This window comes from Rissa tridactyla, chromosome 2, assembly GCF_028500815.1.
Source record: "Rissa tridactyla isolate bRisTri1 chromosome 2, bRisTri1.patW.cur.20221130, whole genome shotgun sequence".
Classification (NCBI taxonomy): Eukaryota; Metazoa; Chordata; class Aves; order Charadriiformes; family Laridae; genus Rissa; species Rissa tridactyla.
The window spans coordinates 151,316,913-151,418,431 of NC_071467.1; the positions used below are offsets into that span (position 1 = coordinate 151,316,913).

Below are 101,519 nucleotides of genomic sequence, written 5' to 3' on the forward strand. Positions count from 1 at the left end.
CTGATGAAAAGTCAAAGAGAATATACATAAAACTAGATTTTTGTAGCACATCACTCTGTCTCCTGTATTGTCGCATGAAGTTTCACTGAAAAATAAAACCACCTGGAGGAATACATTTGTGCAGTTAAGGCTGACCTGAATACAAGGCTTTTTTTTCCTTCTGGCCTTGCACAGACATTTTACAAACAATTGTTTTCCAGAACTGCATATTGATCTTCACCAGTTTTTGATACTCTTGCTACATTCCAGGAGCCTGCTCATCCTCCTGGTGATGCAGACGATCCAAGAACGCGTTCACCGCTCTGCAGCAAAATTGCCCATTTCCCCAGCAAGACGCGACCAGCCGTTCAGAAAGCCCAAGCACAGCTGAGGAACCTTTCAGAGGAAGCACAGACACACCACCCCGAAAGACAACTCGCGCTCCTTCTGCTGCCTTCACGTCTGCAGCACCAGCCCCAGCAAGGAGGCGATTCCAGCCAGCGGAGACGTATGATCTTGGGGAGCCACCTGCAAAAGCCCACACAAAAGTGCTCCCCAGAAACCTTCCGGCCTCGTAAACCTCTCACGGGCCCCCGAAGGCCATAAATCCTGCACAGTCTCTCACAACTGTTTCAAAACACTTAATGTTTTCCTTCTGCTCTGCGGTTTCCCTGCCCACAGTGGGGATCTCTGCACCCACTTGATACTGAGCCTGGCCGAGTATTGCTCCATATGCCGAAACCCAAGATGGAATTGAGCTCAATTGTCTTAGCTGATGTCCGTCTAGGTAAAACATCAATGCTTCCTTATGACTTGATTTATTTTAAATTTAAAGGGGGAAAAGAAAAAGCAGTTAAGTATTTGAGTCAGATTTTCAATTTCTAATGTCAAGCTTTAAGAAATCAGTGAAACAGATTAATAGTGAAACAGATTAATAGTGAAACAGATTAATGAAATTAGCCAAACTGAAGAATTCGCGTGTGGGACAAGCATGACATTTCTCTCCATAAACATAAAAATGCTATTTAAAAACCAGCATCTCAAAGAAGGAGAAAAAGCTTGTAAGGAAGACGCCTTATCCTGTCTCCCCAGAGAGGGTAGCAGGAGCAAGCACTGAATACAAAACTGATTGGCAAAGCAAAGTCAATCCTTACAGGTAAGAAGGTGCAGGGATGTGGAAAAACCCAGTTGGACCCTGAAAAGGAAATTAAATGTGAATGTGAATGTAAAACTGGAAGTGCCCATATCCCACCTGAAAAAGACTTTGTTGTGCAGAAACTGGGAATAGCCGGCGTGTCTCTAATGCAAAACATCTATCAAACTAAGAGCATCAATAAGTGAGCCAACAATACATCATGAAGAGGGAAAACCAAGCAGTTTCAACAATTGTAGCCATTTTAGTCCGTCCTCAATATTGAACTATGATTTGGAAACATTTATGATGTCAAAAGGTAATGAAAGACATGAAGGTCTGTATACACTCCCCAAAGTTGCCTACCCTCAAACTAATCTCACACCATTCTTCAGTAAGATGGGCGACCTCTTGCCCAGTGAGGTGTGTTGGGTGTGAACTGCCTGCACCTCAGTTAAGAGGTGCCATACAGAAACTGCTTATTTAACCAAACACTTTTGCCGTGGGCAGAAGCTGGCCAAGAAGATGACCATGGGCTGTGCTGAGGTGGGAGCCATCAGGTATAGATGGGCACCACCATTCTTGAAGGCTCAGCATTTCAAGTTATTTTATTTAATATTTTTTATTAACTAGGTAGGGGAATCGTAATGAAATCTGTGGATCTGGCGGAGTTAATTGTTATTGTAAGGGTGATGAGAATACCAGAATATTGTGTATGAGACTTAGATGACTCTGTGGGTTGGAATATTAGAAATGGATTAAATTTGATTGCACCAACTCCACATCATGCATCTGGAGACACCTAGGTGGAACTGTAGCTTTCACAAGGGGACTTGTTATTTGGCTTTGGCAGCGAATGAGGAGGGCTATTAGCTCACAAGATGATTATGAGCTACCAGAGCAATGAGGCAGTAAGGAAGGAGATCAAACTTTATGACCTAAGAAGTTTATTCCTATTGCTGTGAGCCTCACCCATGATCACTCAGGCTTTCTTCTACCAGGCGCTGAAATGGCCCCATTTTTCCCCACTGCCTGCAGCCCCCATGGGAGCCGCCGTAACCCCCCCTTCCGGCAGTGGCAGAGCTCCCGGGGCTGTTTGCAGAGGGAGCTGGTCTCTCCTCCAGGTCCAGCTCAGCCCACTGGCACCTGAGAACGAGAGACAATGCAGTGAATGAGAGACAACAAAATAAAACCACATAAACCGTCTCGGAAGCTCAGCTGAGTCTGTAAGCGATCCTCCCAACATGGCAGTGAAAGTGATGGGCTGCTCTGCCCAACATGCCACCGTCTCCAAAACCCTGCCCACCTTTGCCCCCGGCACCCCAGGGCTCAGGGGCGAAGGAGCTGCTCGTTAGCCACAGCGCTTCGGGTGCTGAGCTATCGAAGTGCAGCAAACTGAACTTTACATCAATTATTTTACCATGAGGCCCGTATCAGCTTTCACTAGCAAAGCATTTCATACGGCATAAAAAGGATTCCGTTCCCAGCAACAAGTCACTTTTTTGTTATTCGGAGACGGATGGAGCCTGCAAACAGCTCCTGTGGTGGTAACGCCGGGCCTGGGAAGGCCCCGGCTCTGCAGCGATGGGAAACGGTGCAGTGACAGCTGTAGGTTCGGTGTGTTTGTACCTCTCCCTTTCCCTGGACACATTTCCCCAAAGGAAAAGGGATTCCAGTACATGGGCGCACTCCAGTCAACTTTGATGCTCAGCTTTACCACCTGGTAAAAAAACAGCAGGATTTTAGTTTGTTCATTTCTAATACTTTTCCCCAAAGTTTCTTACACATTTAATGACTAGACTAGAAGGGATTTTGCTGGAAAGGGCTGCTGCACGCAGGCAGGAGGGGGATGCAGCTAGAAGGACAGCAAAAAATACTGTTTGCCACAGCACATCGGAAACCCAAGCTGCTATTACATTTTCAAGGCTATTTCTCCAAGCGTATTTCAATCTTTCTCGGTTTGAAAACCTTGAAAATACTTCCAGACCTGCTTGTCTTCATTACTTTTCCCAGACCGTCTATAAAACATCAGTCAATAACCAACGCTACAGGTAGGAAAACTCTGCAAGGGAGAAAAATCTTAAGCAAATAATGTATTTTTTAAGTCCACGAAAAAGAAATCACTCTGTGGCCATCCACGGCCAGTCATTCTTCAATCAGTAATTTCTGATTAGCATCAGGTACTGCTATTCTTTGCAGAGACTATCTGAGATTTTTTTACAGGCTACAGTAAAGAAAATGATAATAAGGGATTTTTTCTGCTCTGTACCTAGAGCAGCCAAACCCCCTGCTGCAGCCGGACGAGCCTGTGCACTGCGTACCCCTGCAGAGTCTTTGCAGGCGGGATACAATCATGTGCAAAAGAGCAAACAGGAGGGGGGAAAAAGCTCCCCAGCGAATTTAACCCCGGGTGAGGCACGACATACTCATTCCTTTTAATCCCTTGCAGTGACTTTGGCAGATATATCAAAAAAAAAAAAAATTACATGTTTTTCAGTTATCTTTATTTGCCTTCATTCTTACCAAATATCCCAGTCTGGAAATACTTTTGAATTTCTTCAGCTCCTCTCTAGCTTTTACCCTGGTTCTGTACTTTCTGCAAACTGCAATTTGGTGGGTGAGTTCAGACCCATTTATTCTAACTTGTATCGTAATTGCATACAGCAATTAACTTCTTTCTCCGTAACTACGTAAGACTACTCCTTGGTTTTCCTCTGTCTCAGTTTAGGCTTCTTGACAGAACTTCCTTCTTCATCCCATTATTACTAACGCTAACAGGATAATAACCAGCCAGTGAGGACGTTCACTGAAGTCCAAGTAAGGTTCTTGCACTGGGACTTCTTGACCTGCTGTTCCAATCGCTGTAATCAGCACAAGGAACAGGAATTTTCTTGTTACACACACAATTTTCTCACGAATTAATTAAAATAGATAAGATACGCTGCTCCGTAATTCAAATCAATTCTCACTCTCTATCCTACGCTCGCCTGCAGTCGCCCAGCGGCTGTTGGCTCACCGGCAACCACCACAGGCCAGAAGGGGCCGGGTGCCACAGAGTCACACACGGGCGTCAGTCCTGTGGAGACTGTGGAGTCGTGCAATGAGAACACCACTGACTGCCACAGAAATACCCAAAGTGCCTATAAAAATGAAGTCTTTGCAGGATCTGCTAGAATCGCCCGCTGCAGCGCTCCCCTCCACAGGCAGCTCCTCCCGGAGGGTCCGTGGCCGGAGGCAGCCCCACGCTGCGACCCGGCGCCGGCTGAGCAAATGGGGCAGAGCGGATCAAGCCCCCTGCAGCTATAGCCCCCAGCTACGGGGGGGAAGGCGGAGGCTGGGACGGGACCGCCGGGCTCCGCGGGGGGCTCACCTGGGAGCAGGCAAGCCCAGGCGCACGGCGACCTTGGCCCCTCCTGAACCAATCTGGCTCCTGAGACGCATCACCCCTTTGCGGTCTATGAAAATGTTTCCAATAGATAATATTAATATTCCACTAGTCGAAATACGGAGCAGCTCAAAGTTCTCCCACCCAATTACTGTTCTGGCCATTAGTGCAGCAAGCTACTAAAACCAAGCTAAAAAAGGAAGGTGGCTGCATTCACCATGCTGCTTTATTTCTCAGAAGCATGGCATTTGGAAATAAACTAATCACTTCAGTTTGACAGTGAGCAAAGCACTGTTTGCTGTGATCTGAAAGCCTTGAGAAGGATTTGGGTACATTTAAAGGTTTATTAGAATAGTGAAAGGGCTTGCCTGTACAGAGCAAGGATGCTGGAGGCTGTGCTGAATTGATACTGATGTATATTAAATATAACACTGATATAATGAGGGGCAGGAAACTTGAAAGGTTAAAAGGTGAATGACAAGAGACTTCAGGCTTCATTATAATGGCTCTTTTTTTCTGTTGGTTTTGTTTTTTTTTTTAAACAGTGTAAACTGAAGATTTAATCGCTTTGCAGAGTTAGCAGCGTTTAAAGTTCTAGCATCTATTCTCCACAGCAAAGCACTACTATGGCATTACGGCAAAGAGAAGAATATTGCAAACAAATGCTGCACAGAGAACTGAGCAATGATTCGAAGTGACAAAGTCCCTATCTGCACCTTCCCCCTGCTGCAGGGAGAAGTTACCTACTCAGTTCCCCAAACCTAAAAGACCTATCGTCGTCTTCTGGTTTGAATGGAGTTCTTAATTATATTGCAGTTTCATCAGAGCAGTTGAACAGCGAGTCTACTCTGTCATGAATTTTATTTGAAATAAGTTATTTACACTCAGATAGCCTGCACATGTTGGGGATTTTTTTTTTGTTGATTTTTTTTCTCAAGGCTTTATTACGCTGTGTTTACTCTTCTTTTTTTTCATTTTTTTTTTCCCCAGCCTGGTGTTTTTCAAAACCACTGCCACATTTTAGGTACTCCAAAAGGACTGTGACTGAGAACAAACCCCTGGATTTTCCTTTAAGTGCGAATGCATCTTGACAACTTCATGAGCTAGAACGCTTTAAACCCGAGAACACCTTGCCGCATCTCCTAGAACAAAACCTTACTCAGTGCTGAGTAAATAATAATGCATTTCCGCCCTCTTAAATCCCACTTGTGGATTTATTGTCTTACTTTCCTTGGACACAACTGCAAAAAGGGGAATTATTTTTCACAGCTGACAGTGGGAATGCGGAGCCCAGGAGGCAGCGAGCCCCGGAGACCTGACAGTCTGCTTGAACCGAGCCTGCAAAATGCGATTCATCTGAGCGCTGCAGAGAGACGGGGCGGGGAAAGGATGAGCCTAATTGGTTCTGACTATAAAAGTCAGATCTTGGTTTTCTCTAGAGATGCGCATTGCAGGAAACACTATTAGTGAACCTGGATCCCTCTTAAAAGGGCTAATTTAATCAAGCGCTACAATAATTTAAGAATGTGACACTGTTAGGAGATTTACATATAATATTTGACAGTAAAAACTATCAAATGTTTGTCATTACATGACACCAAATGAATCATTTGGGAGAAAGACGATAGGTATTAGCGGTAGCCGAAGGGAGCGGCCTCGCAGACAATGAAGCTTCGGAACAGACAATTTGTTGAGCACTAATTTAAGCCCAGACCCTCTCTATTATGCACAAAATGAAAACATGAGACAAAAGCTCAATGAATAAAGGATGCCTATCATGAAGGTATGGGAACGATTTATTATCAAGTGACGGACGAAATGAGTTCGGTGTCAAAATACCCTTTTGTGCTGCTCACGATGCTGAATGTTTCCAAACGGGAACTCTGGGCTGCCATGAGGAGCTTTTCCGGGGTTCCCATCGCACTTGAGGCCGGCAGGGATGGAAACCGCATCGATTTACCCCACGTTCCTTGGCCCGCGTGTGGAGCTTTCAGACAGATCCTCCAAGGGCTTCAGGCTTCTCATTTTTTTCAGTCTCTCACCTCACATAAGCACTTCATTTATCAAAAAGGAAGGGGAAAAAATCCATTCCGTGTTGAAATAGACTGCCACCTGCATTGCTTCCTAATGTAAGCAAATCCCAGTGGAACGGTTTAGCACCAGACTTTTCTGCCGGACCAATAAATCACTCTCAGAAATATCGTTTCAACCCTACATGTGGTGTTAACCAGCAGGAGTAGCACGCTTTTTAAAAGAAATTCCAACAATTCAACAATTAATCCAATTTCCTGGAAGAACACAGGTGGCCACTGTGTATTTCAGGGTTCAGATCAGCCATAGATGTATTAGCAATACAATAATGACGCTGTTACCTCATTTTAATGAAAGAAAAATTACTGGAATACACTGTACAGTGTGACACTAACACACAAGTTGAAAACGTTCCACAGACTGAATCCATTTATAATTCTGTGTGTGATGGTGTGTGTGTGCCTGCGTAAAGACACTGGAAGCGCTGCTCTTGAGCGGCATGAGACTATTAACCTGTGCAGACATCGCGGTTGTCTCCTGGAGTGCCGATATCCCATCCATTTATCAGCCCGGCTGCCTCACCAGGTAGAAATAAAACGGTGCTCTGAGTTTAACAGGATGCAATCCGCTTAGGAAGCGTGGCCGGGCTCCGCTCTACTGTCCTCGTGAGAGTGGAAAAAGTGGATTAGGAGAGCAGCGCATAAAACGGCATGAAAAAACCAAATTCTTCCCCGAAAACTTCCCCTCCAATTATTCACGAAAGAGAATAAAAATAAGCACGCTTTGAAACAATCTGTACCGCTTCTCTATTTTATAGTTCGCTGCGATTGCTTTTAATTAACTTGCGTCATTTAAATGGCCCGAATTCTAGAGCCGGTTCCCTTTAAAAAAAAGTCTTCTCGCAAACTTTGATTAGCTCCAGAGAGAAGAGGGCAGATGACTTTAAATGGCATGAAGGTGGATTCATTGGCAAGAGTGTCAGGTTTGCACTTAGCAAGGAACTGGCAGATAGCAGAGAACGGCTGGACAGGATTCAAACTCCAAGGACTCCGAGCTGAAAAAGGATTTATTTGAATAGCAAAGTACAGCAGTCTATTTACTTCAGTTAAAATTAATAAAAGCTTTTAACTAAAAACATGTAGAAATTAAACTTCCAGTGCAAAGCAACCGCATTGCTTCAAAGGTACGGTCACGGGGATATTTATTGCTTTCCTCCCTGGCCGTGTCATTTATTGCTCCTAGCAATAGGAAGGTAGATGGATCTCCTTGATCGGCTGTATGTTCAAAAGTCAGATTAAACCTGAAGCTGCACAAAATTACTTTGCACACAGGAAATAAAACGCTTTATTTTTGTCCTAAATCAACTGTAGGAAAAAAGTAGTGTATTCACTGCATGTGAAAGGCCGAGAGCCTGAACTCCCGGGAAAAGCAGAGCAGTCAAAGGAGCGCGAGCTGCGTCACGCAGGTAGACGAGAAGCTTGGCCACGGTCTGCAACAACAAAACCAACGGGGTTTTGTGCCAAAAGAAGTTCTCACTCTTGAACGATCACCAGCTGAAACTGTGGCTTGCTTTGGTTTTGGGGGAATTTTTTTGTCACAAGATTTGTGCTTCCCTTACAAATGTCGCAAAATTGCTCACGGGTATTTATAAAGTATCCGCTATCCTAGTAAAACCTTGTTTACGCTCACGACTCCATCACTGGAGATGGACCAGTGGGAATGGCAACCGAAACGGTTTCCAAAAGGCCAGGAGTTGCCCTGCTCCCCGGCTGGTGCTAAGCCCTGCTCCGGGGGGAGGCCGGCCCGGCTGATCGACCCGCTCCCCTGCAAGCCACGCTTTCTTGTGAAGCATTCTGCGAAACAGCGTTCACAACTACTCGATCCCAGGCTTTTGGCTAGCAGCAAAGATGCCAGACACAATGCTGACTTTGTTGAATCGAGCATTTATAAATTGCGTCCAGCCAGAACAGCTCACAGAGGATGCTGAAAAGGTAGGGTGGCTAAGGGAAATGGAAAGAGAAAAAGCAAAAATGGCAAAAAGAAAAGGGAAAAGAGGGGAGAAAAGGGAGAGAGGGGAGAGAGGGACAACCGGGAAAAGAGGGAAAAAGAAAAGTCTCAGTCATGGTGTCTCTGAATTGCTGCTTTACACCATCAGAGCTGCATGAGACACTTCTATGGAACTTCCCTGATTCTAACCTGCTCCAGTTTACGATTCTAACTTGGTGATGGGACATTCTAGTCTTTTCCAACAGCACATGAAGACCCCAAATCACATTTAGCAGCAGCTTTTTCTCATAGCAGCCATTCACTTTTTTTCCTTCTACTTGCCAGCATCGTATATGCAGGAAACTGAGTGAGACATTTTCTTATTTTGGCAAGAACTGATGCAGCACTTGATTTCACTTTTATGGACTAAAGCTAAAAGATGCTTTCTGTAGTAAACTGAAAGACCGCATTTCAAGTCTGGCAGCAGCCGGTCTCAGCAGCCAGCGTGTAGTTCACCTAACTACAACCATGCAACTGAGACACCAAAAAAAGACAACATTCACAGTCAGCTATGCCGTTTGGAAGAGCTCATGCCCAAGGAAGCCAAGGATGCTCCAGACTGACGTATCTCAAGTGGGAGCAGACTTTGGAACCATGTAACCACAGGGGGTGGAAGGAAGAAGTTTCGACTAAGGCCTCAGGACACTTCTTCATAATATACAGACCATTAAAGGCTAGTCATACTGAAACTTGACCTTATATTCAATACATTGTGGCAACCTTCATCATCGCTACTTCCTTTGCATATTTCTTCCCCTTTCCTCCACTGAATTATGCTATCCGTCCCCTTGAAAGTGTTTGAGTATCTACATGCCTTGGACCATGATCTGGACTGGCACAGCAGTAGAAATATTTAACCAAATTCAAGTCAAAGAGAAGGTATGGACATTTTTTAATTCTTACTTCCCTTGACCACTCTAAATAACTGCGTATAAGAACAAACTGTTTGTATCTACTAGTAGAAGACATATCATCTATAAATTTCATCTACAGTGGTGTAATTGTGCAGAGAAATCCACTTATGGGACAGTTTGCTTACATATCTCTTTCCAACAGAATTTTCTTTTCACTGGTTTCATCTGTTATTCTAGATTAAATTGGAAATTTCTGCAAAATAACTTCAGAATAATGTTTCTGGGCAGCAGAAATCATAATTCATCCTATCATTTCTAATGCTTACAGGGAAAAAGTCAATAAAATGTGAAAAAAATGGAAGGGAGAAAGCTTCCTTTGTACTTGATAGCACCAGACCTACCATATTTTAGAACAGTCCCGGTACTACTACATCAAGAAAATTGTTAAACAAAGCACAAGTAGAGAACCATGCTATTGTCATTTTTTAGGATGTCTTGAAGGTTTGTCAATAAGGTATTAGAAATTCACTCAAGTCTGAAAACCAAGTTATTTTTACACTCAAATTTGCGGTTTCTACTCTGGAACTGCAGAATGGGCAGCCACATGAAGTCATACGCTGAAGTCCCGAATCTTGCACGTTGCCCCACATTGTGCATGTACATATGTAAGGCCACCAAGACTATTTTCATTTCACAGACGTGTCCGTCTGTACAGAGAAAGAAAGTAAACACATTTTTTCCTGAAACTCGCTTGCAAGCTCAGGTCTTCTTCAGTATTCCTAACCAAGAGAAATTACGGCAATTTAATAAAACATGAAGAAAATCCTACAATGATGTGACAGATCAGCTATAAAAGCACACACTGAAATGAGGACAACCTTTAAGCCATCAGAATTTTCGTCATGAGACCAGATTTTTTCCGTGTCATATTCAACACGCAGATTTTCATTCTTCAGAGCTATACGGAATTTGACAAGTAAACCTAATGCAGTTAATAGCATTTTAATCTTTATGCATACGAATCACAAACTTACATTGTACAGGTTTGATAATAATAACTGACAGCTGAATTTGAAGTATACATTTTGTTCCAAAATAGATGCGCATGTAGGTGATGTGTTGTAGAAATATAATATACTACACGGCTGAGCCTAGATAAGCTGCTGATTCTCAAACGTCAGCATCATCTGCACAAAGTTAGGGTTGAAATCTGCTCTCTTAAATACCTGTTCATCCTTCTTATGGCACTTCCTCTAAAGAGCTCAGTGAATAGTAGATAAAATAAGTATCTAATGAGGTATGACAGAAACTCTGATGGAGCTAAACAGCAGAGATCTAAATTCTAATAAATAAATGAAGTAAAACATTTACTGCCAGCAACTATGTCAAGTTAGCCATAGGAAACTGTAGCTCTGCAGCTGGAGAAGGGCAATATTCTGCAAGCCAGAGAAGCGATGGAACTCCTCCAGCTTTGATTATTTATGGTGTGATGATGAAGGCACGACTTTCCATGTGAGGAACAGCCTTAAAGTTGAACAGTGAAGCTGAAACAGAGATTTAATGAAAAATCAGAGGGGAACAAAACTACAGCTACAAACCAGTAACATTCGTTTTACCAATTTAAAAATATAATTTATGTGCAAAACCAGATGTTAACTTGTCCAGCTTCAAGGTAAACAGCAAACTGTATTCATAACAACCCTCCTGCTGAACAGCAAACACGCGCTATTTAATGTTGCTGTAAATAAGGCTCACTTCATACCTCCAAATGTTATCAAAATGATCACAAATGCAAAACAAACATATTTTAAACAAAGGACACATCTGTATTTAATGCGAAGCTATTTTCAAAAATCCCAACCTTTCATAATCTACCATAATCGTAATAGCCTGAAACATAAGAATGCTTTCAGCCTCAGAAAAAAAGGCTTCTAATTTTAAACATTTACGGGGATACTGAGAAGTGCCTTAGAACCATGCTTTAAAACGTTTTCAGGCTTTAAATTGCTGAAAGCTGAGACCTCTTTACCCATTTGGCCTGGACTAGAGAAAGAGAGAGAAGCACGAAAATATGATGAAAAAACTTAAATGGAAATTTTCATGTACAAAAAGAAACGCAACCCACTCCCTTGTCCCAAACCTCCTTCCTCCCATGACTGAAACTCCCCCCTTTTACATGAAATGAAAGGGAGTGACGCTTCCTGCCTGATAACCACCCCCAAACACCTCATCTACATCACTGCCTCTGGTACACCACCATTTTTAACAAATACTATTTGAAAATACTTTTAAAGGACAACTCTGCCATCATTGGTGCTGTTCCTGAACAGGAGGGACTCAGAGCTGCATTCATTTCAGCTCATTTTAAACTATACCAAGAGATGGGTGATTTTACAAAAAACGTGAATTAATGTCTGTTCTAAATAATGAATCTGATCAAACCTTTGAATGTTTTTTGCTCAACTCTTAAAACGTGTGCTTTATGCTGGGAATGAACTTCCCTTTGATATATTATAACTATGTGAAGGAGGGATTGTTCTCACGTTTCCGTTTCAGAGAAAACACCAAGCTGTTTAATTTTGGAAGTTAAAGGATTAAGTTGGGGGAAAAAAAAAATGCTTCTAAATGCAAACATACTCTACTACATTAAATCTAGTCTTAGTTTGATACGACTTTAAAATTAGCTATACCTTTCCAACTACGCCATACATTCTGCTCCATGTACCCAGTGAAAATAAATACAAATATACTGTAGGCATTAAAAGATGGGTGTGTCATACCCAAGAATAAGCAGTATTTTTAAAATAGTTCAACATACAAAAGTAATACATGAAAGAAAAGAAACAACCACAAATATGTATTTATAGCAACAGATAGTAGGAAGGAAGTTGTGAAAATCCACAGGGATTCTTCCACCTTACCAAGCACCTGTACAGTTCTGTGAGCATCTTCCTTTTGTCTTTTATTTTTTTTGGCTCTAATCCTATAGTTCAACTCCAAGGCAAAGCACCATACAGGAAGAAATGACAGTCAAAACTATTAGCTCATCAAAACTGCCTTTAATATTTTAAAACAAAAGACATACACAAAATATTGCAACAGCTTCTGGAATCCCACTCAGAAAACCCAACATTTTTAGATCTCTTCTCATGTTCCCATCACCACAAATTTTGCAAAACAGTGAGAGGCCACACAGGGCATTTTGGGAATGACTCTTTCATCGTTGCAATCCCTCAATTACAGTTTGACCACAAGAAGGAATGAATACAGTAGTACTGTAGAGACAGTATTGCTGGATTTTTCAGTTTGCCCTCTGATGTGCTCTGACTTCTGCTGAATGGTGATACAGTGGCTTCTTACACTATCTCCATTATTGCTCCCAAAATAATTCAGAGGTACATAAGGCTTTAAGTAACAGCAGTTTAACACCAATTTCATACTAGATTCAACGGTTCAATGACCTTTTCATCAAAACTGAGCTCCAGAACTCCATCTCCTTACAGCCTGAACTGACTTGCCCCCTTGGAGATGTGGTGAAACGGTGCCGTGCCATGCCTGCTCTGCAGCAGGGGACGCAGTACGCGCTACTCCTGCACTACAGCCTGCTTTGCATCCTGGTAAGGCAACTGCCACTGGCTCCTGACATCGGAAGGTTAAGGTGCCGCACGCAATTCCTCTAGTACAGTATATCTGGCAACGCAAGTGAAAAAAACTTATTACATGTACCAGAGACTCAGAAGTGCGGGAACAATTTCCCTCTAAAGCCACAGACTGTGTCACCTGCAGAGGTACAAAGCCATACACCCAGAGTGTGAAAGGCAGAGTGCTAACGGTGCTGGCAGCAGTCGTGCTGCTGTCACAGGCGGTGCAAGGAATATGCTCAAAGTTCACTGTGAATCATGCAGTCTATTGCAGAATGTCAAACTTCCCAGGAATAACCAACTCAACTACTATTTTTAAAATAAACTTTTTTTTTTTTTTTCATAAAGCAGTCAAGCTTTGAGGGTTCCGTCTTCATGGGTGGCAACTAACTCAGCTTCAACCCAAAGACTACAGGCAAAAAAACCCGTGTAGGTTTTTCATTTTCGCTGTTACCAGGACAGAATATAACACTTCAAATACCTGCCAATAGCAAACCTGCAAGCAAGGATCGTGGATGAAGACACTGAAATCAAGAAAACAAGAATTAAAACTCTTGACCTATAGGTTACAAAGCTCCTGAATGCCGGCTGCATGTATGCACATTCAAATGATTCAGAGAACTGCATGGAATTATACATTTGCCATAAAATCTGGAAGCACAGTTGAAACTGAAATTACACTTTAGTCTGGTTTGTTATTCCATTCAAGATTGAGATTACTTCATATAAACTGATTTATTTCTCTGTCTGTAGTATAATTTGAGAATCTTTTTCTTGATGTTAACCATTCATATTGAGTATTTGCTGCTGCTATGTTCCTTAAGCATGAATTTTAAGTACAGTATTTCATAATTGGCTTGCATGTACCCATCTGGAAGGATACTGGATAAATACATTTTCTATTTTAAAAAATAAAGGTTAGCATAACTTAAAATAAACCTAACAAGCCTACCAAGAAAACCTCTGAAGTGATACATCTCTTGAGTTAGATTAGCAACACAGCAAAAAACCATAAACAATTTGGTAAGGTAGTTGATGTTTTTCATATCATTGTAGAATAGAGCTTCAATGTTCACCATTATTTGAAAGTTCAATAATTCCTTGTTTTGATAACAAACTAAAAATTGTCCATAAAGTGGAAGGGTCTTCACAGTTATGATGACTCTGCCAATGATTACAAAGATCCTCTTTTCTTTCAAATAACTGTTTGCATAAAATGCAGTTATAGCTCGCTTTTGACCAAATCTCTGATTTTTTGTTTGGTGTACCAAAACCTACATTTTGCATCTTGCCTGCTTCACCGCTTCCTGACTGACTCAGTTCGCTTTTAGATAACATATCGACGTTATTTTGATGGTGAAAGTGTATCTGTCTTTTCAGTTTTGAAAAAGTATAAAACTCCTCCTCGTGGGCACTGCATTTTGCTAAATGTCTTCTCTCATTGTGCTGTTTCCAGAAGTGGGTTGTGTGTTTGATCAGTTCCCCCTTAGCTCCTCTGTTTCCTTGCAAAGCTCCTTCCTTTACTCTTCCCTGGATCTCTTCTCCATGAGAGCACAATAAGTGAAACTTCATTTCACCAAAAGACTGTGCAATAAACTGGCATCGACCACATTTGATCTGTAATTTCACTTCTCCTGGGTTATGGAATAGGTCCTCAAGATTGCACTTATTTCCCCTGTTAAAAAAAGGACATAGGAACTACTTCAGTATTAGCCATGCACAGAATAGAGATGGCAATTTCTGTCCTTATAAGTTCCAAGAAGAGATGACATCCACGAAACATTCTTTTAATTAAGAACAGGCACTGTTGCTACAGTATCTAATTTATTTGGAACAGAAAAATAAAGAGAAATAAAATAATAATCAGGCCGATTAGAAAAAAACTAAAACCAAATGTTATTCAACACTGTTGGGTTGAAGAACTGCCTCCAAAATTAGCTTTGGCAAAAATAATCTGTTAACAACACTAACTTTTTAATAAAAGGTTAATAACGTTTTTTTTACGTTCCTGATTTAGTGAGGTCAATCCAAATCCTTCTAGCTCTGTGCTAAAAAAGTGAAAATGAGTATTACATGTATCATACTACTAAGAGAAACTAACTTGTTTATACTGACTGATCTAAGGTCAATTTAAGGCAAAACCACATGTCGCACCTCCCACACCAAGACGGAAACAATGGAACTTCAAAGTTTCTTTTTTTTTTTCCTAAAAGTTTGTAGAACAGTTTTAAACAGTTTAAGTACCTAATTTGCAATTGGGCAGCTCATCTCATTGATCTAGGACAGCTCTGCAGTATGAAGGACACAGATACAAGTGGAGCTGGCAAGTCCCTGGTTTAAGTTAAGCCAACCAAAAGAAGCCCTCCACAGAAACCTCCTCACGATGTCTACACAAAGGATCACGTAATACTGTGCATTTATGCACATTAGACATCTCACCCAACAAAAAAATAAACTAAATGATTCACTGTAAGAGGGCTAGTAAGGCTGAAAGGAAAGCGCCGGTGTTTCTTAGGTTTAATGGCTTAAAAATTTCTAACTGATGCCCCAGAGAGTGGAGCTATGCAAAGCAAAACATACAAAATTGAACCGTAGCGTCATAGTCAGGCATCAGGTTAAAGCCCTGAGCTCATTAAAGTGTACTTCAATGAAAGTAAATGCACAGTGGAACAAACAAAAAAGCCAACGTTTACACCTCAAAATCACAATGCAGAGAGAAAAGAATGTTCTATCCATCTTAATATGGTAAATGTTAACTTTTCTACTTGTCTAAGTGATCGCAAGAGCAGCAGTAATCAACGCACAAGACAGATTAGCTCACAGCACTCCAGAGAAGGAAATGGGATAATGATCTTTAATAGGGTAAACAAACTACAAGCTAATACTGAAATATGAATTGCTTTGCACTTATTGCAGTTGGTTCATTTATCTTCTGGGGAAAACCCAAAATGGGTAGAACACAGAAGACAGTGCAGATTAACAGAACAAGCATTAGCTGTGAGAAATGGACCCATCAAAATAGCTCTGCTGGCAGTATACTGGGTATTACTAGAATACATGCAAAATTACTTTGGATATTCAAGTGTCAGTAATAATTTATCTTCAATAAATCGGCTAAAATATACCAGATGGTCTAATGGATTAACTAGATTCCTTAACAAAATATTTAAACCACTAGGAATCTCACTTTGGGGGAAAAAAAGATGAGGAAAAAGCAATCATTTTCATAATAGTGATGTTTATGAACTTCCACTGACAACCTGAAATCCTGCTTTCATTAGCATTTAATTAGTGAAAACACTCACCTCTCCATTGCTTCTTCTGCTTCTTTTATATTTGTGTCCCTCTTCTTTAAAGCATCTTGCAGCTGTTGCTCGTTAGTAGAGGGCTCCGTGCTGATAACAACCCTGTGCACTTCTCTTAGGTGACCGAAATACACTTTTGCATGGCCAAAAACTTTAGCACAGAATTCACAACACACAAGTTTTTTGGGTTTGCCTTCGTTGTGATGAAGTTTCATATGCGTGCTCAGGCTTCCGGAGTGAATATACGCTTTCCGGCAAATTCGACAGCTGTAAGGCCGTTTGTTTGTGTGTGTGTTCATATGGTCCTGAAGATGGTGTTTAAACTGGAAGATATGGTTACAAACATGACATGTATGTGACGGCTTAGGTACGGTTGAGCATACATTTCTACTTAAATCACTTGATTTAGCTGATGTAGCATCACTATGCTTGTAACTTAAGTATTTGTTGGGAAGTGAACCACTTGAAAAAATATCTTGGTCTAAACGGTCAGGAGGCGGTGACTCTACTATTGCTGCAGAAGTCAGCGGTGCAAAAGCCTGCACAACCACCACTGGTTTTGGTCTAATGCTACGGTATTTTTTCACCGCTTCTGCTCTTTTGTCTTCAGGTGGCTGAAGATCAACTTTCGCCCGCTCTCTCCCTTCTCTAAACTTATTAATGATGCATTTCCTTCGCTTGGTCTGAAAAGCCAATAAATCATCTGTGGCTCTTCTTTTCCTGCCTCTTCTTTTAGAAGCTGCACCGTTCAATTTTTTAAGACCGTCGACATCCACTTTATTGGATGGAGAGAGAGTATTTTCTCGAATGGTTTGTTTGGGGACTTGTGTAAATGATACAGCCGGTCGTTTATCAGATGCTTTAGAAGGAACATGAAAGGGTTTTGCCAAAGCTGGTATCTTTTCACATTCAGATCTTAGTGAAGGACCAGATACATCTGTAATATTAGTATTCTGCTTAGATTTACAGAACACTGAATTTTTCATCCTTGAGTAAGGCAAAATAGGAAGTTTTCCTCTTGGTGCTGATGGAGTCATCTGTATTGTACTGCCAAGAACTGCCGGTGACAGGACAGCAACAGAATTTGCAGAATTTGTCGGTTTTTCCTTTAGTTTCTCAGATGTTATGAATGACTCTCTTGTGGTTTCCGATGCTGTCTTCACAGAGCGTAGACTTAATTTCATGGGATTAAATGTACTCGCCTGCTTGGATAACAAGTCTTTAACTACCGATGGTCCAGAGACATTACCGTTAGCAATTTCAGTTTTGTTCACTAAAGGAGATCCAGATTCCACACAATTGCTCTTATTTACTAATGTGGCAACTGTAATTTCAGCCAAGTCACGGTCTGTTAGCATCACTTGCTCTGTTGAATCTGAACTAGAATGAGTTTCAGAACAGTCTTCAGTTAATGTCGTCATGGAGGAAGTCTGTGATGAGATCAATGCTTTGGTAGGAATCTCGTTATATGCACCCAAAACAGAGATTTGTGCTGTTTTTTTGTCACTCCGCAATTTATTTCTTACAGATTGGTACCTAGGGATAGGCAGCTTTAGGTTTTCAGAAGGGGCCACATTTGGCTGCTGGACTTGCTGCGTTAGGGCCGGGGCAACACATGGCAAGGCCAACAGAGAAAAAGTCCCCTCGTGCCCAGCCACCTGCATGACAGCATAGTTTTGAGTTGGTACCACCAGCGGTTTAGAACCTGCAGCTGAAATTGATGCATTTTGCTCAGGCAAAGATGACTGAAGACAAGAAACCACCCCAGATGTTAAAATTTTTGGTACCATTTTTGGAGCAATGGTCCTGAACTGACTTTTCTTCTGAAAACTTCGTATTATATCTGAAGGGGATTTGTGTTTATCTGTAATAATAACATAAGAAAGATGTAATATAATATATAGTACTTCTTTTTAAAATTACTGTATTGAAAATAAAACTGCATACAAAGGATACTATTACACAAAAACCTATTAAAAATATTTAGGTATATGAATGACCACTAAATTAAGTTTAGAATTGCAAAAGTTTAATGGAAAAAACAAAAATACTCCCTGAAGCAATGTGCTTGAATACAAATGCAAACCCCCTCCCTTTTAATCTAATCTTAAATGGATGCTTCATTCTAGGTTAGAAAAGACATGGCATTTAAGAACAAATACACTTACATTAAGCCCTTTCTGCCCTGAAAAAGCTGCACTAGCACGCTGGCAATACTCAGCCAGGGGCAGCATTTAAACTCCACGATGCAGAACTTTTCTGAGCAGCTGCTCTGATCATATTCAGAGTTTCTGTAACATTTAGAATTTGGTGGGTTTATCAGATACAGACCAAAGCTTACCTGATGAAGTCTTTAAATTTACTTCTACAAAACATGCAAATGATGTGTAATAAAATCAAAGAGGACTTGAGAGAAGCTGTACCATTGTCAAATACCTAATCACGCACGTTGCTTTTGTGCATTTAATGCATACTAGAACTACTGAAGTAAGTTATTCAAATATTTTCTTGAAAGAGGTAATTTATCAAGGTTATATCACAGTTCCTTCCCATTTCTACTTGTGTTGGTAAATGTCACAAACAATTTTAGTAAAGAAGAATGTGAGGATAATTAAGTAACAGAAATGAAAGGAAAAAGGTAAAATGTGTAAGATAAAGTCTGCATTGAGCAGCAAAGATACATGCTGACCTTTCAGACACTCCGTAAAAAGGATTTGATATATAGTTAATTGTACCACTACCATTTCATAGAAAAGCCCCATTATCCACTCTCGAATTCAACAACTGATGTTTCCAGTTCTCAAAAATTGGGATAGGTTTTCTGAAGAAAAAAATAGTAATTCCATCAATCTCAGTCACTGAAAATTCAACTACAAAGATCCCAAGAAAGGCAATTTGTGAAGGCAACAGTGTAAGAAAAATTCGTTTTGAAAGAGGAATCACATTTGAATACAATATGTAAAAATAAATGCTGGGACCTCGAAATACTGCAATAAGGTACTTCCATAGGGAAGTTTCCATTCCTTATCATTTTAAAGCCTTGTATTACAAATGCATTTATACATGGTTATGGACTTAAAGAGGTAACTGTGAATTACTACCAACACTGGAAACTCTAGTAAGTTTATCTCAATCCTGGATGTTCTTTTCAGATGTTACACACTTTGCAACATGCACGGTAAGTGACAGAGCTATCACATTTCATGGCCAGAACTCGGGGACAGATTTATGTACATACTCATAGTATGCACACGTGCAGTAAATCTACTGCCCTCAGGACATGCTAGATTCACTGAACAACCACATATAAACCGTACAGTTCATACACAGTAGGTCTGATGCTTCTCAAAACTCTCTGACCTACAGCAGGTTCATAGAGGAACTATGCAGGGCATAAAACTTTAATCCTTTTATTGCCATCTACAGCATCGAACCCCAAGTCTATTATGTACCTTCTTGATCCCCCAATTAAGTGAAAACACTGGGCACCACCGTAACTTTCTTTCTGCTCAATGTTTGTAGAGATGTCCGGAATTTCTAGATATGCTGGGCAGAGTGGACTTAGCATACGTATGGAAATCCTGCCCTAAGATAAAGAAAGATCCCTATAGATAGGGATAAGTCCAGGCCTACAAAATTGTCTAACCAGGAAAAAGCAAAAACATGGTAACTTTAAAATTCTGTTTCTCTGCAGCCCTTCCTATTCTCCAAAAGCTAGAAACACGTACTATTTCTCACTAAGAACTTCCATTTTTGCCAATCTACAATCACTACATATATAGAAACTCCTATGTTCTCAATTGTTATGATTGCTAACAATAGTCAGTTTATTTTTTTCTTTCCTGCATGGTATCTTCTTGTTGCTGCTTTTGAGGAAACACTTTTAAGAGCTTCTGAGAAGTACAATAAAATGATGTAAAATACCATAATCATTAACTAAACCAGCCCTGAACTTCAATGTTAGTTACAGGTCAAAGTGTACAGCTTAAATACGGTAGATGGTAGAAAAACTGTAGTTTTCTTTTAAGGGCCAAAGTCTGCTCTTATTTTCCAGATTATGCTTGCCATATAATGACATTAAAGACTTTTTCCAAATCAGCAGTTATTCAGCTTGCCACAACATTCAACACGAAGCAATTTCCATTCTCTCTTCATGTTTGGCTTGCAACTCTCCCTTTTTGTTTCAGAACCTCATTCATTGATTTATACAAAATTTTTAGGAAAGCCAGCACTTCAGCAGACTGGTACCTGTGCTACTTTATGCTCCAATTTATAAGGCACCGCTCTCCAACCAACAGTAAAAATCGATATGAGTTCAGGAAAAGATGGAAGTTTTGCTGTGGACATGCTACCTCTACAAAAGTGCAGAAATGGCTGCCAAAGCACCGCAAAAGAAAGGTAAATTTGAGGTTAGGAGGAAATATTTGTAGAAACAATGCATAACACTAGCTTTAAAAATAAGCATATGCTTGTCAAAAACATTGACCTGACTACTGAAAAATTAGGCAGTAAAATCACTTTTCTTTAAAGAAAGCCTCTCCACATATTTTCTCAGCATTCCACAAGGAAGTATCATTCTAAAAGCCAAGACCTTCATGAATATTAGCCACAAAATGCTCTTTGAAACAAAGTCCGTTTAGATCAATATTCTTCTTATGCAGTTAACACCATACTAAACACTGACATAACTGTTTGAAAAGGGATTTTTATACTAGCATAATTTTATCATAAATACATCTTCCAGGCAAGCTATGTTAGGTATCAGCCTTTAGTACAACTTTTTTTTTCCCCAAGTTTACATTAGACAGTTCAGTGCAGAGACATTCGCTGCAGCGCCTCTGGTAAGCAAAGGAAACTCAAGTCAGTATTTCCCCCTCATCCAACACAGCTGCTGCAGTTAAGCAGCTTAGCCAGCACCTAAATATAGAGATGGGCTAGATGCAGACTGGCTGTTTGACGGTCCTCCAGACTCGGGTAAGACTGTGCTTGTGGACTGGGAAAGCTAATTGGAAGAACTGGTGGAAGACTGCTTAGCATCTTGGATCAGGAAAAAACAACCCGTCAATTCACAGACCGGAGGTCCTACTGATCCCACCCAGAGCGTGCAAGTATCATCACTGACCAAAATATTTTTTTCCATTTATACTTGGTGAAAAGGGTCAACAATTTCCTATACACAATATACAATACACAATATACAATATACACAATATACAATACACAATATACAATATTCCAATACACAGAGATCACCACAGTAATTCATGTCTTTGCCACCCTGACACTGAAGGACGTGAATATGGTCTGGCTGTCTGGCTACCAGAAGGCCACTTGGAAACTTAATAAGCATCTTTCAGGGACATTCCACTTCTATTCCACACCTTCTTCCAAATTATTTCTGTCTCTGATTCAAAGGACTCCTTTTGACTTGTCAGTTGTGACCTGAGGAAAAGCCTTCATGCCTACGCAAACCCATGAAGTCTTGCATCTAAGAAGGGGAAATTTCAGTTAAGGGAGGATTCGCAATGGCATTTTTGAGGACAGCCCTTGGTTTTAGACAATGTTCTTTCTACAAGTCAGTCTAGGGGTCCTTCATTGGAAGGCAACATTTTTTATACTTTCTCTAAAATTTTCATTAAGAATAAAGGAAATGAATGAAAACATTAGATTTAATATCTGAATGACGTGAAGCTCATTTTTAACTGCTGTGTTCTCAGTCTTTCAAATAGGCATGCAGTTGGGGCAACAGGTAGACACTTTTAAATAATTAAGCACAAGGTTAAATCAAATGCAATTCAATCCATTTACTTTAAAAGTCTCTGTTAAAAGATTAATGGCTACCATGCTAGTACTTGCAAATATCAAATCACTCAGAAACCTGCAGGATGCCATAAGCTTTCACCCTTTCTAAATAACCTTAGAATTGTATAGGACTGGACAGTGATATACCAATAAAAAAACCAATGATGCACCAAAGTCTCTGATACAGCCATGCTGGGAAGAATCCTCTGGAGGAGTGAAAGTCCTCCAGGGGTCTGCTGTTCATTCAGGGCTCCCCTTCCTTCCTCAATCATCCAAGTCTGGTCTACTGCAGCCTGTTCTGCCTTCTTTTTGTACCTCCTCCAGTTTGTTCTCTGTGTAAAGCACGTAACGCTGCTAAACTCAGACGCTGCAGAAAGCATCAGAAGAAATCTAAATTTTCCCACTAATCTGCTCTGTTTTGAACATTAAAATAAACCACCAAAATGTGAGAAACCACTGTGTGTTAGTTTTTAAAATAATCCTTGCAGGACCTCCTCACTTGTGTAGGTATGTAATTAATTTGTGTATGATTGGAGAAGTGATAGAACAGAAAACAAAAAAGGATCATCTTGGTTGGAAGGGAAAAGCAGAATACGGATGAAAAAGATTAATGAAATATTTTACTAACTGCACGTTTACATTGCTGAGTCTTTCGCTGGCTTTGAAAGGAAGAATATCTGTTCTTTGGGAAAGAAAACAATGCACAACATCCTAACAGCCAATACTAGATTTATTTCTGTCAATGATAGTTAACGATTCATTTTACCAAATCTCCATACGCACTAAATACCTGTGGATACTGCCTTTCCAGCACAAGTTTCTTGTTTTTGCTGACCCAGCATACTTTGGTGGACACAATGTTTCTCTGCAGGATTAGCATGCAAAAAAACACCACCTGCAAAAGTGCTTCAGTCAGTTATAAATAGATCCCAGGACAAAAAAAAAAAAAACAAACCAAACAACCCCCAAAACCAACAAAACCCAGAAAAAGACAATATAAAACTACAATATAAAACATTAACTTCCAGTTAATGCATTAAGACAGCTACTGCTTCTTGCTCTTTGCCATTTTTCTCTCCTCAAAAAGCATTTTAAAATCTAATATATTACATGCCAAATGCAAAGCGATAGCTTAATAATTGAGTAAATCTGGTTAATATGGTAAACAGATGGGATGCTTTAGCTTCAGTGTCATGGCAGACAGTCAACCGCACCAAAACAAAAAGCTCAGAAAAATGAAGGTTCAGTAGCTTTAGTGAAGCTTTTAAATACAGGGCTGAATTCTATGCCGATTTACATTTTCCGTAATCCCAGTGGAACTGCAGATATTCTAGAACATAGAATTTGGCCTTCTATGTTCAAAACTACTTTTGCCACACACCTATATGAAGTAAGGTTGGTAATAAAGCCTACAAATCAGGAATGCCCAATTCTATACATTATAACAATTAACTTGCATAATAGCTAATAATAATAACTTTGGGCAGAATGTTCTGTTCTGACTATTTGCCTCAGATAATTTTCTAAAATTAATTTCAACAGAAAATGCCGGCCACCCCAAGGTATGTCTGCTTTTAAAAAAAAAAAAAAAAAAAAAAAGAAGAATCTAGTAACACGTCTGTGCATTAGACAAAGACCTTGATGTTTGACACGGCAATGTCTCTTTTGTCTGTGAAAAGCTGCCCAGATCTGGCAAAGTTGTAAGCTGTTGGCATGTGTTCAGTAGACACTTTAAGCAGCTATTGAACATGCTGCTGCTTCAGGGAGCTGGATTTTCCTAAAACTACAGCTTTAGGTCCAAACACCCAGGCTGGAACGAGGAAATGGCCTCTCCTTATCTCTTAACTGCCGAGCTGACAGCGTGGAAGAGAAACTTGGATATATACAGGGCAAGCAGGAAAAGGACAAGAGAACTAGAAATGAGACTCGGAAAGTAGCTAGGCCAAAGAGTCAGGGTGGGATATGGGAATTACACACAGGCTTAAGATGGGTAACGAACGTTACTATTACATGTAATTTGGAAAGGAGAGCGTTTCAGCCACAGGGATAATCTTGCATCTTGCATTTCTTACCTTTTTAGTACTTGATTTTTTTAAGAGGAATATAATTACCTCTACACAAGAGTCCTTTTGTGCAATTTAAAATAGATTCGAAAAGTAAAAAATATAATGAATTGCTCTAATGCAAGACTGGAAAATCACAGTACATCATTCACACAAACACTGAGGTACAGAATGTACAATTAGGCTGAGAAAACATGTTCTGGAATATCATGGGTGGAACAAGATCCAAATAGTTCGTTAAAATTCTAAAAGGGAAAACTAAACCTCTTTAAAGCTATAGATAATCAATTCTGATTTGAGCATCAATATGTTTTGCTAGTTATGCACTAAGCATTTTATAATTTAGAAAGGTCATCTTTGCTTTCAACTCTGTACAAGTTTATTATTTTAAGGAATTAGGATTATAGTCCATTTCAAGAAATTCTGTGAGCAGTGGGATACTTCCTGGATTCCTTAAATAGTCCCAAAAAGACCCTTCTTAGCTGAAGAGAACATTACAACAACAAAGCTACACAATAAAAAAGCTTTTTTTACATTAACTGGACTCTGTTAAAGCAAACGTTCAGCCTTAAAATTTCTAGTGACATTTTTCAGTGTGGGAATAAGCTAAAACTATTTTTGGCACAAAGAGTCGTTTTGGAGAGATAACTCATACAGTAATCCAAGATCATGGGTACATAGTTAATATTTAGGGAAGTTCTTCGGTTTCCTGTCTAATTCAGTCCTTTGTTTTTTTCCCCGAAACATCCTTGTTGCACTATCAACCATATATTGATATATGCCGAAGTTTATACATATGTACTTGTTGGAAAAATAGTATCTAACGTAACTTATGCAACAGAAAAAAAAAGGATGGAGAAAAAAAATATTAATAATCCCTACTGTTAGGTGAGTACACTTCCTCAATTTCCAGAATTGCTTTCCTCTGTTGTTTGAAAGTATACATAGGAGTTACTTCATTATCATACTGACCTCCATCCGGACTTCTGTAAGGCCTTTGACATGGTCCCCCACAACATCCTTCTCTCTAGATTAGAGAAATACAGATTTGATAGATGGACTATCTGGTGGATAAGGAATTGGTTGGATGGTTGCATCCAGAGGGTAGTGGTCAACAGCTCAATGCCTGGATGAAGTTCAGTGATGAGTGGTGTCCTTCAGGGGTCTGTATTGGGACCAGTACTGTTCAATACCTTCATCAATGACAGAGACAGTGGGATCGAGCACACCCTCAGCAAGTTTGCGGACAACATCAAGCGGACTGGTGCAGCTGACATGCCTGACAGGCGTGATGCCATCCAGAGGGACCTGGACAAGCTCGAGAATTGGGCCTTTGTGAACCTCATGAGGTTCAACAAGCCCAAATGCAGGGTCCTGCACCTGGATCGGGGCAACCAACAGCATCAATACAGGCTGGGGGATGAAGGGATTGAGAGCAGTCTTGCCAAGAAGGACCTGAGGGTACTGGTGGATGAAAAGCTGGACTTGACCCAGCAACGTGCACTCACAGCCCACAAGGCCAACCGTATCCTGGGCTGCATCAAACAAAGTGTGGTCACCAGGTTGAGGGAGGTGATTCTGCCCCTCTACTCCGATCCGGTGAGACCCCACCGGAGTGCTGTGTCCAGCTCTGGAGCCCTCAGCACAGGAAAGACATGGACCTGCTGGAGCAGGTCCAGAGGAGGGCCACAAAAATGATCAGAGGGCTGGAGCACCTCTCCTATGAGCAAAGGCTGGGGGAGTTGGGGTTGTTCAGCCTGGAGAAGAGAAGGCTCTGGGGAGGCCTAACGGCAGCCTTCCAGTACTTAAAGGGGGCTTATAAAAAAGACTTTCTAGCAGGGCCTGTAGCAATAAGACAAGGGGCAATGGCTTTAAATTAAAAAGAGGGTAGATTCAGACTTAGATAAAGGAAGACGTTTTTTAGGATGAGGGTGGTGAAACACTGGCACAGGTTACCCAGAGGCGAAAGATGCCCCATCCCTGGAAACCTTCAAGGTCAGGCTGGCTGGGGCACTGAGGAACCTGATCTAGTTGAAAGTGTACCTGCTCATTCCAGGGAGGGTTGGACTAGATAACCCTTAAAGGTCCCCTTCAACCCAAACCATCCTATGATTCTATTTAAGGTTTCTTTCTGCAATTAAGGCTTCTTTCTGCCTACACAACCTCAGCAGCACTTCAGTCCTTAGAGAAAAGCGTAACATAAAACAATAACCAGTCAAAACCAGACCTGTTAATCAAAAGTTAACACATCCAGAAATCATTACATCTAGATGCTGCATTTTCAGCAGTAATAACCTAAGACATCATTTTGGATTTCTCATAGATTTAGATTTCTCGTCATAGATTTTAAACTCTTTAGCAGTACTGAATATTTACCTCTCTGTATTGTCCCAGCATAAGTAACTTTTAAAATATCTATGAAAGCCTATTTCTATAGGGGATAACAAGGGGATAACAGCAGCAGCTTTGAGGTAACCTTTTTAAGCTGTAATATCAAATGTATTAGCCACATGTGAGCAAATCAATATTCAAAAGCAACATCTTATACAAAATGTGGGCAATGCAAGGCTTAACACAACCTCTTGTAAAAAAAGCCATTCTGTGCTACTGTATAAAGAAAGAAAGTCTTGGAAGTCTTTCCTAAAAGTCAGAACACATATACATAACAGATTTTTAAACACTCTTTTTCAATGAATTTAAAATACATTTATTAGCAGATCCACATGTTTTCTTAACACCTCTCATGAAGTGTTTGTGAACTTTAAAAGCTTTCCATTTTTTTGAAGGCAGTGTCTTTCAAGTTTTAAGCTACTCATTTCATATTAAGGTTAACATAATTAATAGGTTTTAAGCAGATCAAAATATTTTCATATCAAGATATGAAAACTGACATAGAGCTAGACATAAAGCATCTGTAATTATTAATAACTTTTTCCACTTTTACAGCTGAAGAAATCACACACAGATTTTCCTCACTATGGCAATAAGAGAACTTGGGAATAAGGTTTATGTGGATAAATTTATGGGCTTAAGATGGTGCCTGGCCTCTTCAACCACACAAATCACTATTAAAGATGAAAACATGGGTTCTTTTCTGTTGAAGCATGGAACGTCTGTCTGAGAAAGACTGTTAGATACATCATCAGAGACAGTGTGTTTCAGCTTATGTATGCCTCTGCTGCTTTCAGCAACCAACCATGTCAAACTTCAAGTGGGCATTATTCAGAAACCATGTTGCTCTGACAAGACTCAGTTGCGTAGAAAGGAAATTTTGGTATCGCTGCAAATCCAGGGGTTTATCTTTGTCAGTTTTGCCCAGTCATTCTGTTCCACAGAGGACAGCATCCCTGGAGATTTACAAAGGCAGGCTTCAGTGACGCAGCCACTTGGGGGAACTAATTGTTCAGAAAATAGATGAAGGGAGGTGATGCAAGCACTGGTCATAAACTCGTAATTCATAAACCTTCCTTGGCACTGCGAATGGGAATTAGGTACTTTAGAAGGTGGGGACAAACAGAAGATTCAAAAGAAAAGACTGTAATTGGATTTTTAAAAATTATTTTCTGGGACACCTGCCAGTTGAAATTTCTTTTAGTGAGCTTCAAGAAAGATATGGACCTGAACAGTAATTCATTCACTGTAAAGTCGATGTCAATGCAAAGTCCTTTTTAAAAGGTCTATCAAGATCACATCAACCTGGACAAAATCCTGATATGCCTAATGTAAGTGGTAATTAATAGACTTATTTTTTCCATAAGTGCAGGAAACAATAATGACCAGGTCTGCTACAGAATCGAAGGCAGAATTCTTCAGAAACTCTGCAGCACAAAAAGGTCAAGTAGAACCATTTTATAAATAAATCACGAAGTATTTTCTAACTAGACTCGTGCTCCCCTTTCAAGTAAGCTGAGAATAGAATCTATCTTCATCTTACTGAAAATTCAACCCTCCACGGGACAGAAAGAGACATACGTCTGATTGCAGTAAGGGAATTATGCCTCTTACTCCAAAAAATTATTTTTTGCAAATACCAATGTGCAAAAAGGAGCACAACAGCAGAGCAAAATTTTTTTTCATGTTATAGAATATCGCTTCTTTGTGATGACGAGAGCAGCTCTTTCTGAACACATCCCGCATGCAAGAGAAAATAATTTATTCACCACTTTGGCTCAATGGAGCAAATACCTTTTACTGAAGGCATTAAAAGCACCTGTATGGTGACTTCTGTACTACAAACCTTGGAAAGTGCTCCCTCAGTAAAGACCAAGGGAGGATCAGAAAACTGCCAGACCTGGCCTGGTCTATTTTGTGTCTTTTTACAGACACAGACCTGTAAAGCATAGGAAAACTAAAACATCTTCAGAAAAACCATGGCCCCAGCTAGGAAGACGTTAGTTTTCAGAACATATAAAATTATCACTTGCTGCTGAACCTGAATGTAGCTAGACCTTTCTGGCAGTAGGATGTGGCAGGAAATAATTTAAATTACAGCATCTGAATGCTTTTCTCCCTCCTGTGCATAATTACAATTATTTGCAATGCTTATTGACATTGCTAAGCTTGCCCATGCTAGGCACCGCGCTGTTTAGAGGCGGCCCTGGTTCTCACAAGAGGGTACTGGATGCGGTGTAAAGGAGTTAGTTGAAGATACTGCTGATAAGTGATAATGTATCGGTGAATACTTGTAACGGATGCCAGCATACGAAGGAATGAAAACAGGAACGCAGTCTACAGGAATGTAGGCCAAAGATGATATCCGTAACTTGCCGTGTGCAGAAATATCAGCACGCTTCTAATTAAATTCACGTGTATCTGGCGCCTGCTGGCAGACGAAGGAGCCCCTTGGCTCAGAGTCCAGCAGGGGGAGTCGGGCGCCCGTCACCGCTGCCTCCGGCCGCCGCCGGGGCCGGGCCAGCCTGGCTGCGGCCGGGAGAGCCACACCGGGGCACTTGCTGTCCCGCCTTTTAAGTGCCAGCTCCGTTTAGATCCGCGACTCACATCGACTACCCTACAGGCGCCTTCAACCAACAGAAAGGCTAAACTACTTGTCTTAATAATTTTCTAATACTAAATACGACTCCTAGTGAAAAATCCCCAAAGTCATCAATTCTTTACAGCACCGCACACAACATCTGAGCAACTTTACATGGGTGTTATTCCTTCAAAATATTCCACCTTTGCAAACTTTTCCATCAATTCAATGTTTTGTATAAACTCGAGAACACCTTGACACAAGGCAGCTAAGCCTTCCTGTTAAAAGTAATTACTTCTATTAAACTATTCAGTATCTTCTATAACTGCAGTACAATTTTTGTGCAAGAGATTTTTTAAAAGAAATAATCCTTTACTGATTTTGTGTTAATCCAGTTAACGTCCCCAATAATACGTCCGTGTTACTAAAATCATCAGTATTTTGAACAGATGTTCTTCTTTTGGTTGACATCTGAAAACGAAGCCCTGTTACCAACATATTTTCCCATCCCAAGCAATACCCTGAAATCTTTGTCAAACTTCCTTGCTTTCATCGTTGCTCAGCTCATCACACAAACCATCTGCATAAATAAAGATGTAAGCATCTGCTGTATGGCAAACGGTCTCAGGGGCAGATGTTTTTATCCTTGCATTCATGTCACTGGCTTGGATACATTATTTGAACAGATGTACACAATCTGAAAGTGTCGCGTCCCACAGTGAAATGTCTCCAACTGCTTTCTATCAAAGTACATAAATGCTATTTGCACCTGCATTTATGTTAATGATACAAAGGCAGCAGGGGTTCCAGCAAAGTGAGAGCTGATGCTAAGAAACACATTTACATGGCTAATTGAAGTTTGAGATCTCCCAGCACCAAATGACCATACTAACATGGATACAAAATGCATTAAACTACATAATGGCTTTTTAAAAAGCTATACTTTAAAAATAAAATAAAATAAACATACCCAAGGAGCAAACCTGTGATTTCAGCCTGTGATATACTTTTCCAATGTAGATTTAAAAAAGACAAAAAAGTATTAAATAAATTCCTAGATAAACCAGGACAGTCTTGTATTTTGCACAACTTTTTCATGTTAGTGTCATTTAACAAAAACATTTTATAAATCTGACAGTGCCACTCATCCAAAGGTATTTCAGTTCTCTAAGGCACATTGGTATTTTATGTCATTATGGAGCACTATAAAAAAACTCAGCACTTGCTCAACAGTAAATATTAACAGGGGTATGCATGACAGAACATGATGCCTCAATGATAATTTCATAATTCCTAGGGAAAAAAATTGAAATATTAAAAGTTAAATATTTATAATTATTCAGAAAAGTGCATCTGTTTGAACATGCAGTTACAATTGCTTGTTATATAAATGATAGTCACCTTTCTTATCAAATATTCCAAATTCAGAAAAATACAGACACCATGAAGGAGTACATATCAAATTAATGGAATCACGGAATCACAGAATTTTTCAGAGTTGGAAGGGACCTCTACAGATCATCTAGTCCAACTCCAAATTACAGAACTTCTGCTATTACATGACTAATGGTAGCAATGAAGGGTTTATATTGTCACTCGAACTTGCACTAACCGTTACTTCCATACTCAACTGAAAAATAACAAGCACTTTCAAAGTATAGAAAGACTGACAAAAATGCTATACTGAATGTAATTGATGGATAGGTTCTACTTCCAATACCATTTGTTTTCAAACCTTTTATTTGTAAGAAATGTTCCAATGTTACAGTTGTACATAAATCATTATGAATTGCTAATAGCCTCAACATTTTCCAAGTGCCGTAACACATTTAAGAAACAAAAGTGATGCTTGATACGAGGAAAAAAGGTTGATAGTAAAAGAATACAAAAAAATATACTGAGACTAGTATATTTGTACAATATAATGATTTCACACTGGTATAGCTCTTGGTCAGGATCTGGTTATGATTTCTAACATGAACCCTCACTTTCAAAGTTTACAACATGGCTCTTATAATTCATTCCGGGTGCAAGCTGATAATAGGATATTGACTGGAATGGATTTTTGTTTAGAAAAATAAATGTCTTCAAAAAAATCTCAAAGCAAATGATTCATCAGTTTCAAGTTTGCAAACAGCTTCACTGTCTATATTCTATTCCTGTTATTCATAAATGGCTTTAACATAAAGATAACACATTCAGTTTGACTACAACAACAGTCGTCAAATTCCTGTTATTTAAAAGAAAAACTAAATGAAGGCTTTTAAGTATTAGAATTAAGGATTCTAGTCATAAGCATACGGACGCAGAGCACACTGCAGGGTGGATAGCTTTACACAACACTGAGTACTGTCTCCCTTGAAATAGTCCCATTAGACACAGAGCTCATCAACTAAGATCAATCTGCATGACATCCTCCTGGAAGAGCTTCCTCGGAATTATTATAGTATCATAAAAATACTCTTCACAAAACAGGTAAAGTATAAACTTACGTGACAGTAAAAGCTCAAGGCTTCAAGTTAAGTAATATATAGTGCTTTTCTCAATTAACATAAGTACTAACAATGGAAACTTAACTGACAACCTGCAATGGTTCAGAGAGGTCCATTAGAGCTTATGTCATATCCATCAACCATTCATTCACATTTAAGAAGTATTATTAAAAATGACATTCAAGTTAACAATCGTATTTAAACATTAGCATTGTGACACAGATCAAAAGGGAAAGGAAATTAAAGTTACGGCTGCACATTTAGAGGCTTGGGAACACACAGCTGCAGCACAAATACCCTTACTAATAACAGAGGGGGAAAAAATCAAGAGGCTAACCCTACTGAAAAACAAATCAACAAAGATGACTTCAGAAGAGACAAAACATAAAAGAAAGATAAACACAAAAAATGTTAGTAAGGATAGGAATGCTGGAGAAAAGGCACTTAAAGATAAAAATCTAAGTTTATATTTAGAAAATCATAGAATGGTTAGAGTTGGAAGGGACCTTGAAGATAATCTAGTTCCAATCCCCCTGCCATGGGCAGGGACACCTATGACTAGACCAGGCAGCTCAAAGCCTCATTCAACCTGGTCTTGAACAGTTCCAGGGATGGGGCATCCACAACTTCTCTGGGTAACCTGTTCCAGTGTCTCACCATGCTCAGAGTAAAGAATTTCTTCCTAATATTTCTTCCTAAATATTTATTTTGCTAGTCTTGCAGCATAACTTGCAAATAGATTTGACCCCCAATTATTTGGGAGTCAAATATGACAATGATTTTCAAATATATGAGTATTAGAAAATTGAAATAAACCCTGAACACTTAATTCTGCTGAATCAAACAAGACGTAGACTTATATATTTCAAGTTTCAACTATAGGTGGTAACAGTAATTAGCAATGTCCTAAAGAAGAAAATAATCTTTGGTATTGTAATTGTTTGAAGTGATAAATGCTGCAGTATTATGGCTTCTTTTTTAAAAACCGTATTAGAGCAGAATAGCAGACATGAGTTATACAGTGATTTATTAAAGATTATGATATTTCTTACACATTTTGAATCACAAGCCTCTAATTTCTCAAAAAAAAGTATAGAAAGCATACTATACCTGCAGAAAAAGTTAAAGGATTCTGCATTATGCCCTTTAATAGTTACGACAACGTTCCTGGAAAGAAGAAATACAGATACTTAGAAGTTCTGATAATTTTTCATAAACTAAAAAAAAATATAGGACAATAGCAATAGTTTTCCAAAATTATATTTCAGAATGGATCCCGGTATACCCATACCTCATGCAAAACACCACCAGAGTTTTAAACTAAGTGTTCCTCCGAGTCACACATACCCTAACATGCACTCTCCATATTTCAACACTGGGTACAACCAACTTAGGCTTCTTGCAATTGAAAACCTCCGTTAAAGCCAGAAAAGAGGACTTGTCACAAATTCCAATGTGACAATGCATGCTGAAGAATCACAGATGATGTAGGGTTAAGGAATCATCTTCCTTCAAACATCTGACTGCATGGATACCGCATAACTGACTGACAAGCAGAATCTTCCATGGATGCTACAATGAAGATATTTGCTTGCATTTGTGAAGCAAACATTACACTGCCACCTCTCCCGAATTTCACGTTGGTACTTATCACAAAATTTGATGCTTAATGCTTGACATAAAATAGCATTACATCAAGTGGCCACCCAGTAACTTAAGATTGGGCTATTTCTTTCCAGCACAGTCAGTGTGTTGCTTAAGCTTTGGTTAAGTGTGATTCAACAGTCAAGTAAGAAAGACATAGTATAATATAACAACAATATAAAATCGTGTTATTATCCACTTAGATTTTCTTTACCATAAAATGGTCTCACTTGGAATGACTGTGTAATAGTTTGGTTCAGCTGAACACCACTAACATGTTAAAAGTCATACGGAGTATAAAACTGTTGTTCTCCTGATGCAGTTGGAGGCTTTGGGAAGGTAACAGACAAGCCCATTGACCGACACAGATGGAACTCCGACTACTCGGGGGTTTACTTGGATCTAGGCTTTCATAGCAGTGCATATCTATAACATTTCCCATGAGCAGAGCCAGCTGTGCGGATGTGGAGTTTGCTTACTTTCCTGGCCAATTTAACAGCTGGTAGAATCTGACATAAAGAACATTCCAGACATGCACTCGAGAGCCTCCTTCTGAGCACATGAAGTACCAAAAGCCTGGTTTTGGATAAATACAATGACAAATTCTGACGCAGTTATCAAACACAAAAATAAGTCTTGAATATATTTCTTCACTACAATGCAATTGACTCTCAAAAAGCAATGGAGAGGTTCCTGGAAGGAGATGGTTCTGTGGGCAGCAGTGAAGTATAGAAGAGGCAAAACCGATTCCATTTCCAGGAAGTTCAATACCAAAGCATAAAAGAAAGTGGAGTGTGGCTGCCGTAAGGAGACCTCTCACACAGCAAAGACGTGCTGTGCTGAGACATAGGTAACAAGAAGCCCTTGTACGTCAACCAGCACCTCCTGGCACAGGGTCGCCGATGCGCATCAGCGGATCGCAGGCCGCCTCCAAGAGCCTCTGTCCGTGGTCCTTAAGCTGTCAACCCCGGGTCTGCCAGACCCAATACACAAACATATGTCGGCTCATCGAAATGTACTTTCACGTCGTGGTAACACACAGGCAACTCACTCAACCTACAAGAATGGAACAGACCACACTGATGTAATTTTGGAATGGCAAAACACTTCTAGGAACCAGCGCGGATTTTCAGCTTGTCACCCACAGTCGTAAGACATCCTTCTTTAAGGCCATATTGCTCAAGAAGATCTATTTTACACAAAGTCAGAAGTTTTTATTCCACTTTAGGATTTCCACCACTTGAAAGCATACTTACAGCAATGCATATTCTTGTAAAAAACAATATAAGAAATGATGTTCAAATTAAGCTTCTCAAAATTATTAATCTGAAGTCACAACATTTTTATATGTTTTTATGGTCCCTCACAGTTGTAAGGAGCATTAAATAATTAAAAGGGTGCCTCACTTATTGTTACTACTTCCTCTTAGAATTACAGCAAACAAACCAGACTTCAGGATACAGATAAATAATTCTTAGAATGCCATGTGGAATCACAAGCTCCACATCTTCTTCCAAGAATTCACAAACCCTAATGCTAGGGCAGAAAACTGGACCATATAAATTCAAACATTTTGTACCGACATCTCTGATTTGAATTCAACTCTAACTGCAGTAAGATAATGGTCCTGACCTAGAAAATCTGGTGCTTATTTGACAGGCTAGTACATTGATCAGCTATTGTCAATGAAAAAAGATAAAAATTCTTAAATTAACTTTTCATCTTATAGCTATTAATGATTTTTTTTTTATTGTTGTTACAGTGGTTGAAGAATCTTTCACTGCTCTTTACTTTTCCAAATATTTGATGAAATAACCTTCCTTTTCGGAAAAACTGAACAGCTTAAGATTTTGAAGTCAGGGCAAGCTGCTGCTTATCATCCCTTCAAATTTTTCTATCCATTGTTATATGTATGACTGTATTACAGCATGTTTTCTTCGAATAAAAATACCAAAGCAAACCATATAACTTTGTATGACTGTCCTGTCTGCACTTTACACTATTTTCAAATTTATCAACAGTGATACTGTCTTTTTGACCACTGCCTAGTGCTACTCTTGGAACCAGTCCCACCACAATTTTTCTACAAGTATAATGATTCACATTGCTTTCTCACTGAAAGTTTCTGACATCTTTCAGTCAACTTGTAACATGTTTAACAGATACTTAATATCTACACGTGATGCATATCCTAACCATAAACTGCAGTCTTATCAAAAAGTTCTGGAATTCTGAATCAATGCACAGTACAGAAGTTGACAGATGTAACATCCATACAGCTACCTATACCTGCCCTCAGCAGAACTGATTTTTTTTTTCCATTTGACTATAAACCTGGCTTGGCATCACTACTTCCCATAAAAAAACATGTTGATGTTAAAAAAAGAGCCAACTTTAGAAATAAAATTATTAACTAAATTTTGTACCTGTTTTACACTCTTATGTCCAGAACAAATGTTATGTTGGACAACATTAATAATTCAGGATGTCCGGTTGTTTCTATTGAACACTGAGGAGGCAAACATTCTTACAGTCTTCTTTGGTTATATTTGAGTCCAATATTGGACCAACTCTTTCCAAATACAGAAGATTATATTGCTTGTTTCTATCTGGCATTATCATCAATTCTTCTCCACCTGATAGCCTATCGCAACGATAAAACTTTTAAAATTCTATATAACTTTAAAATCTGTTTTGCTCAGTTAGTAACTCTATCATAGGACAATACATAAAATCAGTTAAGTCCCAGTACTCCAGAACTAAGAACAGTTCTCTTGAAATGTGGCTAGAGATGAAAAGAAATCTATCACAAGAGTTTCAAGTGAAGTGGAGCTGTGGTTGGACAGAATTAAAAAGTAAAATTTATCTTAATGTCACAAAATAAGCTCTATCATGCCTCTACTAATCCTTATGTTACCACAGAACGAAAGGATAAATGAATTTTCAACCAGGAGAAGCAAAAATATCAAATAAACTGGAAAAAACCTACACTGTAAATTGGTCTTTAACAATCAAAGGAAGTGGAGCATATACATGTAATAATTTAAAAGCAATTTTCACAGAAAGATACCCACAGGTCTTTTATATGATACTGGTGTCCTGATAGACAGACTGACTCTGAATATCAGGTGAACCCAATTAACCTAATTTGATGCTTGCCCATACTAAGACATTTATTTTAGATGTTACATAAAATCCTTTAGGATACTACACAGAAAACGATAAATAGGCTGTAAAGGTTATGACATTAATTTTACTGTCATTCTCATGCTTTAAGCAGGCATCAAAACTAAAAACCTCATCCTCTGGGAAGGAAGAACTATCTGAAAGTAATTATAGTACTCATTATCATAACAGTATTAAACTAAACCACTATGACCCTAACTGAATTTATTTTTGGTACCTTTTGTTAAAAGAACAAAGCTTCTCAGTGATGACTGCACCTTCTAATGCAGTGAACATTAGCTCAGGTACTGGAAGAAAGCATTAAATAAAATCTTATAATTTCATATTAAGCTTCATCATGAATTCTAATTTAAAACTAGGCATGTAAAGAAGTGTTACTTAAATATTATTATGTAATTTCATCTCAGAAGGAAAACATTCAGCTAAAAAGAAAAATTAAATACTTAGTACAGTTTAGAAAAGACGTTCTAACAGAAGCCCATGAAATGTCAATTTATATTTCAAAAGCAATTTTATTCACTTCATTTTTCACACCTGTTCTTTCACATACTGTGCCATCTTGTAAAAATGATAGTGCCATGCAACTATTATTTCCCCAAATTTAGAAACTTTTCAACAGAAACCAAGTTCTCCAAAAAGCATGAATGAATCATATCAGCATAACTTCCAGGAAAGTTAGCAAAATCTGTTTTTAAAGTTGAGCTAGACTTGAAATAAACCATTAAAACGTTGAAGCTATGCAAAAATACTGAGGAAGCTAAAAATGACAGACAAAGATTGACTGGTGTAACACACAAAAGCATTTGTTCAAGCAAGTAGATTTGCCAAAAGCCTGCAGTGCTTGGCTACTTTATAAAATCACGCACAAGGCATTAAGCCAATTTGTTTAAAAAATAAAAGAACTCCCAAACCCCAATAACCAAGAAATAGCTGATATGCATTTCTGAAAACCTCCAAAAATATTCTGCATTTCACTATGCAAATCTTCAGTCGCAGAAGTCTGATTTATTCTTATTCAAAATTTTCTATTTTAAATCATATTTTCACATTAGGATTTCATCCTACATCAGTAGATCCTCATGCTCCTATTTTATATCCAAAGAGATATGCATGTAGTCACAAACAACAGCTTTCTTACAAGAGAAATTACACACTGTTTATGCTTCCGTACTTTGGTAATTAATCAGGGAGAAATGTGTGTCCATGGCAGAATTGTTTTTGGCTGAGCCCATTAGGTGACTTCAGCAGAGAGCCAAAAAGAAACAGAAGCCTCAATGCAACTGGACACCTCTCCCAGTAGAAACCCAGCAGAACCTAAAACCCAGGCTATTTTTAAATTTTTGGTCATCCTATGAGATGGACCAGTCCAACTGCATTTCCTGAACTTCAAGCCGTACATGCGCTGAATGCCACAGTGGCAATCCTGGACAAAAATTCTTCCTTCATACTCTGTTGGGTGATGTATGGAAGGGTTGGCTGGCAAGCCTACACCATGCCCATCTGTCAGAGTGGAACTGTGCCTACACGACAGGTTCTATGCTACTTTCAATAACATGTTGCTGATAATACAAGCTTATTTATGAAACAACATAGGGCAACTCCAACGTTTGGCTTAAAATAAAACGCAAATGAAAAGTCATTGCTTTTCTTGAGGTGATAAATCTTTTGACATCAACTTCTAAGGTTTTTCAATTGTATGAATAAGGACTACCACACACACTGCAAGACATGAGGATGTTACACGTGTTTTTACTACTGCAGCGCTGCATACAATCTTAGTAATTCTGATTTTACAACTATAACTACCTCCAAGAGAACAAATTCAAGGATCTGAGAAAAAAATTATGGAAGTTAAGTTTCTCAAAAGGATGCCCGGGAGAATAAAAGGCTAAAGAAGGAGCAGTATCGATTCTTCATTTTATGAAATGTATGTGTATGAAATAAATTGTGGTTAAACAGTTTTTACAACTGTACATAACCTCAACTATTTTCCGTTTGAGAAAAAAACCCATTCTGAAAGACTACAAAAGAAGAGCAAGGAACAGCATGGTTGCTTATTATGCCTAATATTAGACAATTAATAGAATGCCAAAAAATAACACTTTTTTTCCAAATTTCCAATTAAAAATGACAGATTGCCTTTTTATGTTTTCCTTAGTAAATACGTTCTCAGTAGTACTGCTTTGAATGCCGTGAACTGGAATCCTGTACAAGTTCTACATCTGTATTAGACATCTTTGCTGTTTTCGTGTATTAAAAGGTCAAAGCTTCTGATTTTAAACTACAGTCTTGGATCTTACTGTTATGAAAGTAACTGTGAAATGATGAATGTGTACAAATTGTTTTTCTTGATTCTGAGGGCACCTGGGAACAACAATTATGGAAAATACAAACTACTCATTTCAATTTTGTAAGACACCACATGAAATCTATGCTGTCAATAGTTTTTACAATATGAATTCAAATTAATTTAGTATTTGTAAAAAATCAAGAAACAGAAATATCTAGCACTCTTACTTGGCAATGACTACTCTAGAATTTACTTTAAAATTCAAACTGCAATTCCTTCTACTCCTGCTTCCCCCATGTTATCCTAAACCGAGTGTTAATTTATTGTTTGGGTCCAAACTGCTAAGAAGTTCTGCCAGGATTCTCAACAATGCAGTTTTATAAAATAGAATCTATCTTACAGCTCTGTTAGCAATATGTAATGTCATTCATAGTGGAATTGCAGTACACCATTATGGTTTGCAGTTTGATTAAATTGTGAGACTTTTTGACTTTGCTGTTCTTCATAATTAATGACTCCTTTGGTCTAATAAGGACAGAATACATGATTTATCTTTCCCTGTGTATCTGCTGCAGTACATTAGCTTTCTTTTTGGATAAACAATATCACAAATACTAAACAGTGATTTCATTGCAGTTATAATAGAACTCACACAGCTTTAGACAAACATCTGCAATTGTGCACACAGGCACTCACATGATCATTCAGGTTGGCAGGGACCATGCTAGGTCACCCCGTCCAACTTCCCTGCTTAAAGCGGGGTCAACACTGGGCTTAGAGCTTTGTCCAGATGGGGCTTGAAAACCTCCAACCTCAGCAAATGCCTTTCAGAAATCAAATTATACTTACCACTTGACAATAAAGGATAGCCTGAAAATCACAGTAACATTGGGTCGATGTACACAGGACAGACTGTTCCAGCAATTCCTGCTACTGCTCTTACCACACTTCAAAATTAGCTAAAAAGGTACTCCAGAAAACCTTCCCGTATTTCATGCTAAGCTGAAGGATTAAAGAGAATTTGACTGGGCGGCAGAGAACAAAGATATTTTATAATAAGTTGCCATATATACTTTTTATTTACTTGTTAAACTACAGGTAAACAAGTTATTTCAAAGAGTAGAATAACGTTAACATACAAAGGTACCAACTAAAACAATTAAAGATGACTAAAGGAAAGACAAAAAACCCCACATTACTTGTATTTTGCTTGCTTTTTTCTATCTTCCTCAACTTTGACATTTGAAGAATAAGCTATTACTGGTAGCGTAACGACAATTTTCTGGTGAAAATTAAGTTTTAGGATTCTGTTAATTATCAATCTAGACTACAGAAATAATCAGCCAGGACTGCAATGCTAGAAGGAGAGCTACTGTTCTGTTTTCTTAATTTGGTAGTCCTTACATATTTTAGAGATATTTGACACCTCAGAACTTACTCACACATAGTCAAAACGTATTTGAATGTCTCGGATAACACAGCCCTAAAAATTCCATTAATAATTTAAGGATTAAGACAAGAGTACGACACATTCACCTGCACAATTTGACTGACTTGAGTTTGAAACATGGCACTGAAGTCTTCACAGAATCCCAGCTGGCCCTTAAGTTATGTAAAGGCTAAACAAGAAACAATGAATCCCTAATCACTTCTTCTACTTTGACTATGGTATTTTGGGTTATTTGGACACTAACCTGAACCCCTCAGGGAACAAAAATAAGATAAAACTTATTGTGTCATTCAGAAAGGATTTTGTCAAGGGTTTTTGCTATTTTAATAAAGTCTGAACATGTTGTTAATGTTCTACTTAGAAGAAAGGTAACCAATAGCCGGCAAAAAGCAAAAAAAAAACCATTTTAAACTTTGCAAGGTGAATTGCCTTTGAAATTCTGACTCAAATAATGGAATTCTTTCTGACTTTACAGCTTCGAACTGGAGCACAGTACTAAATTTTTGTTTCCCAAACATGATCCTACTCACCTGAAAGGAATATGTACCTAATAGACCACACTTAAAAAAAAAAATCATAAAAATATAATGACTGGCATAAGCAATTTAAATCCTATATGACTTCCACCTTTACAGCCTCCTAAGCATTTAGTAAACTGTTCTACATTGGAAGAATCACCAAATATTAAATTTGCAAATTAGGACATAATCTCACTGAAACACCCTCATAAAACTCAAGAGTTCCAAGTTTAGCACAAAAAATTAAAAGGTCACATTTTATGTAAGTTCTGTGACAGTAAGTACCTTCAGTGTTAAGGAATACTGCATAAATTTCATAGTTGTAGGTAAAAAGGATTGCCAACGCACCACTAATTTAGTCAAAATTATCTTGCAAAATTAAGGGCAGTTCAACTTTCACAGCGGAAGAAGGAGACTACAGCTGCAGAGCCCTTGTGAAAACCGCGGCAAGAGAAGGAATCGCCCAGCTGCTTGCTGAGCGCGCGCAGAGGACACAGCATCCTCCCTCCCTGCTGCTGCTGTGCCCAAACTATTTCATACCGACCCCAGCAGAGAAGTTCAGCTGTTCGCCCGCATTCTTTGTGCAAACAGTCATATCCCTCTCATTCTCTGAGAAAGGACTGTCAGCGCTTCAATGGATTCTCCTGCCCCATGGAATGCCCCAATTCCCTGGCTGGGAGCTCCCAGAGGTCTGACCCAACAGACAAAGCAACTGCTGGGCCCAAGTGACTGATATATCATTTATTTTAAGAGCAATCAAAACATAACAGTACATTTTCTAGTCAATCTGGTATAAACATGTTTCTTATTACCCATCGTAAAATTCAGATGGACGAAAATATTCCACAGGCTTATCTAGCTTTGGTGACATTGCTTGATTGTTTAGCATCCAGAAGCAACATAAAATAGCGGCTGTTCAAACCGGTACGCCATTCACCATGCAGTATACAGGACAACATTTGCAAGACAAAGTGTATATCCATATTCTATGATTTACTTAAATGATCTCTTTTTCATAGGATTTATTACTGTCTGTCTGCACAATGTTACTGATGAAACATACCTTCTCATTACAAAAACCTTCACACAGATAAACATACAAAAAAGAATAAATTGAAGTCTAACCTGTCCTAGTTCACTGCCTTCACTCACTGATCTTGTGTTGTTTTCATTGTGCAAATACTCCTTGCCAACACAATTTTCATTTTTGTATCCACCACCCTGTTTGTCGTTTGAAAAACGTTAAAGGCACAGAGCTTCAAACACTATCGGACATAACTTAATGAAGTGTCCTCAAAACACGTTCATGGAGAAAAAATGTGAAATAAACATGTCAAAATTATTCCTGGCCACCATCCAGCAACCAGCTGTGGTGCACACACTATGCTAACCCTGGGAACATTCTTCTTTCTCTATGGGCCTCCAGCTTTGCCTTCTGTTCCTAAGGATATTTGTATTCCTAATTCATTCAGTTAAATCTCAAACTAAGCAAGACCAAACTGAATTAGTACTTCAAGAGAAAAACAATTAAGCATGACCAAGCTTTTAAAGCAACTAGGCTTTTGTGGTTTGACACACAGTACCTTTTCATTAATTTCCCATGAAAACCATGCTGTGGGACACCTACACTGCTTGAGTCACGTTAAGTCTTCCAATTCTAACGCTGAACTTCCACTCACTTAGTGTAATTAAATAACCAAAACCCTATTTTTTTGTAATAGTGGTACTAATTCCTACATTATGGCCGAAGTCAAACTCTGGCAGTCATATTCAGTGTCTCTAAGTTTCAGTAGAGTTTTAACTATTTGAGACACTGCTCGAGCATGCACAGAGAGAGTGAGGGAGGGCACAGCTCACCTGGAGTTGCAATTAGCAGGGATGGGAAAGGTGACAAGACTGCTGCAGGTACACTGGCAACAAAAGAAAGGCTAAGGTAAATGTGGGCCTAATGCTTAATGGAAAAGGGGATCAAGTGACAGAAGGCACGGAAAAGGCTGCAGTAGTAACATAACATTACCAACAGGAGGTGAAGATGCGGCTCAGTAAAGAGAATACAACTCCATATGTGGAAACCCGTAGTATCCAAGAGTGCTGAGGGAGCTATCCGTGTCATTGCAAGGATGCACTCTATCATCTTTTAAAAGTCATGGCATCGACGAAGATTCCCAAAGACTGGAAGGCGACACATAGCACACCCACCTTCAAGACAGGCAAGCAAGAGGATCTGGGGAACTACAGGCCACTCAGCTTAATCTCAGTCCACAGAAAAGGTTATGGAGCAAAGCCTCCCTAAAGCCATTTTCAGCCATATGAGGGACCGGGAGGAGGCTGGGAACAGCCAGCAGATTTACCAAGGGTAAATCATATCCAAGTAACCAAGTGATGAGATGTGGATAAACTGAGGGCAGTGGGTGTTGTTCATCTTGACTTCATGAAGGTCTTTGACGTGATCATCCACAGCATCCTCACAGCCAAATTGGTGAGATATGTATTGGCAGTGGAAGAGACACGTATTGGCAGTGGAAAATTGGCTGGACTGTCAGGCTAATGGGTGGCAGTGATCAGTGGTATAAAGTTCAATTGGCAACTTTTACCAGTGGCATGCCTCTGGGATCAATCCTGGAGCCAACACTGTTCAACATCTTTATTAATGAGCTGGATAATGCAATAGAATGCACTCCTCACGTGTGCAACTAATACGAAATTGGGAGCTGGAGGGCAGGGCCTCTATTCAGAACGACCCAGACAGGCTGGAGGAAAGAGCTATCAGGAATCTGTGAAATTCAACAAGGGTAAAGGCAAATGCAAGCGCCTTCCCATGGAGCAACCCCATGCAGCAGTACAAGGTAGGGGCTGACTTGCCCATTCTGATCAGCATTAATTACGCAATTCTTCTTTGAATCTACACTGATGGCATGCTACGCCTTTTCAAGGTGCTCATATTATACTTTCTAAATTTGGGTACATTAGTTCCCCTTCCCCTCCAGCCTTGTAGAATTCCTCCACTGTTCCATGATTTGTTAAAATTCAAAATTAATAATTCATATAGCTTCTAAGCTTTTTTTTTTTTAGAATCTGTAGGTGTCAGTGCAGCAGATTTAAAAACATTTAACATTAATAGTTGCTGGTACAGTGATAATACATTCTTTCCATCACTAATGATGGAGGAGGTGAGATGTAAAAGCATAATCCAGCCTTTTTCTGAATACAGAACATAATATTTATTGAATATTTATGCCTTTTTCTGCACAGCAGAAATTTATCATCCTTGCCCATTATTGGACTTCTATCATTACTACGCTTTTGTATCCTTCAAGAACACCCTCTATATTTAAAGAACTCTATTGTACTTTACTGCCCACAGATTTTTATTAATATCTTTACCTCCTTAACCAACTGTCTCTGAGCCACATAGTGCTTGCCACCATCAGCTCCCCATTCTTTAAACTGTATTGCTAACTTCACTCCCCTTCTTACCTTGTTTTAACCAAACAAATCATGTTTCCTAAGACCAGAATTCTCTGGGAGTATCTAAATGAGCAAGCAATTGTCAAGTTAGTCAGATTCTTATGCTCAAGTATTCCTTGCTTTTAAAGCTTGCTCTTGTTTTCAAGATTAAAGTAGGAGATATGTGCACGCAGAACTCGTTCTTGGCTCCTAACATGCAAAGTTAGGTCACAGGTCCTAACATATGTGCACTATTTATTCTACATCCATTAGAAAGAAAACCTGTGCAGATTTAACCAGAATAACATGGCTTTTATTTGTTAGAAAACTGTCATATACATATATATATACACACACATGTATGAATAAGTATTTTAGAAGCTTCGGAAATTGATCAGCAGCCACTTGATTTATCAGCACAAACTCCCCATACATGCAAAAGCCTGAATTCTCCTAAATTTCCTTTATTCAATACAGAATGAGTTTTAAGGAACTACTCGTGTTTCTATAGAATCTGATACATTTATAAAAAACCCTCCAATATATTTTTGTCAGTTAAAACACGAGCACAGTGCCACTCTACTTGTCTTCCGAATTGTGAGAACTGTTAAAGTAGGCAACAAAATGTTTCATATACAAGAGCACAGAAACGGCTATAAGGTTTTGTTGTGACATTTTAGTTTTCACAGAGGTTTTCCAGTAAATGCTCATTAAAATGTCTTAACATGCAAGTTATTTGGGTCCACTATCATTTTCATTACAAAGCCGCGATTTGTTTTTTTTTTAATTTATTAGTTTGCTTTATCTCATAAAAATAGCAATAAATTGCATAAATATACAAGTCTGGACAAAGACCAAGATATCCTGTAAAGATTTAATATGGAAAGAATATTAGTGAATATATTTCTATGAAATAAAAATCAATGCTTCCCTTGCAGCAAAGCAGAAAGCCCTGCACATTATTTCTATCACATTCATTTTCTCTCTGTAAAGTCCATTCGCCTTTCACTAGAAGTGAAATAACTTAAGGTCTGTGTTGTAAACTTTGTATTTTTTAAATGTGCGCTGGGCACATGCCAACAAACTGCATCTTCTTCTGCACCAAACATTCATCCAGCCAGCCAACTACTTTATTTCAGAGCACTGGAAGGGAGGAGGGGAGAGAAAAAACAACGGTGATAACTGCTGAAGACATTTCCTACTTTTCTTCTACAGATATTTCTGGTCTGTGTGAATTCACTTACTGCAGGCAGGCCTCACGATCCATAGCATGTAAATGTCAATGATCATACTACAAGTTTGAACTGAATTAACCTTAAAAAAGAAACACGCAATGACAAAGAATTCAATTCAAACCCACAGTCCTTTGATTAATCTAAAAAAAATAGGTATTTCTGTTGAAGACAGTTATCTTTAAAGATAAATAGGTGACTCATTTTTTCAATATTTCAGGCTACATATATTTTTAAGTATATAAATTTGTAAGTATTTGCAAAACTGTCCACTGCAATAGCTGTAACAACTACTGTATTTAAAGATGATGAAAATCCACAGACTGGCAACAAAATGCATTTTATACAGATGGAAGAATGAGCTTTAAGTTTCTGAAATGTAAAGTTTTTGGATTGGACTTTTAAAAGAAGCCTCCAGTAAGTAACAAATTTAGACAATATATGTACATTTAACAGATCATATAGAAAGCATAAAACTACTTTGGGCATCTGACCAGTTGGCAAGAATAGAACTCTTTCTACACAGGAGAAACACATGTATAATAAAGATGCAGTGTATTCCTGTTTCCTAACCTCTTTCAAATTGCAAAATATCTAATTCAAAAAATTCTGAGGGGTACTTCATCTCAAATGTCAAAAATGTCACGATGCTTCATTTCCTCTTGGCACAGAAAAAAAAATGCCAACATTTCTATCACTACACTTAATCCAATTTTCTTCATTTGCTAAATAGTAGTCTCTAAATGTGGTAAACTGGGCAGTAAAACTTAAAATTAGCTAAGCCTATCAGGCATCTTTTGGTCCTATATTTATCTATGGGGGACAGAAAAATCTTTCAACTAGTCAGTAAGAGCTGCAAATAAGCTACTTCCATCCATGAACTTGCATGCTTTCTGTAAATGCTCAGAAATAAGTCACCTGGGATCTTGCCTGTTACACTACTGTAAACATCAATAAACTGAAGAAAGCAAAGGTGTTTACAGCTTTTTTTCCCTTCAAAAATCACTGCCTGTTTTATTTAGTAAAAATCCAGTGAATAAGTATAAGCTGGATGCATGCTTTGTGAACTTTGAAAAGAGATACTTTCAAAAACATATGAATCGTCCAGAAACAAAAAACTGACCTGTTAAATATTAGGTGTAAGTGGGAAAATTATCACCCCAGTACCCCAATCTTTTTGTTTCCCATTGCACAACAAAACAATGCCACCTGAAACTCACTAACAAATATGAACACACCCACTGGTTTCAACTATTTCAGATAAACAAGAAGTTATTTTTTTCTCAATGGGTACGATTCAGAAACCAAAAGTGTTTGTGCAGAAAACCAGGTCCGACGCAACAGTCCACCAACTGATTTACTACACTAGTAGAGACTCTCATCTGACCTGAAATTACTATTTCCAGTGCCAAGTCTTCAATGCACAGTTGCTTTTGTCAACTGAGTATTATCTAATTTTACGTTACAGAAATCATGCCCATTTCAGGTTTTCAATGAAAGATGGCAGTTCTACCCTGGATGCCTCTTTTTTCTCCTTATAAGCAGTGCTCAAACCAAGAAATTCTGAGTGGGCAGAGTAACAGAAGAGAGATTTTTGTCTCAAGCAGCAACTATACAGTCTGACAAACTGTTCTGTTCCTCTTTTCTTCCTCATACACATTTTTGACAAACTAAGAAATCTGTTTCCATTAAGATTTCAAGAACATTTTCAAGTTTTTATGCCAAACATTTTCATTTTCAGGCAAAAACAGGTAGGAGAACATTTAATTCTTCTAACATTTGTGTCATAAAAACCTTATTTCCTACCAAGAACAGGAAACTGTAGCTGCATTGCCTAACTTTTCAACATTGTATCCTACTGTATGCTGCCAGTACTTTATAATAAGGCTTAAACATTTTTAGAAGGAAAATACAGTGCTGATTTAACACAGTCTTCCAAAGTTACAGGGGGAAGGTAAAGAAAGAACTGGTCAGGAACGTGAAAGTCAACAGCAGCCTTAGCTGTAGGAGATGGTGAATCTTACGATCCCGAGAATAGCAATCAAGACTAATAGCAAAATTGCAGTCCTGCACTTGAGGAAACATTTCTGTTTGTTCAGAGAGCTAGTTGATGTGACCCCTGTGTGTAAATACAAAGAACAGATGACGAAACATAGACCACAAAAAAGCTGATGTGCAACACAAACCTAATTTGGAGTCAATGTTGTGGAACTCTCACGTAAGTAGCCCACCACATCTAGCAAAAAGATCCTCAAAGACAGTTGCACAAAGAACACGTGTTCTGAGATTCTCCCATCAGTGGGTACGTGGCACCTTCTGAACCAGGACAAATTCAAGAAAACTCAGAGTCAATCATTCTTTTTGCACATCAGTAGAAAATAACGTAATTCTATCAGAGTGCTAATAAACATTTTAGCAGCACTTAACACTTTGTTATATGTAGTTCAAGTCACTCAAGAAAGCCAAGAACATAAAAATTGCACTTAAAAATCCAGTCAAGAGGCGCTCTGTGACTAAACTTCAGTTTGAGAACGTTGAAAGTGAGAAACCACTGCATTTCAAAACAAAGTGTCTGCAGTTCTACGAAATGTGCTATTACACCTGATGTGTGTTAAATTTGTTTACATGTTACTTTTTATAGCCAGTTACAAACTGAGGCACTTAATCTTGCCTCAGATAAGTGAAATGAATTAATTACTATCAAATCCTAGACATATTTATGCATTTTGTCATAACAGTAATTTACATGTCTTCTCAAGGAGAGAACTTGTAGAACTCTGAATATAAAAATACAGTTGACTACATTGTCTGAAAGCTTAAAAGCTCATCTAATTCATATTATTCCTTAATTCCACATTAAGTTGTTAAAACCAAACAGCTTCTTTCTCCGCATTAAATACACTTAAGATTAGGTCCAGTTCTTCCCTGCATCACAGGTACATGCATCACCTTGCCTCCAGTACATTTGAGAAATCTAAATCCAAAAGAGCTTTAAGTTAAACCACCACAAGATCAACACATACACACACAAGATCAACAGCATCAGCTTACATCCTGTAACCTGCCTTCCACACAAAAAGCAGGAGGTAATCTGCATAGGACTCTGAAGCCACATATTTTTCATTGAGGAAAATTCATTACCACTCAGGGTATTTTCCACAGCAAAGGTGAAATTTATAATGAAGAGTCAGTTACATTCTAAGCACTCTACAAAGTAAATTCAGACCAGGTTACCTTTAATTACAATATAACGTGCAATTCCTCACTGTCTTTATCTGAGCAGGAGCAAAATTAAACCGGAGAAAAGAAAGGAAAGACAATCTATACATCCTGGTAGACACAAAGCATGCTTCAATACAATTGTACTCGCTTTCAACTACTTTCTGAATTCATCGTTTTTTTCATAATATGAAGTCAAAAGTAAACTGTTTTGCAAAAAGCTTTAACCAAAGCACTACTCTGCTGCACTTCAATGCACAGGAAGCCCAGAGTGCTTGCAACGGGTTTGATGCATACCCAAGGGGATGTGCTTAGGTAAGCCCTCTTCATATGAAGTTTCCTACAAAATCTCAGGTACCTGGAGATCACATAGGGGCCGTGATAAAATGACAAGGGAACAGTCTAATTTCAAGATATCAGCAGTATCTTACTCTGTCTGTTCAGTTATACTCACTTGGTGCTTCATGTTGGTTTTTTTCATGTGACTACTGTATAAAAACTTTATGCCAGGACTGGTTTTCTGTGCGTTGAATAATATGCTAGGAAGAATGTCTGGGTTCAACAACAAAAATAGGCATATCTGACAGCCATGTTCCCAATTATATGATAGAGTATGCAATTAAGAACTGGGCAGCATACTGACTGCATTCCAATTATAACTAAGCCATCAAATTCAAGAAGACTTCCTGATAAAAATTAAAAAGACATTTTCATTAAAATATATTCTTCTTATCCTTCACTAGCATGGCAGCACAGTTAACAACATGCACACCAACTGCTCTAACTTCTATTTATAACAGTAAAGCACAGGCATTGGTATGCATGAGAATTAAACTAAGAAAAGGGCTCGAACCGCTACAATTTATTACCTACGTAACGTTTTCTTCCAAGCATAATCCCACTGAGCTCAAACGCAGCTATGCATTCATGAAATCATAGAACCATAGGGTTGGAAGGGACCTCTGGAGATCATCTAGTCCAACCCCCCTGCCACTGCAGGGTCACCTAGAGCAGGTTGCACAGGGACGCGTCCAGGCAGGTTTGGAATGTCTCCAGAGACAGAGACTCCACCACCTCTCTGGGCAGCCTGTTCCAGTGCTCTGCCACCCTCAAAGTAAAGAAGTTCCTCCTCATGTTTAGGTGGAACTTCCTATGCTCAAGTTTGTGCCCGTTACCTCTTGTCCTGTCCCCGGGCACCACTGAAAAGAGCCTGGCCCCATCCTCCTGACACCCACGCCTTAAGTATTTATAAGCGTTGATAAGGTCCGCCCTCAGCCGTCTTTTTTCCAGACTGAAGAGACCCAAATCCCTCAGCCTTTCTTCATAAGAGAGGTGTTCCAGTCCCCTAATCATAGCCCCATTCGCGAGACCTCAATCACTGGGAAGACTTCTGAGTATCTGAGTTGCAGGCACAATACCACGGCTAAACAAAACAGAATTACAGCCTCAGAATTTCACACAGCAGCTAATTAAATGCACAGGGTAACAGACTAGGATTATGACCAAAAAATTTATATGTTATAGGATAATGAGATGGCTCTTGAATGAAGTATCAAAATTTGGGCTATTTCGTGAACCAATGGTGCACAGAACCTCCAGCTACTTTCTCTGACATTGTCAGTAACTAAAAAAACCACCACCCACCAATGTCAATATACCAGCACATTACAACTCCTCACACTAAAAAAAAAAAAAGCCTGCCATCACCATCTTGCATCTTTCTTGTCACTGTGAGAAAACCATATAAAGGTCATGGAAAGCAAACTTCACTTGCATTCTTACAGGTGGCTCCTCCAGATTAAAGCTGAAGAGCAGCTGAGCAGTGGCATGAAGGACCTTTCAGTGCTTTTGCAGAACAGAACACTTCAGTTCCCACACCTCTGAAGCCAACACTTTTCAGCAGTATGCAGTCACTCCTATTTAAAAAGAAAATAATACCTTGTGTTTATGGCTTATATACCACAAACTGAAAATCAGAAAAAAATACGGGATAATTGAACTACGTGAGAAAGACAGAATTGAGTAATATCCTCTCATTTTTTGTAAGATATGCAGCTACTGCAAAGATTTCAAAAGAAAAAAAAATCCTGAAGGCTCACCTAAGTAGTTCTACATTCAAGCAAGCTTAAAATGATTTGCCAATTATATGGTCAAAAGTAAGAAGCTACAGTCAAAATCTGTCTTTTTTTATACCATAACCTATTTTCCAAATGTATTAAGAAAAAAAATAATCTTTAATGTGAACTCACAGTCATTCAACCAAGATTCAGCAAATTCTAAACCCACACAGTTGATTTGTCATCTATTTGGCTGCTAAATCTGACTCTCAAAGAGTGATGTGTTACCTTATTATTATTTTTAAAAAGACTTCTCTTGGGACTGCACAGCAAAGGAATGAGTATGTAGCCTATCTTACACAGGAAGGAGAGATTTTTATCCTTAAAAACAGGAGGTTCGCCCACACGATCACCTGGGACAAACTTGGCCAGTGCAAGCAGGCTAGAAGGTTATAGGAGCCTGGGAATGTTTAACATCAAGAAAGTAATTACAGCCCAGAAAGATCAGAAGGAATTACACAGGAAATGTGAACAGTAACCCTTTCATGCCAAAAAAATCATGAAAAAGTGAGCTCTCGGCTGCCAAACTATGAGGCTGTACAAACCAATTGCAAAATGCAGGAATGGAAAAAACACTATATATTACTAGGCTATAAATTCCCAACGATGTGATAAAGCTATACTTCCAAGAAAAGAACAAAACCTCTGGTCTTTCTTCTTGCCATGTATATGCAGTATAATTGAAGCCCAGAAGAAACATGAAAACATTTCAAACACCACGTAAGAATGGTCAGTTGTCTCTTCTGAATTTTTTCTTTTCATTTTATGCTGACCAAACAGTCTCCTCCCTAGAAGGTGGTCAAACATCTTGTTCTTATTTAGTCATGGGAAACTTCCTTCCAAAATAAATAGTACATTATCCAAGCAAGAATGCTAACTCTCTCAGTTATCTATTCCAGAAAAATGAATCTCCCAAATTCGGAATAAACCCCATAGCTCAACAGAATGGGCACAAGCTACCCTATGCGTTTGTTGGTGAAGTAATTTCTATTGTCTAGGAACACGAGGGAATTTGAGTAATCTGACTGTAGTTCAATCTAGCTACAAAGCCTCCAAGTGCCATTTTGGAAATTGATCATATCTGCATGCTCTTCACACAGAGCTGGGAACCATTTTAATGAAGCAAGAGACTTTTTTCAAGCTCCCCACTAAGGAAAATTGTATTCCTTTATATCCACCAACAGACAATGCTGCAAAGTATTAGCACATAACCCCAATCAGACAAGAGATGAGCAATAAAGCAACCAAACACTAGTGTTTTTATTAATTTGTTGATTAGACGATGGCAAACATATTCTTATTGCAGTAAACAAAAACAATAATCTCCCATAAAATGAGTATTAGTGTATATATGATCTAAGCAAAAATGAAAGATATTTTATGATTTCCAAAAATCAATAAATTATTTATCTAAACAACACACTTCTTTAGTTGTTCTTAAAATTACAAATGAAAACAGTGTCATCACGCATTGCATTTGCGGTGCATCTCCATATGAGCACTTTAGCTTCTTTTTTTCCACCTTGTCAGTCAGGTGTTCCTCTCTACCCTCCTTTACAACCAAAGTTTTCATTTTTTCATCCGTTCTGTTGGCTTACGGTTTTTTCCTTTTCCTTGCCTTCACATCCAAGGTGGGCCTTTGCCATCACTAATGCCACATGCACAACCAACTCCTGCATGACTGAAGTCTACTCAGCTATCTGCTCAGTGGAATCACTAGATAAATAAAATTGAGGGGAAAATAAAAAAGAAATTAAAATACAAAAAAAACACATGAGAATTTCGAGCATGGGCATGCAAACAGGGCAGATATGGTGCAGTAAAGACGAAAGAATCAAGCAGGTCAAAAAGTCATTGCTGACATTATGGCCTGCACAAGTAACTGTTAACTCCCATTCTTCAGGAGATAAAACTGAAATATGAAACAATTATATTTTCTATTATTTTACCGAGATGGAGGCTGAAAAGAGACAAGCACAGTGACCTCATTCTGGAGACAAAGGGAAAGTGCACTTTCTCCTGCACTAAACTTAATCCCACTTCTAAGGGTTGATGATTTGCAAAAACAAACTGAACTAACTCTCCCAGTCAATACACGTTCCTCTGAGATTAAAGTCACTTCTCCTAAATTTGTCTGTCTCCACAGCAGATTAAATATTCAGCAGTACAATATCCATACAAGACGTTAGCCAAAAAAAACGCAATAGTAGATGAGCCACTAAATTTTCGATGGCTATAAACTCAACGCAAATCTATCCACAGCACATAGCACAGTTTGCTGGTCAGTCAGAAAAATATTTCCATATTGTTGCAAGATATTCTGCCTTTAAAGCGCTTGTACGTGTAAAGCAAAAATACTTCCAGGGATACTGATATTGCTTTCTCAGTGAGCTACGAGAGTCACAATGTGAATAAACCCACAGCCTTCCTTTCAGCGAGGTGAACTGATCGGTGTGAAGTCTGTTAGAAGCCACCAGCCAACTACAGGGACTCTTACTATGCAAATGAATTGATGGCAACAGCACTGGGAAGTGTTTCCTGTACCTCCCAAGTGTAGGCAACACAACACGTCAAAGCTGTGCATTCCCTTCAATACATGCATTTGTAACTGATTCACCTGCCGGACCCTGAAGCAGCACTGTGGCTCACCATGTACACCACTAATACAAGATTCCTTTGCACATCAACAACATTTTCCACCTGACCACATCTGCTCTTTACAGAACCTCTTTAAAATTTATATCTGAAAAGTAGTAACATAATGCCAGTACTAGCAATGTTTTTTAATGGAGATGTTACTAGCATTCATCTTATTTACAGAAAGAAATAAAAGAAAAAGAAAGTAAAGTAAAGAATGAAAGTAAAGAATGTCATATTCTGGACCTGTAAACCCACTTTAGAACGAAAAAGTGAATTCCAAAGATACTAGTTTTGAAAAGGAAGTAGCTTCTAAATACAATTATTTGCAATACAACTAGATTTCAACAGAAATTTAAAACTTCCTCTTTTGAGGGCATATACAGTCAGTCAACTGAACACGTATGCTAATATTCCCCCCCAGTTTCTTCCTAACCGCAAGTACATACGCTAAACATTTTCTCCTTCACAATATAAAGCAGCTTTCTAAATATAATTTCCAAAGACTGAGTTATGAGATAACTACACCATTCACAGACAAGTATTGGAGGGAGAGGCTGCTAAAGAAAACCTGAAACTCTTCTTTGAAAATACCATCCAAGAAAGCACGCATGGCTATTCTGTGCCAACCAGTACTAACTTATACAAATTTTTGAAGTTTATCTATTAACTTTTGATTATTAATAAACATTTTAGAAATGGTCTTTCTGGTGTTTCACGTATGAAATGTTATGAAGTGACAACTCAAGTAAACTGTTTTCATTGTTGAACAGCATACACTTTAAAACATCACTTAGACAAAAAAAGGCTTATACCGCCCAAGCTGATTATTTCTCCCATCACCAAAATCTCACTGCAGTAAACAAAGAAATTTAACAGCGAGGTGAAAAATACCTGGAAGAAATTAAGGACAGGACAGACGTAAATGATGCTAATCAAACACACCAAACTGTTACAGTTTCAGCATCTCACCTAAAGCAAAAGAACATGCCCTGAGCTGGTCAGAAGTGCAAAATCCTGCACTGGACTGAACTTACAGTATGAATAACCCTCACAGCAGCTGCTGATCAAACCTGGCTTCCTTTATATTTAGGACATCAAAAAGGCTTCACTCAATCCTCTTGGAGCAGCTCTGACCACAATTATTTCCAGGCTTGTCACTTTCATGCCGCTGAAATTAGCTACTGAACCAAGAAACTCAACATGCCCCAGCTAACAGGCAAGCTGTGCATTTACACTGTTCATCAGCAAAAAATACGGGCAGATTTGTTCTCAAATCTGAACAGCATGCTCCAATCGTGACCTGGTAAGTCCTAAAGAGAATAGAGCACATACATACGATGCTTTTGACAACTTGCTCTACTATACTAGCTGTTTTTTCATTATATTCTGATTAAGCGCACAATAAGATACATTCCTTCTGTTTCAAATCCCATCTCTCTAGAAAATGGAAAGAGCTACTACAATTACCACTAGAATACGAAGACCCAAAGCAGGAGGCAACATGGTTTTCTAAAACAGTAACACAAGATTAAGGAGCATCATCTCAAGGAAAATCAGAAGACTCATCACTATCTTCCCCTCCAGATTACTGTATAAGTAACACTTTCGCATCACAGGAAAAAAGAAATATTCCTCAGGCTCCACAAAGTATTAAATACATCATTATAGATATACGACAACAGAGAGTTGTTACGACTTTCAAATATAGCAACCTGCGATCAAAATCAGTGCAAATTACGTCACATTTATGTTTTTCTAATCTATAAACTATATTCTGGCAATGCATGCTCTTGAAGTGCAGGTAGATGATGAGTGAAAAAAAGAGATGTGAGAAAAATAAACAAATGAGTAATTGTTCTACTAACTAACAAATTACACAAGGTGTTTTCAGAAATGGTCCCTTAATCACGGCAAAGATAAAATGCTTCCAGCCTTAAAAGAAAAAACAACAAAAAAACCCACAAAAAACCCAAACAAACTAACCAACCAAAAAGGACCCACTAACTTTTGAAGCATTCTGCTTATTACAAAAGTGAAGAGAAATAATCAAAGCAACAAATTTCTGCAGGATCTCACAAACATCTGGCATCCACCTGCTTATGCAAAGACTGGCAACACGTAGTGGTGGCTTTAAAATGCATATTTTTGAAATAGCGACAATCCCCAAATAGCAAAGCTTACTATTTTGATGTTCCAACCCTAAATAATGTTTAAAAGTTGACCATCATTTTAGGCTTATCATCCCTGACAGAGTACCTCTCAGTTACTGAAGTTTTTCTGCCTTGACAGGGGAATTCCATTTTTAAGATTCATACAGAGAAAATGTTTCGGTATAAATCACGGCTATTCTAAGCCAGGAAAATGTCCCACAGGTCACTAAGCTACCATCTTTCAGACGAGTTCTCCATAATTAAGGTATCAATTATCATTTCACAGGCATATTTTATTTTATAAATAAACTCTGTTTCCACAATCTGAGCTGTGGGAAAGAATGCCTGCGTCAATGCACCAACCCTTGCAGCACGGCAAGTTTTGAACTGAATGCCAACTCTAAGTGCTATAATATGGATTCTAGCAGAGAGAAAAATAGGAGGAAGATTTCCCTCTCACCCCCCAGATTCCCACAAGCCTCCTGAATCTTTTTATTCCTGTCACGGCACCTCCCTGACATCTGCTCTTTGCTGCTCTAGAGCCAAATACAACAAATTTAAGTCAATCTGTTGCTAAACACACCAAAAGTAAAAACTGCAGCCTCCATTAAATGGAGTGAAAAGGACATTTCAGTGGGAAGGAGCAAAAGCTGATCCTGTAGTCTTTTCCTGCTGAACACTGCTTTTGATGCATTTATCACAGACTTTTGTATTTGAGTTTGATAGAGACTGAAAGCAAATATAGTTTCTAGGAGTTGAACCATGCCAAGAGAAAAGACTGGCAGAGCGACAAGCATGCTCATTTAATTAAGATACCCCCACTGCTATTTTTTATGACTTTTTACATACTTGCTGGAAGTTGGCTGGAAGACACAGAAGGCCAGCGTTAGCTCATCTCACCCTCTTTAAATATTCTATCACTTTAGGTACAGAACAAACTTGTGTACTGACTTGGATTAAATTACTGCAGGAACACCTACGTAATGCATCAGCCCAGGCAACAGAAAAATTGAAGCTGAACAGCACAGTGTCTCATGAGTGGAAAGTCACAAAAACAACTGCCCTACACAATTTCTCTTCAAGTACGTGAGGACTTAGACTTTACTACCCAAAACTTCTTCCTCAATGTCCCCACTTACAAGAAAAACAAAGTATATCAGTGGATACTCCCAAGAGAACTAGACATAGTACCTAGTGGGCATTTCACCTAGATATAATCTAACACAGGGATAAGGGAGCAAACAAATTAGTGAGATGTTATAACCATTTCTCCTGTAAACGAACATAATTCCTTTACTCCCACCATCAATATGCAGTTTTCAGGTGAGCTTTAACAAAAATCGTAATGGTAAAAATAATCCTATAAATGACAAAAAGCTGAGGGGTTATGTTCTTTCAGGAAAAAAGGTAACCTGAGCCTGTGTAAATATTCTTGCACTCTAAATTATCCTATTTCTATTAGAATTTTCCTAAATTCAAATTATCCCTAGACTGCAGAGCTCACTGTCTTATCAATTTAATAAAAAAAATAAATCCTTTCTCAAGTTTCCTTTCTCAATTTGCCACCTTAATTTCACAGAACGTCCCCTTACTCTTATAGCATGAACCAACGGAACAAAAGCTCGTGAATTACTTTTCTCAAACCATTCATCATTCTGTGCACTTGTGTTATACTTCATCATATTCATTGCCTTTCAAAGGCTAAACAATCTTTTTTTTTTTTCAATTTATCTTCATACAAGCAAATTTCCATCCCAGTAGATCACTCTTTTAGCCTTTCCTCTGCATCTCCTCTCCTCTACACCTTCCTTTTTAGAGGAGGCATCCAGCACCACATACAGTGTGATGGCATGCTATATGACAGTAAGATATTGATTTTTACCATAGTATTTTATTCCCCATGCTATTCTCCATCACACTTTGTTTACTCTGATTTCACGTACAAACACAGATACCAGGAGTTAACAGAGCTCTCAGAAACAAGATTATTAACACACAGCCCCCTACTTTGAATATGTGACACTAGGAACGTGTGAAGACTTATCATTTCAGGACAGATAGTCTTTGCTTTTTTGTCCTTCAGCACAATTTCTTGCTCATATTTCAGCCATTACAGTCCACAAATCTTTGTGATACGCCCATCAGAATATCTTCCCAGAAAGAAAATCCCTGGTTTACAAGAGACCATAAACACAGCCTAAGCAAAGGTAATTGCCCTAAACCGCAGACGTGGACTTTTCACCTTTAGGTCTTCAATAAGGCACCAAGTATGCCTCAACGTAACAAGAAGTCTGTAATGTAATACAGACCTGCCCTTTGAAAAATTAAGACTTTAATAGAAAACATAACACATGTATATATGGAAGACAAGATCATTCTACACACCACTTACCCTACAGAAACTACGGAAAACATACCATCCCTGAACTAACTTACTAAAATACCATAAAATATGATAGATAATGTATTGACCCTTAAGGGGTACATAACCAGACAAAAATAGACAAAAGTTTCCAAGAAAAAGGTGCATTTGAGAATCTGCAATCACATCTGCCTTCTGGAAATGAAAAAAAACAAGCGAATCAAAAGTCTAAAATTTTTGTCTCGATCACGAATGGTACTGTAAAGTTTCTTTAATATTGCCATTTAGGGAAAAACATAATAGAGTGATTGACTCAACTCTCTGTTCTTAAACACTCTGCTAAAAGAACAAACTATTTGTGAAAATAACAAAAACCAGCTGAAAGCATTTGGGTGGTCTCAGTTTCAGTCCTGTAATACAGAACAGTCCCTTCTTTCCAAATCCAATACCAATTTGCTTTCCTTCTTCAGTAATGCCTCAAAATGTGTTGATGACAAAAGCAATAAAACCCACTGAACATACATATTATTAATTTAGAACATTTTACTAGTAGACTGACAACTTAAAAGAGCTCGATTCATCATACACTACACAGAGCACTGTCATATACACAACAGAACGACGCAGGCTTTTATAGACTGATCCTTTTTGATTCCCTAACAGTATTTTGGGGGTTCATATACTTTTACCTTTAGGACAGTGCATATCATTAGCGTTGACTGGTGTTGGACTGAATGCTGATATTTAAACTTTATTGCCTTGCTTCCTAAAACCACGGATCTACCTTATTTCTTCACCACCTGTTCTGTTTTGACTGAGCTGAGCAAGACCAAGTGCTGTCAGAAGCTCATGTCTTGGTGTACATAGCACTACTTCATTTAAACAGCAGCCTGATACAAATCTGAGATTACAGGCACTCACAGAAAATTGGCAGACTGTAACCTCCCTTAGGGAGGCTAACCAGTCAAGGATGGCCAAAAAACCTATCAAAATTAAGTTTTGTATCATTACTATTTAAAACATGCAGAAGACTGAACTGTGCTCAAAACTACACAAATCAGTAACAGGAACATACCGATTTTCTATGGTTCATCCAAAAGAACCACAAACATACGTGTAAGAAAAGTGGCAAAGAAGCATGGGTACAACAGAAATGACATTGGTCTAAGCTGTAATCTGTCACCGTGCACCATTTTCAGAATGTTGTCCCTAGCCAAAGGTCCTTAAAAGAGATGAGAGTCCCTTGCAATTGTCCTTACAACAGAGGAATAATGCACCAAAAACTAAGACAACACACCTTTAGGGGTTTGCTTGGTTTGGTTTCTGCTTTTGCGTCAGGTAAAACCATTAAATACTTCCTACAGACATTTCAGATGCCAGTTACAGATAACATAGGATTTCACGTGGAAGACTGAGTATGGAAATGTTGCTCTGACTGATCTGCCAGCCAAGATCAAACAAACAGCAAAAATTTTCCATGAAACTATAACTTAGAAGCCACCTAATATCCCAACCCAATTTCACTGATAGGGTCTAGCAAGTCTGCCAGGAGCAGCTTCTTTCCACCACAACTCCTATAGCTATCAAACAAATTTTCCGAGTTGCTTTTCCCTCTCTTTTGCACCTGCCTCTCCTGGCAAACACCCAAGCAAGCCACATGAATAATCCCACCTCCCTGCCTCCCCAGGGATTTGCTGCAAGAGAGGCATTTCAGCAGGGCCAGGACAGCCTTGCTCTGAAGCTCATCTCAGCACGTGACCCCTTCTTGGCATTAACCATGATACTTTTTCTAAATCAGCAATCGTGGGCTTAGACTTTTCTGAAAAACAATAAAGGGCTAAGCCACAGAATGAAACTACTGGACACATACACAGAAATTAATATCCTATGGCAGCCTCTAAAAGTAAGAGTTCAAAAAATATATACGTTCATTACTTAATATGGCATAATTTTACCTTTATATACTCCCATGAAAAAAACCCTCATCAATCTGTCAAAAAAATTAAGTGAAGGGACTACAATGCATTACAACTCTGAGAGATGCACTGAGTTACATATTGCATTCTTTCCTTTTCATTTGCGCAATAGTTGAAAGTATACTGATGGCTCAGTACTAAGCCTGTTCTGGTATCAGGACAGCGGGGAGCCTCCCTTCAGGCAAGGCTTTCCATACTGTACACCCTTCAAAAAGATGCAAGAAGGAACCAATGATAAAAAGAATAGGTCACAGTTTAGGTGAGGAAATAGTTCTTTCTTAAAACGGTAAAAGACTGAAGTGACAAACAAAAGGTAGTCTTTCCTTAATCTATGCACTTTTGCATCTTTATTTAATACACAGTACAGTCCTACCACAGTTAGTTTTATGGTGTTTTGATTACATTTTTGACATTAATTAGGAGCAGTACTCCCCAAAGGGTTAGTACTGGGTCCAGTCTTATTCAACATATTCATCAATGACACGGATGAGGGAACAGACTGTATTCTCAAAAAGTTTGCTGATGACACAAAACTGGGAGGGGTGGCTGACACACCAGAAGGCTGCGCCACCATTCATCGAGACCTGGACAGGCTGGAGAGTTGGGCAAAGAGGAACCTAATGAGGTTCAACAAGGGCCAATGTAGGGTCCTGCACCTGGGGAGGAATAACCCCATGCACCAGTACAGGTTGGGGGCTGACCTGCTGGAGAGCAGCTCTGCAGAGGGAGACCTGGGAGTCCTGGTGGACAACAAGTTGACCATGAACCAGCAATGCGCCCCTGTGGACAAGGCCAATGGTCTCCTGGGCTGCATTAAAAAGAGTGTGACCGGCAGGTCGAGGGAAGTCATCCTCCCCCTCTGCCCTGCCCTGGAGAGGCCACATCTGGAGTACTGTGTCCAGTTCTGGGCTCCCTGGTTAAAGACAGACAAGGAACTACTGAAGAGAGTCCAGCAAAGGGCTACAAAGATGAACAAGGGAATGGAGCACCTCTCTTACGAGGAAAGGCTGAGACCTGGGTCTGTGTAGCCTGGAGAAGAGAAGACTGAGAGGGGATCTCATCAATCTTTACAAATATCTAAAGGGCGGGTATCAAGAGTATGGGGCCAGATTCCTTTAGTGGTGCCCAGTGACAGGACAAGAGGCAACAGACACAAACTGGAACACCATAAATTCTGTCTGAACGTAAGGAAAAACTTCTTTCCTTTGAGGGTGCCAGAGCACTGGAACAGGCTGCCCAGAGAGGCTGTGGAGTCTCCTTCTCTGGAGACATTCAAAACCCGCCTGGACGCGCTCCTGTGCAACCAGCTCTAGGCGAACCTGCTTTGGCAGGGGGGTTGGACTAGACGATCTCCAGAGATCCCTTCCAACCCCTGCCACTCTGTGATTAAGACATGTTGCTCCACAAACCATGATAACATTTCCTACAACATTTAATTAGGCTATAAATACCCATGGCATAAGTCCTTTAAAAAAAAATAATGCTTGGATATTACTTACACTAGGTTGAATCAGCTTATTAAGGACAAACCAATACCTGTAAATATAGTACTATAATAAGTCAAAGACACACTTAATTAAAAAATATCACATGAAGAACTGCACAGTTTCTACCCAGCTGTTCTGTGTGTTTTCATGAACGATGACAAGACCAATAGCAGTGCAGAGCAAATACAATACAAAGACGACAGCATTCTCCAAATGCCATTTTAAGCTGAAAGTAATAATCTGTTTGTTACACTAGTAAGAGAAAGCAGGTAATCAAAAAATTATCATAACTTTTTATTTTCAAATCAACAACAAAAAAATCATTAAATATCAACAACATATTATTTTTAATTGTTACACTGTGAAGAAGCTTGCATTTCATTCAACCTCCATAACAACAACATGCAAATACACTTCATGAGAAAGTGCTCAACTATTATTCAAGCATCGCTGTTCTCTTATTTGCCAATGTTAGTCCTGTGAAAATATATGTTCATGGTTTAAATTTTGTTTTAAAAAGTCTTTTTAAGTAAAAACACATTCTGGATATCTCTAAGTGAATTATAATGATAAACATGAAGCATTAAGTCCAAGCAAATAAAGACAAAATCTTAACTTGACTGCAGATGAGGATGAACATCAAAACATCTTTTACTGTTGCTGAACCACTAATATTTTTTATGGAAATTCTGCAAACAATTAGTTTCACTGGAATACACTCCCACTGGAGTACACTCTCAATGACGTTAAAAAATTTTAAAATAAACCAACAAACAGCAACTCAAACACAGAAATAAAACCTGTCTACGTAAGAAGGAAAGTACACAGATTGCAAATGAATCTTTTTCTTCGTTGATCACATTTAACCAGAACACTGAAAAGCAGATTCCGAAAAACTCTGTAGTGTTTTCTCAGAAAAAGCATATAAACTCTACGGAAATGACACACTGAAAAATTTCCATTAAAGGATGCAAAATTAACATGCATCAGCTACCTAAGGCTGTCTGCATCTACTCATGTAACCTGTGCTAAACATGCAGTAGCTTACCACAATCAAAAGCAGGTAACCTACCCACATCTACCATTGGAAAGAACCCTAGCTTACCGTATGTCTTTGTGTTCAGACAGACTTAGAATCTAAAATTAAAGCATTCTGCAAGGACATTAACCATATTCTTTCAACATACCCACCTTATACATCCTGCTGCTGCTATGGCCAATAAAGTATTTCGTCCATCTTAATTCCTGTTTCAAGGAAAACAAAAAACATAAAGTCCCCATATCTCACGAAATGTATTCAGCAAACGACAGAAATCATATTAAATAAAAAACAGAGGCATATATTTCAGAAAGTGAATAAACAAGAATTCTACTAAAAAATGTTTGCTCTCAACAGATCAAATGCAGTTGCATCTCCTCTGAGGCTTACCATATATTAAAAATATTTAAGATTAGAAATTGCAATAATAACTATTTGAATAAATATTGCTGAAGTAACTGATGAAGTTCACACATTACCAATTTGACCACATACTTTTAAAACTCTGTATGCTTCTATAATTGTAACTGCAGTAATATTTTCAGCCAAACTTCACATCAAAGTTGTACTTTGATCACTTGACCATTTCACTTTGACCTGACAACATCTATCTCATTAGGTGCAAATAAATAAGTGAAACCATCACCAGTTTCATACAGACATTTAAAACGTTAAACCACTTCCATAAATAACATATTACCTCTGCACATAAACTTCCTCGAAACACCCCAAGTCACAGAAGAACACTCCTTCCGCCTAATGCTGCATAATCATTGAACCTGTACATCAAAAACATATATGACAATCACTGCGTATACCTAAAATTTCAGGTGAGAAGGTCAGAAATACCTCATGACACATTGTCACTATCATTGCTAGTTCTGATAGTCTCACAAATGGGATGCAGAGGATACATAGGAAACTAGTATTTCCTTCATGAATGCTTTGAACAAATTTTAGTTCCCCCAAAATCAATTGCTTCAACAGCCAAAAAGTTAAAAACATTTGAACCATACTATAGTGCTAGTTTTCTTCTGATCCTCCAGTTATCATTACCCAAGAATAGTTTTTAATTAAAACACTAAGAACATTATATCAGGTCACCAAAAAAATTTTAAACATAAACCATAACCGTCATAAGCATTTTTCCTTCCTTTTCCTCTTTTTCACAAACTTTAAATTTGAAACAAATCCAATCCTTCTAGCTACTGAAGCAGAAAAAAATGTGCACTCATCCCTGAAATATATATTAGACTTTGCATAAAAATAACTGTAAAACAAAATTAACTTAAAGTAATAAAAAAAATAGCTACAATAAGGTTAGACACAAAAAAAACCCCACACCTCAGTGTTTTGGTTGCTGAATAGTCCTGTGAAAAAAACAAATTCTGCACACAGGAACTACTGTGATCTAAGAGTGCTGTGCATTTACCTTATGTTATCCTTCTTTTTCCTTTTTATTACAGAATAATAATATGAAAGACCATTTTTAATGGCATGTTACAGGTTGAAATAAATCAGTACAAGCAAATTCAAGACTGTAATTTCTAAATTAAGGCAGCTAAACTACACAGATTTAAGGGCTAGAAAGATATAGTGAACCTGGAGAAAGGAACCAAGCACACGGCAGTACGAGTCAAAGAGCAAAAGACTGCCAATAAAAGGTAAGATATATGACATAAATTTTAATTCAAGCATAGAACTAGGTAAGTCTTTTAACAAAGCATGACTTTTGGACATAACAAATTTACACAAGCCAATGCCTCGCATTGTTTCAAATCTGCCACACAGCAGACATTACTGCAGTCTTTCCAAAACTCTCATACGCTGCTTTCAAACAATTCCTTCCTTATTTTGCCAATGCCAGCCACATCAGATCACTTAGAACTTTGGATGTATTCTTTATTTCATTATTACCAATATAAAAAGTTCTAATGGATGCACAAGCCAGTAAGCCTCAGCACCAGCTATGCACAAACACTACACCCACTCGATGCACTCACTTCTGCAGCCACAGAACAAACAAAAACCCTTTGGCTCTCAGGATCCTTCCAAAATCTGAGGAGCCGAGAGGACTGCGTGTAGCATCTGTACTTTTATGGAAGCAGTAGGGAGGTTTATGAAACAATGCTCAGGTCGGAGAGCCGAGAGCTCCATGCGCAGCTCAGACCCCGGCTGCCAGGGGCATCTCATACCAGACAAACGCTTCCGTGTCCCAGCCTCACCAAACCTGAGGACACCTACTGCCATCCCTCCTGCATGCAACGCTTTACGGCCACGTGTACTTAAAAAAAAAAAAAAAAAAAAAAAGTGCAAGCGAACTGTGGAAGGAAGTTTTGCGACTTGTAGACACCTTTCTGCAGATCTTTATTGTAACTCCACACCTGTCAGCTACAGTCACACCCACTGGCTTCCTCTGTGCTGGCGGGGGGCGGACACCCCCTGGCAGCGCCGTAACGGGAGGCCCGTCACGGGTGGCCGAGTTGGCCGGGAGCTCCCACAGCGCCGGGGCGGGCCCCCGCGGCCTCCCGGGCCCAGCGCGGCAGCCGCTCCGCAGGCCGCGCGCTCCCGGCCGCCCGCTCTGGGAGGCCGGCGGGCCCCGCAGACACCCCGGCGGGCGCCCTGCCAGCGGGGCCGGGCCCTCCCTCCGGAGGTTCGGCGGAACTGCCGGCTCGGGACCCGCTTTCCCCTGACTGGGCTGGCCAAGGGCCTCGGAGGCCCGGCGAGGGACCCCTGGGGCTCGCCGGGGCCGGGCCGGGGAAGGCGCCCACCTCCGCACGGCGCTGCCGCCGGGAGCCGCTGCCCCGCCGCCGCCGCCTCCGCCTCCTCCTCCTTCCCGGCCGCCGCCCGGCTGCTGGGCCCGGGGGGAGGGAGCGGGCGCAGCCCGTCCCCGGCGCCGCCCGCCCGCCCCCACCGCCAGCCCCGGGCCGCGGCCCCCGCCGCCGCGGGGGGAAGGGAACTTACACACGCGCCCCTCTGCGTGCCTGCGTCACGCCATGTCACGGCGACGACACGGTGTGGCGTCACGCTCCGCGGGAAGGACGTGTTGCGTGTGGGCGGCCTGTCTCCCCCCCCCCCCCCCGTCACCACCGCACGCACCGCGCAGGCGCCGTGCCGCCGCCGGGCCAGGGGCTGGTCTGGGGCGCGGGGTTGCGTGACCAGCTCCCCGGGCACCGCCGTGCCTGAGTGAGGCCTTCCCCTCCCAGCCGGCCGGTGGTGTGGGGGGAGCCGGGCTCCCAGCCGGACCCAGAGCAGAGTCTCACCGCGCTGCGGGTCAGGATTGGGGTTTTCCGTGAGGGTGGTTGGAAAAAGGTGTCGAAATACAGGAGCTGGTCTGGGAAATGGCTGAACATGAGCCAGCATGTGCCCAGGTGGCCAAGGCGGCCAGTAGCATCCTGGCTCTTATCAGAAGGAGTGTGGCCAGCAGGACGAGGGAAGGGATTTTTCCCCTGTACTTGGCGTTGGTGAGGCCCCACCTCGAATACTGTGTCCAGTTTTGGGCCCCTCGCTACAAGAAAGACATTGAGGTGCTGGAGCGTGTCCAGAGAAGGGCAATGAAGCTGGTGAGGGGTCTGGAGAACAAGTCTTATGAGGAGCGGCTGAGGGAGCTGGGATTGTTCAGCCTGGAGAAAAGGAGGCTGAGGGGAGACCTTATCGCTCTCTACAGCTACCTGAAAGGAGGGTGTAGAGAGCTGGGGGTCAGTCTCTTCTCCCAAGTGACAAGTGGAGCGAGAGGAAACAGCCTCAGGTTGCACCAGGGAAGGTTTAGATTGGATCTTACAGAGCAGATCATCTTCGGTGCCCTCACAGAGCACATACAGGTCATCAGGGCCAGTCAGCATGAGTTTAGGAAAGGCAGGTCCTGCTTGACAAACCTGATCTCCTGGGAATGTTTGAGTGAATGAGGGGAAGGCTGTGGATGTTGTCTACCTAGACTTTAGAAAAGCCTTTGACACCGTTTCCCACAGCATTATCCTGGAGAAACAAGCTGCCCATGGCTTGGACAGGCAAACCCTTTGCTGGGTAAAAAACTGGCTGGGTGGCAGGGCCCATAGAGTTGTGGTGAATGGAGTTAAATCTGGTCACAAGTGGTGTTCCCCAGGGCTCAGTACTGGGGCCTGTTCTTAATATCTTTATCAACGACCTGGACAAGGGGATCGAGTGCACCCTCGGTAAGTTTGTAGATGACACCAAGTTGGGTGGGAGTGTTGATCTGCCTGAGGGTAGGAAGGCTCTACAGAGGGACCTGGACAGACTGGATTGATGGGCCAAAGCCAGTGGCATGAGGTTCAACAAGGCCAAGTGCCGGGTCCTGCACTTGGTTCACAACAACCCCATGCAGCCCTACAGACTTGGGGAGGAGTGGCTGGAAAGCTGCCTGGTGGAAAAGGGCCTGGGGGTGTTGGTTCACAGCCGGATGCATATGAGCCAGCAGAGTGCTCAGGGGGGTGTCGGTTTCTTTTCCCAAGGAACAAGTGACAGTACAAGAGGAAACAGCCTCAAGTTGTGCCAGGGGAGTTTTAGGTTGAATATTAGGAAACATTTCTTCACCAAAAGGGTTATCAAGCACTGGAACAGGCTGCCCAGGGAAGTGATTGAGTCACTGTGGCTGCAGGTATTTAAAAGGTGTGTAGATGCAGTGCGTAGAGACATGGTTTAGTGGTGGACTTGGCAGTGTTAGGTTGACGGTTGGACTTGATGATCTTAAGGGTCTTTTCCAATCTAAATTATTCTATTATTATATGAAAGAGAAAAAATGACAATGTGACAAGTAGGATAATATGGGATTTAAGGGAAGACTGAATGGAGAAGCGCGTTGGAAAGGAGGGAGGTGAGAAGGTGCAGAAGAAAGAAGGGAAGCATGGGATACATAGGTGAGAAAAGAGAAGGGAAACAACATTCAGGAAAAAAAAGGAACCTTTTTTTTTTTCCCCTTCTCACCATCTGTTTTTCAACAAAACTGATCCTTGTGAGGAAGGAAGAGCCTTCTGCCTGCAGGACTTCAAAGATTCACGGGCATTGGGGCCACCTCCTTTCCCACTACCATCCTGTGATGCAGGACTGTCTCCATCTTCACAGGCTCATCTCTCGCATGTGCTTTGCCAGGGCGCCCCCACGTCCTGTAAGCCCGCGCTCAGCACAGCTGCTCTGTTGTGCCGTAGCCCTTTGCTGGAAAAAAGGGGACGACGGGGAACCTCCAGCCGCTGCTGGAACAAAGAATCTGTGAAGTAGCATTGGCACAGCTCCTGGGAGGTAGGGGCAAGGGAAAGGTGGTTAGGCTAAGCATTTAATTCTGATGTCTTTTGCTATCGTGTGCTTAGAATCATGATGCTGCTGTGGTATTAAGTGCAAAAGCACTAAAAATGGCAAAAATAAACCAACCCAGGACAGTGTGGGAGAAGATACAAGGAATATGGAATGCCTTCCAAATATCCACATTTCTCTACATGTACCTAAGGCTGAAATTTGAACTGTGTAGGTTTACACAGTGTGCTAACAATTACAAATATGTTTAAAATATATGTGCAGGTTTCTGCAGCTCGCTGCAAAGTGACAGCTAAGGAAGCAGATATCCTGAGTCTTTGGCCCTGAAAACTATTTTTCCCGTGTAGCCAAAAAATAAAAAGGAATTAAAAGTTTAGGCTGCTTTTCTTACTCAGGTTTCATGAAAATATATGTGAATGAGAATTAGTTATTTTGAACATAAACAGAATTTTATGAATACAGTAACTTCATCTTGGCAAATGAAATGTGAGGTGATAAAACAGGCGGATGGCTCAAAGTCATTTCAGAACCAAGGTACATTTATGATACGATACTGTCCTTCAGTCGCGTGTTCCACTTGGAGGCCCTGTAACTGAAATAACTGTTCCTGTGCTTCAGAAGACTTCATTTAAAAGTCATTTACAATTTCAGCAGGAAATGAAGTTTAAAAATAAACATACTTATTCCTCACCTTTTTGTGCCTACTAAAGCTGAAGCGTTTTGCAGTTACAGAACCTATAAAATACAATGAATTTGAAGGTGAATCCTCCAAGTGTTCTTAAATTATAATTCCTTTTGAAGTCGTCCAAGTCTTAACTGTTGCTTAAGCAAACCCATTACTGTATTCAGTATGTGTACTGCCTTTCTGAACCACAAATGAGGCACAATTAGCATACAATGGTTCTTGATATATTACATGCCACTTGGAGAGACACAAAATATTCATTCTGATGTGCAAATGTGTTTGTGCCTTTACCAGCTATTAGTTTTCATTTAAAAATATAATAAAATACTATGATGGATTTATCTGTTGCAGGTGAAAAAGAAAAGAGATCAGATGACAGTATAAACTTCCATTATAGACTGTTTTCAGTATTCAGAGAAAAGATACGTTATTTCTAATAGAGAGTATATTAATTTTCCTCAAACCTCATTCACGATAAACTATAGAAACCGTAGCAGCTGAAATGAATGTCAATCTGGAATATCAAGGTTTAAAACAATACTGGGAAAAATAATTCATTGTAACTTGTTGAAGATAATATTTTCTGTGGAGTAGCACCTCAGCATCCTAGGTGGTGATATTCTGAAGTACTGTTTCTTGAATATTTTACGAGAAAATGTACCAGTCATCTCAACTGTATTTTACAGGCTTTTGTGAATGAGTTTTTCTTAAAACAATGTGATAGAATGAGTTTATACTTAGAATTGAAAGTAAACAGAAGTTAGTAACCAATGAACAATCAATACAATAGAAAAAAAAGCAAGCTATGATACCTGATGGAGATATTAATTTCTCTTTTTACAGCCTACAATGGAGAAAGAGATACTGTTTTAAAGATTGCATTGGCAATGAATTAGAATAAATATTACGTAGAGAACATTCTGCCTCCATCATCTGTAAATTATAAGAGTGGTAGTGGATCATCACATAGAATAAACTGAAGAGTATACCTACATAATTAAGAATTTTATGATGTACAGTATTTACATGCACTACTTACAAGAGTATTAGTAGCTTAGGGTAATAAACTGACTAAAAAGATTTCATAGTCTTAAAGCCTACATTAATTTTTTCATATTTAGCAATATGTGGTATATTTTCAGAATTAAATCAATAGAGATGTTTGCACAGTAGTGCTTTTGCCATATATCAGCACAAGTGGAAATGCCAATACATTGTAATAAAGGGGTGAACCAGTGTCTTCTGTGGCGCTTTGAATTGAAACCTTTATGGGGAGAGCAGCTTGAACAGACAACTGTAATGCTTCCCTCCCTCCCTCCCATCATCCATGAAGTTTTAGAACGTTAATCGTTAATCTGCTGTTTTCTCTTGCACTTTACATGGAGGAATTTTACATCACATTTAGAGAAAATCCACCCACATGCAGTAAGGTATTACTGCATAGTACTGGATTGATTTAGACCAGGTAGAGAATGGTTTAGGTTAGTTTTGGTTTAGATAGTGAAGTTTGGAGTACTACAGCAGCCTTTGAGAATACTATGGGTTTTTTTAAAGATGATTAAGGTATTTAAATTCACTGCAGTAAAGCACAGACTCAAAGAGTTTGAGAAGCTTGGAAAACACCAAACATGAGCTTTGAAAAACCTCTAAGTACCAGCCTTCTCCTGCTTCCCACAGATTAGGCCTCCTGCTGGCTATTTGTACCTGTTAAATATATAAGACGGTTAGGCTTTAATGTCTGCACCTCCGTTCCCCTAGCTTTAAAACAGCAGTGATAATTCTGACTTAAATATTGTGAAGATACATTAATACATATGAGAAAAACTCTTTGAAGTTGAAAAATATAATGAGGTTTAAGTATATTCCTTTTTGTCATCATTAACCTGTCAAACCTTTAAATACTGAAACACTGCTTTTGAAAAAAAAAGAAAGCAGAAATGCCAGTTAAGATAATAAAGAAGCCAAGATCCAGATCAACTAAGCAGAACAAGCAAGTAAAATAAATATGGAGAAAAAGTCCAAGGAACAGAGCAGATCTGAAAAGATACAAGTCAGAAAAATTAGTAGAAAATCTAAAACAAATGCTGCCAGCAATTGGAAGGTCACTTAGTGCATTAGTAAGAAATACCTTTGCATAAAATTCAGATTTGATGAGTGTTAATGTGTCAGACAAGTCTGGGCAGCAATTTGTCTCCTAAAGTCTCAAATGTATCAATGGTGCCCTGTAAGTCCCTGTTTCTTCTCCTCTGATGAAGAGGACCCTACGGCAACTGCCTCAAATAGTTGAATCCAACCTCTTCAGAGTTCAGGTACCTCCAGCGTTAGAGTATGGTTGAAATTAAGGTTTTCAGATAGCAATTTTGATCAAATTTTAAAACCAACTGCACAAGAAGGCTGAGACTGAGCAGAGGTCCGTGAGTGAGACGGATGATAGACTTCAGTGTGCTGAAGTGGGAGAAAATAGACTTGCATGAGTAGGTAGAAGGAGGAAGGTTCACATTTAGAGACAACAAGCAGAATAGTGTTGCACACAAGAACACATCCCATTCCAAATCCTGGAATGGATCCAAGGTGCTTAGTTTTCCTATTTCCCCTTACAATAACGTATATTTGAAGTCTAAAGGTCAACAACATATAACTTCATTTGCACGGAAGATGAGAATCCATCATTGCTAGTAGTTAGCCCGGTAGCCAAACCAACAGAGGTCTGTATGGTGGATCACCCACCCAGCCATAAAAAAGCAAATACACGATAATTGCTCATTTAGTGAACCTTGTGTTCTGTTTTGAAATAAAAGGTGGACACGCATAACTAAGAACTGTATCATCATGCGTAAGTGCACAGAAGCCAAAATAATGCTGGTTGGCATTTCCTAACTTCTCAGGATGATTTCTCAACCTCCTGAAATTCTTTCAACACAGCTTTTGTGTTGTGATGTGTGGAAGGCCAGAATTTATATTCATTATTATTGCTTCATAGAAGAGAGTAGGAACATATTTTAAGTATTTATTATCCTTCTTTTGAGGTGACACTTTCAAAAGCATCTAAGAAATCATAAAGTAAGAAAAATCTCTCTTTGAACTGATTTTGTACCAGCTTAGGATGACTGATTTTTCAAAGACAGCAATAGATTTCAGCAACATGAAAAGCTTGACTGGTGATGCCAAATAAAAATTATTTAAAAAAAAAACAAGCTGCTTTTTCTAAAGTTTTCATTTTGTCCCCAACAAGTTGATCTCTGTCCTTCAAGGTAATAAAATACTGTGACAAGCCAAGAACACATAGTTCTTGTCTCTTTTTTTGTTTTTCTTAATGAGAAGCCAAGGAAACCGGCATGACTGAGAGGAAATCTGCAGGCTTGCAAGCAGGAAGAAGTAAACTCACTTCTCTCAGCATCATGAAATGCTTTTTACTAGTGCTGTGGACTAAAAAGCCTCTACAAAGAACTATAGCAATGGGAAGAAAAACAAAACAAAACAAAACCCCAGAACTTTTTGGAAATGGAAAGATGAGAGATATAAGTACATAAATAAAAATATTTTTTAAATGGGAGGATAGAAAAAAATAAATGATACTTAAAAATATGGGATAAATAAGCTTTTGTGAACAGAATAAAGAGGGGGAAAGGGAAACTGAAAGTAAACGCATGTTTGAATGGGAAGGACAGAAAGGAATGAATCAGAAGTAGTGAAGACATCATTTTGTATTTGTTTGGAAAGAAATTTCCATGAAGGTTGGACAACTTAGAAGTAACAAAAGATTTATAAAAATAGCTGTTCCTAAAAAGCAGTTAAGGAAGCATTTGAAAAATGTGCAGAGTTGTAAGTCCGTCAGCCAGCCCAGCTGCTACGCATCCTAGGGGATAAAAGGTATTTGCTGCAAAACTTCCTGTAGCATTGTCAATGAAACCTGAAAAGAGGGACAAATACTAGAAGACTGAAAAAATTCTTTTTCCAAAGAAAGCATGGAGTGCCCTTTGTAACTGCAATCCGGGAAATAATACTTCCCCACTATATTTTAGAAATGGTGTATTGCAATAGATGATGCTGTGCTTTGGAGACTGAAGGACTGAATTATTTTTGCATAGAATTTTGAGTTAGTTCGTGAAGCCATTACGCTGGTGATGAAGAAATACCTTATAAAAATACACCTTTGAATGAAGATTACGGCTCACAGAGAGGCCCTTCAGGGCAGTGACTGGAGCAGGTATCCCGCACAGATAGCCCTCCTTTAAACACCTGATGATCTGTGGCAGGGATACACTACCAGCTTTCTGGAAGATTTATTACACATTCTCATAAAAATCTTCATTTGCATGTGTTTTTGCAATATGTCTGTGCTGCAGTGGAAGGATGTGTATCTCTGCTTCGGTTTCATAACGCAGAAGGCTCACTTATTGGGTCTTCACTTCTCATGGGTGATCCTCCCAGAACACAGTTTGCACTGGACGTACTGGGAGTGCAAAGGTGGCAAACATGCAGCACCGTCTAGCAGAGCTGCAGGACTCAGGGTGAGAGAATTGCTCTTGAATCACAAGGTAAACCAATGGTTTTAATGAAAATTGCAGTCTCCTGTGTTGCTCTGGGACTTCTTTTACATCATCCTAGAGGTCTCTGCAAAATGTGTAGGAATGGGATGTGTGGGAGAGTGGACTGCGAAGAATTTTCTTCATTTTAACCTCAAGAAATTTAAAGTAGTTCTTTCATACTTCTTAGAGCAGTTCTTTCTTACTTAGTATTTCCTTTTTTTCATTTTAAAGAAATAATTGAAATACTTTCTCCGTATGATACCCAGTGAGCAAGAAAACGATATTCTCCTTTTCCGGTGAGGCACCGAGGCGAGAAAGCCTTAATGTTATTGCAAGGTTCCTCGGAGGACGCCAGCCAATCTGTTCTGCCCAGACTCTTAAATAAGATGGAGGCTCCTCTTAGAGGCAAACCAGGTAGGAAAAGGATCCTGGTATGGAAAAGCTGAGTGTCACTGAGCTGTTGGCATTCTTCTCTGGAAAGTTTGGGGTTTTTTTTCTTGTCTGCTCTATATAATGTGTATTTCAAGTTGTGTTTATTGTTGTTTTCATTTACCATTACTGGCAATCTGTAATTTCTACATCCCTTGTCTTCAGTGTACACAAGAGAGTTATAAATACATCTAAATTTATTTGGTCGACTTCTGTGTTTATACAGTTCCCACTGAAGTGAGGTCACTGAACTAGAGAACTGACTCTCCGGCTGCTTCTCAAACCCCTGTAGCATCACGCTGTCATTCTTGGCACGTGAAGCGTGACCTCTTGTCCCACAGTGGCCAGGCGTATTACCAAGAGGTTTTATCATAGTCACTTGCTCCATATTTAATTAGCAATTTATTTTTTTTTCACAGCAGTGCATCTGCATGGCAGTTTTATTTTTTGTTACCGTGAATAACGCTATGGCCTGCAAATAGAAGTGAGAAATCAAAGGTCCTCATAAATGCTTGCGTTTCTGGAAAAACATAACATGAAATAAAAACCTGAAAATTATATTCGAATTTTATGTACTCCTATTCCCCAACTGAATTAAAAAACCATGGGAACCAGCTTTGGTCACTATGAAGTATCGTGTGCTGAGACCTCAGCACATCGACACATCACCAGCTAAGTTTAGAGTAAACTTCTGGATGCAATCAAGTGACCCGTGGCCTTGGCAAAGATCTGACTTGAAGTCTCATGGGGAAATAATTTCTGGCTCTTAATTTAAGACAAGACCAAAGGAATTGAGCCCTGCGAGTCCTACAATTAAAACCCAGAAATCCTGTTTTGATTTGAATAGTGAGCTTCTCTGTTGCTAGCAGGTATGTATGTAAGAGTTAGTGAGGCACAGATCTCCTGCTATTTTGCCCTTAATGTGGAAAAATCAATCACCCTTTTTAAACGGCAGACTTCAGATAAAACATGCAGTGCCTCAGTGGTCGTGAAAAGGCTCTCTTCTTCCAAGGTTTTGATAAGAAGAGGAAGTTAAACAGAATTTTAACCTTTTTTGTGAGTGCATTTGAAGTGACTGGAGACCTGATTTTTCATTTGCATCAAGGCTTCTGCATTAAGCTTAAAGAACCTTAAATGGGCATAAGCTGTAATTAGGACCTTGTCCCCTGTCTCTCCTAGCTTAAGGTATGTAACGACTCTGAATCTTTAATGTCTATAGATGCAGCTCCAGGGGAGAACCTCTAATGTCTGGAGATTCAGCTCTAGGGAATACTGACAGCCTGGCAATGGCCCAGAAACACGATTAAACAAAAGTCAGTCCTCTGAAACCCCCAGAAAATCAGTATGTTTGAAAGCATTCCAAATTTATTCTTTCTACTTGCTCTTTTCAGGATTAATGTCATACACGTATATGAAACCAACTATTACGGTTTCTAACAATTCTGAAGAAGCCTAATAATTTTCATAGTTTATTATCTGAGTATTTTACATAGTGGACACATTTTTTTTTAGTATGTATTATTTGTACATAGGTACGATAAAAAGGTATCCACCAAGAAAAAACTTGAGCCATCCTTTAAATGAGCAAAGCGGGGTTACATGTTTTACTGATTAATACAGCGAGTCCCTAACTTCAGAAAGTGTGTGTGAAAATAATCCGATGCTCATATAGTACGTTGGGATCCTCAAATAGGAAAATTATACAAACACCAAACCTGATTTTAGCTTTAAAACCATGAACAGTATGTTCTTAAAAGGATAGCATAAGGCAAGAAAATAAATTGTTCCAATAGTCTTAGAATTCCTGAACCTTGATTTCCTAGACATTTGCCCAGGCCCATTCAGGACCATCCTGATGCTCGCAGGTTTGCAAGGGGCACCACTGCTACGGCAAGGATGCTCTGAGCTTGCTGGCACATCAGCCAGCCACTGCCACCTAAAATATGTCACAATTTATGTCCAGTAATCCCCCACAATGGCACTATCTTAGCTTGCTGCGCTCTCCACTACCTGCATATTGCCACAAAACCAGTAAGAACACCATTTCTTTTGAGACTCTGCCTCTTTCAGATGTAGACAAAGTTTCTCAGTGGTTTCCTGTGTTACTACCAGGGCACTGAGAGGCACAAAAAAAAAAAAAGCCATATGAAAAGTAGTATTGCAAATGTCTCATTTCCTTAAGCAGCCAGGTTAAGAAAAGAAGCTTGTAAGTCCTGTGACAGTCCAGCTCTTGGCCATGAGCAGTCTAGCAGTGAGAGGAAGGAAAAGACCGGTAATACTGAGCTGTGATTCTTCAGCGCAAATCCTGTGCCAAGACATCTGTGTCCTGAGTAGAAAGAAATGGAACCATTTTAGTAATTTGTCTCCTGGGTTAAGGGCAAAATATGTCACAAGAAGGATGCAGGATATCCTAGGGAATTCCTACCAATTATAGTCCACATAGTAACAAGAACACAAATGAAGGGCGATTTAATATACTCATTGGATTACTTAGCAGATGTAAGGGAGATGAGAGGAGATGCCTGGTCTCAGGAACGTCGCGAGTAAGAAGTAAGACAGATCCTGGTCATTATGCGATAGATGCAGCAGAGGCGTGAGAAGGATCCGTTCAGTTTCAAAGCCATTGGGATTGTTTCCATGCCAGGGGCTTGTTGGGACCTCAAGTCTCCCATGGCTGCTTCCCCCCACACTGGGTTCCAGAGCAGCAGGGCCAGTCGGGGAAAAAAGTGAGGAGGGCTCTTTTCTTTGGCACAAGCAATCTAGCTAGAATTTCCAGCTGGTGGAGTAAAGCTAAAGAAAGGTTTTAGCCTAATAGTGACAAGTATACCATATATAATATATAGAATAGTATATCGTACATAATATATTATCATAGTCTAATAATATCATAATAATATATACAATAATACTATAATAATATATATATAGACTGTAGCTAAATTTCTCTGTAGAAACATAAGGAGTATGAGAAATGGACAAGAATGGAGTACTGAGCAGATCCAAAAGCTGATGTATTTCAATCAAAAGGTGTATAGAAGCAACCTTCTTTCAGCTAGCGTGCAAGGCAAAAGTGTGGAAAAGCAGCATCAGTTAAGAACTACAATTAACGTGTAACGCAATCTTACCGACAGCATTCAGTGGGCTGCCAGTTCATCTGGCTCACTGTGTGTCTTCTATTGATTATACTTTCAGATGCATTTAGATGTTTACCTGGATTCAAAGAGCAAGTGGAAAAATTCTTGGCAGAAGAATCCACAGAGGGCTAGTACATGCAAGAAACTGAGCTCTGGGCCAGGTAGCCCCAGGGCCGCAAGTTATGGAAGGTGGAAGAGTATTCCAAAGAAGTACTGAGAAGAAGTACAAAGGAAGTACAAAGAAGTACTTACTCTTCTTGTAGTACTCTTCCCTATATATCTGCTAGGAGACGGGATACTGGAATAGATGAAACTTTGGTCGGAAAAGTGTTTTGTTAGTCCATTTGTTCATACTTGAATTACTGAGATTTAAAGTTGAATGTTTCATACTGTAGTCAAAGGAATAATTCAGTAAAGCTCTCTTTGATGACGATGATAACATACACCCTGCTGTTTATTTCCTTTAAAAAAGCAACAGCTATCTTTTAATTCATGAGAATGCATGTTCCATAATTTAAGTTACATGAAACTGAGAGTCAGAGCATCATATTTAGAGATGAAATGTAATGGATATAAGTTACAAGTCTGAAAGAAAGGCTGAGTGTGAGGGAGCCAAAGTTTGATTTACATCTGGAAGGAAGAAGGAGAAAATATAAGTTTTGCTATTACCAGGTTTTTTCCCAAATGACAGACAAAAAGGTTATTTAAAGCATCACTAATTAATTGGTGTTTACACTCAGTACAAAATTGTCAAGCCTTTAGGACATAGGTGTACTCCTAGATAACTTCAATGGGTGAATTTGAGAAGAAAACAAAGGTTCTAATGTCTGTGAATGGCTTAATATTTATATGAATTATCTGCTTTAGTCTTGAAAATGTAGTCAGAATTATGTTGAAATAAAAAAAAAACATAAACAAGGAACAGGAGGTAAAAGCTGAAGTTTAGTTACTGTCACTAATGACTCTAGATCTGATGCTTTCATGCATAGCGTACAAAGCCCAACGAAGGTGCACAATGAAAAATGTCACTGAATTGAGGATGTTAATTTTTCAGGAGATGTTGAGTTGGTGTTGTCTTTTTTTATATATTTAGCTAGGAACATATACCAAATCATGTTCCATGTTATGTATGAATAAATACATCCTTTCCCCCATGCAGAGAGATCGTGTCTCTGAAGTCGCATTGGTAAAATTCAGGATGCCAGAATATACACAATGCAAAACCAGAATATGGGAGAAGGGCTATTTTGATTTTTATCATAAAAGCTTTTATCGCTGCAGAAGAGAGAATGAAATGGAGTTATTGTAGGAGTACTCCTGATTGGAACAGGCTGAAAAATGAAGTGTACAAAATTAGAAGTCCCCCCAATGGACAGAAAAGATGCAGGGAGTGGGCATGCCATGGGGAACATCAGTGGGAAATTCCTGGATACGTCTACTTGTGGTTGTTCCATTGGAATAGTTTATTCATTCATTAAAAGCGCAGTAATTAAACTATATTAAACAGAAGTGCACCCATACCACTTTTTCCCCGCAGTCAAGGTGCTTTTCTTGTGAACCATAAAATCTCCACAGCTCTACATCTATGTGAATAAATACTTCAGTACTGCATGAAGCTATTCCACAGTGGTTTTACTAATGGTGAATTCTAGGACACCTACCACACACTGAAAGAATTTGGAGATTGGACTTAAAACTAACAATTCCCGTGATTCTTCTGCTGGCATCTAATGGTTTTGCCTGTGCCACTTTTGACCTGGTGACCGACAGCGCAGGGGATGCTGCTGAGTGCCATGAGCGTGTCTCTCAGAGTATCCGCGCATCGGCAGGCCTGTGTTTGGCAGCGTAGTTTCATAGGGCTTCTGAGGACGTGGGAATATGCTTAATGAAGAAGGAGCAGGGGGATGATGACTCAAGAGCTGTTTTTTCTGGAATCACTGCACATGATATGAGACGCGTGTGGACTCAGTGAGCTAGCAGGTCTCCTGGGACAGGCGGTGAAGCAAAACAACAAACTTGGGGTCATAGCATATTGTCAGAAAGACGGGGGGATTTCCTAGAACTCTGTGTCCTAAAAGTCACCGAAGAGTTGCAGCACCAGAGCAGCAGTGTGAAAGTTGTCCACAGTGCAGAGGAAATAGGTCACTTTGCTCCTTGGGAAGCCGGCTATCCCCACTCGCTGCCTGCTAGTAGTAACCAGGTTGGGGCTGGCAGATCAGCTTCTGGGCTTGTTGCCATGGAAGATTGAGATGTTTCTTTGAGTAGTGCTGCTCTACCAGGTGTATACACAGGAGGAACTGGCATCTCTTCAGAAAGCAGAGGGGAGATCTTTGTGTCCACTGATTTTTGGGAGCACCTTTTCTGCTTCATTTGCTCTGACAGTGCCTTCTAGATGTTCGTGTTCAGTGAATCCTAGATGGAACTAAACGTATTGCTTCTAAAGGACAGGATTGAGCCCAGGACCTCTGCCGCAGTCTACACACGAGCACGGCAGGGCATTATTGATTACTGCCTGGCACCTATGGCTAAATTCGCCTCAGACAGCAGTAAAGGGTAAAAAAAAGGAAAGGACTTTCCATCTAGCTGTCTTACACAGGTGCCACTTACAAACACTAAAATGCAGCCAACCCTTTCAAGAGCTAAAAAGGAATAGAAAACCTGCTTGGTGATGTTCTGGGTGAGCAAGGTAACATAAGAAAAGGCAGAAACTTCCTTGATGAAGCTTTTGGAAAAGAAACATAAGGATGGCATGTAACTATACAGGCTGGCAGAGGCAATGGCAACAGAAGCTGCTCCCCAGTAGGCTGGACCCTTTAGAGAACTTCACTGCAATCCTCCTTTCTCCCCGCTTCTACTCTTGTTTTTACATCCTTATTCAGCTGTAAATAAGAACCCTTAGTTTCACTTCTTCCACTTAAATGAATGAAAAAAAATATTAGATATATCTGGATCCCAATCTCACACGTGTAAAACAAGATTAACTTGGTTGACTTTATTGCCATCAGTGGGGACTTACGTTACTGAAATTTATCAACAGTTAGATCCCTTGGCTTAAGTCAAATGTATAAATAACAAACGTATTTCCACTGCTTTCTCTGTAAGGTGATTTCACTTGGCCGTCCTTGGAGTCAGTCTTTACCCTGAGTTCAAAAAGACGTGGATTTCACCCAGAGGTGTTCCATCAGCATAAATCTGGCTTAAATGTTACCAGAATAAGCTCTACCAGCTTCTAGTGAACCATGCGAACACCTCTTCCATTGCAAGTTTGGGGCTTTCAGTACACCTGTCCAGTACTCTGCTAAGGTTGAAAGGGAACATGTTCCACCAGTGATGGGAAAACAACAGAAGAGAAAAATATTCGCAATTCAAAAGGAACAAAATGGAAAAGCATTACTTAGAACCCTCCCCCCCCACACACACACACATCCTTGCATAAATATCTTTTGTCCATGGGTCAGGGCTAACTTGTACTGTACTCTTTGATGTGGGATTTTATTTTCATACCACTGCAAACACAGACTTCTTCAAAGCAACAACTGTACTATTTGCTGCATGCCACAGCCATTTTTAGAAAGAATTGCCACAAAATGTAATTTTAAAGGAACGTTCATGTGAGGCCCACGGATCTCTAAGTCTCCTTACTGAATAGTACATCGTTCTATCAAAAAATAAGCTGTATTTAATTTTGCTCACTTGATAATATCAAGTTATTACATAATTCTTTACCTCGGTAGACATCAGCGCTCCCTCCTTTTCCTGTATGTTCTGGGAGGGAACAAGAGGTCGCTTTGATTCTGCTTTACCTTGTCATTATGTATTATACTTATCATGCAAAATAGATGCAGGCTACTATCGGGTACTTGAGCAGCTTTCTGTGCGCAGTTTGCAACTAGTTTGCCCAGACAGCTGCGTACAAAGCAATGCGTGGGAGCATCAGGGTCCCAAACCCGACCAAAGACATGGACCTGAACTGAGGGCCATATCCCTGTATGATGTAAGTCAACATCATTCTATTCTTAATGGAGCCAAGTTTCCGAGGATAGGTGTGGCCATAGGGGTCCTCAAACTGTTAAAGCTGAGAAACTGCAGCTGGAAACCAGAATGGGAAAAAGAGTTTGATGTCCAACTTTTCATTTGATTGTACTGAAGATTAATTGTCTCCTTTCATTAAATGTGATTTGAAAAGGTAGAAGACAACTGATGCAAAACAATAATTGCTGCATCCCTTTTTTTCTACTTGTGAGCATCCCTCTCTCCTGAATCTTGGCCAGAAACCTGTCTTTCCATAGAAAGCTTTGTATAAGACAAGTTTACTCAGTCTTGTAGCAAATTTGACTTAGCTTCTGCACATAAATAAAAGATATTTCTTCTTTAGTCTTTGTTTTGACCATAAAAAAAAAAAAGAAATTACGCATTTAGACACACAACATCCATTTTCACCCTTATCTAACTGGAATCCCTGCTTATTCAATAACCTCAGACATGTGCATACAGCTTCTAATGGGTAAATTTATACCACTGCCATACGGAGCAGCACTGCGTTACTCGGATGAATAGCTCTGCCAGTTTACAGCAGTTGAAAGGACAACCCTTGAGGTCGAGCACTGTCAGTGTCTGCCTGTCTGGGCTGCCCAGAACTATAGTTTTTCTAATGTGCTTTTCATGTTCAAGTATGAACAGGCCACTGAGGGTAAGAAAGTCCCCTCATTTTGCACTTCAGCGCTATTGTATCCGAACTAGTGACAAACACAGTGGACTGAAACCAAGTCCTTTAGCTAATTAGAGCTGTCATCTAGACAGGCCTTGCAAAGGATAGAGGGAACTCCAGCATCTTGTCTTATCTCATTTTGTGCAGCTGTCCTCGCCACCATTTTTTTTTTGAGATAAATACAAGCAAATATATGTTCATATTATCCACAATGTTATTTTATATAACTCAAGATTTACCTGCTATTTAAATGCTATATATAAGCACACGGAGTATTTTCTAGCAGAAAATTTAAGATGACAACTGAAAAGCTACTTCTAGGAGAAACGCATATTTTCAAAGATGTGAAAGCGCTATCCGCTGAGGAGCAAAGCTCTAAGCAATGTATGTCATTTTCTCGCAGACCCCTTTCCTATTGTACTCCCTCCTCTGCCTTTATTGATGCTACTGCACCATAAAAAAAACAGTGCTCTAGGGTAGACCTCGGAGCCCCAGTTTCTGCCAGCCTCTTCCTTCCTTATTCTCAGTAGCAGCAGCCGCTGCAAGGTTACTTTGCGATCAAGAAAAGAAGTTTGTACAATGCCCCAACTCTGCAGCTTTCAACTGTTCCTTATTTTTCCAGATTAGTGCCTTAATTAAGTCCAAATGTTTTTCATTTTCTCCCTTAAGGTCCCTACTCTGAAACCTGATGCTGGCCATGGACAGTGTCCTCTGGTGACCTTTTCTCTTCCTGTTCCTGCTGCTGACTGGCTTTTAAATTGTGAGCAATAGTAAAAGGGCGACGGTTGCGCACTTTCTCAGTCTCCACATGCACCTGGGGGCTGCTCACTGTGTTACTGAAGTCGGAACCAGTCGGCAATCTACTTTGCTTTTTTCCCCTCTCTGCGAGGCAGAAGAGAATGGATTTTCAGCTGGTGCGTACAGCAGTTCATACCATCCACCTGAGTCACTCTCGGTATAAACTCTTAATACGATGCAGCAGTAGTTTGTCATATCACGTAAAATGTATAAACCAGGTTTCTTAAGACCGGCCGTTGATTTCAAGGTGGTTATTTTTAGGCACCTGTCTTGCAACTTGGGCCAGCAATTTCACAGAAATTATTTTAGCAAACTGCATGGGTGCCCATGAGGGCAGGAAGAGAGCTCAAAATATTCAGCCCAGAGGGAAGATTTCAGTAGAACAGAACAGCAGAAATTTTAAGTGACTCATTTCAAAGTTAACTTGTAACGATGAAGGGCAAATTTGGCCAATGGAGTAAGTCAGCAGAGCCACACAGAAGACAACAGAGAAAAATTAAATCAGCTAAGAATATGGCCCAAGAACTTTAGGAAAGAAAAACTAAAGGAAATAAAAAAGGGCTTGGTGCTTTTCTTATGGCGTGAGTAGCCCCAGTTACTGGAACTCCACTGATGTAAAATTGGTTTATGTAGCAGAAAAATCAAATCATATGTCAACTGGAATTGCTTGACTGATGGTAAACATAAAAATTAAGCATGAAAACCATGGTCAGTGGAGAAACTGTTACAATGTGAGAAAGATGGCAGTAGCATCTTGAAGAACATTTGCATGAAATTACAAATAAGTTATTTTTTATATATGCAGAAAATAAAAGAGAGCACTTGTAAAACTTTAATAACTATATTTTATCTTAATACAGACAAACAGTGTGTTCTGCCTCTCAAATAAAACTTTGTATCTCCTACCTCATTTCTCTATGTGAGGTGTAATAGGATTTGTAGAAATCGTGCAGATGTGTCCATAAGAATTGCAAGTACCAGAAGATGAATGATGTACAGGAAAGGTAATTGTTTATTTTTTTTTTTCCGTGAGGGGTTTTTTCGTTGTTCCCCTCAGGGAGACAGATGTGCAGACAGTATGCGCTGGGTGAAATGAGTACCCCTTCCTTTTTGACACCTTTGAAATTGTTAGAATTAAATCTATACTTTGCTAAGTGAAATGTTTCAATTTAATGAAACTGTGCTGTCATGACTATACTCACGTTAAGAGTTTAAGAGCCCTACTTTGCCCTCAGCTAATCCCTCACATATGAGGTTTTCATGGTTAAATTGTCTCCTGTGTAAGTAATCAAGTACATATGAACTCTGCTGCTAGGGAAATTGAGCACAAGTCAAAATCCCTAAGAATGAATTGCTAAGAAGAGCGGGGTTAAGGAAAAGAGGAGGAGCTGGCCTCAGTCACCAGGCCCTCCTGATTCTCTTTCCTACCTTGCAGCTTGCTCTGGTGAAAATCTTAAAGGTGAACAAAATCTGCCCCTGTATCTTGAATTCATATTCAAGCAGTGTGCTTCTGCCACCGCCATTCATTCTGCTAATCGTTCTCCTCTTTATGTTTTGAAGGACAAACACCCATCACCTTAAGATTTTGAATGTGCTTACCATTAATCTAGTCTCGAAATACTCTTTCTTTTCCAAGTACCTGTTCGATATCATCTATCTAGGAACGATAGCATAATAGGGATAGAAGCAGTGATCCAGTTCCTCCTTCCTAATTTTATTTGCCATTTAGAATAGGTTTGACCATGTAAAAGGAGTTACATAGTCTCGACTGATGCTAAGAATTAGTGTCCCTCAAAACAGTCTATGGAGCTCTATTCTATGCAGACAACATAGGCAAAATAATGCTGATCCGTGGAAAAAGATGCAAGACCTGAAGGACAGGGATCACTGTGTAAGAGTTTCCAAGTGGCAGCAAAGCGTGCCCAGCAGGAATGGAAAGGGCAATAGCAGAACTTCCAGTTCAGGGGATTTTTTTTGTAGGATCACTGGAAAATGTTGTCGTCAAAAATGCAGGGACTATAAACCTGAAAGCAAGTAGGACAGTTCCAAATTTTAAGGAGGACAGGGGTGTACTGGCCAAAGCAGGACCATCATGAATTTTAACACTAAAAATCCACAGAAAGGAAGTGATAAACAAGTAAGATTTAGGCCTCTATGTAATGAACCCCCCCAAAGGGACCATGTGAACAAATTGCAAAATTGAACGATAAATGGACCATAGTTCCATAAAACCAAATATATGGCTAGAAAGATAGTCAAGAGATCATGTAGCCCACCGCTTTAACCACTAATAGGAAAAACTATTTCCAGATGAATTTAGACAGTTGTCTGCCTTCCCTGTTCCTAAAAACCTCCAGTGATGGAAATCCTGTGATTTCTCTCCTCACAAACAATCTAACTTAGCTCTCTCCCGCTTTACCACTAGAAAGTTTTACCTAATGCTGAAATTAAAAATTTTGCTATAATCTAAGCCTGTGGTTTTGTAAAAAAGAATTACTCATTTTTTTATGGGTTCTTTTATCTATTTGAGAATAGTTATCATGTATAACTCCTTTTCCCTCTGTCTTCTCTCTGTGTTGTTTCACAGAATCACAGAATGATAGGGGTTGGAAGGGACCTCTGGAGATCATCTAGCCCAACCCCCCTGCCACTGCAGGGTCACCTAGAGCAGGTTGCACAGGAACGCGTCCAGGTGGGTTTTGAATGTCTCCAGAGTTGGAGACTCCACCACCTCTCTGGGCAGCCTGTTCCAGTGCTCTGCCACCCTCAAAGTAAAGAAGTTCCTCCTCATGTTTAGGTGGAACTTCCTATGCTCAAGTTTGTGCCCACTACCTCTTGTCCTGTCCCCGGGCACCACTGACAAGAGCCTGGCCCCATCCTCCTGACACCCATCCTTTAAGTATTTATAAGTGTTGATAAGGTCCGCCCTCAGCCGTCTTTTTTCCAGACTGAAGAGACCCAAATCCCTCAGCCTTTCTTCCTAAGAGAGGTGTTCCAGTCCCCTAATCATCTTTGTAGCCCTTTGCTGCACCCTCTGCAGCAGTTCCCTGTCCTTCTTGAACCGGGGAGCCCAGAACTGGACACGGTACTCCAGATGCAGCTGTGCTTTCCTCCCAGGTCATGTTTCCTACTACTAATCCGTTGGATTGTTCCGTGTTGGTGTCCGTTGGATTGTTCTGAACTAGTTTCCATTCTTTTTGAAGGTCATTGATTAAAATGGGGTATGGTGCTCCAGCTGATGCTCTGACAATGCTCAGAGGTCCCAGAAGGACCTTCCTGGGCCTTCTAATGTATACCCCTGCTTACGCAGTCCAGTATTGAGTCTGCCTTTTTGAAACAGCGTGACTGCGTTGACTCCTGCTCTGCTCATGAGCCACTGCAACTCCGGACTTCTTTTTGAAGAGCTGACAGGTAGCCAGCTGCCCCCGCAACCCATATTTGTTCAGGTGGTCATTCTTGCACAAGTGTAGCACTTTAAACTTGTCCCGATTCATTTTCATTCTGGTTTTTGCAGGTCATTTCTTCAATAAATTTCTTCAAGATGATTTTGAATTCTAATCCCATCGTGCAGTCCATCTGCAGTCCCTCCAGCTCCATGTCATCTGCAGACTTATTAAATATGTTGCATTATTCAGGTCCTCAGGAAAGACATCAAGCAGAAAATGAGCAAGAACAGATGCCTGTGGAAGTCCTCCAGAAATATACCTGCACTGTAACAGAGAACTGCTGATAGATATTTTTTTTCTGGATACCTTTTCTAACCAAGGTTTTGTGCCATCCATAGATGGAGTTTATCAAGCAGGTGCAACTGATCCGAAAGTACCTAACCTTGTCTAAGAATTCCTTAATCCATTCTCTGTTCTAAGCCCTGTGATTATCGGTCTTAATTGTGCTAGACAGCTGGTGAGAGCTGGTCATGTGAGTTGAAAACATGCAAAATGATCTACTTCATCCTGCTTGGCTTTATGTCTTCCCTTCATTTTTAAGTAGAAACAATCACTTTCCTTGGATTCACCCTCATTACTGCTGAACTCGTTGGCCTCGTGTCTCTTGCTCTTTGCATCTAATTTTGGATCAGAAAAGACAAAGCGCAGATTTTGGTCCTACATGATCAGGCTACTTTTTTTCAGTGCCCTGAGTAATCTGACTTGGTTTTATTTTAGTTCCTTTGGGCATATATTATGAATGATCATAGCTTAACCAGTTTGGTCTCTTTTTACACCATCTATAGTTTCTCTGATGTGGAATAATGTATACTACTGTCCTTAGAAACATTTTTTTGAGGCATTTACATCTGTCTTTAATGCTTATGTTCACTTAGCTACCAGCTATCTAGTAATTTATTGAAGCCTCTGCAATTCTACTCCATCACCTTTTTTTGCTCTTCTTCATTTCCTTTCCAAGGATCATATACCCTCTGACTCCAAGGTTACTTTTACACATGTTATCTTTCACCTTCATGCTCTTGCATAATTCTTCACTGCTTAGCATCAAACCTGGAAAAATCTGTGTTCTGACTCCTTCCTCCACTTTTTTAAAAAACATTGCCAGTAATTCCAGGAACTCGCTGGACATCGGTGTTTTGTTGCATTCTTTCACCAGTGAATACCTGGATTGTTAAAATCCTTCATTAATATAAAATCCGGTCCTTTGGCTGATTCTGCTTTTTGGACACAGAAAGCCTCCAGTCTTCCTTGTTTGATATTTTGCAATCCCCGCAATCAAAGCCCTCATATTTTTTTCACCTTTTACCTTCTCAGAGATTGTAACTTCCTACACATTCTGGATCTCCCAGCACACATATGTACCCTTGAATGCACAGCAGTATATCTCATTCCGTCTAATCTTGCCTGTCCTTTCAGAGCAAACTAATGCTTTATTTATTAATATTCTAGTCATGCCGCCACCTCGGCACAATTTGTGAGTGTACCGGTGAAAGCAGTACCCATTGATGGGTTAAAAAAATCTGAGTGCCATTAAGAAGATGCATTTGTTGGAAAATACAAGGACTTAAAAAACTGAAAAATAATTAGGGGAATCTTCTGGGGAAAAAGGAAACTCTCAGAAGCAGAGGACAGAGCAGAGAGGGTGCAGCATGACAACAGTTCATAGCACTCACCTTGAGGCAGGAGCTAAAATGGGACTGGATAAGTGCTCTGAGAGAGCTGAGAAACCGCGAGTGGCTGTGATTATTGGACACTGCAGCAGGGAAAGACAGGAGCATTCACTTATATAGAGAAAACCAAAAAAATGAAATAAGTATGTTAAAAAAAGAATACTTTCCACTACCTACAAGGAGAGAAATCTTTGGAGACGTGGCTTGTGCCAAATATTTTCCTATGCTTGATGCATCAGCAGGATTCTGGCAGGTGTCCTTAGGAAAACAGAGCACATGTTTGTGCACATTCTGCACCTCCTCTGGGAGACACTGTTTCTGCAGACGGCCCTTTGGCTGTGTTTGGCACCCACAGTATTTCACAGGCCAACACAGAAAAAAAGCAACAGTGATAGTGAGGGTACTAAAGTGATAGGTGATATTTCCACCTGGGGAAAACAGTGGAAGAGCATGACCAGGAGCTCTGAGGACCCAGAGCCAGAGCTTTACCTAAATACCAACAGGTAATAGCGTTTAGCAGAACACATCTGGGAGAAACATTAGGCGGGACGCAGATAGGCCACTATAAGTCCACCCCCGACACATTTGCTTCCGTAGACAAAGGCAAAGAGCACGTTCCCCAGCTGTCCCTGGCAGGCAGGGGAAGCACTGGCCGCTCAAGCTGTCCAACCCCAGACCTGCAGGGTGCTCCTGGGCAGAGATGTCCTATGACCGTGGCCACTGTGACTCATGGGGGCCAGCCCATGGTGGCTTATCAGCAGCTGTGGCAGCTTGCAGAGCAGTGGCTTTGGTTGGAGCCAGAGACCACAAGTTGCACATAATGGGTACAAATAGAAATGGTGTCACTGCACTCATAGAGATGGAGGCTTCAGCCTGAAATCATGGGTGAAAAGTAACTAGGTTCCGTAGAAAGCTGGGGCTGTGTTGGCTGATCAGAAACCATTGTCTCTAAGGACCTAGTAAACTTCCTATAAGGATTTGAAACTTATTTTTGCAGCTACACATATCAGATTTAAAATCAAATGCAAAGCTGGGAAAGATTTATAGCTGTGAATACATTTTCTATACCACAAAAATGCAGAGAGCAAATCCAGAAGTAAATTTCTCTTGGGTCAGTCTGATAAAAGAAAACAGTGCAGCCTTGGGCACAATGATCGCCAGAACCTCAAGTACATATTAGGCAGAGCACCACTATACTTTTTTTACACTCTTCTCTAAGTAATCATAACTGATCTTTGTTGGTGACAAGGCACTTGGCTAGGTAGACCTCTAGTCTGGCAGCTATTTTGTTCCTCTGAACCACTCGTGAGAACAGGGTGTACAGAAAGCAGTGACATCCATGAGCAGTGGTGTAGCTGGTATGGCTTATTTCCTTGCCCAGAGAAGATGAAGTTCTCATTGTTTGGAAGTATTTCGTTTAAAGGCACCGAGTAGTGATTCCAAAGGCACCACAAAAAAATGTGCTTAAAAGGATACGTGAAAGTCAACCAAGGGACTGAAAAATCTAAGAGAAGGGCCAGGGATGTTTCATATTGGCCTTAAATAAACAGTGCCATTGTGGGAAGTTAAATATGGTAGCATCTGCCAAAAATACTATTCAAGCAAAAGAGCCTATGTTGGTAGCAAAAGAAATATCACCCCATCTCTCCTCCCCTGGCATGAAGCAGGCATAGGTTTGTTTATGTTGGCTATATAAACTTTGTTGCTCCAAGAGAATTATTCTCAATTCCTGAAATAGCCTCATTTGGAGATATTAGAATAAAAAAAGACAATATCGTGTACCAGCTTTGTTTCACTGCAGCTGAGTTTTCTCCATTATGGGGCATTATGCTTAAGCTGACGTAGGGATTTGGATGTGTGACTGACACAGAACTAGGACTGAATCAGTCGTATTTTTCAAAAGAGCCTCCAACAGGCAGCGATCCCAGGAGGGTGAGAAATTTGAGTCCCAGAACATAGTATAAGCAAAACAAAAAGGTTTACAACCAACCTGAGAACATGAGACCTGTGGAGCACGATTTGTCCCTCAACTGAGTAAACACAGTAGCTGCACTTTACAGCTCCGAATTCGAGAGGTCATTCCTGCCTGAAAAAGTACCACCATGTGTTTAATGTCCACTGAAAACCACTGTAATCTGAGCCCTTAGCCAGTCCAATAGGCAGGTCACGGAGCAAAAATATCTTCAAAACACAGTGAGATTTCCATGTAGAAGGACAACGCTCATGCGTCTAGAGAACCACAAAGGGCAGAAGAGGTACAAAGACTTTGCCTAATGTAACTGCATCTGAACAATGACCAGGAATCGGCTTCTTACATAAAGCCAAATTGCACAAACCACAATTTCTTCTCTCTGGGAACTAACAGAGCAGTTGAGCTAACCACCTGCGTGCAGCTGAGTTTGCTATTTTCTGCAAGGAGAACACTGCATTGAATCCAGTGGGGAGGTCCTCATTCAGTTCTCTTCTGAATGCTGCCTTCAGCGTAATGTTTAATGATTCAGGCTGCCCTCATACCTTTATGAATATAATATAAAAGAGATGGGAAAAGAACTATTTGCCTCTAAGATTCATTGCCATCAGATAAAACTATGATATTTATGAAGTGTATGATACTAAAGAACATTATTTTACTGGGTCATAGCTCAGTGCTGGCCAGAATCATGAAAAAGACTCTTAATTTCTGGAACTGCTGTGAAAGACTGAAGAAATTTATTATTTTGGTGTCATAATAAACAATATATGCATTTAATTTTTATCCCATAAAAGGCCATATACTAACATTAAATCAATGAGACCTTTTCTTTTGTGTTCGTTTTTTTTTCCCCAGGGATTTTATTCGGGTCACACCTTGGAAATGAACAATGAGAACATAAAATTTAAACTTTTACATTAAGTTACTCAAGAGCTGAGTAGACTGAGTGCATGTGGAGAAAAATGCAAAGGATCTTCTTTTCTCCACTTAATCACGCGAGTTACATTTTACCATTGTTCTGACTTGGAGATATGCAGGAAGCAAACTGTATTTATAGCATAAAGTAATTTCACTTGCCATCCTTTATGCTTTCAAATGGAAGATGTTGTGAAAATGCCACAGGCTGAGATTTTTAGTCATGTAAATATGTATCGTTATGTTTCAAGTGTTTATCATGCCAGGAGAGTATAAAGAATTGAGTTTGACAGTTAATTTCTAATCACCTCCTTTATCATCCATTGCAGTGCAGTAATAAATCCTACCTCACCTCTCCCGTGGACTCTTTTCATTCTGGTCACTGCGTTTCGATGGCTGTTGTTTTCATACATCAGGCTCCTTTTCTAGGCTCTAATGTGTGCTTCAGGATCCATCATCAGAACTCCACTGACTTGCAAAGCCCACAAGCACCTATTATTTAGAAATATTACATTAAAGAAGGGAAGGAGGTTTATAATTGGATTTTCCTCAATGTATTTTCTACATTTGGTGATGTATATCCTTTTAGCATGTCATCTTCTGGCATGATTCACATGAGAAAATGGTTAGCAAGTAATAAAATAAGTTGGTGAGACCTTATCTGGAACACTGTGTCCATCAACAGCCCCCTGGGCCAAAGGTGGCCTGGGAACAAGGGCAGCAAATAGGTACTGTGGTGATAGGGGATGGAAAGCCTACTTTGCATAAGGAGGCCAGAAGAGCTTGACTTATTTAGCGTAGCAAAACAAAAGCTGATATGGAATGTCTTTGCTTTCTATAAATACACCAGGAGGTTAAACATCAAGGAAGGAAAAGATCTTTTGAAGATAAAGTACAGCATTGGCACAAGAACAAATGGGCAGAAACTGCCCATGAATGCATTTTAACTGGAAACTGAAAGACATTATCTAGCCAGTTGAGCAATCAACGCTGGAGAGAACAGGCTTCCAATGCAAGTATGGGGGCACAAGAGGGGTTGTAAGAGGGAGTGCGAACAGATGATGAAAGGCATTGTGTGATGTGGCCTGGGGCTCGCGGGGGACTGGTTTTGGAGACACAGGGGGTCCCTTACAGCCCTCTGTTCCTTTGTTTTAATTTTCCTCAAAGGTATTTGGAGATTCTGCATGGTGATGTCTCACAGCTGGTAAAGGATATGGCTCAGAGAAGAAAAAGAAATAAGCAACATGCTTTAGCTCGCCAGATGTATGTTATTACTTTATTCCCAATTCACAGGAAATGAACAATCATTTAGTACTGACAGGTACATACTAGAACTTACTATCTTTCTTTTAAACCTTAAAATAATGTACTACAGAAGTTTAGCATTAACCTTAAAGCAGATTTCACATTTTTGCCAAGGTTACTGTGATATCTTGTGAAACCTTTTGAGGAAAACAGAAGAAGGAGGCAGCCGGCAGAAACTGTATGAATCGCTGCCAGCATGGCTGAAATGTTAGCAAGGTTAAAAAAAACATCATCCGGAGCTCTTCTGCTCATAGAGATACCTTGTGAAAGGTCTCTTGGGAGCTGCAGAAGGTTAGGTATGTCTGACTTTAATTGGGGTGTAACCCAAATTACCTTCTAAATAGACAATTAGACTTAACACGAAAGTAATGGTAAAAGCAGCAAGTGTCTCACTGAATCAAAGGACTACAGTTTGTTAACTGCATGAAATGGAGGGGGTTACAGCTATATAAGGGTAGGTCATTACAGGTCTAAGACAAGGTCAATATGTTTTGCACTTGTTTACCAGGATGATTCAGTTTGGCTTTTTACATAACTTTTTAGTGTTCACCTCTGAAAAGGTGAAGGTTAGGTATGATATCAACTAAAAAAAAAGTCAGACCAATACTTTCTAGCCTTGCTAGAGAGTTCAGCATGCCTTTCTTTAAAAACAGAGAAGGCAGGGCTGCCAGAAGCAGGCAAGTATCCAGCTCCACCAGCAGCCAGTTCGTCTAAAGGAGGAATCTCAACAGCATCTGAAACCCAGCACCTGCTGCTCAGAGGGCCACCGTCCCACTTGCTCCTTTTCTGCTGAGCAAGTAAATACCAGAAGTGACCTCAGAAAGTCTTGGTTTCCCCCCCCAGCTCTTGAATGGGCAGGTCAGGATGCTTTCTAAATAGCAAATAGGAACAGAAGCATTCAGGTTGAATGGAAATCACCTTGCCCAACGTGCTCGTCAAAGCAGGGTTAACTTGTCCAGCTGAGTTTTGAGTATCTCTAAGGTCAGAGCTATCACAACCACTCTGGGAAACCTGGCCATTGTTCAACTATTCTCACTGGGATTTTTTCTCCCCATTGTCCAATTTGAATGTCCCATTCGGTTGTTTGTCTTACCTCTTATCTTTCTGCTGTGCAGCTTCAGGAAGAGTCAGTCCCGTCTTCTCTACAACCACACCTTACGTAACTGAAGACAACAGTGAGATTTCTCCTTATCCTTCTCTTCCCCAGGCTCAGCAAAGCCAGTTCTGTCAATCTCACTTTATGTGCCTTGTGCTCCAGCCCCTTGAGCATCTTGCTGGCCGCCTTCTGGACTCGCTACCATTTATCAATCTCTCTCTTGTACCAGGGGACCCAAAAACGGACACATTATTTCATAGAAGGTCTCATGACTGTCAAGGGGAGGAGAAGAGTCACTTCCTTTGACCTGCTGGCTTTACTCTTCCTAATACAGCCCAGTATGCAGACGGACCTTCGTTGCCACAGGGCACACTACTGACATGTCCGCCATGTTGTAAGCCAGGATTGCCAGCTCCTTTCCTGGCGAGCCACCACCAAGCCAGCTGACTCCGGCCTGGTCTGCTGCATGGAGTTAATTCAGCCCAGATGTAGGACTTGAATTTCCCCTTTGTTGAACTTCAAGAGTTTCCTCATGGCCCATTTCTCCAGCTTGCTGAGGTCCTCCTGAATGGCAGCGCTGTCCTCCAGCATATTGACCACTCTCCCCAATTTGATATTATCTGCAGATTTGCTGAGAGTGCATTATAGATTATTGTCCAAGTAACTAAGTAAGACATTAAACAGTATCAACCCCACTATTAACTCCAGGAAACCACTCAACTGGTTATCAGTTAGACTGTGAATCATTGGCTGTGCCTTGAGCCTGGGGATTCAGCCAGTTTATCACACGTCTTCAAGTCCAGCCTTCCAGTCCATATCTCCCCAGCTTGGCTACAAGGATGCTGTGGGAAATAATCTTCAAAGTCTTGCTAAAATCAAGGTAAAAGCCATCCATTGTACTCCTCTCATGTGCCGAGCCAGTCATCTCATCACAGAGGGCAATCAGGCTGGTTCAGCACAATTTGCCCTTAAACAATATAATTTATTTTTCATTCTGAATTTCATATTTAAGTTATGAGATTGACATCTTTTTCAACACCCTCCCTCCAACATTATCTCACTATATATCACTTCCAGTATACCACTAACGTGATAGGGTTTCATTCTTGAGGAGGGATGAACTACCTAAGACTTTCCGATCTCTTTCACCAAATGTCCTGGATCGAGATAGAACAAAACCAATTTTCTTTTCAGTAATTCTACTTTTTGGTGAAGTCTCTTCTAACTCACTGTGCTCTCTGAAATTAACAGTATGTTTTTCAGTGTCTGCTTCTAGCAAACATATGTAATACTATATATACTAAGTATATAAGTATATAATACTATATAATACTAAGGAATGGTATGCAGGGAGGCTCTTGCTCATATTTATTCCTATTACAACCAAAGGCAGCTAACTTTTTTGTGTACCAAGTTGAAGGGCTGGAGGCAGAAGAGTGTAAAGGGGTCACACCTGTGGGGAGGAGCGGACAGGACAGGTGACCCAAAACTGACCAACAGGGTATTCCATCCCATCTGCATCATGCTCAGTATAGAGCTGAGGAATCAAAGGGGTTAACTCAGTGGCCAGCATCCAAGGAGGACTCTGTCCGTTCTTCTGCCTTTGATCCCAACCAGTGTGTTTCTGAATCCAGTTTTTAAATCCAGTTCCTGTCTGACACTGAGTCCAGTCCCAGTGCTGGCGGGTGATGTGACGGTCATCCTGGGAGCTCTATATTGATTTTGTATATATTTGTATATATTTCATTATTTTCTTATTAATATTATTATTTTTTCTTTTTATTGTTAATATTTCATTAAAGCTGGTTTAGATTTTTTTTCAGCCCATAAGTCTCTCTCTCTCCCTTATTCTATCTCCCTTTCCCTTCTGGGGGGAGGGAGGGGGGTTGAGAAAACATCTGTCGTTCGCTTAGTGGCCAGCCCAGCCTAAACCTTGACACCAAGACTGAGAAGCTATCCTGACAATCATCCTGATCTTACTTGGCTCATGAATCTGTGTAAACACCTTTAAAAAGAAGGCTAAGCAGAGGCCCCAGCCCTTCCTTTATTAATTCATTTTAGGCGAGCCAGATTTAAAAGATACAGGTAGGAAAGCTAAGTTCACTTTTCACTTTCCATCTTTGTATTTTTCTCCTGTGTGTACTTACATTTGTTTCACTAGAATCTATAAAATCTTTTTTTCCTCTTTTTACGTTGTGCTAGGAAGGATATAAATGGACTAGCACCCTTTTTTAAGCTTATGCACATTCTGATTTTCGTTTCAGGATTTTTTTAATGGATATTCACATGGCTTTGACCAAACTGAAGTCTTGCAAGTAACTGTAAGGCTGAACTACCTGCAGGTAATTTTTAGTACCCTCAGAGGAATGCAGTTAACTTCAACTCATCTCCAGTCTGAGTTGGTGCTTTTTGAAGTAGGTCTTCATGGGGTGAACAGGAAGACTATGAGGGTTTTATTATAGTTGGCTTCCTTTACTGCATTAGCGTTTATATTTTCCCAGTAGAAATCCCCAAATTGAAAATATAGAGGTGTCAGCTAGCACCACTTTAGTTAAGGTTGTGTCAACATTTCCTATAAACGTTGTTTTTCTAGGGTTTATAACTAGACCGTAAAAATGTGCTCGGCACAGAAACTTGGCATAGAAGTGTTCAGCCTGGGAGAGAATTTTCACAATTAAAAAAATAAAAAGTCCGTTCGGCTGTTTTTAACTAATATCCATGTAATTAAATGGAAATTAGTTGATTTAAGGATGCATTTTTCTTCATCATAATTCAAAGCAAGCTTTTATTTAAAAGAGTAAATTCATCATGGGATTATTCCGTTAATGTTGTCTTGTTGCACTTGGTAATTTTGAAAAAGTCAAAATTACTGAGCTATTGCACACTAGGAAATAGTGACTACATCTGCAAATGCTAGTTTGTATAAAGCTCTTTGCTACGCATAAGGAAATATTTTTAATAGGCGGGGCTAATAGTTCATAATATGAAGTTTGCCCAATATTTCCTATTATAAAACCACATTTTGAGACTTTGTCAAATTTTAACCATTTGGGCTGCTATTTTATATTCCAGGTGTATGCCTAAGGCTGAATTTTTGGAAAAATTTCTGTCAAAACAATGTAGCGGATTCTGGGAAGAGGAATTGAGAAAACATTTTGTTTTGTTCATGTTAGAAAAAATGATAAAAAACTGCTTTTCAAAAAGGTATAATTTCTTAGGGGTTTGTAGCAGTGACTCAAAATGCAGGAGTGGAGGCAAAGTGGTCTTTTCAGTTGTGAAGTGCCCCTTGCTGTTTTTATAGAAGTTTCTCATTTAGGTCCAGTTAGAAACTTTCGAAATAACACCTATTTTGCCCATGCTAAAGTAGAGACATTTTTATTTTAGGAACTGATATCTCCATATAACCCACCAAGGTGCACATGCAAGTTTCTCAGGGCTGCTGGAGCAAAGCAGAGAGGGTGCTGTTCATCCACACAGAGTTCTGTCCCCTCACACCTCCTGCCTTGGGACCAAGACAATGTGTGCACCATCTTCTCCCTGGGCTGAATGCACTCCATCCAAAGGCAAAGAAAGTGGATTTCTCCAGTAACGGTTGCTCCAGGTAAAAGTCAGGGATGGGAGCTCTCAGAAACGTCCTTGCCAGCATCAAGGCAGTGTAAACAAGGAATTCTTCAGCACAACTGGAAAGGAGGCAAAAACTTGGCTAAAGGAAAACCACAAATAGATGGTGGGACCAAGAAGTACAAACTGGTTAGGAATGGGAATTCACTGACCAAAGATGGAGGGAGGTAACAGCGGTGGGGTCTGGACTGCTAGGTTAAGAAGGCTGAGGCTGAGAGCCGGGATCCGGGACTGTAGTGGATATTGTGAGAGAACTGGACAAGAAACAAATATTCTTTCTTGAGAAGTCCTTTGTTCTCTCTGACATTTCCCTCATGTATTATCCCTGTCATCTTCCCCAAGACTTTCCTTTCAAATGTCAAAACTGTCCCCTGCCCCGACTCAATGGTGAAAGAGTGTGGAGAGAACCATGCTGATCCATGGTCCTGCATTTGGCTTGTGCCTTACCCATCTTATGAACTCTGCTCCACGTGCTGCATCCAAGGCCATGCTGTTGAGAGTAAAGATGACCATACCCCAAACGAATTAACCAGGACGCACCATGTTTAGCATGTAGCACTTAGCAGGCAAGGTTTCCCTTGCTTTCCCTGAGATGGGAGCAGATTCTAGTGCCTGCAAGAATTCCCGTCCATTCTCTCTAGCTGCTGCAGAGCTTTCTTGAAAGAAGTGTCCCTAAAGAAACCTCCCAGCTCTGATCCCAGGTTGAGGGTTAGAGCAGTTCAGATCCAGCTGGCATCCTTGAGACATAGCTTATATCTCCAATGGTCAGGGAAGGCCGAAGTTTGACACACATCTGAATTTCAGAGAAGGGGTTGTGGACTTTGAGTATGGAGTAAAGCACTGGTCCAGACTCTAGGAAGTCCTAAATGGTGACTGGTAGCAGCTGTGTTGGTAATTCCAAGAATTCATCATCTGGATGGTTTTCTCCTTCTCTGTTGTAATACTTTAAAGACACCCTACCTTATGGTGTACTGTTAGTGTCACTTTTTTACAGACACAATTTATGTGACTGAGGTAAAGATGTTCAGCCACCACTGGGGAAGGGCTGCTCCACGCAGCTGTGAAGAGGACGGCATGGTCTTCTGAGTGGAAACAGCAGATGAGTACTCACAGGGCAGCCTCCTGTAAAGTTCAAGGCAATGCTATGGATAGTCCTAGAGTCCTTGTTCCAGGTGAAACAACAAAGCTTGGTGTCCAGAATGTCTTTCTTCTGAGCACAAAGCAGAACAATGGCAGAGTGAAAGATCTAAGAGAAACCCTCTTTGGTGTTGAGCTCTCCAAGTTGGAAATACTGTATATCCCAATTAAATACAGCCAGGCTGTTTGAACTGCTGTGTTTTAGTAAGCAAGCAGTATATCACAGCAACACCTGAGGGTGCTACTTTGATCACGGCCTGTCAGCATTTCCGCTGTGAACTTTGTTTATTAGAGGTTGGCTGCAAAAATCTCTCTATGCTGAAATTTCAGCACAAAGCCTGTGCAAGTCACCAATTAGGAGAATCAGGAGGATAGAAGCTCACATCATAATGTCGTACTCCTACGTGGGATTTTCTTTTTAAATTTGAGGCTTTTTTTCTTTTCTGGAAAGTAAAGTTTTTATATCATCTCCAAAGTGCATTAATCCTTACTGCATACTGAAGAAGAAAATCAAACATCTGAATTATTAAGAGAGGTGCTTGAATGGCTGAAAAACTTCTCATCAAATTTTCATCCATTCATTTTGTACAGTTTTCAGGACACAAACGAAGCATTCCTCAACCTGTCTTCCTGCCGGACTCCGCGGTGGTTAAACCACATCTAACCAGCATGAAAGATGGGGTGGGGGAGAGAAGAGAAAGGAAGTGTCACATCCTCCATTGTGAATAGCTAACACGCTCGCAGCCGTGCTGAGCCGAGTGCTGGAATCCTTCATCCTCCATCAGCAGATCAGGTCCTTCTGCTGCGAACCGTGGTCTGTGGGTCTCGCTGCCCGGGTCTCTCCCAGGCTCCCCTGCTGAAGCTGCTCCCCTTCGTATGGGCTGATTAAATGTTCAGAGGATGGGAGTGAAAAGGGCTCTGCGGCTTGGGGTGAGGGTGCTCATCAAGGAGGCCGGCTCCTAGTCCCTGCACCAATGAATATTTAATTGCTTTGTACGAAGTGGAAGAGTTTCAAAGGGAATCCCTGAAATCTGTAGCTTGGCAGCTCGGGTATTTAACCAAGGAGAGCCTTGGGTCGGAGCCCCATTTCAGCATTATGCAGGAGAAGGGATTTAAGAAGTGAAACCCTGAGAAGGGCTTTGGCCACTACAGTCTTCTGGACACAGCTTCAGGGGCGGTGTGAGAGAGCTGGCTCCGGTACTCAGCTGAGTGGAAGGAGCGATTTCCTTCCCACCCCGAATTAGCCATACAGTGCTTCTCCCGGGCGCCAGCGTGGGCAGTGCCATGGGTGCTTCACTGGCCACCGAGCACTGCAATCCCCTCCAGGCAACATGCAAGGAAAGTGAGGCACCTGCATCGCACAGGCTGCGGTGGGGAGCTAAAACCTCACCATTGCAATGCTGCTAAGTCCCCTTGTGACTTTTGCGTTGGGCTGTCGCTTAGCAGTGTCGTTTTTCACCTGCCTGACAAATGCTTAGCTATTTCCTTCAACAGCGGTGAGGTTGCATGCTTGCTTCAGACGAGGCACTGCTTGCTGGGAGGATGGAGTCTGAGTGGGTCCTCTCAGATCAGGATGGACACACAGTGTTGGTCAACTTGTACTGCTGTCTTCTTGCTCTGCGCTTGTCCTTAGGAAAAGAGGAGACTTTAGACAGCCCAGCATCTTTCGTCACTGCAATATTCATGGAAAAATGAAGAGTCTCATTGTAGATGTTTGGCCTCCTGTTCTGTGATCACAGCAATCTTCCCTGTGTATTTTTATAACTGCATAGGAAAAGGTAACTATGCTATTACAGACTGAGTCGATTTGTATCTACACCTGTATCTATGTAACCTATAGATACAAGCATACGTACAAATAACATATACATACAAGCGTGTACCTGCGTCTGCATCAATAAAACTTTGGTGTTTGCAGAGCCTGGAAGTGATCCTGCCTGGAGATGAACACAGCTGTCCTCCCCAGCTCCCTGCCAAGCATTGCCATAGCTTATCGTATCACTTCAGCAGTCAAACAAGTCCATTGTGGATGAAACCCCAGCCTGCATTCGGCGAAATGCTTACAGATGTGCTTAACTTGCCAGGAGTGAAATCCCACCCCTGTTCAGTGACACACTTGGTGTCGGCAAGACCCAGCTGCTGAATCAGGACCTCCACCCCTGGTCATGCTGGTCCTTCTCTGGAGCAGCCTAGGCACACCAGTACTACTTGCAGATTATTGGTTTTGTACGGGGGCCTGATGAAAAGCAGACTTGTTATTCCGTGTCAGATTTAGTGCCGAGGGGAATGGAAGCAGCGAGGACTGAGTAAGGGACCCCAAAGGGGCTCCCTCTGTCCTACCGCCAGAGCTCGGAGCACCCTGCCCTGCCTGCAGCACTCACCTCCTGGCACTGCTCCTCCTGTAGCCAGGGCATCCATCGGCCAGTGTGGGCCCCTGTGGTCCCCAGGGGGCTGCGCTGGCACCCCCCGTGCCAGCTGAGGCGCCTGGCCTCGGTGCCTTCCCACAGGGCTGCTGCTCCCCCCTCCCCAAGCAACGCGACACTCGGGGAGCATCCTCCTCTGCTTTCACCCCTTCTCTGCCGGGTCACAACCTCGGTGCGAGGAACCGCCCCGGCGTTTGGGTGAAATCGGACCCGGCGCTCCCGGTGAAGGTGACCAGATGTCTCGGTGTCACCAGCTGCACCAGCAGGGAAATCTCCAGGCCACCGCGACGCCCCGCTCTGCCAGCCCGCCCCGTGCAGATGGCCAACTTGGAGATCCCGCCCCAGCGCCGTGGCGGAGGAGATGCCGATCGGCCAAATCTGCCACCGTCAGCAAAAGACAAAACCTCTGGCAATCCTCGCGGCTGGCGATAAAAGGGAGTGGGCCACAGGAGCGGCCCCACAGAGGCCCCTTGGGAACAACGGCAATCCTTTCGGGAGCCGGCGACGGAAGGCCGGACAAAGGCATACGCTGCCCCCAAACTCCAGCTGCTGCCTCAGCACAAAACCCGGGGGTGGGGGGGAGAAATCTGGTTTCTCTCATCTAACTCCTCTTGGGCGGTGCAAACGCGGAGCGCGGGCGTGCACCCTTGCATATCACGCTCCTTCTGGCTGCCATCAATGCGGGCAGCCTCAAGGGCCAGGTGACATGTTATTGCAGGTTTGTTTGACTTCATGGGAGTGAGGCACTTTCCGTGGTGGGAGCGGAGCAGGGAAACAGGCAGCAGAGGGGCACGGAGAGTATCGTCCTGAGCAACCGTGCCTGCCCTGCGCTGTTTTGCCTGGAAGAGGCTGAACTTTTCATGTTCTGAAAAGCCAGATGAGCAGCACAAGTCATTAGTCACCCAGGTATTTACAGTGTTTTTCCTATTTCCTTTCTCCCATGGCCTCTGTGGTCAGCAGTATAAAATTCCTAGGCACTCCCACCTAAACACAAGTTTCCTGTTTATGTTCTCAGTGGCTTTTATGTTTAGCTGTTAAAACCCGTTGTCTAAAGTACCATAAAACAATATGAACAGAGACTGCAGGTGAGCAAGGGGCGGAGGGAGAGGGGGAAAGCAAAGCCACGACCAGGCTGCGCGGAGGTTGGTCTGGACGGGGAATGGGGGCCGGGGGGAACAAAGGAACAAAGATTGCCGACCGCCAGCCTGCTGCCCCAGTGCCGCCCGACATGCCGGCACCGCTGCCGAAGAGCTGGGCTGGCTGAGCTCCCTCATCTCAAAGCAGCTGAGAGCACCTGATATTAAAAATTAAATGCGACAATGGCTAAGTGAGGTTTGTGGTATTAAACGATGTAGGGTTATGACACTTTTTTAAAGTATTTTCATTACAGTAACTGCTCCTGCTGCTCCTCTTTGGTCTCTGTCGGCATTTACACTATGTAAGTTCCTCTTCTAGTGTCAGTAATGTCTGCTTCATCCTGAAACCTAGGATAAAAGCCAGTGGCAAGAGCAACGCTGGGACTCTCTGGAGCTGCAGGAAGGGAGAAGCCCCAGCTGATAATCAAACTTACCCCAGAGCCAACACAAATTCCTGCCCTGCTGCAGACTTTCGTACACCTTGGTCAGACTGCACGAACATTTCAAGTCATGCTGACATCAGGAGCATCCAGTTTAAGACATTTTGTTGTGATCACATGAGGTCAAAATTGCTGAAGACACAAAACTTGGTAGCAGTCACACTACAGATTTAGATTGCTCTTCCCAGAACCTTTAGGTAACTTTATATATTTGTATCTATAGCTATATCTATCTCTCTATCTCTCTATAGATCTATATCCATATCATTTATATCTATATCACCTATATCTATATGGTAAGGTGATATTACACATTTGTCAACTCATTTTAATCCCCCCCCTCAAATATGC

The 101,519-nt window shown here is 40.4% G+C and overlaps 1 protein-coding gene across 23 annotated transcripts; it reads right to left on the reverse strand.

Annotated features, from left to right (window-relative positions):
- Positions 1 to 12,466: 12,466 nt before the first annotated feature.
- On the reverse strand, positions 12,467 to 65,544 carry ZNF438 (zinc finger protein 438). 23 transcript variants are annotated; one of them, XM_054190360.1, is made up of 9 exons: positions 65,424 to 65,544; positions 63,160 to 63,238; positions 62,612 to 62,665; positions 50,471 to 50,604; positions 32,813 to 32,869; positions 25,211 to 25,265; positions 22,966 to 23,070; positions 16,374 to 18,237; positions 12,467 to 14,743 (listed from the first exon to the last, which is right to left on the reverse strand). In XM_054190360.1, exons 7-9 carry the CDS (start codon positions 23,015 to 23,017, stop codon positions 14,134 to 14,136), a joined length of 2,526 nt encoding a protein of 841 aa, XP_054046335.1. In that variant the 5' UTR covers positions 23,018 to 23,070; positions 25,211 to 25,265; positions 32,813 to 32,869; positions 50,471 to 50,604; positions 62,612 to 62,665; positions 63,160 to 63,238; positions 65,424 to 65,544; the 3' UTR covers positions 12,467 to 14,133. The 23 variants fall into 23 exon arrangements, with proteins under 23 accessions (XP_054046335.1, XP_054046337.1, XP_054046328.1 ...); XM_054190362.1 differs by lacking the exon at positions 50,471 to 50,604 and adding an exon at positions 61,433 to 61,469; XM_054190353.1 differs by lacking the exon at positions 25,211 to 25,265 and adding an exon at positions 61,433 to 61,469 and having other exon boundaries at positions 50,463 to 50,604.
- Positions 65,545 to 101,519: the final 35,975 nt, after the last annotated feature.

Bases quoted from the DNA above. Each gene is read 5' to 3' on its own strand.
- ZNF438 (XM_054190358.1), bottom strand. From the start codon at position 32,840: ATGCAGAATCCTTTAACTTTTTCTGCAG. The intron at 18,238-22,965 runs GTATTTAGTGCG...TTATTATTACAG, and splicing joins TGGAAAGGCAGTATCCACAG to ATAAACACAAATCCCCTTCA. The intron at 14,744-16,373 runs GTGAGTGTTTTC...TTTTTTTAACAG, and splicing joins GCAGAAGAAGCAATGGAGAG to GGGAAATAAGTGCAATCTTG.